Source organism: Macaca nemestrina, chromosome 9 (assembly GCF_043159975.1).
Source record: "Macaca nemestrina isolate mMacNem1 chromosome 9, mMacNem.hap1, whole genome shotgun sequence".
Classification (NCBI taxonomy): Eukaryota; Metazoa; Chordata; class Mammalia; order Primates; family Cercopithecidae; genus Macaca; species Macaca nemestrina.
The window spans coordinates 95632384-95746276 of NC_092133.1; the positions used below are offsets into that span (position 1 = coordinate 95632384).

Below are 113893 nucleotides of genomic sequence, written 5' to 3' on the forward strand. Positions count from 1 at the left end.
GTGCGGCGTGCGCGTGCGGCGTGCGCGTGCGGCGTGCGCCGTGCGCGTGCATCTCAGGTGGCGCCAGTGCACATGGCACAGACAGTGGCGGATCCGTGCAACCCGCATGGTTAAGTCTTGGCGCCACGAATGTCACTGGCAGCCTTGTGTTCCCAGCAAACTTCGCCGAGTCAGCGGAGCTTTCAGGCCATTGAGAAGCCTCTGGTGGGGGAAAAAAGCCTCTTGAAGCAGGACTGGGCCTGAGCGCCTGGAACCTGAGGATGCTGACAGTCTCCTATGAAGAAAGCCCCCAAGACACTCCTGGCGGTGCTGTTGTGCGTGGCAGCGGCTGCAGCTCGGAACTCGGGCTGAGGGAGCTGGCTGCAAATGGCCTCAAAATCGCGGAGCACAAGACGCCCACCGAGCCCAGTGCCTGCCTGAGGTGCCTTCCACACTTGCTCCTCTTTGGTCGGCACACAGAACACGAGGCCATCAGCGAGGGGGCACTTGAGGTCACGGATCGCGGCCACCTCCTGCCCCGGTGCCCCCTGCCTGGTGTCCAAGCCAGAGCCAACAGCTGTGGGGCTTCTGGCCTGGGGGGCTCTGCTCCACTGGCATGCAATAGGGTCAAGGTGCAGGCTGCTGTGTCCAGGCTGGCAAGAGGAGGCTTGGAGGAGCACCTCCCACGGATGGGGAGATGCAGAAAGTCACCCCCCTGTGCAGATCCTGGGAACACGACAGTGTTCCCGCCTCCCTGGTGCTGGCGTCTGAGCTGGACCAGGGCAGTGGCACCTCAACCCTCCTGCTGCATAAGCTCCTCTTGCTTGATAATAAACTAAATTTTGAATGAAACAAAAAGAAAAAAGACACACACACTAAATTTCCTTGTCCCTCTGTGATCCCGAACCAGGAAGCAAGGGGAAGCCTGACCTCCTGGTCTCTCCCCCCAGCTGCAGGCTGAGCAGTTTCCTCCAGTTGGGCTCAGTGGGACCGGGCTGCCCTTCCTTCCTGCATGGACATCCCCATATCTTCCATTGCCCCATACAGAGTGCCATGATCCGGGTTCAAATCCCGGCTCCAGCACTCGCAGCCTGAGTTACCTGGCAAATGCCTTGCCCCCAGGCACCTGCTGTCTGTGTCCTTCCTGACAGGAGGGACGGGAGGTGCTGTCCCTGACATGAAGTGCTGTAACAGTCAAACAAGCGGAGCACGAGACGCCTGGGTGGGGGACTGCCCTGCTGGCTGCTGGGGGTGCTCACCGAAGAGCACCTCCCATCTGCCCACATGGCCTTGCAGGTCTCAGCACTTATTAGGCACTTGACTACGGTAAATCCCTAAACAAAGCCCTAAGCTGCCCTGGGGAATGTGACCAGGGCGATGGACCAGGAAGGACAGTCTGGGGTGCCAGGCATGAGGATAAGCCAATCTCTTCCCGGCAGCTTTGGGTCCCAGGGCACCCTCAGTGGACAGAGAACCCAGAGATGCCACAAGGCTTGAGCTGCATCCCCGAGTTCCAGCCCAGCCATGCCGGGCCCAGGGGTACTTTGGGCACTAAGTTGGGATGAGGAGGGGCCAGGTGACACTCCTGTGTTCCAGGATCTGGTCAAGAGGATGGTACCCTGTCACTGCCTGGCTCCACCTGGTCCCAGTGGAACAAGAAGAGCAGGAAGCTTCTAGCACCCACCCTCTGGGCCACCAACAGCCAGATCCACAGTGTGGTTACCTGAGTCAGCACCACCTGCCTTGGGGACCGGGGCATGAAGGCCCAGATATGACCAGCACAGTGGGGCAGAGGATGCAGGTGGGCAGGATGTGCTGTGCGGATCCAAGGAGCCCCTCTCTCGAGGCTGGGGCATAACCTCTCCATCTTATTGACGCATAATATTTTACCTCTTTGTAGGGTACATACTGTAGCAGGACGAGCCGCAGACAAAATTCCTCAGACACCGGATTAAAGAAGGAAGAGGTTTTTTATTCGGCCAGGAGCATCGGCAGACTCGCGTCTTAAGAGCCGAGCTCCCCAAAAAAGAAATTCCTAGCCCTTTTTAGGGCTTACAACTCTAAGGGGTCCACGTGAAAGGGTCGTGATAAATCGAGCAAGCATGGGAAATGTGACTGGTGGCTACATGCATCAGCTAACAGAACAAAAAGTTTTACAATGCTTTTTTCATACAGTGTCTGGAATTTACAGATAACACAAGTAGTTTAGGCCAGGGGTTGATGTTATTATTATTACTTTGTTTAACTCCTAGGACTGGGTGGTGGTGCCAAGGTTGTCTGGCTATTTATCTTACTTTTGTTTCTCTCTCTCTTTTCTCCTGTCTTTGAACTAGGCAAGGTGGGGGGAGGAGGGCAGCAGGAGTAGTAGTGGTCTCCTTCCTTAATACAAATGCTTGTTACATGCATAAAATGTGTATTCTGGTTACTTCGAATATTTACACATAATATTGTTATTTAGTCACCATAGTCTGCTGTCAAACATTACAGCTTATTTCTTCTAACTGCAGGTCTGTACCCAATAGCCAACTTCTCTTCATTCTCCCTTCCACACCCCGTCTTCCCGGCCTCTGGTACTGCCATCGCATTCTCTGGGTCCATGAGATCAAGCTTTTTTTGGCTCCTACATGTGAGTGAGAACCTGCGGTATTTGTCCTTCTGTGCCTGGCTTATTTTACTCAATGACTTCCAGATCTACCCTTATTTCTGAAAATGACATGATTTCATTATTTGTTATGCCAAATAGTATTCTACTGTGTATATTTAGTACATCTTACTTATCCATTCATCAGTTGAATACTTGCATTGACTCAGTATCTTTGCTATTGTGAATAATGCTGTGATAAACACAAGCATGCAAGTTACCCTTTGTTACACTGAACTTTTTCCTTTGGAAGAATACCCCTCCCCCACATACCCCCACCTCCCGCCCAGTGAGATTGCTGGACCATACAATAGCTCTCGGTGTTTTTAGAATTCTCTATACTTGTTTCCATCATGCTTGTACTGATTTGCATTCCTACTGACAGTGTAGCAGAGTTTCCATTTCTCTGCATTCTCATCAGCATCTGTTATTTTTTGTTTTATTAATAATACCCATTCTAAGTGAGGTGAGATAATATCTCGCTGTGGTTTTGATTTGCATTTCCCTGATCAATGATGTTGAACATTTTCTCATATACATCTTAGCCATTTGTATGTCTCTATTTCTGTCCTTTGCCCATTTTTAATGGTATTGTTTTGTTAGCTGCCCCCGCAGCCCATGGCCCATAGCTACTCCCACCTGAGCACGCCTGGGGGCCTAGCACAGCAGCTCCTCGCCTGGAATCCAGCATATGCCCTTCCGGACCCGGGCAGTCCTCCCGATGCTCTGCCCAGCCCTGCTGGGAGGGTAGCCACTGGGTTGGTGTGGCTGCAGGCGGAGACCTTGCCTGCCCTACTCAGCCTCCTGCACCAGCGCCGGGGAGGGTGTCCAGCGCATGGGAAGGTGTGGGCTGGCTTTGAACTCAGGGGAGCTGGAGCGGGCAAGCTGGGAGGGGACCGTGGGCAAAGCCATGGGCTATGGGCTGTGTTCAGGAGGAGGTTTGTGGCCCACCAAGCCTGTGGTGGCGGTTAGGGACGTGTAGTCACAGGACTGGGCAGGGCCTGGACCAGTAGCCCAAAGTCGGCCTCAGCATTGGCACAGCAGGACAGGCCTGGGAGGCCCACTGCGAGGACTGGACTGGGTGGAGGGTCTGAGGCCCTGGCCAGAGTCACAATGGGGCACAGAGCAGGGTGGTTGGAGAAGCCTCCTAGGGCAGAATAAGAGAGTGAGGACTTAGGACTTAGGGGAGTAGTAGAGGAGGAGTTGGGTGTGCCCCCTAAATCTCATAACATACCACTAGGTGCTGTGGGGTTGTCCTTGTCCCCACCACACAGGATGCTGACATATCTGCCACCTTCACCGCCTTCAGGCCCAGATGACTCACCCTGAGCAGTTAGAAAAGCACAGGGAAACATTCATCCTGTGAGAAGCTCGGGAAGCCACTTCCCTTCTCAGGACACCTCCTGAGGCAGCAGAGGCCAGGCTGGCAGGGAAGGTGGGACAGCCGGAACATTCCTGGGGCTGCCCTGACACCTGGTGGCGGCCCTCAGAAACCAGCAGCTGCATGGAGGAAGTGCCAGCCAGCAGGAGTGCAGGAAGCGGGAGAGAGGAAGGAGGAAGGGGAGAGAGCAAGTCCATTCTAGACCAGTGGTCCTCAAACTTGAACCTGCAGTGGCATCACCCTGAGTGCTGTCCCTGACTCGGGAAACTGCTGGAAAACTCGGAATTGCTGGAGAATCTGCATTTCCAAGAGGTTCCCGGAGGCTGCTGTGCTGCTGGTCCGGGACCAAGCCATGGGTCTGAGAAAGGAATGAAGGGATGTCTGCGCTCCTACTGGGTGCCTACCAGGTGGTACTGTATATTACTATACCTTCCTTATAGAGGAGGCCACCGAGGCTGGAAAGGCCATGTTCCCACACTATCCACATCCGTGCCCACAGAAGTGATAACCTTTTGAGATCAGTGCAGCCCCAGAGACCTCCCTAAGGGTCCCTGCTGCACATCCGTTGAGCAGGTCACAGCCTGGGTTTGTCTGCACCAGGCAGGCAAGACAGCTCCTGAGAATGGGCCCTGCCCAGCACACCTGCCCAGGCACTGAGCCAGGAACACACAAGCTGCTCACCTGGCCTCTGACAGGTTAGTGAAAGAACGGGGCAGGGCCTGCCTGGGGTGCTGCACAGGAGCACCTAGCTCACTGCCCTTTGGAGATGACCCTGTTTGAGAACTGCCATTCTGATGACACAGCAGTGGAGGGTCTGGTGGAGCTGCCAGCTCCCCTGGGGCCCAGGAGGAGTTGCCTCTGACCTATTTCCCAGTTCCCAGGCAGGGGCATGCCCAGAGAGCCATGCAAAGCCAGTGCTGGGCCCCTTCCTTCCTCCCACTGGCCAGTGACTGTCCCTGGGCTCAGTCGCACCACAGGAGGGGAGGAGGCCATACTGTCCAGTGTCGCTTCTCTCAGCATTGTGCTGAGCTGGAGGGAAGGCTAGGAGGCCTCCTAGAGGAGGGGACACCTGTCCAGCAGCTCAGCGGAGGTCAGTTAGGTGAGCAGGGAGGGAGAGGAGAGAGGAAGGCAGAGGTCTCAGAAAGGGCGGGGCTTGGAGGCCAGGACCAGGGGAGTCAAGGCTTTACAGAATCACCTGAGGGCAGGCGGAAATGCAGACCCGGGCCACCCCAGACTCCCTCAGGACGTTGTGGCTTTAAGTCCCAGGAAAATGCATTTCTAACCTGCTCCTGGCCACTGGAGTTTAGTCCTCAGGATTCCCAAGACCTTGGCAAGGTGGCCAACTTGTGCCCCCAATACCAGGTAAAATGAGAGCAAGGTGCCAGGGTAGCCTCTGCCCCAGCCCAGCCCACACTGCCTGCTCCCTGCCTGCTGGGGTCCCACAGGTCCCAGAGCCAACCACCAAGCCAAGCAGGACCTCAGACCTGTCCAGGTGCCTCAGGGCTGGCACACCACGTCTGTCGCCTCATCTGTAAGCCTGCATCATGAGAAACACGTATTGTCAGTAGTTACAAAGGTTCCCAGCACCACTCTCCGTGCCTCCCGTCTGTGCTGACTCAGCGAATGCCCATCACAGTCTTTCAGGGTGCTCCTACTGCACCTGTCGTAAACAAAAGGGGAAACGCAGAGGCGAGCTGCCCCCCACAGCACACAGCTGGTAGATGCCCAGTGATGGCTCAGGCCAGACATCACTGCCACCGTGCCTCGTTACCCCCGCATCCACCAGCTTAGGTTAGTGGTTGAAGGGAGAAAGTTCTGCAAGAAGAGTAGAAGTGGGGCATTATGCAAAGACCAATAAAGGGTCCTGGGAATACAGAAATGCCAAGACTCCATGTTTACACTCCCTGGAGGGGCAGAGGAAGCCTTTCCCACCTGCAAAGCTCAGGCGTGGCAGGGCCTTCCTTGGCCACGAGAACAAGAAGGGAATGGTCTCATCTTCAAGGGCTATGGAGACACCAACTGTCACCCAGTTTTACAAATAACAAAAGGGAAGCTCAGGAAAAAAGGAGCAGAGGAAGGAAGTCCTACAGAGGACTCAGTGTGCCCAGCACCGCGCTCGGCCTTCCCACACACTCAGGCCACTTAGTCCTCTACCAGCCCTGTGGGCTTGGCGTCATCCCTCCCCTCCCGTCATTCACAGAGATGAAAAGGCTCAGAAGGGCAAGCTCTGAATCTGGGGCCCCACATGGTGTAATCTGGACCCCACATAGTGGGGTGTAATCCGGACCCGTCACTCATGTGGTGTGGTGTAATCTGGACCTCACATAGTGGGGTGTAATCTGGACCCCCACATGGTGGGGTGTAATCTGGACCCCACATAGTGGGCTGTTATCCGGACCCGTCACTCTGGTGAGGCCTGGGCAGTGCTCCCACTGCCCCCTCTCCAAGTATGGTCTCGCTGACTGCTGTGCCCCCTCACCTGGCACAGCACCCGGTGGCAGCTCATCCCGGTCAGCTTTGCTGTACGGCAAACAATGCTCCCCCTGACTTCCATGACACGGAACCCGAGGGGCAGCTGTGAAGGCTCTGCCGCATGAGTCCTATCTGGGACCACAGGGGAGGGAGCAGCTCCTGCAGTGGGGAAAAGGATGAGAAGGCTGCAGAAGCCCCCTCTGCTTCCTAAAGCACCTGCTCAAACATGACACACTCACACCCGCTTCCCCAGGCACGGCACACCACCCGTGAGGCTTGGACTCTGTTCCTCTGGTGGGTAAGATGACACAGACAGGCACTCAGCATCGGGCAGGAACTTACAGGCTGCTCACAGGAAGGGGCAGCAGGACAACCAAGGGCAATAACGCGTCGTCCTCAGCATGACTTTAATTTAATAAAGGACAAACGGATGAAGGAACTATATTCCTTGCTGGAAAGGGTGAACATCTTCTCTAGGTCCATCCACACCAGTTGATAAGTAGGGAAAGAAACGATCGAACAGCAACAAAAATATCCGTGACCAAATGACATTTGTGTTGTGTGAACTAACGATCTGCTTGTAATATGCAACCACTGGCTTTATGAATCAGTAAAAACTCTGCAAAGGAAAGTTAGTATAAACCCAGCTTCCACCGAGCATTGACGATACTTGACAATCATGATCTGTCATTAACTATGGCCTGTTGCGTTTATCAGCAGCTGAGGTGAGGGCCATTTCTTCCTGAGCTCAGACAACACCTCCCAGACTTCAAGCACTGAGCCCAGGCCACATGATTAGCTCTCACCACTGGAAGGGGAGCGCCACTCCAGAGCTGAGGATGGTGTGTCTTCACTGTCTTTTTTTTTTTTTTTTTTTTTGAGACAGACTCTCGCTCTGTTGCCCAGGCTGGAGTGCAGTGGTGCTATCTCGGCTCACTGCCAGCTCTGCCTCCCGGGTTCATGCCATTCTCCCGCCTCAGCCTCCCGAGTAGCTGGGACTACAGGTGTCTGTCACCACACCAGGCTAATTTTTTGCATTTTTAGTAGAGACGGGGTTTCACTGTGTTAGCCAGGATGGTCTCAATCTCCTGACCTCATGATCCACCCGCCTCAGCCTCCCAAAGTTCTGGGATTACAGGCGTGAGCCACCGCGTCCCGCCTTCACTGCCTTTTCTTCCAGCAGGTTGTGTAAGTTCCCACAGCGGATTCCAAGGCAAAGAGAGAAAAGCAGCTTTGGTACCTGAACAACAGCCTGGAGCAGAGGACTCTCATCCCTTTTGAACCCACAATGGACTGCGACTTGAACAAGAAATAGAGCTTTTCGGTCAGGTGCGGTGGCTCAAGCCTGTAATCCCAGCACTTTAGGAGGCCGAGGCGGGCGGATCACCTGAGGTTGGGAGTTTAAGACCAGCCTGACCAACATGGTGAAATCCTGTCTCAACTTAAAATACAAAGTTACCTGGGCGTGGTGGTGCATGCCTGTAATCCCAGCTACTCACGAGGCTGAGGCAGGAGAATCACTTGAACCTGTGAGGTGGAGGTTGCGGTGAGCCGAGATCCCACCATTGCACTCCAGCCTGGGCAACAAGAGAGAAACGCTGTCTCAAAAAAAGAAAAAGACGAGACAAGAAATAGAGCTTTTTCTGCATTCAGCTGCTGATTTGGGGTGGCTTACTACAGCAGCTGACCTCGTGTTAACCTCGTGTGTACAGCGCTGACTTCCGCTTCTACGTCCTGGTGATCCTGGAGGTGAGCTGTGAGCTGCACTGCAGGAACCTTTAGTCACCGACTAGTTCCACACCACACTGAGGAGCCCCCAACCAGGAGTAACTGGTACATCCTAGCATTGTTAGCTATAGAAAAAGTCAAAATGGTATTGGATAAATTATGGGACAAATAAAACGAATAAACAGGTTCTTTAAGTGCTGATATGGAAATATCAGGTATGTTAAGTGAACAATTAAGGCACAGAACAACACACAGAGAAGTTTTTAAGGTCTGACCCAAGGACCCTGAGACTGCCCAGGATCCTTTTACGGGGTCCGCTAGGTGCTCCCTTTCCAGCTACACAACAGTATAAGGATGTACATCCTTCATAGTTGGAATGCAAAGATGAAAATCCAGCTGTCTTCTACTAAGCATGGCACTAAAGAAAATTGTGATGTGAAAACAATGTCATGCTTCACTGATTCTGTTTTGAAGAATAAGTTTTCTACGTTCTTTTAAAATGTCGCTATAGGCCGGGTGCAGTGGCTCACGCCTGTGATCCCAGTGATTTGGGAGGCTGAGGCGGGCAGATCACCTGAGGTCAGGAGTTCAAGACCAGCCTGGCCAACATGATGAAATGCCATCTCTTCTAAACATACAAAAAAAAATTAGCCGGGCATGGGGGCAGGTGCCTGTAATCCCAGCTACTCGGGAGGCTGAGGCAGGAGAATCGCTTGAGCCTGGGAGGCGGAGGTTGCAGTGAGCCCAGATCACGCCATTGCACTCCAGCCTGGGCAACAAGAGTGAAACTGCCTCAAAAAAAAAGTCACTCTGGGTGGCTCACACCTATAATCCCAGCACTTTGGGAGACCAAGGCGGGCAGATCACCTGAGGTCAGAAGTTTGAGACCAGCCTGGCCAACATGATGAATCCCTGTCTCTAATAAAAAAAATACAAAATTAGCCAGGCGTGGTGGCAGGTGCTTGTAATCCCAGCTACTCAGGAGGCTGAGGCAGGAGAATTGCTTGAACCTGGGGGGCAGAGGATACAGTAAGCCAAGATCACACCACTGCACTTCACCCTGGGTGACAGATACTCTTTCTCACAAAAAAAAAAAAAAAAAATTAAATAAAAATAAATATCACTATACAATGGGTTTATTACTTTGTAAATCTCAATTTTATTTTCTAATATAATATTGATATAAATCAATTTTTTTTTTTTTTTTTTTTTTTTGAGACGGAGTCTCGCTCTGTCGCCCAGGGTGGAGTGCAGTGGTGCAATCTCGGCTCATTGCAAGTTCCGCCTCCCGGGTTCCCGCCATTCTCCTGCCTCAGCCTCCCGAGTAGCTGGGACTACAGGCGCCCACCACTATGCCTGGCTAATTTTTTGTATTTTTAGTAGAGATGGGGTTTCACCATGTTAGCCAGGATGGTCTCAATCTCCTGACCTCGTGATCTGCCCGCATTGGTCTCCCAAAGTGCTGGGATTACAGGTGTGAGCCACCACGCCCAGCTGATTCACATTTTAAAAGCTCTTTGGGGGCTCAAAAACTTAGTAGTGTAAAATCATACTGAGATTGATTCAAGCACCACTGTTGTATATCGTATACTACTTTCGTGTAAAAAAGAAAGAAAAATCATCTTGTACTAGCTTACAATGCATAAAGAAACCCATTAAGGATAAACCACTATCAGTGGTACTGGGCAGATGAAAGACCTTTTACTGAATGTATCTTTTTGTTGTTAATTTTCGAGCTATGTATAATCTATTCACGAAAGTAAGTTAAAAAACAAACCCTAGGGGGCCGGGTGCGGTGGCTCACACCTGTAATCCCAGCACTTTGGGAGGCCCAGGCAGGCAGATCACGAGGTCAAGGGACTGAGACCATCCTGGCCAACATGGTGAAACCCTGTCTCTACTAACAATACAAAAATTAGCTGTGCATGACGACGTGCGGACGTGCGCCTGTAATCCCAGCTACTCAGGAAACTGAGGCAGGAGAATCGCTTGAACCCTGGAGTCAGAGGTTGCAGTAAGCTGAGATCGTGCCATTGCACTCCAGCCTGGCAACAGAGCGAGACTCCTCTCAAAAGAACAAAACAAAACAAAAAACCCCTAGGGGCCAGAGGAAGCAGGAAGGCCAGCCCCAGAGAAGATGGAATAGGCCAGAAAGTCTGTGTGTGGATGACACCACCTCAGCCCAACCCCTCCAGAAACATGGTCTCCAGGCAAAACATCAAAGGATTCTTCTCTAAACAAACAAAAGCAAGAGACAGAGTTTCCAGGGTGTGGCTCCCCCAACTTAACTGTAACCGGCAAACACCATCACCACACACCCAGGGTCTGCAACATGGGAGGCAGCCAGAAATAACTGTAACCGGCAAACACGATCACCACACAGCCAGGGTCTGCAACATGGGAGGCAGCCAGAAAAGCTAGCCCAGAGGAGAGGGAGGCAATTCAGGAACTAAAATGATTTTTTAAAACAAAAATAACTGGCCAGCGTGGTGGCTCACGCCAGCACTGTGGGAGGCTGAGGCGGGCGGATCTCGAGGTCAGGAGATCAAGACCATCCTAGCTAACACGGTAAAACCTCGTTTCTACTAAAAATACAAAAAATTAGCCGGGCGTGGTGGCGGCGCCTGTAGTCCCAGCTACTCGGGACGCTGAGGCAGGAGAATGGTGTGAACCCGGGAGGCGGAGTTTGTAGTGAGCTGAGATCAGGCCACTGCACTCCAGCCTGGGCGACAGAGCAGGACTCCGTCTCAAAAAAAAAACAATAAAAGTTAAAAAATAAAAATAACAAAAAAAGAAGTCATGTATCCAAAGATGCTGGAGAAGTTATTGGACACACACTGCCGGGGAGTCTGGGTGGGAAAAATAGTGTCCATTTTCTCACAGCCATCCCGAGTGTGACTACACAGGCCACTCCTGTTTGTGGAAATCATATATTCACATGGCACAGGGAACAAGAAGGCGTTTTAACCTCAGATGTGGAGACCTACTACCTGCATGCTCCTGAGTAAATTATTTAACTTCTGGGCCTTGGTCCCTCCAGTGGAATACCTCCCTTACAGAGTCACTAAGAATTCAGTGAGTTGTCTCTGATGTGACGATATAGTCTAGCATTTGGTAGGTTCTCAATAAATGGCATTCTTATGATCCATGACAGCAGAAAAAGCTGAGAGTATGTTACTACAAAGTAATTTTTTAAAGACACAGAAGTCACAATGAAACATGCTTTAAGGTTAATGCTTTAATGTATTGACATTTTCACTTACAAATGTACAATCTGCATATGCAGGAAAAAATCAGTTCTCTAGACACAACAGAATACTAGAGACGGGAAAGCAATCACAAAAAGATCAACTCTGGGGAGAAAGTGGAATTGCATTCCATGCCTTCATCTACACACACTAGGGAAGGAAAAAGAAATATTACAGAGGATCAAAACTTGTGGAAAATACACTTGGGTCATTTTGTCTCAACTGCAGGACCTTCTTATGATCCAGATGGCTACCTTGAGTCCTGGATAACCTGAAATGGGCAAAGTCTGGCCTTGTTCACAAATGATGACCCGAAATATTAACAGTTCTCCCTCTCCTCTTTAATATCCAAGACCCTGAAGCTGACTCAAGGAATGAAAAGAACAACCGGATCAGCATGTATATAATGTCACTGGCCAACTTCTTCAAGGTATGGATTATTTAAAAGTACACATGGAAGTAAAATGCTTACTCAAACCTGAATAAGAAGTTTCTTCTAACTCAAGTACTTCTTGACTTATATGAAGTGTTGCACTGTAAACAAAGGACATCGTTGAGAAACCGAGGCTATCAAAACATTGGCATCTATGGGAGTTGTGGCCAAGAAATAAAATACCTGAGTGACCTTACCCGAGTATGCATTTTACACCAGGATCAAGTCACTAGTGACAGTCAAGTTCCAGGCTCATCTATGGCTGCCTAATGAGGCTGGCCCCACTGGGATGGGGACTGGGGAAGGGACACACATGAGTGCCCAAGCTTCAGTCCACACCTCTCCCCTTCAGCCAGAAGCAGCCAAGGGAGCACAGGAACATCTGCCTCAATAGCATTTTGGCAGCAAAAATCAATACTCTGTGGTTCCTGGAATTCTCACCCAGCAATTCCAAGTTCAAAATTACCAGTGCAACATGAAAAACTGTTAATAGTTTTTAAGTAAAGGGTACATACAGCTTTAATAATGATTATAATCTGAAGAAAGTCATTCTTCTTATACAGGATGGAGAATCCTCAAAGCAACATTTTAAACCATGGACACTAGACTTGTCATATATTACATCTATTCAGAGATGAGAGATAAACACACATCCTTCCATGTGGGAACAGATACTCCCATGTCAACACGTCCCCTAGGATCAGAGAGAAAAGCAGACCCGTGGTCACCACTCAGTTTCTCTGGCGTCTGACTTTAGATGGAGTCCCAGGTAGGTTGGCCTAAGTTGGCCTCAGAGGGAGGTGGCTGAGCAGCAAAGCAAGACAGCATGTGTGTAACCAGCCAGGCAAAATAACAAGTCTGTGCTACCTGGAGTGTATTTTCAGGACAACAGGACCATATGGAGAGTGGGGCAGGGACATTCACTGTGCTAAACTGCCTCTGTAAAAGCACACTGTTGAAAGCATGCGGGACAGAAAACTGGAATAATTCAGAGCTTAAAAACAAGAAATAACAGAAATGTGAATATTTCAAATACATACATCAGAATATTGAAAATAAGAGCATTTGACAGAAAGGCTGGAATGGTTTTTCCAAAGACTCACACATTTTGGGGCTCAAAATTCAATGTTCTAAGCTTCTCTATCACAAAGAGATCAAGAACAAAAGCAAGGCTGGGGATCCTGGCCGGGCTGAGTGGTACCTTGAGCCAGTCCCTGTGGGCCCCATTTCCCACCCATAACCCAAGTCTGCTCAGCTACGGTCTGCCCTGGTGCTCCGTGAACAGTCACAGGCCCCACTTCTGCACAGGATGGGCCTTCAGAGAGATGAGAGCATCTCCCGCACAGCGCAACCCCGTGAAGGCCTGAAATGGGAACGCCCTAACTAAGGCTCTCCTTCCGCTCCCTCGCTGTTCCTTTAACATTACTTCCTCAGCAAGTAGAAAACTAGGCTATCGGGAGGCTTAGGCAGACACACACTCAAACAGCTCTCTTGGAATAAAGCAAATCTGCCTCCACACACTTGTTATTGTTCCGGCTTCTCCAAGTTTTAAAGGATAAAGCCCTCAAACTTGCAGGCTCAAATCAATTCCCAATGCGGGAAACGTTCTCCAAGTATGGCTACCAAAACCATACCAGAATAAGGTGAGAAGCAGCAGCTAGAGTCAGGCAGACTTCTGAAGCATCATTTTTCAAAGGCGGGCTGTGCCCTGTCATCCTGAGCCGTAGGCCTTGCCGGGGGCCTGTGGAGCCCCAGAGGGCAGGACAGGGGCTCTCACACCATGGCCCCGGGAAGTACCTGGGAGCTTACCAACCCACAACTCCTAAAGTAACAAGCAACCAGTTCTGGTCTGTGGTTTGAAAAAGTTAAATGGAAAGCTATAGCTTTTCTTGCCACAATCACTCATTAGGCATACAACACTATATTACCAGCATAACATGAAAATAAATTAACCCTTAAGCACTACACCTAACTCTAAAAAGAAAATGCCTTTCAAAACAGGTATGCTCAAATAAGGTGTTCCGAGAGTTGCACAAGGACAGTCTTGGAATGAGCCAGTGCCCCGGAGAGCCAGCGTTTGAACACAACAGCACAGTTCAAACCTTTCTCTGTGGTACTTATGTGGATTAGTTACAATTATGACATCACTACTTCCAAAGGAACCATTAAAACTATTATTAAAAACATTTGTCACAAACAGAAATGCCCTGCAAATCATATTATTGCACACAGGGTTATCAGAAGCTATGCACATCAAGACCTTGAGGCCCCTAGAAGACCCAAAATAGAGACCCTAAGGCCATGCCCGTGGCTGCTCTTGCCAGCATGCCCAGTGCCAGGTCACTGTCGTTGTCTCGATACTGCACTCGAATGATGACTTGGTTAGCAGGCTGCTGTCCATAAAGTCCTAAAACAGAAGGAAAGTAGCAGATCTCTAAGCAGCAGTTTGTGAAGTTTAACATCACGCGAAGTGCCAGTTCTCCTTTCACAAAAGGGATCTGCTGTCTCCTGTCACACTGGCACCCCAGCCCTCCTCCACAGCAGGCACATCGTGTGGCCCACATCCCTGAAATCGCACTGGGAGGAAACCAAGATCCTCAGCTCACTAAGGGCCAAGGTCCCTAATCTGCAAAGAGCAGAACCCTAAAGAAGCTTTCAGACTCCAGCCTTTGATTTCTACTTCAGCCCTCCACACCATGCTTACTGGGTGGCAGACAAATGGGGAACATGGGAGAGACACAGTGCCCAACAAAAGCCCAAAAAGGAAATGCTCACTTAAAGCAAATTAGCTTCTTAGTATGCATGCAAACCAATTTTTAAATTAAACCTTAAATCTGCACATATAACTTGATTTTTTTTTTTTCTTTTTTTTTTTTTTTTTTTTTTTTGAGATGGAGTCTTGCTCTGTGCCCAGGCTGGAATGCAGTGGCATGATCTCAGCTAACTGCAACCTCCACTTCCCGGGTTCAAGCTATTCTCCCACCTCAGCTTCCTGAGTAACTGGGACTACAGGTGCCTGCCACCATGCCCGGCTAATTTTTGTATTTTTAGTAAAGACAGGGTTTCACCATGTTGGCCAGGATAGTCTCAAACTCCTGATCTCAAGTGAGCCACCCACCTCGGCCTCCCCAAGTGCTGAGATTACAGGCGTGAGCCACAGCGCCCGGTCTACTCTTCTTCTTTTTTGAGACAGAGTCTCACTCTGTCGCCCAGGCTAGAGCGCAGTGGCTCGATCTCGGGCCACTGCAAGCTCCGCCTCCCAGGTTTACGCCATTCTCCTGCCTCAGCCTCCTGAGTAGCTGGGACTACAGGCGCCCGCCACCACGCCTGGCTAATGTTTTGTATTTTTAGTAGAGACGGGGTTTCACCGTGTTAGCCAGGATGGTCTCCATCTCCTGACCTCGTAATCCACCTGCCTCGGCCTCCCAAAGAGCTGAGATTACAGGCGTGAGCCACCGCGCCCGGCCCAGCCTACTCTTTTTTACTACATGTCTTTATGGAGAAAAAATATTTATGTTAAGAGGTGAAAACTTCAAAAAAACAAACCACAGACAAATTTAATATTTAATTTGCAAGACTAAAATTTACAACTGGAAATGTACTGTTTGCTCTCTTCCATGCTTCACAGCTACAATGCCTAGTAGCTAAGTAGCTTTCAAACTGCTCAGGTATTAATAGGGTTAGCTTTCCTCCTTGATCCTCTATTCCTTTAATGGTTCAAAGGCTGGCTGGCCAGGCTATATGGCTGGCACCTGTAATACCAGCACTCTGGGAGACTGAGGCGGGTGGATCACTTGAGGCCAGAAATTTTAGACCAGCCTGGCCAACATAGTGAAACCCTGTCTCTTCAAAATTTACCAAAAAAAATTTAAAAAATTAAAAAAAAAAAAAATTAGCCAGGGGTAGTGGCGCATGCCTGTAATCCCACGCTGAGGCATGAGAATTGCTCGAACCTGGGAGGCGGGGGCTGCAGTGAGCTGAGATCCTGCCACTGCAATCCAGGGTCTGGGCAACAGAGTGAGACTCTGTCCCCCCCCCCAAAAAAAAAGAAAAAGAAAAGAAAAAAAACAAACTACTCACTAGTGATGTGCACATGTGGATGAAGAGCAGAAGTGAAACCCTCAGTGATAACAAAGGTGAACATTTCCAACCACTTGCAGCACTACATACACTGAAATGCTCTTACTCAACTGGGTGCGCTCTTATCCCTATTCTGCAGATGGGCAAACCGAGGCACACAATGGTTAAGGACACTAAGGCCACACAAACCCAGGCATTCTGGCTACAGTATGCATTTATACCCACTAATGCCTCAAATCCAACAGAAGATGATGAATGACAAAAATCAAAAGGCACAGAGTAGTACAATGAAACCATTGTAAATATAAGGGCTGATCTCGTACAGGTAACAGTATTGGAAGCAAGTGATTATTTTTGCAATGTTTAAATTTCAAAACTAGGGAATTATGGCATTTACTTTCACAGCCCTGACATTTTAAAACATTCAGTAATGTTAACTCCAACTAGCCAAATGTAACACGATGAAACCTGTGAGCTGACCTAATGAGAAGCTCTCCTGGAAAATCTGCATTCTCCTGCCCTTGCAGGTCATGCTGAGGTCCGCTGGCTGCAGGACCAGGCCACTCTCCTGTGGCTCCTGCTCAGCTCTGCTCCTGCACTGAACTCAGTCCTTGCCAGAATCAGCTGTGGATGCTTCCAGGTCACACTATTTTAATTGCCTAGTTTACTAATACTACATAAATGGTCAAAATGTGAATGAGAAAAAGGCAGACACAGTTTCTATGGCAACTAAGATACTACAGGAAAACTAAATAAAGGAAGGTACTTTTACAAATTATCATCAAATCAGGGAATGGAGAAAACTATAAAAGATGGAAGGATGGGAGCACTATAGTCTCAAAATCTAGAAGTCTGCTCTTGGACTTACCCCTGGAAACTGCAGTGCAATGACGTGTCATGAGGATGGTCTCTACAAGACAGAAATAGAAGACTCCAACCAAAGGAGCCAACTCAAAGCAAACACCCTAACCCCACATGATGAGAGAGCCGAACGAGCACCCACTAGTGGGTGAAATCACAGCACAATGTTTACAGAACGTCTACAGTACTCTGTACTTTCTCAATTGGCTGACCAACCACTGGTCCCAATCACTCAACAGAAAGCCTTAACCAGCTCTGTGCGTGACTAGGAGGGTTCTTGTGGACTAGCTCTAGGCTCTGAGACCCTGGCAGACAGGATGGCATGGAGGTGGCAAAGCACCCATCTGGTTGTCAACACAAGCTGCTGTGTATCAACCACAAACCCAGCTGACCCTTCCACAGCAAGCAGGTCTGGGGGCTGCCTGGTCACCACCCTGAGGCAGGCTACATAATGCCCACTGATCCAGCCCCTTACGTGGCAAGCATTCCGAGTACTGCCTGTGAGAGTGCTACTTCTACTCTACTGACGAGAGCTAAGGGCAAGGATGGACTCATTTCTGGAAGCGCCCTAAACAACCACGTCCGCAGTATCTGTGCTCTCTGTACAGTAAGAAAACAGCGGCAACTGCCCTAAGAAGCTGAGAAAGAGGCTGGCTCTCATGTGGCAAGGCTAAGGCTTAAAACTCACCACCCCATGGGATTCCAACAGAAAAATGTGCAAAAGGAAAATGATTCATAAAAGGGGATATAAACTAAAGCAACTCGATGATTCCACTTCAGACTTACTGAAGCTATCAAAACTTTCAGAGCACAACAAGCAATCTTTATGGAATTACAGATAAACCACAGCATCAGTAACTGCTAGTGATATTATCAGTTGGTAAATCATTCTGGGATCAACTTGGTAAAATGCTATCCAGATTTAATGTAATATTAAGAGTTGAAATGATTACAAATCTGGGATGTCCCTTAAACTAATCCAGAGGTAGAGAAAGGAGGCTGAGGTAGAGATAAAAGATTAGACATGATGTGGTAACTACTGAAGCCAGTGATGGACACATGATAGTTCATTATACCATCATCCCTATTTTTTATGTTTGAAAGCATTTATATTTTTAAATCATATCCAAAAGAACCCTCAAAAATGTCTATGCTTTCTGACGTATTAATAGAGATGCTTCTCAACTTACAATGGGGTTACCTCCCAATAAACTCATCGTAAGTTGAAACATCATAGTCAAAATGCATTTAATATGCCTAACCTACTGAACATCATACCTTAACACAGCCCACCTTCAACTGCTCAGAGCACTAACATCAGTCTGTAGCTGGGAAAATCAGCTAACACAAAGTCTACTACAATCAAGTGTCGAAGATCTCATGTAATTGAATGAGTACTACACTGAGAGTGAAAAACAGAATGGGGGTAGGAGTACCTGAAGTACGGTTTCTACTAAATGTACATTGTTTTTGCACCATCGTAAAGACAAAAAATCATTAAGTCAAACCATCCTGAGTTAGGGCCTGTCTGCATATACAGATATATTCTAGTTGGGGGAGGAAAAAAAAAAGAACTATATTCTAGGCCGGGCAAGGTGGCTCACACCTGTAATACCAGCACTTTGGGAGGCCAAGGCGGATGGATCACCTGAGGTCATGAGTTTGAGACCAGACTGGTCAACATGGTGAAACCATCTCTACTAAAAATACAAAATTAGCCGGGTATGGTGGCACATGCCTGTGATTCCAGCTACTTGAGGGGCTGAGGCAGGAGAATCACTTGAAACCAGGAGGCAGAGGTTGTAGTGAGCCGAGATCATGCCATTGCACTGCAGTCTGGGCAACAAGAATGAAACTCCATCTCAAAAAAAAAAAAGAAATATATTCTAATGCATATTCAACAGGAACAAAAAGGAAAATGACTAAAGATGTTCAAAGAAGTATCTACAATAGCAAAAAAAGAAAAAAAAAAAGAGAGAGGAAAAAAACAGCCAATACTGGAAGGTTTAGTAACACGTCACCCAATATAATAGGCAATTACTAAAAATACTTATGAGTATTACGTAGCACTTGGGATTCAATACATATAATTTAAAAACAAGACTAGAAACATAAATGCATGATTATAAGGAGAAAATATTTTATATGGAGGAAGTACGGGACGTCCTCAAATAATAGTTTCATTTAACGTAGTTTCATTATAACATTAATAAGAAGAAAAGAACCGATTCCCCTCGGGGCACCGCCTGTGCAGAGCAGGAAGGTTCTTTCCACGTTTGCGTGGGTTTTCTTGGGATAGGTCAGTTCCTTCCCATCCCAAAGATGTGTCCCTGAGGTGAATCAGCGTGTCTAAACTGTCCCAGTCGGAGTGAGGGGGTGTGGGTGAGTGTGCCCTGCAATGAGATAGGATCCTATCCATGGTGCATTCTCACCTTGAGCCCGGAGCTGCTGGGAGAGGGTCCAGCCACCCATGGCCATGAACTGAAATAACTGGGTAAATAATTATCTTACTTGTCTTTATTAATCTTACATATATGTATAGCTCACATTAATTTCAATGGTTAATATTAGAAGTGGTGATGTTTTTGTGACCAGAAATAAGCCAGAGAAACTTAACTCTTGTTTATATCAATTAATCTGCGGTAACATCAGTTTCATTACATGTTGTTTCACAGAAACTCAGTGTTTCCAAGAATCTACTGTTGATGTTAAGTGAGGACTTACTGTAATTCAAACAAAAGTATGTGTGCTAGACTCACAAGACAATGGACAAATATTTAATGTCATAATTCTTTATTATTTTAATGGTTTTTCAACTTGACATGAAAAAGAGTCAAGCAAAGCAGGATCCTCCCAAGTCCCTGCTAGTTGAGTGACTGTGCCTCAGATTCCCAGAAGAGAGCATTGTGGATCTCTATTTCTACTCCAGACTCCAGAACCCGTTTTAAGTGCTAAATGCATCCAAAGCCAAAGCAACCACCAACAACTACAAGGACACCATCTGAGATTGTAACCAGAGGCCTCCTTGACTTCTCTGGGCACCACGATCCGTGGCCCACCCTTCTGGTACCAGCTCACCTCCCTCTGCCTCTGCACTGAGACACCATGCTAGTTTTGCTCACAGCCCGGGATTCCTCCTCCTCCTGCAAACCCCCACATTCCTGTCTCTCCTGAGCTCAGCCTCTGGCTCCAGCCCACCCACCTGTGCATCCTGTGCTATGGTGCTGTGCCCACTGTGCCTGGCCAGCCTCACTTCACAGGGGCCATCGACCACAGTTCTGCCCTCCCCACCCTCACTGCAGCCCCAGCAGTGGCCAGCATTGTCCCACACCTCCACCCTGCCAACCACCTTGCCCAGGAGACCCAGACATGATACCCCTACACCAGCTACTCACGCCTGCCATGTGTTTCATGTAAGGTGAAGAACAGAAAGAACAGACTCCAAGCCCAGGATAAATACAAGCCCTTTCCAGGCCTCTACTCCACTGTGAAACAGAACATCACCTCAGTAGTGATAACTTTCCAAGGACCTCACCAGAAGAACAGCTGAAAGGTCCCTCTCATCCCTTAAAATGGGCCTCTTACTCTGGCTGCTTCTCAATGTAAGTGAATCCCAATAAGTACGAAATTCTCTGAGAACTAATCCAGACACAATTAGCAAAGTTCTAAAAATCAAGCCTACTCTAGCTTTGCAGAGCAATATGAAACTACCAAAGGCTTTTTTAAAGCACAGTAACACAGTGATATGTGGTCTACAACCAGAAAATACAGCTCACTTAACCTTAAACTGAAAAATAAAAATGTTTACAGGTCTCTCTGGTCTACTCAGCAAATGGACAGAAATGAGGAATGAAAGGCTGGCTTGAGTTACCTGCATATGGGTACTGGTAGGGCACAGCATACGCCTGCCCATTCGCAGCATAGACAACTTGAGTTCCTGGCGGGTACGCACCACTATATGGCCCATAGCCGTACGCCTGCTGAAAAGAAACAGGCCCATTAGAAATACAATTGTGAAACTTCTAGTAATGTATTAAAATTGTGGTCTCCAGGTTGCAATCAATAAAATTTAACAGTCAATTAAAAAGACAAAACAAAACATGAAACAGTGTGGTTATGCCCCCTGTTTTAAAATTACTAAAAAACAAACAAAAGCTACAATTGGACCCCACTTTCAGGCTACAGAATGAAGAAGGCAGAAAAACACAACAAAAGAAGAGAACTGGACTTGCATGAGATTTGGATTTCAATTCAGTTGTGCTGTTAACCTGACCTTCAGTAAGTCACCTACCTAGGCCTTCCTTTGCCCATCTGTAAAATGATACGGTTGGATCAGGTGATAAGGAGATTCACCGAAACCACTATCCTCCAGGCGAAGCCAGCCTGGAAGCAGAACCCTCTGTGGCCCAAGTTCAGCAATTCCAGGCACAATATGGAAGATGAGGGTGTCCTGAGGTACCTGGGCAGGTGACTGATGGTTTTCGGGCTGCACACACCTATGAAAAGACATGGCTAGAAATGGGCAGCAGACGCACCTCAACCGGCAGTGAATGACCACTATGTGCTGAGAAATACTGAAATCAAGACCGGCCTTCCTGGCATACTCACAGGCGAGAGGAGATCAGACATACTTGCACAATCACTGTCATTCTGTGACAAGTGCTCTGATACAGGGAGAACAGAGGTGTAGCCAGGCAAATGTGTGTGTAGATCTAAACCTGTTATCTTACAAAAGCAGGAGACAAGACTCCCACTTCTCGAAGATGGAGTAGACATTCTTTCCTGTATTCCTCCTGCTAAGTACAACTACAATCTCTGGACATTATATACAAAGCAAACACAAGAAGACTGAAGAGTGAGGAGAAGACAGACAGGCACGGAACTTTAGCACCTGAGGGAGGACCTGGGTTTCCTTTTTGCTTCACACATCCCACACTGGGTAATGGGGAAGGTGGCAAGCTGGAAGCGCCAATCAGTGCAGACCAAAAAGACCCTGAGAAGAGCTGCTCGCTTTAACAAAGAATCTAAGAAAGAAAGGAGCAACCTAGCAAGACAGATCATTTTTAGACAATAACCTCTCTACTCCAGAGAACCACCACAGAAAAACCTTCAGCCTCACACCAGCAAAGGCCAAGTGTGAAGAGCTTGAATTTCCATGCTCAGCAGGCACCGCCGGGTCCTCAGAACACCGTTGAGTAAGACTGAGTAGGGGGCTGGGAATTTCTTCCCTGCCAGATGGAAACAAAACACCCCCATCCCGCTGGGTGGTGTCCATGGAGACCGTGTGGGGAGCCAGAACCCCACTCCCACCCAGCAGAAAATACGGTGCCCTCCCTATTCCACTGAGACCAAGCCGAGAGTGAGTCTTTCAGGACGTCTCAGTGGCAACCATAGTATCAGCGGAGGCTCTGGGGGAAGCAGTAAGAGCCTTTCCTCTTCTCAGACAGGGTGATTTCAGTGGAGATCTAGTGAGAACCTAAATTCACAACTCCCTCCACAGCGACAAGAAACCTGGACCATGGGTGTCAACTGAGGCTCAAGGCGAGCCTGGACTTCCACCTCTACCTGGCAGCAATAAAGCAGCCCCCGAGAAGCAGGTCTGCTAAAACATGAGATTTAAATAAGATTCAGTCTTACAGTACTTAAAATGTACAGCTTTTGATCAAAAGCCATTCATCACACCAAGAACCAGGAAGATCTCAACTAAATGAGAAAAGACAACAAAAAACACAAACACAAAGATGGCAAAGATGTTAGAATTATCCGGAAAGATTTTTAAAGCAGCTATCATAAAAACTTTTCAACAAGCAATTATGAACATACTTGAAATAAATAAAAAATATAAAGTATCTACCATAAAACAGAAAAATCTCAGTAAAAAGTATATAGATACATACATTCAATTTTTTATATATCAAGATATAAAGAATAACCAAATAAAAATTTCAGAACTAATACAATAACCAATTTAAATAGTTCAATGAATGAGCCCAACAACATAATGGAGATGACAAAAGGAAGGAATCCATAAACATGAATATAAAGGGTAGAAATTACCCAATCAGAACACAACAGAGGAGAAATAGATTGAAGTAAAAAAAAAAAAAAAGAGCATCTCTGGGACACATCAGACTAACAGGGATGTCATCAGAGTGCCAGAGGGAGTAGAAGGAGGCTGAGGTTGGAAAAGCACTCAAGAATAATGGTTTAAGGCCAGGCACGGTGGCTCACGCCTGTAATCCCAGCACTTTGGGAGGCCAAGACGGGCGGATCACGAGGTCAGGAGATCCAGACCATCCTGGCTAACACGGTGAAACCCCATCTCTACTAAAATACAAAAAAAATTAGCCGGGCGAGGTGGCGGGCGCCTGTAGTCCCAGCTACTTTGGAGGCTGAGGCAGGAGAATGGCCTAAACCCGGGAGGCGGAGCTTGCAGTGAGCCGAGATCACGCCACTGCACTCCAGCCTGGGCCACAGAGCGAGACTCCATCTCAAAAAAAAAAAAAAAAAAAGGAATAATGGTTTAAAATTTCCCCAATTTAGCAAAAACCCAAGCCCATATATTCAAGAAGCTGAATGAATACCAAACAGGATAATCCCAAAGAAATCCATACAAATACACATTACAGTCAAACTTTTGAAAACCAAAGTCCACAGAGCAAGCAGAAGGAAGGAAATAAAAGAGTACAATCAATGAAATTGAGAAACAGAAAAAGTGAATAAAACAAAAAGCTATTTCTTTGAAGCTATTTATAGAATTAATAAAACCTTTACTAAACTGTCAAAAAGAGCAAAGACAAATTACCAGTATCAGGAAAGAATGAACTGGAAGATTTTTACTATAGACTCTGCAGACATCACAAGGATAATAAGAAAACACTATAAAGAACTCTACACACATAAATCAGACAACTTATAAGAAAAGGAATAATTCCACAAACACTACAAACTATCAAAACCTACTCCATGCAAACTAGAGAATCTAAGTAGACCAGTCACTATTAAGAAAGCTGCATCTGCAGTAGGCCTGGAGGGAAAGGTCATATGAGGATACAGGGAGGAGAAGGCCATGTGCAAGCTCAGGAGGAGCCTCGGGAGAACCAACACTGCCAGCACCTTGATCTTGGGCCTTCAGCCTCCAGAACTGTGACAAATAGACGTGTGTTGGTTAAGCCAAACAAAGGAAAAAGAGGCCGGGCGCGGTAGCTCACGCCTGTAATCCCAGCACTTTGGGAGGCTGAGGCAGGTGGATCATGAGGTCAGGAGATCGAGACCATCCTGGCTAACATGGTGAAACCCCGTCTCTACTAAAAAATACAAAAAATTCACCAGGCGTGGTGGCGGCACCTGTAGTCCCAGCTACTCGGGAGGCTGAGGCAGGAGGATGGTGTGAACCCAGGAGGTGGAGCTTACAGTGAGCCAAGATTGCACCACTGCACTCCAGCGTGGGCAACAGAGTGAGACTCCGTTTCAAAAAAAAAAAGGGAAAAAGAAAACAGATGTTGTCATTTAAAATCTCCCAAAAAAGAAACCTCTAGGACCTGACAGTTTCACTGGAGATTTCTATCAAATTTTAAAGAATTAACTCCAATTCTACACAATTTCTCCCAGAAAAGAAAAGAGCAGAGAACACTTTCCGATTTATTCTATAAGGTCAGTATTGCCTTGATAAAATAAGACAAAGCACAAAGACAGAAAACTATAGACCAATATCCTTCATAAATATAGATGCAAAAATCCTTAGCTAATATTAGCAAATTGAATTCAGCAATAAATAAAAAGAATCATACACCATGACCAAGTAGGTTATCAGCAATAAGGCTGTTTCGCTTTTTTTTATCATTTGTGTGTTCACTGGAGCAGCACTTCTCATCTCTTTTGATAACTTTTCCTGTGCACCCACCACCTGGCAAACTGGCCTAGCTTTCAACCTTTCTCAGCTGCCACCATGTCTTCCTCACTAAGCTTCATCATTTTTAGCTTTTGATTTAAAGTAAGCAGCCTGCAACTATTATTTACTTGAACACTCAGAGGCCACTGGAGGGCTACTAACTGGCCTCATTTCAATATTGTGCCTCAGGGACTAGGGAGGCCTTAGGAGAGAAAATGATGGGAACATACAACATTCAACAATTAGGTTTGCCATCTCATATGGGTGCATTCATGGAGTCCCAAAACAATTACAACAGTAACATCAAAGCTCACTGATCTCAGGTCACCACAGTACATACAACAATTATGAAAAAGTTTGAAATATTGTAAAGAGTTACCAAATGTGACACAGAGAACCAAAGCGAGCACACACTGTTGGAAAAATGGCACAATAGACTTAACTGACACAACGTTGCCACAAATCTTCAATTTGTAAAAATTGCAGTATCTGCAGGGCTCAAAAAATGAGGTATGCCTGTATGTATTCTGTGCCTATAGACACCCTACCTTTTTGTTTCCTTTCTATGTTTTTAAGAAAATGCTCTACCACTCAGTTAACATGAAACTTTATCGATAGTGTTCAGTTACACAAAGATAGGAAAATTGTCATACTGTGAAAGGTCATAAGTACTAACATCCTATAGTAAATGTTAAGACCGTGTTCCAATGTCAAATAAGCTCAACACTTCTCTAAATGAGGATTACAAAACCCACTGAAGATTCTGATAAGGTGATTCCACTGAGTGAGTTGAGGAGAACTGTTTAATTTTGCATCTTCCTTAAACAAACTCATTTGCAAAGTGAATTTCTTGTTTTCAATACACCAAATATTTACTTAGAAAAGAACTCATTATCTGAGTAAGAACTTTTAATCTATTCAAAATTTCTCTACCTTCATTCCTTCTCTCTAATGTGTCTTATTAATTCAGAGTAAAACCAAGAAAGAAACCCCATACTATTAACACTTTCCATTTTTCTTAACTCTTCAGTATTTACCCTGACATATTACCACTACTGTGATTCCTTTTGAGCATTCTGAAATGTCTCCATGAACATTTCAGAAAATCCTTTACAGTTCAGTCTGGCACGGTGGCTCACACCCATAATCCCAGCACTTTGGGAGTGCAAGGTGGCTGGAGGTCCGAGACCAGCCTGACCAACATAGTAAAACCCTGTCCCTAGTAATAAGAGAAAAAAATTAGCTGGGTGTGGTGGTACACACCTGTAATCCCAGCTATTCAGGAGGCTGAGGCAGGAGAATCGCTTGAACTCAGGAAGCAGAGGCTGTAGTGAGCCAAGACCATGCTACTGCACTCCAGCCTAGGCAACAGAGTGAGACTCTGTCTCAAAAAAAAAGGAAGGAAGGAAGGAAGGGAGGGAGGGAAGGAGGGAGGGAGGGAGGGAATCTTTTATAGTTTAAACCTCATTCTGCTTTAGAAGAAAATGACATATATATAAATGTTTAGGTTTAGAATTAATAAAATAAAAAATGATAAAAATACAATGCTGGCCTAGCACAGTGACTCGTGCCTGTAATCCCAGCACTCTGGGAGGCTGAGGGGGGCAAATCAGAAGGTCAAGAGATTGAGACCATCCTGGCCAACATGGTGAAACCCTAACTCTAGTAAATTAAAAAAATTAGCCGGGTGTGTGGCGTGTGCCTGTAGTCCCAGCTACTCAGGAGGCTGAGGCAGGGGAATCTCTCAAACTCAGGAGGTGGAGGCTGCAATGAGCCAAGATCACGCCACTGCACTCCAGCCTGGCGACAGAGCAAGACACTGTCAAAAAAAAAAATGCTTACAATATTTTATGAAATCTATTTAAATGTCCTTTCTGGTACTGAAAAAACTATGTCCTCCATCCTTCAGTTCTGAAGGCAAACACATCTGTTTTGTAAACTGTGATGCAGGTCACTTCGGCCTTAAACTTGATCAGTGCTTTAAACAATACAAACAGCAAACACGTTAAAGCCAGACATTTAAAAACACCATTTCTGCTAGATGAATTAAAAAATCTAACATAAATCTAACAGCATTTTTAAAGGTACTATTCTTCCTAAATTTTTGTCTGATTTTAAACAAAAGACAACAGAGAATTTAAAAGAAAAAAAATACAGAAATCCCTTTTAATCTATTATAGGTCAGATTCTCCAAGAAATAGACACAGATTTTACACACGCTTGCTGGGGAGCACTGTCAGTAACAGCACCCCGGAGGTGGGAGGCACGCAGGAATGAACAGGGATGCAGCTGCACTATGAGCTCAGAAGCCAATGTGGCCCTCCTCGGGGCAAGGGTGGGCAAGGTGACCCAAACACTTACAGCAGCTGGGGAAATTAGTGCCATCAGTATTCAAAGAGGGGTTTGGAACTCACGTTACGGCATTCACTACATAATTCCTTCCTCCAGAAGTATTCCCACATCTACACATAGCCAGAATCACATTTAGGTGAGTACTCACTGACTTTTACTAAGTATATTTCTAGGATTAAATATTCTTTAAAAATGTTATAGAGTATATAGTATTCCATTTTATGTATATACCATAATTCATTTAGTGCTAACATTATTTCAAAGGTCAGTGATTCCAATTTTCCCTCTTAAAAAGAACACTACTGTAATAAATGGGAACAAAATATGTACATCTTGAATGACTTTCTCAAAAGAATCAGAGACATGAGAGTCCAAAAGAAAAAAAAAAACATTGAGAGTAAATACTCCATATACTCAAAATTTACTAAAATTTGCTTCCTAATAAGGTTCATAATATCCTAGCAAATGCTACCATGCAACTTTTCCAGAAACCTTGAAAAGGGGTATCTTACTATCATAAACATACTCCACTGATTGGTGTTAAAATTAAAGAGCATTGTAGCATAATTTTCTGAAAATTATCATATCCTTTGCCTATTTTTCAAATGTGTTAGTGTATTTTCCTACTGATCCATACAAGTACATCACTTATTTTAGGCATAGAAAAGCCATTTATGGAATTAAATAATTACATAATAATTATATATATTTTGATTTAGTTTTAAAATGTGTCTTAGTATAACTATTTTGCTCATCTAGAATTTAACTCATCACATGATGAGGACTATATATTGAAGTTTTTTTATTTTCTACCAAATACCTTATTTTCTCAGTATCATTTTTTGAAAACTATAAGCTTCCCACTATTTGTTTTTGATTTGTGCAATAATCACCCCTCTAATTTCTTAAATGGAAATTATTTTTGCATAATATTGCTTTAAAATGTTATCTTCAATAACTAATTTAGCAGCTAGCAAGGTGATCAGAAATCTTTTGAACTACAATAAAGCTATGCTAGAGAACTTCTGGCCTAGAAGTGAGCCAACAGCGCCCCAACGTGAAGAATGATAGGGCACGGTAATTTCCTTCCATTGCACTTACATGAAATGTGCTGTGGCTGCTCTCCTGTAAGGAACTATTATTTACTTACCTTGTGGTAATTGAGGGTGCATTCTCGCTTCACTATCCACACTTAATCCTGTCAGCAAAGGCAGTTTATGAAAGAGCAAATCAAGATTCATGTACTATCCACGGATAAGACAAAAGAAGTCTACCAGCCAAGGAAGAGATGAAGTCAGCCTAGGTCTGTTTAGTATTCTGACAAGCCAGTCAAGAACTCAACAGTTTCTACACCTTTAATTATACTGTGTAATATACAAATAGGAATAGGAGGAGAAATGGTCTTACTAATGCTGGGGAGGAAGAGATAAAGCCTGAGAATAGTGAAATGCCTATGCTGAAGATAAAGGGACTATAAAGAAATTGTAAGGACGCAAATGACCCTATGGTACTCTATGCAGAAATTTGTATTTTAAAAAATTATTTTATTATCAACAACAGAACAGCATTTCATCTCTAAATTTTTATTTAACATTAACAGTCACAAATTTCAGCTGGTTTTACGATCACAAGGCAGAAACAAGTCACATTAATAAAATAACAGCATATAACCACTAACCATTCTCAAATATCTTTAAGGAGATAATTTTATCAAGTTTTTAAAACAATTTTTAATGCAAATTTTAATTATGCAAAAATAATTTCCATTTAAGAAAACAAAATAGGTGGCCAAGCACAGTGGCTCAAGCCTATAATCTCAGCACTTTGGGAGGCTGAAGCAGGAAGATCGCGTGAACCCGAGAGGTCAAGGCTGCACTGAGGTACGACCATGCCACTGCCCTCCATTCTAAAAGAGTCAGATCGTGTCTCAAAAAATAAAAAAAAAAGCATCCACAAACTATGTCACACAGAGCTTTGTGAGGTTAAGCACTATCTATTACCTTCCAACCACTTAAGAGGAAGAAAATGTATAGCTCCTCCTACTTAAAATATTTACATTTAACGTGTCAGAAAATACCTAAGGCCATGCATGGTGGCTCATATCTGTAATCCCTTTGGGAAGCCAAGGCAGAAACATCGCTTGAGCCCAGGAGTTTGAAACAAGCCTCGGCAACATAAGGAAACCCCATCTATACAAAAAAGCTTAAAAATTAGCTAGGCCAGGAACAGTGGCTCATGTCTGTAATCTCAGGATTTTGAAAGGCTGAGGCAGAATCACTTGAACTCAAGAGTTAGAGACCAGCCTGGGCAACACAGTAAGAGCTCATCTCTACCAAAACTCAAAAAAAGTAGCCAGATGTGGTAGCACATGCCTGCAGTCCCAGCTACTCAGAAGTTGAGGTGGGAAGAACACTTGAATCCAGGATGTCCAGGCTACAGTGAGTCATGATTACACCACTGCATTCCCATCTGGACAACAGAGTAAGACCCCAACTCAAAAAAAAAAAAGGAAAAGAAAAACAGAAAATACCTTAGCCTGATACTTTTTAAAATAAATACTATTTCCAGCTACCTACTTATAAAAATACGATAAATTGTTAATTACTATGATAGTAACACAAAAATAAAAACTATATAATCAGCACTCAATATTCTGTTGTAATTATGCATATGATGGGCTTTTTTTTTTTTTTTTTTTTTGAAGGAAAGATTGACAAGGTGTGGTGGCTCTCACCTGTAATCGCAGCACTTTAGGAGGCCAAGGTAGACAGATCACTTGAGCTCAGGAGTTCGAGACCAGCCTGGCCAACATTGTAAAACTCCATTTCTACCAAAAAAAAAAAAAATTAGCCAGGTGTGGTGGCACATGTCTGCAGTTCCAGCTACTAGGAAGGCTGAGTCAGAAGAATCACTTGAGCCTGGGAGGTGGAGGTTGCAGTGAGCTGAGATGGCACCACTGCACTCTAGCCTGGGTGACACAGTGAGACTCCGTCTTAAACAAACAAACAAAAGTAAACAGCTAACACTAAACAATTTGGAAACAGGTGGTTAATGCAATAGTGAATGTGTAAGCAGAAGAAAACACAGATATACAAGAGTAAAGATGCCCTGATGGCCTCAAATTCTGGGAATCTTTTACATATAGATACAATAAAACTTCAGCATCATTCTCTAGTATACAAACTTATTCCGAGTAACCAAAAATATTATACATAATTTCAAAGTTAACAGTTGCAAAACAAATGATTGCCTAAAATCGTCATAGAAAAATATTTGAGACTAAATGTAAAAATTAAATAACCTGGGCCAGCTGTGGTGGCTCACACCTGTAATCCCAGCACTTTTGAGAGGCTGAGGTGGGTGGATCACTAGGTCAGGAGATGGAGATCCTCCTGGCCAACATGGTGAAGCCCCTGTCTCTACTAAAAATACAAAAATTAGCTGGGCGTGGTGGTATGTGCCTGTAATCCCAGCTACTTGGGAGGCTGAGGCAGGGGAATTGCTTGAACCAGGGAGTCGGAGGTTGCCGTGAGCCAAGATCGCGTCACTGCACTCCAGCCTGGCAACAGAGCGTGACTCCATCTCTAAATAAATGAATAAAATAAAAAATAAACATTTTGAAGTATGGTCATAAAATGTGATTTGAAAGACTTAAATCTATAACTACTATTCAAGAAAAAAACTATTCCTTAAAACTAAAAAAACATAAAATTATATATTCTACAAAAACAAATCAACTTCATCTACGGCCCAGTCCTACCCAACTATGGAATGTCAGAATAGAAGGTCTCGCCATGGACTCAAGAGCTGACATGAGGAATGTCACCACCATCCTGCTCTTTGAAGACTTCTCACCTTCAACAGGCAGAGTGGACATTGCTACTTGGGCCATGATCTTTGTGCAAGGGAAGTAATCAGAAAGTGAGTGGTAGAAATCTGGTGTCCTACACCCACATTCAGGGCTTCGAGGGTCTCCCATGGGCTGCCTAATTTATAGTTTTCTTGCCTAAGAGAAAAAATAAGGCTTAGAAATTATGTACTTGATTTGCCCAAAACTCTCATCAGCTAGAGAATCCATCCCCTAACTTTCTATTTAGTGTTATTTCAATAAAATTACATCAACATTACACCCAAAATAAATCCAGATGGCTGAGTCAATCAGTGAAATTTCTCCCAAGGAGGAGGAGGAGGAGAGGTGCTTTACAACCCAGTGATGGGCTACCACAGCTCAACACAGGACAGAGCTGCCAAGCTCCTTTTCTCCCCTGCATATCCCAACACAGCAAAGAGTGGGTGCAGTGGACTGAGGCTGGGTGGAGATAAGTTCCTCTTTTTACTAAAAAAAAATAGATCACAGGCATCAAGTAACATGTGAGATTCTTTATAACACAGCATATTGTTCTCTTTGAAAAAAACCTGTAACATTTTGTTAACAGCAAAGACCCTCAAATGAATTTCAAACACTATAAATATATAACACATCAACAGGAAATACTAACTGTCAGCAAGGATATCAAAAACCTGGAACCTTTATGCACTGCTTTTTGGAATGTAAAATGGTGCAGCCCCTGTGGAAAATGGTTTGGCAGTTCCTTGAAATATTAAGCATAGAATTATCATATGATCCAACAACTCCCTTTCAGTGTATATACTCAAAAGAACTGAGAGCAAGGACTCAAACAGGTATTCGTACACTTGTGTTCACAGCAACATTATTCACAATGGTGAAAAAGGTACAACCAACCCTAATGCCCATAAATAGGGGAATGGATAAGCAAAACGTGATATACACGTACACAGAATATTATTCAGCTGTATAAAGAAAAAACAATTCTGGCCAGGTTCGGTGGCTTACACCTTTAATCCTAGCACCTTGGGAGGCCAAGGCAGGCAGATAGCTTGAGCCCACGAGTTCGAGACCAGCCTAGGCAACATAGCAAAACTTCATCTCTATAAATCTTTTTTAAAAAATAAAATTCTGATAATGCTATAGATGAACCTTGATAGCACTATGCAATCCATGCATGTAACAAAATTGCAATTGGATTCCATAAATGTATGTAAAGTTTTAAAATGGAGAATTTATCGAGGAAGAAATGTGACCCACAAAGAGCAGAGAGGAGTGAAACAGGAAAGCCACCCAGCCAGAATTGGTGTTGAGCTAAGAGAGGCTCTCCACTGTAGGAAAATGGTGAGTAAGCAAGAGCTGCTGGTGACTCACCCTTCTGCCATTGATCTTTGAAATCCTGGGCCCAGAAAATCCCCCAACACCTTCCCCACAGGGCTCCTCAACTGACACAGAGAGCTGCATGGAGTCTGGGCAGACCCTCCAGTCAGGGCCACATGGAATCCTAAGGGCCTTGGACTCCTGACCACAACAGTGCCAGTTGCTAAAGCTCTGCCACTAGGGGAGGACAGGCTCTCTCACATGCCCCCAGGATAGGGGCCATACCTACAATGCTGAGGAGCAGACTCACCTCCTGTCTCTACTCTATCTCCTATAGAGGCCCCACTTCCACTACACCTCGCCTAGAAATGCCCTCTGGCCTGGGTCCCAGCGCAGCCACTTAACCCCTACTTAAGCACTCAGGCTGGTTGCAACTCTGCACAGAGCTCCCAGAGGTAACTGACAAGCCTGCTGTTTCTGCAATTGCCATGGCCCCAGGCTCTACCTCTCATAGGCTAGGGAAGAACTAAAGAGCCCAAGAACTACTATAGGCTTCCAGCATACCACGGTTGCCTTACAGAAAAAGTAGACAAACTATTTTCCACGTGGGTCCCCTTCCCTGCTACTCTTCACTGTATAGAGTCTCCTGACGTGGGCCCCCAGCACAGCCATTCTGCCCCCGACTACTCCCATGGGTTACTTCAGTCAGTGACCATCTCTGCATCTCTCCGCAATGGAGCTTTCAGAGGCAACCCATAGGCTCCCCGCCATTGCCACTGTAGCAGTACCACCATTGTTGGCCTTGGTCTGGGAAAAGAATGAAGACCCTGATTGCTTTGCTAGCACTTCCAGCATGCCACAACCACAAGATGGAGAGAAGCCCAGTCTCTCTTCTCTGCGGGCTTCTGGCTCCCTTCTCTTCACCAGGTGGAACCCTGTGCTTAAGCCCACAGTGCAGCCACCTCACCCTTGGCTGAACATTCTCACTGACAGAGGCTCTGTGCCTCTCTAGGGTGGAGTTCCCGGAGGCAACTGACAACCCTTCTGCCATTACTGCTGCGGTGATCCTGCCCTTGCTGCCCTCAGGCTGGGGAAGAAACAAATAGCCTGAGTGTTTTGCTCATGCCTCTAGCAGGCCACAGCCAACAGATGGAGGAGAGCCCAGTCTCTCTTCCCTATTGGCCCCAAATCCCCTGCTCTTTACCAGGCAGGGGTCCCAGCGTGGGCCCACAACGTAGCTGCTCCATACCTGACTGATCAATCTGATTGGCAGCAGGTCTGCATATCTCTGAGGTGGTACCCCAAGAAACAAGTGAAAGGCCTTCTGCCATTGCCAAGGCCAAGGTCCCCGTCTCTGCTGCTCCCAAGCTGGGGAGGGAATAAAAAACTTGAGTTAACCCCAGGGCTATGATGCCAGCCTGGGAGTGCCAAGCCAAGACCTGTGGCTAGTACTCAAGTGGAGGAGGAGCCCCCACTCTCACAGCACTGAAAGGGGGAATGGCTGCAAACACAAGAAAATACAGAGGACCAGTGTTGCCAAGAGCCTATCCGCTGGCCATTACACTTATGTGCCATCTACTCAGTTGCAGCTCAAACATTAACACCAATAATACTTTGCTATATGTCCCCCTGTGAAATGAAAGACAAGAATTCAGCCTCAAAGACACTTTGCAAAGTCTTGGGCCCTCTGAAAACATCAAGGAGTAAAACAAGCTGACTGTACTGAAATTACAAGAGTTAAAGAAACACCAGCCTACATGAATGAAAAGAAACCAGCACAATGCAACTCTGGCAATGCTAAAAGTCAGAGTGTCTCCAAATGACCACACTAGCTCCCAAACAATAGTTCTTAATCAGAATAAAATCGCTGAAATGACAGAGAATTCGGAATCTGGATGCCAATGAAGATCATCAAGAATCAGGAGAAAGCTGAAACCCATTTCAAGGAATCTAAAAAATTCAGTGAAACTATTCAAGAGATGAGAGATAAAATCGCCTTAAGAAGGAACAAAACTGATCAGATAAAGCTGAAAAACTCACAAGAATATTTTGTAGTACAATCATTAATATTAACAACTGACTACATCAAGCTGAGGGAAGAATTTCAGAGCTCAAACACCAATTCTTTGAATTAATTCAGACAAAAATAACTGAAAAACGTATTTTTTTAAATGAACAAAACCTTTAATAAATATGGGAATATGTGAAGACACAAAATCTACAACTCACTGGCATCTCTAAAAGAAAGGGAGAGAGAACAAGAAACTTAGAAAACATTTTTGAGGATATTGTCCATGAGAATTTTCTTAACCTTCCATGAGAGGTTAAAATTCAAATTCAGAGAATTCAGGGAACCCCCAGGATATAGCATACAAGATAACCATCCCCAAGACATGCAGTCGTTAGATTCTCCAAGGTCAATGTGAAAGAAAAAAATATTAAAGGCAACTAGAGAGAAGGGGCAGGTCACTTATAAAGGAAACCCCATCAGGCTAGCAACAGACCTTCCAGAAAAAATACATGCAACACAAGGGCAGGCACGGTGGCTCATGCCTATAATCCCAGCACTTTGGGAGGCCAAGGTGGGCAGATCACAAGGTCCAGGAGATCGAGACCATCCTAGTTAACACGGTGAAACCCTGTCTCTACTAAAAATGCAAAAAATTAGCCGGGCATGATAGCAGGCACCTGTAGTCCCAGCTACTCAGGAGGCTGAGGCAGGAGAATGGCGTGAAACTGGGAAGCAGAGCTTGCAGTGAGCTGAGATCGTGCCACTGAACTCCAACCCAGGCGACAGAGCAAGGCTTCATCTCAAAAAAAAAAAAAAACAAAAACAAAAAACAAAAAAAAACCATGTAAGACAAAAACAATTTGGGGGCCTATATTCAGCATTCTCAAAGAAAATAAACTCCAACCAAGAATCTAATCACACCAAACTAAGCTTCATAAACAAAGGAGAAAAGATCCTTTCAAGCAAATGCTAAAGGAATTCATTACATTATCCTGCCTTAAAAGAGATTATTTGTCAGGTATGGTGGCTCGCCCCTGTATTCTCAGCACTTTAGGATGCTGAGGCAGGCAGATCATGAGGTCAAGAGATCAAGACCATCCTGGCCAACATGGTGAAACCCCATCTATATTAAAAATACAAAAAAAAAAAAAAAAAATAGCTGGGCGTGATGGCATGCACCTATAGTCCCAGTTACTCAGAAGGCTGTGGCAGGAGAATCACTTGAACCTGGGAGGCGAAGGTTGCAGTTATTAGCTGAGACGGTGCCAATGCACTCCAGCCTAGCAACAGAGAGAGACTCCATCTCAAAAATAAATAAATAAATAAATAAATAAATAAATAGAGATTCTTAAGAGTGTATTAAACATGGAAATGAAGAACTACTACTGGCCACCACAAAAAAAAAAAACAAAAAAAAAAACAAAAAAAAAAAAACACCACAACTAAGGGCCTGGGCAACATGGTGAAACCCCATCTCTACTAAAAACATACAAAAATTAGCGGGGTGTGGTGGTGCACACCTGTAATCCCAGCTACTCAGGAGGCTGAGGCAGGAGAATCACTTGAACCCAGGAGGTGGAGGTTATAGTGAGCCGAGATCACGCCACTGCACTCCAACCTGTACAACAAGAGTGAAACTCCGTATCAAAAAACAAAAAAACAAAAACAAAAAAACACACACACTTAAGTACATGGGCTATTTACACTATAATGTAAATACACAATCAATTTTACATTACAAACAGCTAACAACACAATGTCAAGATCAAATCTGCACATATCAGTATTAACCTTGAAAAAGAATGGGCAAATGCCCCACTGAAAAGGCACAGAGCAACAAGTTAAATGAAGAACCAAGACCCAACTGCATGCTGTCTTCCAGAGACCCATCTCACATGCAAGGAAATGCATAGGCTCAAAGAAAAGAGATGGAGAAAGATCTACCACGCAAATAGAAAAAAAAAAAAAAAAAAGAGGAGGAGTTACTACTCTTATTTCAGACAAAACAGACTTTAAACTAACAATGATCAAAAAAGACAAAGAAGGGCATTTCATAATAATAAGGGGTTTGATTCGATGAGAAGACTTAGCTATCCTAAATATATATATGCATAAATTTGTATATATACACATACACACACACACACACACACGCATATATATATGTGTGTGTGTATATATATATATATATATGTATCTGCACCCAATACTGCAACATCCAGATTCATAAAACAAGTTCCTAGAGACTTATGAAGAGACTTAGATAACCACACAATAATACTGTGAGACTTTAAAATCCCACTGAAAGTACCAGACAGTTCACCAAGGCAGAATACTCACAAAAATATTTAGGATTTAAACTTGACACTTAACCAAATGGACCTAACACTCATCCACAGAACACTCCATCCAGCAAAAACAGAATACACTATCTGCACATCACACAAACTCTACAACTGACCACCACATACTTGGCCATAAGGTAATTCTCAACATATTCTAAAGAATCAAAATCATACCAACTACACTATCAGAATATGGTGCAATAAAAATAGAAATCAATACCAAGAAGATCTCTCAAAACCATAAAAATTTAATCAAAACTAAATAAGCTGCTTCTGGATGACTTTTGGGTAAAGAATAAAATTAAGGCTAAAATCAAGAAATTAAGTGAAACTAATACAGACAAATATACAACATACCTAAATCACTGGGAAACTGCTAAAAAAAAAGTGTCAAAGAGAATGTTTATAGCACTAACCATCCACATTAAAAAGTTAGAAAGATATAAAATTAACAAGCTAACATCATATATTTTTATTTTATTGTATTTATATATTTATTTTTGTGACAGAGTCTCTGCTACCCAGGCTGGAGTGCAGTAGTGCAATCTCAGCTCACTGCAACCTCTGTCTCCCAAGTTTAAGCAACTCTCCTGTCGCAGCCTCCTGAGTAGCTGAGACTACAGGCTTGTGCCACCATGCCCAGTTAATGTTTGTATTTTTAGGAGAGACACACAAGGTTTCATCATATTGGTCAGGCTGGTCTCAAACTCCTGACCTCAGGTGATCCACCCGCCTTGGCCTCCCAAAGTGCTGGGATTATAGGCATGAGCCATTGCACCTGGTGATATATAGAGGAACCAGAAACGTAAGAGCAAATCAACCCCAAAGATAGAAGCCAAGAAATATTAAAACTGAACTAAATGGAGATTTTTTTAAAAACTGTACAAAAATCCAATTAAAATGACTTTTGAAAGAAAATTGATAGACTGCTAACTAAAGAAAAAAAGATTTTCATAAATACAATAAAAAATGACTAAAGAAATATTATCACTGATGCCACAGGAATACATGAAACAATTAGATAACTAATATAAACATTTCTATGCACACAAATTAGAAAACACAGAAGAAATGGAGAAATTCCTGGAAACATACAACCTCCCAAGATTGAATCAGGAAGATATTAAAACCACAAACAGAGCAATACTGAATTCTGAAATTGAATCAATAATAAAAAAGCTTACCAGAAAAAATCCTGGACCAGATGGATTCACAGCCAAATTCTACCAGACATATAAAGAAGAGCTGGTACTAGCTGTACTGAAACTATTCCAAAAAAAGTAGGAGGAGGGACTTCTTCCTAACTCATTCTATGAGGCCAGTATCATCCTGACACCAAAAACTACCAAAAACAGAATAAAAAAGGAATTATCAGGCCAATATCCCTGATGAACATAGATGCAAAAATCCTCAAAAAAATTAGCCAACTGAATCCAGTAGCCCACCAGAAAAGCTAATCCACCATGATCAGATAGGCCTTATTCCTGGGATGCATGGTTATTTCAACATATAAAATTAAATGTTATTCATCACATGAACAGAGCGAAGAAACAACCACATGATCTCTCAGAAGATTTATTAAGATTAATGCAGTAAAGGCTTTCAATAAAATTTAACATCCCTTTATGTTAAACACCCTCAAAAACTAGGCATCAAAGATATGTACCTCAAGATAATAACAGCCATCAATAACAAACTCACTGTCAACATCACAATGAAAGGGCAAAAGCTTGAAACATTCCTTTTGAGAACCAGAACAAAACAAGAATATCTACTCTCACGACTCCTATTAAATATAATAATGAAAGTCCTAGCCAGAGCAATCAGGCAGGGGAAAGAAATAAAAGGCATCCAAAACAGGAAGAGAGGAAGTCAAATAATTTCACTTCACAAATGATATAATTCTATACTTAGAAAAGCCCACAGTCTCTACCCAAAGGTTCCTAGATCTGATAAAGAACTTTAGCAAAGTTTCAGCACACAAAATAGATGTATGAAAATCAGTAACATTTCTATACACTAACAACATCCAATCAAAAATACAATTATATTCACAAGAGTCACAAAAAGAATAAAATATCTGGAAACACAGCTAACCAGGGAGGTGAAAGATCTCTACAATGAGAATTACAAACCACTGCTAAAAAAAAATTAGAGATGACAAAAGCAAACAGAAAAACATTCCACACTCATGGATATGAAGGATCAATATTGCTAAAATGGACATACTACCGAAAGAAACTTACTTTCCAATTCAATGTTATTCCTATCAAACTACCAACGACACTTTTAACAGAATTTTTTAAAAACGAAAAATCTTATTTGAAACAAACAAAAAAGAGGCTGAATATTCAAAGCTTTCTATGCAAAAGAACAAAGCTGGAGTGATCATATTACTCGATTTCAAACTATACTATAAGGCTACAATACCTAAAAGAGCATGGATACTGGTACAAAAATAGACATACAGACCAATGGAACAGGCTAGAGAACCCAGAAATAAAGCCACACAACTAAAACCATCTGATCTTTCACAAAGCCAGCAATAACAAACAATAAGGAAAGGACTCCTTATTCAATAAATAGTGCTGGGATAACTGGCTAGTCATATGCAGATGATTGAAGCTGGACCACTTCATTATACCATATACAAAAATTAACTCAAGATGGATTAAAGACTTAAATGTAATATTTAAAAGTGTAAAAAACTCTGCAAGAAAATCTAGGAAATATCATGCTGTACATTGGCCCTGGCAAAGAATTCATGACAAAGACTCTAAAAGCAATTGAAACCCAACCATCACAAAATTGACAAGTGAGACCTAATTAAGCTAAAGAGCTTCCGTACAGCAAGAAAAACTACAAACAGTAAACACACAACCTACAGAATGAGAGAAAAAACTTACTTATCCAGCAAAGGTTTAATAGCTACAATCGATAAAGGAACGTAACTCAACAAGCAAAAAACAACCTTGCTTAAAAATGAAAAAAGAACATTAACATACACTTCCCAAAAGACACACATGCATCCAACAAGCATATAAAAATACTCAATATCAGTTATTAAAAAAATGCAAATCGAAGTCACGAGAGACCATCTCACATCAGTCACAACAGCCATATTAAAAAGGCAAAGAATAATAGATGGTGGTGGGTGGTGAATAGAAAAACCTTATACACTGCCAGTGGGAATGTAAATTTTTCCAACCACTGCTGAAAGCAGTCTGAAGATTTCTCAAAGAATTTAAAACCAAACTTCCATTTGACCCAGCAATCCAATTTTTTGGTATACACCCCAAAAATAGAAATCATTCAACTGTAAAGACACATGCATACTTATGTCCATTGCAGTACTATTTACCATAGCAAAGACATGGAATAATCTGATGTTCTTCAATAGATACAAGGATTTTACAAATGTGATATATACATATATATACACACACACACGTGTGTATATATACACACATATATATATATATACACGTGCACACACACACACTGAAATAGTATTCAGTCATTAAAAAAGATAAACTTCTGTCCTTTGCAGCAACACGATGAACCTGGAGAACATTAAGTGAAACACACCAGGCATAAAAAAATAAATACTTCACATTGTCACTAATATACAGAATCTAATAAAGTTGGTATCATCGAAGTAGAGAGTAGAATGGTGGTTATTAGAAATTAGGGTGTGTAAGAGTGCAAAACGAGGAGAAAATGGTCAATGGGCAATAAGTTACAGTTAAGTAGGAGGAATATATTCAAGTGCACAGTAGAGTGACTATGGTGAACAATTTTGTATTAAATATTTCAAATGGCTAGAAAAGAGAATTTTGAATGTTCTCACCACAAAGAAATAATAAAATGAGATATCAGACATGATAAATCCCATAATTTATTACATATGTAAACATGTATCTAATGCTCACATTATGCTCCAACGATACGTAAAAGTATTGTGTCCATTAAAAACAAAATTAAAGGCCAGGCGCAGCGGCTCATGCCTGTAATCCCAGCAATTTGGGAGACTGAGGTGGGCAGATCACCTGTGGCCGGGTGTTTGATACTTGTCTGGCCAACATGGTGAAACCCTGTCTCTACTAAAAATTCAAAAATTAGCCGGGCATGGTGGTAGGCACCTGTAATCCCAGCTACTCGGGAGGCTGAAGCATGAGAATTGCTTCTCATGCTGGGAGGCGGAGGTTGCAGTGAGCCATGATCATGCCACTGCACGCCAGCCTGGGTGATAGAGTGAGACTCCATCTCAAAAAAAAATTATAGAAGGAAAAAATGAGGTCATAAACTAACCATCTGCCCCCAAATTGTATAGAAAGACATACAAATAAAGATAATGACAACTCACCAGAAGAGAAACCCATAAGAAAAAACTTCAGTAGCGATTAGTACTATGGTAGAAAACCTACAATGTAATTGAGGAATTGCTGAAGCTGAGAGTGGACAAGTTTGAGAGTGAAAATCTTCATGGAGGCCAGTCTTAGTTCCTCCTCACTTTTGAGAGTTTTATTTTCAGAAGCCTTACCAGATTCTCACAGGAGTAACAGAAAAATCTTATCTTTCTGGCATAGGGAAGGGAAATGTACCCTACTAAAAGCCACTCAGAGCATTCTGTTCTTACCAAGCTCTGCCATCATTAAACTGTTTTAGCAAAGCCTAACCTACTGGGGTTTTGTCAGAGTTTATATGACCTGAGGTAAGGGAAATACCCATCACCAAACTGCTGTAGTATTCAGTTGGGAAGAAGAGAAATATTCAATTTCAGACCACTTGAGCCCTTCATGTGAGTGAAGGGACATAGGCAACTCCCATTCTCTCTAGCCTTCCTGTCAAACCTAAGGGCGTGGAAAATGTGAGGCATCTTCTAAGAACACAGAGCCACAGACTCACTAAAAGACACAACAACACTCACAGTGGTTGGAATGAACATATCCTTCTGTTCTCAATAAATGTACCTGGACAAATTGATGGGAGCAGAGGTAATAAGCAACCTACATTTTCCTCCCTGTATCTCATGTTCTGTGTCACAGATGTATCCTCTGGAGGACAGAGCAGTTCTCCTATGTTTCTCTAAAAGAAGTAAGATTTTTCTGACTCCCAAAGTAATTTTGATCTAGTTCAATTCTGAAAACTAAAATCCACTAAGGAACATATACAAAGAACACCACAAATCACCCATACGGAGCCCACAGGGACACATTAGGAAATGTGACATTGTGTTGTAGTAATTTTGAAGGCTGGATTATTGGGAGTTATATTTTGTTGACAAGTTCTGAGAATATACAATCCACTAGGCAGAAGCTACACAGAAAAATGAGCTTTGACATTAAAATGTTTGAAACCCAGATGGTACAACAAAAGTTTCAGAATTGTACACTCTATGCAGCATGACTGTGGATGTGTTGATGTTTTATATGTATATTATTTGATGTGGAAACGAGTGAGGAGGCTGCATTATCCAGAATGTATATGAGATAATCAGAGTTAACCACGAAGTGGGTAAAATTAAAATAAGGATGGTGATCATTTGGAACACTAAAGAACATTGATAATGAGAGATCTACAGTTTTTTCCAGATATACGAAATACGTTTTCTTTGTTATTAAGACTAACATACTTTCTGCTTCTGTTATGCTTAAAAATGCCTTGTTTTTCCCCCAAGCTTCCATTGAACTTTCACCCAACACCTTCTTTTCTTCAACATCTTCACATTCCTTCAGGATCACAAATCTAAGTACCATGACCTGATCAGCTATCACTTGGCCTTCATTCATGTTCCTCACTGTAGTGGATGCTTGGTCTCCAGATATGCTTGAATCACTGCACTTAGGGAATGAGTTCAAATCTAAGTCCTTGTTCTACATTAGCAGAGTGAGGATGGGCCTATGTATCTCTAACACCTGTCTCCCGAGTGTACACCAAGCCAGAATCATCAGCCCCAGCAACTGCTGGTTGGCAAGGCTTAAACAAATGTTATTTTGTAAAGAAATTCACAAATAACATTATCACTGTCTTGTCTTTTTTTTTTTTTTTTTTTTTTTTGGTCAATTTGTCTTTCGGTAGTAACGTAATATTCTTAATTGTGGCTTCTTCTAACGTGATGCATACCAGTCTACTTAAGGTCAGCAAATACTGTTCACTTTCTCTAATGAAGTCCTTTATTCACTCTGACATTATCCGGGGATGTCTTCATTATAGAAATTACACTGCATTCAATCGCACACATGGTGATCCTTTTGTCCCAGCATCCGAGGCAATCCCAGCACCTTCACAGCACCAGCATCTCTCCAAGAGCCTTCCCAAAGAAAAGGGCCATTCAGACCATCCTGCTGTTAGTGAGCTACTTTGTGTTCTGAGAGGACCTCATCATATCATCCTCTTCAACCCTACTGTGGACATATAACCCAGTCATCCTGAGTGTGCGGAACCTGGTGGGCAATGTCTATGCCACTGTTGCTCCACTGGTACAAATTAGCTGATAAAAGGATAGCTGACATTCTCCAAAATATGCAAAGTGCTATAAAGTTTTAACAAGTTAGCAATGGAAAACATTTCTAAATACTAGTCTTATCCTATAAATTGTTCAAGTAGCCTTGGAATTCTTTTTACCTTACTTAATAAAATGCATGGAATCACACTTTTATTAATATTTATCTGATTTCAAAATGGATGCATCCAAAAACCACGTAATTTCTTTAGTTCAATGTCTACCATGGGTCGACATTTCCATGTCAAGTCTATTACACTTTTATTTTCATTTTACCTTGGTAGCAGAAAATGTTTCTCTCGAAGTATACTCTTAACAATTTTCTATCGGCAATCAAATCTCTCAAAGTTTTTACTTCTGAAAAAATTTAATTTACTCTTATTTATGAAAGACACTTTAGCTAAATATCCAATTTTAGCTTTTATACTATGCTTGTTCATTAGAACATCCCTGACTAGAAATAATATGTCAATTTGGAGTTTACATTTAATCTATAACTTATTTTAATGGGTTTAAAATAAAATTTACATGTAAATACTTGAGATCTTCTTTATTAATGAAATTTACTTATACATTAACTATAGCCTCCATGAATAAGGTCCTCAGTCCTTATTCATATTATAAAACAGGTTTGTACCATTTGACCAGTATCTGATTCCCCCAAGACACAGCCCTTGGTCACTAGCATTCTAGTGTCTCTAACTATAATTCAAACCCTTTTTCAGACTCCACATATAATTGAGATAATGCAGTGTTCTTCTTTCTGTGTCTGACTTATTTCACTTAGCCTAATGACCTCAAGATGATCCATGTGGTTGCAAATGGCAAGTTTTTTTTCAAGGACTGAACTGTGACACACACATACACACATGTGCACACATGCACATATATATATGTTAAATTTCCTTTTGGTTGTTGTTAAGATACTACAACAGGCTGGAGTGCAGTGGCGTCATTATAGCTCACAGTAACCTCTGAATTCTGGGTTCAAATTATTCTCCCATCTCAGCCTCCGAAGTAGCAAGGACCACAGGGGTACACCACCATGCCTAGCTAATTTGTAAGGACATGGTCTTGCTATGTTACCCAAGTTGATCTTGAACTTCTGGCCTCAAGTAATCCTACTCCCTCAGCATCCCAAAGCACTGAGATTACAGGTTTGAGCCACCATGCTCAACTATGTAATATTCTGTTTATTAACTTCTGTGTTAATGGACATTTAGGTTGTCTTCATATCTTATCTATTGTTAATAACGCTTCAATAAACATAGGAGTGAAGATATCTCTTCAATATAGCAATTTTACGTTCCTTGGATATTTACTTAGATGTGAGATTGATGAATCATATGACGGTTTTATTTTTTATTATTTGATGAACCTCCATGCTGTTTTCTATAATGGCTTTACCATTTACATTCCCAGTGATAGTGTACAAAGGTCCCTTTTCTCTACATTCTTGACAACATTTGCTTTCTTTTGAATTTTTGATAAATATCACCTTAATATTTGTTTGAATGAGATCTCATTGTGGTTTTGATTTGCATTTTTCTCATAATTACTAATGGCTTCTTTAAAAGAATAACATTTAGGTTTTGGCTGCTTTTTTAAAAAAGTGTCACTTTTTATTGTTACTTTTATTTTGGGGGGTTAAGTTTCATGAGTTTCTTGCAGATTTTGAATACTAATCCTTTATCTGATATTTGGCATACAAGTATTTTTCTCCAATTCTGTAAATAGGCTTTTAATGACACTGACTGTCTTTCACCATGCAGTAGACTTTTTAGTTTGATGTAGTCCCACTTTTTTCCTGTGCTTTTGGCATCAAATACAAAAATTTACTGCTAGGACCAATGCCAAAGAATTTTCCTCAGTGTTGTCTTCTAGAAGATTTTTGGTTTCAAGTCCAATGTCTACATCTTTAATATATTTTAAATTAATTTTATGTATGCTGTGAAGGTTGGGTGCAATTTGTTTTTGTATGTGGATATCTCATTTTCCCGACACCATTTATTGAAGAGTTTATTCTTTTTCCATTGTGTATCTGTATGCCTTTGTTGAAAATTCATTGACTGTATACAGATGGATACATATAGCTGAGCTCCCTATTCTGTTCCAGTGGTCTATTTGTTTGTGTTTATGCCAATATTTTGCAGTTTTGATGACTACAGCTTTGCTATATAGCTTGAAATCAGGCAGTGTAATGCTTCTAGCTTTGTCCCTCTTGCTTAAAATTGTTTGGAGTCTTTTATAATTCCACACAAACTGTAGATTTTTATAGATTTTTGTTGAAAATGCTATTGGAATTCGGATAGAGACTGCTTTAAATAATACACCAATTTGAGTAGTATGAATGTTTTAGTATTAATTTTTCTGATCCATGAACACTAAGTATTTTTAAATGTGTATTTTCGATAATTGCCTCCATTAATATTTTACAGTTTGTGTTGCACAAATCTTTTACACTCTTTATTATATTTATTCCTAAGTATTAGGTTGGTGCAAATGTAATTGTGGTTTTTGCCATTACCAACCTAATACTTCATTCTTTTTGATGTTATGGTAAATGTAACTGTCTTCTTGATTTTTCCCAGGTATTTGTTCTTGGAGTAAAAAAATGCAACTGATTTTCTTTACATTGATACAGTATCCTGCAAACTTCCCTAGTTTACCAGTTCTAAATGTTTTTCATGTAATGATGAGCACACTGGCCTGTGTTTACACATTAATTGATAGTATCTATTAAGGTATCACAGTGCCTAGAAGTGTGCTCTGTTGTATTTCTGCTGTGACAAATTCCATAGCATCTTTTAGTTTAATCTTTTCTTAAATGCTTTGGTTTGGTATTTGATAATAATGTGTGTCTTTGGTTACTTTTTAATTGTGAAACATATTGATCTCCATGACTAGTCAAACTTTCTAATAAAGTTCTTTCATAGTTTTATGTATATTTAGTTAATATAAATCAAAATGGTAAATTTTTATGATAGTTTTAAAGTTACTAAGGTTGAAAATATGTCAGTTTTTCACTGGTCATGAGTCTGTGGTTTCCTTATTTCAAATAATTATATATGTCTATATATATATGTGTGTGTTTAATGGCTTACAATCTTGCCCAACATATTTGTATATAGTAAGCAAATACTAATCAAAATTATTAATCAAACTATCATCTTCATATTATTCTTCAAATGGCATATTGTTTGTTCTAATTAAAAACTGTGTTTATGTCTTATATAATTATCAATAAAAATTAGAAAGTCTACTTTGTCTGCCCTCTTGAGAAAATCCAAAGTTAAATGGTATTTTTACTAATTTCCTTTAGAATCACTACCTTATTTTCCTCCACAATAAATGTAAACATTAAGGATAAAATTGTATTTCAATGATCCATTCTACAAGAGACTTTGGGTCATTCATTGATTGGGCTGAAGCCTCACTCTATATTATTTCTGATTTTTTCATGTTAACAGCCTAGAAAATCTATTACTCATAGAATATTACAAATTAGAAAATAATTTTTTTTTTTTTTTTTTTTTTTTTTTTTGAGACAGTCTCGCTCTGTCACACAGGCTGGAGTGCAGTGGCGCGATCTGGGCTCACTGCAAGCTCCACATTCCAGGTTCAGGCCATTCTCCAGCCTCAGCCTCCCAGCCTCACCTGTAGCTGGGACTACAGGTGCCTGCCACTGCACCTGGCTAATGTTTTGTATTTTTAGTAGAGGCAGGGTTTCACCGTGTTAGCCAAGATGGTCTCGATCTCCTGACCTTGTGATCCACCCGCCTCAGCCTCCCAAAGTGCTGGGATTACAGGTGTGAGCCACTGCACCCAGTCGAGAAATCAATATCTTGGATGTACAAATTATAAAAGTAAACTGAAAAGTATAATATAAAATATACATTTATGTATTATGAATTGTCACTCAAGTAAAGCAGAAATATTAGTTTAAAATACTTTCACAAAGAAAAGTCCAGGGCAAAATAACCTATGTAAAACATTCCACCAATATTCAATAAATAATTCATGCTAATTCTTCAGCAGAAAATACTTCCAAAAAATGAAGAAGAGGAAACACTTTCCAATTAATTCTAGAGCCCAGTATTACTGTAATACTAAGGCCAGACACAAGTATAATAGAAGGACTGTGGGCAAATATGCCATATTCATATAGACACATACATCCTCAGAAAACATAGGCAAGCTAAATCCAGGCACATAAAATGTGAATATACACCAAGACCAAATGTGATTGTTTTGCAAATGCAGTTGTGACTTAATATCTAAAATTCAATCAAGATAATGCCCAATACTAGTAAAGAACAAAAAATGATTCTGTAAATAGGCACAGAGAAAGTTACAAAAATCAAGCATCCATTCCTGACAAAACCCCCAGCAAACTACTGATAGAATAAGATTTTGAGACCCACTAAGAGGTATCTATGAAAAACCTATAACTAACGTCATACTTAACGGTGACAGACTTGTGCTTCTTTACCTGAAAGTTTGAGAAGGCAAGAATTTCCACTTTAACCACTCTACTCAGCAGTGTACTGGAGGTATTAGCCAGGGAAATTCTACAACAGAAAAAAAATTGTCCAGATTTAAAATAAAAATAGAACTGTCATTATTGCAAATGAAATAATTTTCTGTAAAAAAAGGGATTCACTAAAATATGAGTAGAATTAATACACAAATTTATCCATGTTACAAGACAGAAAACTGGCATGCCAAAGTAGATTATGGTTTATATAAAAGCAACCAACAATTAAAAATAAAATAAACAATTCCATTTATAATGGTATCAATAAAAAACATTAAGAGAAAAAATTTAAGAGAGGTACAGGAATTTTACACAATTTGTAATGCTGAAAGAAATCAAAGATAAACTGAAAAATAACTGGAAGTCATCTTATGTTCAAGGATGGTCTGTTTCTAAGACAAAGGACACATGTTTGAGGGGATGGATACCCCACCCTCCAGGATGTGAGTGATTATTATGCACTGTATGCCTGTATCAAAACATCCCATGTAACCCATACTTATGTATACCTACAATAATTTTAAAAATACTTAATATTCTTCGGATAACAATACCCTATAAATTGATTTACAGATTCAATGTAATCCCCTCAAATTTCCAAGTGTATTTTTTTAGAAATTAGAAAGTCTCTCACTCCTTTAAATCAATATATATGTACAGAAAATCAAATTGCACAAAACAATTTTTTAAAAAGAAAAACATAATCAAATGACTTGTACTTCCTAATATCAATTCTTACTAGAAAGGATAGAGTAGGATTCCGCAGTTTCTTCACATTTTCCGTATGTTCTGACCAAGAATACACAGACACTTGACTGCTCTGTTATTCCGTGGCCTGGACACCTGCATGCTTTCCCCTGCAGACCTGAACCCAAGCCAGGGCCCTGACCATTCACAGACATCAGTAAAGGTGTTGTGTTTAGGTTGTAATTCGAAACACTTAAAAGAAAGTATCCCTGGTCCTGGAACAGATTCCTTAAGCTCTACTATAAACTGCATAACCAGACCCCTCACTGCAGACATATCTAGAAAAAGCATCCTTGGTCTCCTTTTCTCCCAATAAGATGAGCTGCAGCGCCCACTGTGGGTACATCCCTTAAGAAATGCTTTGGGATCATGATACCAGGGTTTAGAGTTTACTTCTTTGTAATCCTAACCCCCTTTATCTCAGAACAGTCTGGGGAAGTCCCTTGTGAAAATTCCCCTGTGGTCACCTTTGGGGCAACTCCAGGTAAGTGCTGAGCTGGAGGAAGAAGTAGGGGAGTCAGCAGAATTTTAAGGAATGAGCTGGGGAAAAGAGGATCCCACTGGGAGATCCTGAGATGCTTGCAAGGGTCTGTGTGGGCTTTGTTGCCTTTCCCTCCCTGATGCATACGAGCAGCCCCAGAGATGCTGAGACGCTCCAAAATCTCCAGCAGGATACAGGAGGCTGATGGAGGGTCTGAAATTGCAAAGGGTCAGTAAGGAAGTCTGGTGCTTGGACATACAGGGACAGAACTGGTTGGCATCAGCCATGGCGGCCTTCATATTAACAGGCAGGGGAATTGCTTAAAACAGGGAGGTAGAGGTTGCAGTGAGCCGAGATGGCACCACTGCACACCAGCCTGGGCAACTGAGCTAGACTCCATCTCAAAAAAAAAAAACAAAAAAGAAAATGGGGGTTGAACACAGGTGGCTCAGGCCTGTATACAGTTCCAGCACTTTGGGAAGCTGAGGCAGAGAGATCACTTGAGGCCAGGAGTTTGACACCATCCTCGGCAGCATAGCAAGATCCCATCTCAACAATAAAAAACAAAGAAATTAGCTGGGCATAGGGGCAAACGTCTGTAGTCCCAGCTATTTGGGAGGCTGAGGTTGGGGGATTGTTTGAGCCCAGGGGTTTCCAGCTGCAGTGAGGCATGATCAAGCCACTGCACTGCAGCCTGAGTGAGAGAGCAAGAGCTTGTCTCTAGGAAAAAAAACAGAAGACATGCAAGTTTTCACCACCTTCTGAGAGTAATCGACTTTCAGGAGGAATAAAGAAAGAAAAAAAAAAAGACCACTAAATGGTTGAGGGTGTGTTCCTGGTTAGGCTCAGTTGCTAGCTGAGTAGTATCTGAAAAATTCATTAGTAAAACTACAGCCCTAGGGATGAGTCATGAAGTTAAATGATGAATGTTAAATTCATTAGAAACGCCCATGGTCTTTCTTTACATGAATTCCAGTGAAAAATTCCTAAGTGCCTAAATAGTAAGGGGTCTGAAATGATAGCAGCTCTTTACTAAAGACTAAAAAAGGAAATGGCATCTTCAAGAATCATGAGAGAGTTCCATGCTGAAGAAGCTCTAATTTTGCATTTGCTCAAGTATTGATTTGATTTGGCTAATATGACACTAATCTTAGGTAAAGCGTGCAAACAACTCCATCTCCTCATTAATAAAAACTGAGTAGGTAGTCTAGTATCAATTCTGATTTTTAAGAAGCGAGTTAGAAAAGAATTATGGAATCAATAAGATGTTTGAATAGTTAGTTACAAGCTATTCAAAGGAGAATTCAAAAAACCACACAATATGAGGACATAAAGTATGAAATAAATTTCACTAATATATTTAAAAATAAACTGATTAGACAGGCAACAACTGGGCACAGGTCTCCTCATCTCCAGCAACACAAACCCAGTCACGCAGCTATGGGGTTGAAAAGGCTGCATGGTCAAAAAGGAACTGGTCCGACTTGAGATTTTTTACTTTGCATTTTGAGACAGAGTTTCACTCTGTCACTCTGGCTGGAATGCAGTCCTGCACTCATAGCTAACTGCAGCCTTGATCACCTAGTCTCAGGGGATCCTCCTGCCTCAGTCTCACCATAGCTAGGACTACAAGTGAGCATCACAACTCCCAGCTATTTTTTTTTTTTTTTTTTTGGTGGAGAGAGAGACCTTGCTATGTTGCCCAAGCTGGTTTCAAAACTCCCACCCTCAAGAGATCTGCCCACCTCGACAACTGGAGTAACTGATTCTACAGACACACACCACCATGCCTGGATAATTACATGTTATTAATTTTTATTTGTGTAGAGAAATCTTGCTATGTTGCCAAGGGTGGTCTCAAACTCCCGGACTTAAAACAATTCTCCTATCTCTGCCTCCCAAAGTGCTGACACTACAGGCATAAGCCACTGCACCGGCCTGACTTGAGGTTTCTTTAATCTATCATCCCTTACTTCATATAACTGCAAAAGCCAGTACTGTTTTTTATTATTCTTATTATTATTACTTAGTATTTCAACAAGAATCAACCATCTCTCAGGACTGGGTGCGGTGGCTCACACCTATAATCCCAGCACTTTCAGAGGCTGAGGCGGGCGGATCACAAGGTCAGGAATTCAAGACCAGCCTGATCAATATGGTGAAACCCCATCTCTACTAAAAATGCAAAAATTAGCCAGGTGGGCTAGCAGGCGCCTGTACTCCCAGCTACTTGGGAGGCTGAGGCGGGAGAATCTCTTGAACCTGGGAGGCATAGGTTGCAGTAAGCTGAGATCACGCCACTGTACTCCAGCCTGGGCAACAGAAAGAGACTCTGTCTCAAAAAAAAAAAAAAAAAAAAAAAAAAATTCAACCATCTCTCACCATTGCCATGACCCTGGTCAGAAACACGTTATCTCCTGCCTGGATGTTGCCACATTCAGGACTCCTGTTTCTACCCAAATCTCCCCACAATCTTTCTCAACTCAGCAGCCAAGGGATGTTTTTAAATCAGAAGAAAGATCACGTTGCCTCTCTGCTCAGAACCTCCCGCAGTTCCCATCCCAGTCGGAGTAAAAGTCAAAGCCCCAGCAATAGCCTCCCAGGGCTTACACAATCTTTACTGATCTCAGCCCAACAACTCCCTGGCCTCCTCCCCTACTTCTCTTCCCCTCCCACTCCCCCCACCCGGCCCCACTGGTCTCTTTCCTGAGCTTCAGACACATCACGGAGTTCCCTTCTAGCAACTTTATCCTGTTGTTTCTGCCTACAACGTTCCTACCTCAGCACCTTGGCCAGCTGCTTCCCCCACTTCAAGTCTTTGCTCAATTTTCACTTAGGGCGACCCTGGCCACTCTATTTAATATTGCCATCTGTACCCATTCCTGCCATGCTCACTCCTTTTTTTTTTTCCCACAAAATCTCGCTGTGTCACTCAGGCTGGTGTGCCATGGCATGATCACAACTGAGACCTCGAACTCATAGGTGAAGCAATCGTCCTGCCTCAGCCTCTCTAATAGCTAAGACTACAGGTGCATGCCACCACACCTGCTAAGTTTTAAAAAATATATATACGGCATCACTATGCTACCCAGGCTTGTCTTGAACTCCTGGGCCAAAGCAATCCTCCTGCCTCAGCCTCCTAAATACCTGGAATTATAGGTGTGGGCCACCACCCCTGGGTTCATGTTCATTTCTTCTTGCAGCTGTTACAAACTGCCCTACATTGAGTGCCTTAATACACCACAAATCTACCACCTAACAGTTCTGGGAGCCAGAAGTCCAAAATAGGTCAATTAAGGCTAAAGCCAAGGTGTCAGCAGGACTGCATTCCTTCTGGAGGCTCCAGAGAGGATGTGTTCCCTTGCCTTTCCCAGCTTCTAAAAGCCACCCCCATTCAATTGGCTCATGGCCCCTAACTGCATCTTCAAAGCCAGAAGCGAAGCATATTCAAATCTCCTTCTCTGACCTCTGCTTCCATCATCACATCTCCTCCAATTCTGACTCTCTTACCTCCCTCTTTCTCTTATAAAAACCCTTGTGACTGCTAGACACAGTAGTCGTGGCTCACACCCATAATTCCAACAGTTTAGGAGGTCAAAGCGGGGAAACGCTTGAGGCCAGGAGTTCAAGACCAACCTGGGAAACATAGCAAGATCCCCAACTAAACAACAAAAACAAAAAGAAATAAGAAAAGAAAAAATTAGCTGGGCTTGGTGGTATGCATCTGTATTTTCAGCTACTTGAGAGGCTGAGGTGAAAGGGTCGCTTTAGCCCAGGAGGTCGAGACCAGCCTTGGCAACGTAACAAGATCCCATCTCTACAAAAAAATACAAAAATTAGCTGAGCAAGGATGGTGTGCACCTGTAGTCCCAAATACTTCAAAGGCTGAGGCGGAAGAATTGTTTGAGCCCAGGTGGTTGAGGCTGCAGATAGATATGACTGCATCATTACACTCCAGTATGGGTGAAAGAGAGACACTCTGTCCAAAAAGAAAGAGAAAAGAAATACACATTTGGTTTCTGCCCTTATCCCGGCACAGAGCTTCTAAAGTTCTCATAAACTTCTCAGTGATAAAGGTGATAGGAGCATCTTCTGTTTCAATATTTGATCTCAGTCCCAGGTTTCTAACACAAGAACCTCTAAGACCTTTGGGATCTCCACCATAGTAAGAATGCATTTGATGATGTTACTGAGATGACTGGGTGACTGAAAGCTCCTAGACAGCTTCAGGAGGAGGGCTGGTTGCCAGAAGAGCAAACCATGTGATTAGAGGCTTGGAACTGTCAGCCTCACCTACTGAGCTCCAGAAAGAAACAGTGGCTGAAGATTGACTTAATCACCAACAGTCAACTGATTTCATCAATCATGCCTGCATAATGAAGGCTTCATAAACACCCTAAACAACAGGGTTTGGAGAATGTCTGGGTTGCTGAACACAAAGGGGATACTAAGAGGTAACATGCCCAATAGAGGGCATGGAAGCTCTGTGCCCCTTCCCACATACCCTGCCCTGTGCATCTATTTCCCTTTTTTTTTTTTTTTTTTTTTTTGAGACAGGGTCTGGCTCTGTCTCCCAGGTTAGAGTGGCACAATCGTGGATCACTGCAACCAGTATGCCTCCCTAGTTCAAGCCATCCTTTCACCTCAACCTCCTGAGTAACTACAAGTGTAGGCACATGTCACCGCACCAGGCTATTTTAGAAAAAAAAAATTTGTAGAGATGAGGTTTCACAGTGTTGCCCAGCCTGGTCTTAAACTCTTGAGCTTAAGCGATGCTCCTGCTTCGGTCTCCCAAAGTGCTGAGAATACAGGCAGAAGCCCAGCATGTGTACATCTCTTTCATTGGCTGTTTCTGAAATATATCCTTTACAATGAACCAGTAATAGAAAGTAAATTGGTGAGATCCAGTGGCTCACGCCCATAATCCTAGCACTTTGGGAGGTTGAGATGGGAGGATCATGTGAGCCCAGAAATTTGGGACCAGCCTGGGCAACATAACAAGACGCCATCTCTACAAAACATAAAAGAACATAGCCAGATATGGTGGTGCAGGCCTGTACTCTCATTGGGAGCCTGGGGCAGGAGGATCACGAGTCCAAGAGTTCAAGGCTACAATGAGCTTTGATCACACGGCTGAATTGCAGCCTGGCAACACAGTAAGACCCTGTATCTCAGAAAAAAAAGAAAATAACCTGTTTTTCTGAGTTCTGCAAGCTGTTCTAGCAAATGATTCAACCGAAGAAGGGGGCCATGAGATCCTGGTTTCTAACTGATTGGTCAAAAGTACATCTAACAACCTAGGACTTGCAATTGGCATGTGAAGTGAAGGTAGTCTTGTGGGACTGAGCCTCAATCCTGAAGGGTGGGCACTAACTCCAGGTAGTGTCAGAATGCAATTGGGGGATACCCAGTTGGTATCCAGATTGTCCGAAAACTGGTGTAGAATCTCCACATGCACATTTGGTTGGAAGTGTTTGACCACAGCTACTATTCAAGAGAAAGAACTACTCATTATTTAAGAAAAAAAAAAACATAAAATTATGTTCTACAAAAAACAAATCAACCTTATCTACAGCCCAGTCCTACTCAAATATGGAATGTTAGAACAAAAAGTCTCATCATGGACTCGAGAGCTGACATCAGGAATGTCACAGCCATCCTGCTCTCTGAGAACTCATCTTCAACAGGCAGGGGGGACACTGCAACTTGGGCCATGATCCCTGCACAAGTAGTAAAAAAATGAGTAGTAGAAATCCAGGGTCCTAAACCCATATCCAGAGCGGTAAGAGTTTTTCACCGGCTGGCTAATTTACAGTGGTCTTGCATCAGAGGAAAAATAAGGCTCAGAAACTAGGTATTCATTCAAGTTACCCAAAACTCTCATCAGATACAGAATCCATCTGCTAACTTTCTATCTAGTATTAATTCCATAAAGTTAGAAAAATATCACTCCAAAAATAAATCCATATGGCACCTAGCATCAATGCATTTCTCCCAAGTAAAAGAGGAGGCAAGGGGCTTTAAAACTCAGTGATGGGTTACCACAACACAGGACAGTGGTACAAAGCTCCCTTTCTCCCCCGCATAACCCAACACAGAAAAGAGTGAGTGCAGTGGAATGAGGCTGGGTGAAGAGAAGTTCCTCTTCTTACTGAGAAAATAGATCACAGGGCATCAAGTAACATGTAAAAGTCTTTATAACAAGGCATTTTTTAAAAAAACATTTTCTAATATTTTGGTATCAGGAAAACCCTCAGATGAATTTCAAACACTATAAAAATGCAATACATAAACAGAAAATATTAACTGTTAACAATAATAGAGATAAATTGGAACCTTTATGGATTGCTTTTTGGAATGTAAAATGTTACAGCCCACTGTGGAAAACGGTTTGGTAGTTAACATATTAAGCATAGAATTACATGATCCAACAACACCCTTTAAGCTCTATACCCAAAAGAACTAAGAGCAGGGACTCAAACAGGTATTTGTACACCCGTTTAATAGCAGCATTATTCACAGTGGCCAAAAGGTAGAACCAGCCCTATGCCCATCGGTAGGTGAATAGATAAAGAAAATGTAATATACACATACGCAGAATATTATTCAGGCATTTAAAAAAAAAAAAAACTCACCAGGTTCAGCAGCTTACACCTGTAATCCTAGCACTTTGGGAGGTCAAGGCGGGCTGGTCGCTTAAGCACAGAATTTTGAGACCAGCCTGGGCAACACGGCAAGACCTCACTTCTACAAATAAAATTTTTTTTTTTAAAAAAGGAAATTCTGATAGTGTTACGAGCCTTGACAGCATTATGCTAAGTGAAATAAGCCAGACACAAAAGGACAAATATTGTACAAGTCCACTTATATAAGGTATTTAGAATAAACAAATTCATAAACAGAAAATAGAATAGTAATTGCCAGGGGCCAGGAGGAGGGTTCAATGGGGAGCTATTGCTTATGGGGTACAGAGCTGCAGTTTAGAATGATGACAAAGCTCTGGAGATGGAGAGTGGTGATGGCTAACAATGCGGATGTGCTTAAAACACCAGGGACCTGTGTGCCCTTAAAAATGGTTAAGTGTTATTTTGTATTATGTATATTTTATCAAAAAATAAAAACACCAAAACAGTACACCACATAAGGACGTACTAAGATGGCAAAATCTAAAGCAACTTTTTAAAACCCAGATAGTTTTTCTGTAAACAGCATACGAATTAAATGCTTATTAAAAATTTGCCCCTTTAATTTAGTTGAATTAATTCTACTTTCAGAGATTAAATAATTAAATACACTTAATTGGAAGCATAACTGAAAAGCTAAACACTGAATGCAGGAAGAGGAACTGTAAAAACACATCTATGTACATAAACTAATTGACTGACAACACTCGAGTATCCCTTAACTAAAGCCCCAGTATTACAGAGAAGATGGACAAGCACTTGAAAAGCTGTCAGCAGGAAACTGTTATACCTAAAAATGTCAATAAATCTGCATTAAAGAGAATGTTCTATTTTTCTATTATTAAAGGTTGTCACCTAGCGTTACCATCTGTTACCATGTGCACTGACTACTAGGCCAGATTTAGACATCAACAAGTAATGAAGCATACATACTTAGGAAGTTACAATTTATAATAAAAACTATGATCAGAAAAATAGTATTTGCATCATGAAGACCTTCAGTTACCACTTAGTTTTCATCCTCATAGGCTTTATTGATCAATATAGTAAAGAGGTATATTAACTCTTATAACTTAAAACAACTTGTTGCCTAGGAAAGCATACCAAAAAGAATCATCTTTTATTTCCAAGACAGGTGTTTTAAGAATAATATAATCTGTAAAAGAGAATAGACATACAACAGGCCAGGCATGGTGGCTCACGCCTGTAATCCCAGCACTTTGTGAGGCCAAGGCAGGCGAAATCACAAGGTCAGGAGATCGAGACCATCCTGGCCAACATGGTGAAACCCTGTCTCTACTAAAAATACAAAAATTAGCTGGGTGTGGTGGTGCGCGCCTGTAATCCCAGCTACTCAGGAGGCTGAGGCAGAAGAATCCCTTGAACCAGGGAGTCGGAGGTTGCAGTGAGCTGAGATCATGCCACTGCACTCCAGCCTGGTGATGGAACAAGACTCCATTTCGAGGAAAAAAATAAAAAATAAAAATACAACAAATACAGTAACACATAAAATCTCTTTTTCTTTTAACCTTCTGCTGGTCCTTCAGTTGCTGCTGGTACTGTTCCGTCATTGCCTTCTGAAGAATGATGGCTTCCTAAAAAGAAAATAAACATATAATAAACCAATAAAAACTCACAGTGAAAGACAAAAGAGAATCTAGATAACAATGCAATCATTTTTAAGATATAATAAACATGAAAAATGATTTTTTAACTCAATGGAAAAAATACTTTCTAATTCAGAAAAAATTATAACACTTCTATTTGGAAGCTAAAAAATATTATTTTAGAATACAAATACAGAGTAGACCAAAGTAGGTTTGTGGATTTAACATTAGTTACTGTAACTGTATGATAAAATTACTGGATATTGCAACCTGAAGAAGCACAATTATGCTTCAAGTACCATGCTCATCTGTCTCACTCACACATACACACACACACACACACACACACACACCCCGAAGTGTGAATGCTTGCTTTGCTCAGACACTTAATTAACTTTCTATAAATAAGTTCAGGGTTTGCTGTAGAATGCTTCCTGCTTTCCATTTTCACTATGGTGAAAGCTATGGAAACTCGCTCCCCATAATTTAATCAAAGTTGTACTTAAAGTAACTCATAAGTAAAAATTTAAGATCCTATCTTCAGTATCAAGAAAACATTTTAATCCGGGTAATATAATCTGCTTGCTTCTAAAAACTGGGACATAAAGCAATAGATCAGTTAGGCAGTCACATGGTAAACAGGTTTATCCTACTGGAGCAGAAGTTTATTCACAAATAGGAAAGAAAGAATCTAAGATTATCAGAGCTCCAGTAAGGATTAAGACCACAAGTTGCCCCTAGTATACATCCACTGTCCTTAAAGATCTGAGCTACTAACATGGAAAAGATTGAAAAACACTGCCTTCAAGTATAAATAAAAATGTATTACATTTCGGAAGAATACATTGCTTAGGGGGAAGGGAAGCAGATGCTCATCTATTTTGTCCTATCTATTGATAAATAAAGTCAGAAGCTGTACTAAAACTAAAATAAAAGTTATACATATATTTTCTCTTAATTTTTAAAGAGTAATGATTAGTCTGAAAAACTCATTTGGTGGTTACTGTTCTTGAATTAAAAGTGCCATACTGAGGTGAAATCTTTTTGGTTTTCAATACCTAGCTTTATTATGTCACAATTATCTTGGGATTCTTTTCAACTTACTGCATATTGTGAAAACTCACCTGAATTCAAAACTCTAGGTAAATCTACAAACATCTGTGAATCCATCTTTAATTAACTTCTAAAACACACTTTCTCTGCACACATTTCCTTTCTCTTTTTTTAACTTTAATATTTGGATTTAGGAAGCATTAAGTTCTTTGACTGTAAAGTCAAAGAAAAAAGAGATATGAGGTCAAAGGAATGATAGATAATAAAGAAGAGGCCGGTAATTAAAAAGTAAAATTTCAGTAAAGAATGACAGTTAAGATCGTTGTTCATGTTACTACCTGAACACCAAGGGTTTGGTCCAGGTCCTGCTGCTCACCAGACAGTAACTAGTCATTGAGGTGACAAGTATTACCAAGCAAGAAAGCTTTAACCTGGTGCTGCAGCCCAGGAGATAGGGGCTCAGTCTCAAATTTATCTCCCTGACTGACTAAAACTAGGGTCAGGAAAGAAATGTAATGTGTAAGAGAACAGAAATTAGAGAGGGGCAGGAGGCAGCTGGTGCTGAGATCTGATATTTTTCAGTTATTTGATACTTACTGAAGGTCTTTTTTTGAGGAGAGAACTCAGATAAAACAGATACAAGTTTCAAGGTTTAACAGCAGGGTCAACTCTTACGTTGATCCAAACAAAACCCTATCCATGGGACAACTGGGCCGGTGTCAATGTAAGCAATAATTCTATAGGTCCTTTTGTTTAAAATCTGAACAATTAAATTTATATTATATGCTAAACATAAGGAAAATACATCTTATGTACTCAAGGCCAGAAGAGAGAGAAGTAAAACCTACTACTAATAGCCTATGAGTGTCAAGTTTGGGAACACTATAAAAAATTACAAAAAAGTAATAAATGCATAAAAGTTACAAATTAACAAGTGCTATTTCAGAATTCTTCTAAATACTAAGTACATGAACTTACTAATATTTGCATTACTAACCACACAATAAGAACCCGACTTCTGACTATTCTGAGATAAGGTATAAATGTGTACCTTTACCTTAAATGGGAAAGTGTGTCTTGTACCCACTTTGAGATTCGTGAAAGGGAAAACTGATTTGAAAAATGTTTGCTTGTCAAGTTCATTTATATGTTAAGAAAAGGTCAATACAATTTTTCCTTTTCAATGTAGAAAAGTAATACATAATACTATAGTTATAAATACTAAAACACAGTCTGTGGAATACAAGAAAACATTAAATACAAACACTATGTAGGAAAATGGAGGTAAAAAGATGATACCTTGCAAAGACTTCAGTAGAAGATTTTTATCAATGTCATCGCTTCAAAAGGGCATGTTTTAGGATACAAAGATAATACTTCAACAGTAACCCTCCCTCCCCAGGCTAGAGGCAGTGACTTATGCCTGCAATTCCAGCACTTTGGGAGGCCAAGACAGGCAGATCACTTGAGGTCTGGAGTTCGAGACAGACCTGGCCAACAGAGTGATACCCCATCTCTACCAAAAAATACAAAAATTAGCTAGGTGTAGTGGCATGCACTTATGTAGTCTCAGCTACTCGGAAGGCTGAGGCAAAAGAATCCCTTCAACCTGAAAGGCGGAGGTTGCAGTAAGCCCAGATTGCACCACTGCACTCCAGCTTGGGCGACAGAGTGAGAATCTGTTTAAAAAAAAAAAAAAGTCATGTTTACATAGAGTTAGGCTGCACAGCTCACTCTCTTAACCATCCTGTAATTCTGCCCACTCTATGCTATGCTCAGTCACTGACGCACTTGTTTGGTAGCTCCCTTAGAGCTTAGAACCTAGGTTTTATGTCCTGCTCTACAGCTATATAATTTAACAATTTTCCTCTTGAGTTTGTTGGATTCTAAACCTATATATAACAAATCTTATTAATAGTACTGAATCTTAAAGGAGGCTGTGATGTCTTTAGTCCCTAGAAATATTAAACAACCTATAAACAAACGACTATATGAGAGTAAACAATCCAAATTTCTACATGCTTTAAAAACACTGAGGCAATGTACTGAGAAACACACCTAAGAAACTGCAACCAATCTACTCTGGACAAAAATTTAGACACTGTCTCTTCAAAATAAGCTATCTGGTGGTACTTATGCATATTCTTACATATAGCAACAGTATTTTACATGCCATAACCTTAAAAATAATTTTAAAAGTGTCAAAATTATAAGCCTTAATCCATCTCTGTGGGCTTGAAAAATGATACAATATACATTTGTTTCTTTAAAGTATTCAATAAAATGCATAAACTTCTAGAGCAATCACTGAAAAAAGGGTTCATACTAAAGGTTGTAATACTAGGAAAGAGGGCTCAGTACTGCAGGTTCTTAAAGGCAAAAGTTAATAAAGCCTTGCTTTTGGTTGTGAATCCTGGCCTTAAAACATTATTCCATGATCTCCCCTTCCTTTTCCTATTGTAAAGATGTGGTGACAAACCAGGTTTGCTCATGCAGATAATAATCTTGAAAACAGTGGCAGAGAAATAACATGAAGGGAATATAGTTTACTTAATGACCTCCTAAATTGGAACTTATTACCCCATGCCTCTTGCATATCTCCAGACTAATATAAAAGAGGTATGAAATGGCTGTTTCCTACCAGTATTTTATTTGATGCTTCATTTTTTTTTTTAATTACTTGTATAACTACCTACAATGCGTTAACAGGAACAGGAAAGCATAGCTATTCAAGTAACTAAATAATTATATAAATCTCTAAGACATAGTAATGGACCAATTATTTTTAAAGTACAACACACTGACAAGTAGTTTATTTTTAACTCAGTTTTGGTTTGTTGTTAATGCCATTGCTTGGGAAAAAGCAAACAAAAGCAGGAGGAGGTGAAGGAGAAACAAGAATAGAAACAAGAAATAGAACCAGCAGCATAAGCAAGTAAAGAGGAACGAGATGATGATGATGATGAGAATAAAACAGACTGGAAGAAAGGAAAAAGAACAGGTGAGGGAACCAGAAGGCCTATTATGATACCTTTTTTCCCCTCCTTGATTCATGAAAACTGAAAAAGTTCAAGACTTTTTTACAACAACAACAAAAAAAAACAAGCAAAAAGATACACAATCACCCCCTAAATTTTGTTAAGACTGAGATAATGCTCCATTCACGTCTGGCTCAGGTGCCAGCAGAAGGAAGGGACCCTCCAGATTCTACAGAAGAAGGGGGAGGACTCCTCCTTGCCCTGACGGCACCTCCACTGCTACCACCGAGGCCCACGGCACAGCACCCACAGCTTCCTACCCATGCCAGGCCAGGTGGCTCCGCAGCGCTCCTACTCCCACTTCCCAGGACCCCAGACTTGCGGCTGCTGCCACCACTAGGGCCAATGCCAATACAACCACCGCTGCTGTCGCCCTTGATGCACTGGCGCTCCCTACAAGGCTCTTACCACCTGGCCACAGCCACAGCCCTGCCCCCCAACCTGGCCACAGACGGCGGCCCTCCTACCTACTCCTCCAAAGCACCAGCCACCGCAGCGAAGCCAGCCGCCACGTCCCAGGCTCCAGGCTCCAGGCTCCAGCCTTCACTTTCCAGCGTGTGGCAGGTTGTTCCTCCTTCTGGCACGGAGCAGCTGAGCCAACAAAGTCAGAAAAGCCTAGAACATGATGCAGGGAGTGGTAACGTTAGAGCCTAACCTCGTCATAGTGGCCACTGGGTGGCAGTGACAGGTTTCAGTTAACTGGAGACTCCACAGTGGCCTGCTCCCCATCCACAGGAGCCGTTGGGCCCACCGGGGCTGCGGCTCTTCGGCGAGCAAGAACAGCAAAACTCACACCCAGCCACCACCACCCCGCCTGCCCTGTCCCCCCCTCCCCGCAACCCCCGCCCAATCCGAGTGCCAGTTTCCGTTCCTAACGCCTCCACCCACAGGGCCCTGTCCCCCCACGACGCCTGCTACTCCGTGTCCAGGGATCCCAGGTTGTCTCAACACAGAGCAAGAGGACGCAGACCCGGGAACCATGACGGGTGTCGGGGCCCTGCCATGCTCATGATTCCCATGGAAACGCTGTGCCCCCACCGGGCTAAATCAGGAGCAGTAGAAAGTCTCCCTCTAGATTCTGGAGCCTGGCTCCTTCCTTAGAGGTCACCGCTGTGGCAGTCACCTTTGCCACCACCAGCAGTGTAGCCCTCGATAGTGTCCCGAACACCCCCACACTCCCAGGAAGTGTAACCACCGATAGCGCCCCCAACCCGTCCTCACCTCGAGCACCCAACAGCGACCCCAAACCGCCCCCATACCGGAAGAAATGACGCCTAGAACAGCGCCCCAACCCGCCCTCCGTCCCCGAGCACCACAGCCCTGGATAGCACCCCAACCCCCTCCCAGCTGCAGGCAGTGATGCCCGGAATAGCGCCCCCACGCAGTGGGCAGTGCAGTTGAGGATACGCACCTACCGTGGCCGCCTTTCTACCACTCCGGCAGCTGTGCCGTCTCTGTTGCAGCCACCAGCCTCAGCGAGGCGAGCCGCTGTGCCACAGGCTCCGGCCCCCAGCTTGCGTCCGCGGAAACCACCTTCTCCTCCCGCTATAGCACCGTACAGAGCCAGCCGCTGGTCCGCCATCTTACTGCTCCGGCTGCACTCCAGTCTCTGTCGTCGCCACCAATGTTCTGATTGGATGAAAGAAAACCTCTAGGCTTATTCTGATTGGGCTTTCCTATCATGTTCTGATTGGTTAGCCTAAGGCTTGCTCTCATCCAATCAGAACATGTAGTCCAGGAACCTTGGTATATAAAGCCTGCTAAGCGGGAGTCAGCCTGTTCCAGGCTCTTTTGCTTCTGTGTGTTCTGCTGGTGTGTGCCCAGCTTAGAAGTGGGGAAGGGGCTGGGCATGGTGACTCATGCCTGTAATCCCAGCACTTTGGGAGGCCGAGGCCGGTGGATCACGAGGTCAAGTTTAAGACCAGCCTGGCCAAGATGGTGAAACCCCCGTCTCTGCTAAACATACAAAAATTAGCCGGGAGTGGTGCTCCTGTAGTCCCAGCTACTTGGGAGGCTGAAGCAGGAGAATCGCTTAAACCCAGGAGGCGGAGGTTGTAGTGAGCCAAGATCGCGCCACTGCAGTCTAGCCCAGGTAACAGAGCAAGAATCCATCTTGGAGGAGAAAAAAAAAAAAAAAGAAAGGGGGAAAGAAAGAGCCACCTGCTGCATGCTGGAGGCTGTAGCCTACAGCTGCACAGCTGGGCTCACTGCAGTGAGTGGCAGTGATGCAGCATGGCAGGAGCAGTAGGATCTGGATGATTTCCAGCTTCATCCATGTCTCTGCAAAGGACATGAACTCATTCTTTTTTATGGCTGCATAGTAGTCCATGGTGTATATGTGCCACATTTTCTTTATACACCAAGCAATAAGATTTATCATCTGGGAGGCCAGGTGCAGTGGCTCACGCCTGTAATCCCAGCACTTTGGGAAGCCAAGGCAGGCAGATCATGAGGTCAGGAGCTCGAGACCAGCCTTACCAACACGCTGAAACCCCATCTCTACTAAAAATACAAAAAAAAAAAAATTAGCCAGGAGTGGTGGCGCGTGCCTGTATTCCCAGCTACTCAGGAGGCTGAGGCAGGAGAATCACTTGAACCCAGTAGGTGGAGATTGCAGTAACCTGAGAATGAGCCACTGCACTCCAGCCTGGGAGACAGAGGGAGACTCCCATCGCATAAATTAATTAATTAATTAATTAATTAAATTTATCATCTGGGGTATCAGGCGAGAGGACTAGCTAGGTTGGGTACATGGAATTAGAATTCCTGAATGAAGAAATTCAAAATTAAAGTTAAGAATATTATTGGTCTATATAGCATTTACAGAAAGGCCAAAGAGACAATATTCCAGACTATAGAGGTTAGAGAAAATCAAGTTATCTATCTTAAGAGCACATTTTGTATTTTGTTTTTTTTTTTTGAGACAGAGTCTTGCTCTGTCACCCAGACTGGAGTGCAGTGGCGTGATCTAGGCTCACTGCAAGCTCCACCTCCCAGGTTCATGCCATTCTCCTGCCTCAGCCTCCTGAGTAGCTGGGACCACATGTGCCCGCCACCTTGCTCGGCTAATTTTTTGTATTTTTAGTAGAGAAGGGTTTCACTGTGTTAGCCAGGATGGTCTCGATCTCCTGACCTTGTGATCCACCCGCCTCAGCCTCCCAAAGTGCTGGGATTACAGGCGTGAGCCACCGCGCCAAGCCCAGCCTCCTTTTCTTTCAATTTTGGCATAACACAGAACTCAGCAAAACTTTGACAGTAAATACTATTTACAATATTATTGTCTTCTCTATCTACTTGTTTATTTACTGAGAAAAAAATGTCAGCGTAATCACAGAAGCAACCTAATGAATAAACTACACCTTGATTATAAGAAAGAATGAAAATTGATTCATCCTTCTTGAATACAGAGTTTTAAAAATTCTTAAGTGAACTATGGCTTATTGAGTACATCACAATACTTTTCTGTTACAAAAACAAAGACAAATGACTGCTTTGGGGTTATTTCCCCAAATAGCTTCCATGGGTTTCTCCATCTGGTACATTGCAAAACTTCTTTTAACACCTAAGCCCTCAGGAGAATTTCACAGCCGCTTTGTAAATCCTGGAAGTTCAGGAAACTGCCAACACATGCTGACCATGCTAAGTCCCAGTCTCCTTGGAAAGGAGTCTTGATAGTAGTGGACTCTTCCTTGAGGAAGTCTCACATGGCAGAAAACCAAGCGACTGTAACACAGGGTCTAGTTGTGCAGTGATCTGCCTCGTTCACTGTCCCTGGGGTTCATTTTCCTCAGCTGGGCACACACAGAATTATGGCTTTCTTTGAACAGAGTTCTTTTGTATCATACGTACCTATGTTAGAGCCATTTGATTCCCTTCATTGTTGGTGGTCTCCAAGCATAAGAAGAATATTATAGGTCAGGCATGGTGGCTCATGTCTGCAACCCCAGCTCTTTGGGAGGCCAAGGAGGAAGGATCACCTGAGGCCACGAGTTCGAGACCAGCCTGGACAACACAGAGAGACCCCATCTCTACAAAAATTTTTAAAAATTAGTTGTACATGGTGGTGCATGCATGTAGTCCAAGCTACTTGGGAGACCGAGGCAGGAAGATCACCTGAGCCTGGGAGGTTGAGGCTGCAGTGAGCTATGATCACACCACTGCACTCCAGTCTGGGCAAGACAGTGAGCTCCTATCTCAAAACAACAACAGCCACAACAACAAAAACGTAAAAAGAATATATAAATGGGAGAATGTGTTCTTAGAACTCACCCACTCGAAACTCGAGGACATCAAATTGACAGTCTTGGTGACTTTCTAGGTAAAAAAATCTTCAAAATGATTATAAATAGATGATTTTTCCTGATTTGGATTGCTGAGAGTTCATTCACAGTTTAGGTTTGTCGAGTAATTCCTGACTCCATCATAGCCAGGAGAAGTAAAGTTTCCTTCAGAAGTGTTTGGAAGAGACCCACCACACACTAAGAAAACAGAAGGCAACAGAGAAAGTAGTAGTAAGATTCAGGCCACAACAGAAGAGATAAACAATACAGGAATAGTAACTAAAACATCAACATTACTGCTTTGATTTGTTTTTCTAGATGCAGTCAGGATTATGATTATGGGTAAAAGGCATGCAAATTATGGAAGTTTCTGCAAGTTTATAAAGGAAAAATGTGCAAAAATCAGTTCTCTATCTTCCTGTTGGTGTAGATTAGGTGGCTGGGGTTTGGCTCTGTATCAATAAGTTAAAATATTGAGGCCTACTGTTCATTAATATTTAATTTAGAGGAATACCCAAATATAATGGTGGCAGGTCCTAATGGCTTGATTAGCAATTCTCCACTTGATCTAATAATTTAATTTAAATCAAACAGATAATAGGACATTGACCTACCAATGAATTTGCCCCCTTTTAATAAAGTAATAGATGCTTCTTGTACCAATGAAATAATTTAGTGGTTTTTTTTTAATATTCACTTCCACTTCTAAATTTTAAAACCCTTAGGTAATAGCACCAATCCAGGAAATAGGAGGATATTTATAATTAGAGACCATATCTTGCTTAATTTTGAAATATTCTATATCAAATCAAACCTCCCATTTATTTTCACTGGAAATACGTGTGTGAATAGATGACTAGAAACAATAAAGCCTGTTCTGTCCCCAGCAAAATTAATTACTCTCCGAGACTAAGCTACCTTCTAGGAGGTAGATGCTCTCTTTCCGCACCAAATAATTGACCAAGGACTATGGGACAGGTCACCAATCCTCATGGTAACACGACTGAAACTGTGCTAGAAGTTCATCTAATGGCATTAAAGTTTTAAATTCACCACAGCAGTTTCTTCCTGAAATCAGAAAGCTTTTTTCTGTCTGCAGTAAGTTTTTGATCTGCTTATATGTGTTTGTCTTATGTCAAATATTTCAAGTGAACTTTGATCACTAAAGGGAAAATGGATGGCTCTGCTGCCATTGGCAGTAGCTGGGGGGCATCTGCAATGCACCTGATCAAAATGAGGTACATTTACAACATCCCACATTATCTGCATCTTCACTGGAGGTATAAGAAGCAGTGAAGCCTCCATATGGCCTGGATCCATCCATGTGAAAAAAAATGACTTTCATTGTGTTTCCTGAAGATTTAATCTCACTGCTTACATTCACACTACTACACAGTTTCTCTAGCTGGGGTGAGTTACTTCTAATGCCATTGAATACCTTTGGGAAAGAGTTTAACCTTTAGACACACAATCCATCTTACTGCATATTTCCTAGGAGGTGATATTCCCAGCCCAGACCCACTTCCTTCTATGGGAACCCTGCCCTAAAATGAATGATCTAACAATGCAGGTTTCCATCCCAGTGCCACAAGCCACTATGTTACCCTGAACACATTTTGTGACCTCAGGATGATTTCACTAGAGTGAAAGTATTGCAGTAATGCCTTCCTGCCATGGGGTGATAGATTAAAAGCTGCTGTACACTTTGGAACTAGAAGCCGAGCTCCCAATGTAACGGAAGATAAGCCATCATGCTTACAATGTGGTGTGCAGAGCTCACTGATGGGCAGTTTTTCTTAACAATGCATCAGGACTTTTGTTATTTGGAAAGGAAGCTTAAATGTTAGTTTCTGATGATTCGATGTATATAATGAAGCAGATATTTTTATATATTTTAATTTTTGTTTATTTTTTGAGATGCGGTTTTGCTCTTGTTGCCCAGGCTGGAGTGCAATGGCATGATCTCGGCTCAGCTCGCTGCAACCTCTGCCTCCCAGGTTCAAGCGATTCTCCTGCCTCACCCTCCCAAGTAGCTGGGATTACAGGCATGCACCACTGTGCCCAGCTAATTTTGTATTTTTAGTAGAGACGGGGTTTCATCATGTTGGTCAGGCTGGTCTCGAACTCCTGACCTCAGGTGATCCACCTGCTTCGGCCTCCCAAAGTGCTTGGATTACAGGTGTGAGCCACCATGCCCGGCAAGCAGATATTTTTTAATACCTTGAAAAGTAATTTGAAAAATTAATCTCCATATGCAATTAAACATAATAGTTCTTTCCTCGTTAGTTATGGATTCAAAGCTTCAATTTTCTTATTTGAATTTTTAAGAATGAATTATTATTGACTCCAAAATATTAAATAATAACTGTAGTCATTCACATAGTTACAATAATTGGCAAACTATTGTTCCAATGCTATACAAAATAAAAAAAATTTACATGAAATAACTAAACAATAATTCATTAAGTGATTAATATTCCAGTGTTTAAAAGGATTTGAATGACTCGAGATTAGAAATAATGACTCAGACTATGGCACTAAAAGTTATGCAGTAGGAGAATGCACTCCACAACAAAAGATGTCAGCTTTTAAATTTTACTATAATTAATTAAATTTAGCTCTCTGGGGCTTCTGGTCTAAAGTGTCTTCTGGCTCACTAGACCAGAAGAAGAGTTTGCTATCATTTACTGAGCAGACAAAAATACCAGTCTTTGCTCATCATCTACTCAGCCTGTCTTATCCAATCAGCACAATACCCTCCCGGGCAGATAATAGTATCCCTGTTTTCCAGATTAAGATACCAGAATTCAGAAAGATGATGTAATTTGCTGAAGTTCAAATAACTAGCAATAATAGAACTGGGATTCAAACCATCCTTCTGATTCCCAACCATGAAGTAGTGTATAAAGAAACAGATGAGGACAAATATTTCTATAATGCTGAATACAGGAATGGGCATCACATTGCTAAAATCAAAAGAGATTAGAACCAACTATAAGGTTAACGGGACATGTTGGAAACCATGATCAATAGCGTTATCCTGCCTCTGAGTCTGCCTTTGGCATAGAATCACAATGACTGAACATGTTATCGTCATCCATTTATCAGAGTTCTGCTCTTAGAAGCAACCAGAATGCAATTCTCATCATTCTCCTCTAATCCCTTTTGTACTCAGAAACTACAGTTCTCAGAATACAAATGGATAGGAAGTAGGCATGTGAGATTTAGGACAGGCTATAAAATTTGCTATAAGCAGGGACAAAATCAGATACAGGTAGTATTGTAGGATGCACCAGGTGGCATAGCTTTTCATTTTCTCTGTCTGTAAGAGTCAGATAGGCAGGTGGGTTTGGAGAAATTTTAGTCTCAGACCAGCTGGATAAGGCATTAGCCAGGAAGCAGTGCAATAAAAGTTAAAACTGCCTCCTCTGCACCGGCAGATCTTCTTTCTTCTTCACTCTTTTCTCTCTTTTTTTCTTCTCCTTCTTCTTTTCTCTTTCTCCCTCTCCTTCTCAATCTCCTCCTCCTTCTCTTTCTCCTTCTTCTTCTCCTTTTCTTCCTTTTCTCCTTCTCCTTCTTCTTTTTTTCTCCTTCCCCTTCTCCCTCTGTCTCCTTCTCCCTCTCCTTCTCCCTCTTGTTCTTCTCCCCCTTCTCCCCCTCCTTCTCGTCCTCCTTCTCCTTCTTCTCCCCCTTTCATCTTTCTTCTCCCTCTTTTTGGCAAGTTCTCAATCAAATAGAGTGGGGGCAAAGGCCAACCCACATGCCCTTGTTTGGAGCAGAGTAAAGAGGAACCAAAATAAACATTGAACAGATAAAATATATTATAGAAAAAGGAATGTGGGCATTATACTAAAGATTCAGAAAAAAAATTAATTCTGAAAGTGATTCCTTGCTGGAGTTTTAACCTCCCCAAGAGAAAAGACCTGTGGATATGACATTTGTAGGTTTCCCTGCTTAAAGAGTCAGGGCACCCTCGTGCATACAGAGATGCCAGTCATCCTGTCAGTAATTCATTCTTAAATATGAATGAACAGCCAAGGATCAGCAGACATTTAGGGAATTGACTATTGTAAAAGGTAGAGACCAATATGAGTAAACAGGAGATAGGAACATGAAGAAAACTGACCCCACATAAGCAACACAAAACTTCAAAGTTACTATTAATATATTCATGTACATATTAATATAGTGAACATATAAAATATTTAAATATATATTTTTCAAAGAACGACGGTAAAATAAAGATAATTTCAGGTATATCATTTCTGAAAAAATGTATTGCCCTTGCCCTTGTCCTTGGGGAGCTACAAGAGGGTATGCCTCACCAAAAGAGGAAATTAATCAAGAAAGGGACTTGCATAGCATCACAAAGCCAGCTTTCTAGCCCAGGAGCAGAATGAAGGAACTTGCAAATCTGAAGACAAAGGGAAATTCTGAAATGACAGCCAGCATCAGGTTTGCAGCTGATGGACAAAGACTGAAGGAAGGATATTACTGAGGAAAAGAAATGGAACTGATATGTTTTACTACAGAAGGTGAAGATGCACACCCAGGGTGGAAAGGGTGTGGAAGAATTAGTGATCAATGCGTAAAACCCAAGAAAATATAAAGAGGACACAATTATTATTACTCCTTGGGAAAACAAAAGCAAGTGTTGCCATAGTACACTACTTGGCTCAGTCATGAATGGTATTTACATGATCATGGTAATGTCAACTGAATGACAATTTAAGCAAAAGCTGTGACATACGTATTTTGGGAGACATTTGGGAGATTATATAAACTGTACGTACTTCATGTGCATTTGTGGTGGCAGAGGGCTAATGCTAATCTTCCAGAGTAGGATGTGGATAGATAATGTCCAAAAAAAGCAAAGAGTAGTAGAATAGGAATATTATTTAGAAACAATGACATAAAATCCACCAGCAGTAGCTGCAAGAGTTATAAGTTGATAATTAAGGGATAAGGAGATAACAAGTAAGATCTGCTTTGGAATTTGTGGTTGTGGCTACAGCTGTTATCTTTATTTGAGTTCTAAAACTATGAATGTTCATATTCTCTTTCCTAAAGGACATGTGAATACTCCGCCTGTAAAATTCCTAATAACCATTATATTCGTATGATTTAAACTACGAAAATAATTTCAAAGGTAAAAAACAACTGTTATTTATTTTTTGAACTCTCCAAATATTACTCAATAAGCATCCATTATATTTATAACCAGAAAAACAGACTAAAATTAGAATTCAAGTGGATTTATATCACATGATTACAAGTATATAAAATATGCTTTGCCAAGAAGAGATGAGAAAACGCATCAAAATATGGTATAGTGGGAGTGGTTAGTATTTTTTTCTACTTCATCTTTGTTTATATATATTCAATCAATAATAGGAAACAAAGTTTCTTTATAATAAACAACCTTAGTCCAAAATTTCCTGGCTCTCAAACAAAAGAAAACACACTTGGTTTCTTATTTTCAAGATCTGAAAGACAACAGTTCAGTCCTTCAGATATTAGAACTTGGAAATAAAATCTGAAGGTTGAATGAGATCATTTTAGGGCAATACAAAGTGGTCATAAGATACAAATATATTTCATATTTTTGAAATTCACTACCCAACAGGAGACAATTAAACTGAAAGCAAAAGTGGCTTCTTATTAAAGGGATAATGATAGTACCTCTACTATCCATTCATTCAACAAGTATTTATCTCTATTATGTACAGGCATTGGGGATTCAGTGAATCCCCAGCAGTGAATGAAACTATAGCTTGACCTCAAGGAGCTTACATTCTAGTGGGGGAAGCAGACAATAAACTGATGAACAAATCAAAATAATATATGGCAGCAGGTGTGAAATGCTGTAAAACAACATGGCAGAGAAGGGTCAGGCCAGGGTGGGGTCTGTAATATAAGGTACTTATACCACATGGATTAAAAGGCATTCAAGCAGAGACCTGAACGAAGTGAGGGTGTGGAGCAGGCCACCATCTGAGCAGGGGTATTCCAGATGAAGGCAACAGCTGGACAGGGAGAATCTCAGCACATTCAAGGAACGGAACGGAGGCCAGGTGGCTGGACCCCAGCAAGCAGAGAAGAGGTGAGTTTGAGATAAGGCAGACAGGTAGAAGAGGGAGGGGCAGCAGGTAATATCAGCCAGGTGGGCCACAGGTGCAATTTGGGATTTTCCTCTGAGTGAGATGAGAAGCCATTAGAGGATTTTCAAAGGGAGCAATATGATGTAATTGAGGTTTAAAACCATCACACGCTGCTGTGTTGAGAATGTTGGGAGATGAGAATGGAGGCAGGGGGACCAGGTGGAACTTGCTAAAATAATCCAAGTGAACAGTGGGGGTAGTAGTAGTAGGGATAATAAGTAGTTTGATTGTGGATATTTTTAAAGATACACCCAATGGGACTTGCCTAGAGATGCCATATAGGGTGTGAGAGGAAGTATTCCAAAATAGACATCAAGATTTTTGACCTTAGCAACCAGAAGTTTGGAATTACTTCCTGAGATAGTATATACTGCAGAAGGGGCAAGTTGGGGGGAGAAATGTGCTAATATTAATCCAGTCTACCTATCTACAGATACATATGTATGTATAGCACTTCACAGTTAACAATCTATTTGTTATTCACACTCAGGGATCTCATTTGCTTTCTTTCACTGCAGGAAGCTGAGAGTGCTGAAGGCACATCTGAAACCACTGGAGGTTGGCGACATAGAGGTCAGGTAGCAGTGCTCTCCCACCAGGAGTCCCTCTGCACCCCCGGAGAGAGCAACCATTATGCAGGATGACCCATCTGCTCAGAACTTTCGGTGGTGGCTTGTGCTGTGACTCTGGTCCCATTCACCTATGTGCTGCTTTAGGCTTAGCTTCCCACAGCCTCCCCAGTTTTGCCATTTGTCATTATCATTCACTCTTAAAATTTATTCTGACCCTGATGCATGGAGTGATAGCCGTTAGCCTCTTAAAACAACTTTTACAATTAGTTTGACAGTTTACTGTGTTTTGATCTCCCAACAATACTTAGAATTTGTCTGAGTTATAGTTGCATAGACGGCAATTTTCCTGACCTAGTTTTCTGACTATGATTTGTGGGTCAGTAAACTCCTTAAATGATGGAATATAACATCTCAGGCCGCAGGGAACACTTACTATCACATGCTCGTTGTTGCAGGATGGATGCGTGGCCGGCCTCAGGTTGTTAAACGTTAGGGTGATCCGCCTTCCCTCTGGGGTGGTGATTCTCCACTCGTAGATCCGGCCATGAGGATTTGGGTTCTGTTCGTTGGGAGAAGTAGATGTTCCAGCAGAGCCCTGAAGACCCCCACCACACTCTGATGTGAGGGGCAAAAAGCTAAGAAAACTTCCAATCAAATCGAAGTGTCTCTTTCCATCAGGGAAGCTCTCAAAATTCAGGTATTTAAAAATTATCCTTCTAGACAAAATTATTCTCTGTATTTATGTGGGTGACGATTTTAGTGAATATATACACTTATTTCCTATCTCTATTAATATTTAACCCTGGCTTCCATGGATGATAGTCCACAGACAGCAATTTAATTATCATCATGGCCCAAGAAATATGAGAGACCAATGAATACAATGAACTTAAGAATCAGGAAAAGTGGGTCAGGTGCAGTAGCTCACGCCTGTAATCCCAGCATTTTGGGAGCCCAAAGTGGGCAGATCACGAGGTCAGGAGTTCGAGACCAGCCTTACCAACATGGTTAAACCCCGTCTCTACTAAAAATACAAAAATTAGCCGGGTGTGGTAGTGGACACCTGTAACCCAGCTACTCAGGAGGCTGAGGCAGGAGAATCGCTTGAACCCGGGAAGAAGAGGTTGCAGTGAGCCAACATCGCACCATTGCACTCCAGCCTGGGTGACAGAACGAGACTCCATCTCAAGAAAAAAGAATCAGAGAAATAAGCTAGGAGTGGTGGCTCACGCCTGTAATCCCAACACTTTGGGAGGCCAAGGTAAGACCCCATCTTTACAAAAAAAATCAGGAAAATCAGAAGGTTAATGTAAGTATCCAGTTCTTCCAAACAAGATCTTTATTTCATCTGAGTTTGTTGGATTTGCAGTAATGCAAATTCTGAGTAACTACAGGACTTTCTTAAGGCAGGCACTGCAGTATAACTCTCATCCTCTTATTATATCTCTCGTGATACTAGTTATTTTCCCTTATAGCATTGATCACAGCTGTAATTTTTCGTTTATCACTGTGATTTTTGGTTAAGGTCCAAGAAGATAGGGGTCATGTTTTGTTTTGTTTTTCAAACTGTTGTAACACCAGTGCCTAGCACAGTGTCTGTCCAATGCAGGTGCTCAATGTTGTTTTGAATGAATCAATGAAATCACCTTCCATGCTGGATTCAAATCACAGTCTGAATCCTGAGACAGAGAGTCATCTGTGACAAACCTGACCACGGCAGTATTGCTACAAGTGTCTATGCTGTCAGGAATGGTGTTTGCACAGCATCTGCCCAAGATGCCTCCTGTGAGAGACAAATAATTAAATACATACGTCCAGGTGATTGATTTCTTTTAGTGTCTATTCGAAGTGTCCTGCGTGTACAAAGAAAATAATAAAAAACAAGACCTTGCCCGTGAAGAAACGTTAATCTCTGTCAAGAAAACAGGAAAACATGAGTGAAAATTAACATATTCAAATATATGAAGAAGTGAAAAAAAATGCAACCAGTTAGGGGAAGGATATCTCGGGACAATGAGGAAGGCTTGCTTATTTGGTTGAAAAAGTGCTCTGAGACAACAGAGTGACAAATAACTGCCTTATGCTGCTGCCAGGAGACATGCATGACCTTCTCTCTGCCTCAAACTATAGAACACCCCTCAAATAATAGCATGTGGCAATGGGATGTCTCAGCAGCAACAGGTTGCCTTCACACTACCATTGCTCTCCCCAAGTGACCTCCAGGATAGTCTATATGACACCTGGGCTCTGGGCATCCATTGTTAATGGTAGAATTGAGGGAGAGAATCGCTGGTACTGCCCAAAGCTCATTAATCTGCACTTCTTTGCAGAGTATAGACATGCTTGTGCCTTTCTTGGAAGTGAAGAAACTTCAGAGGCTGAATAAGTACATGTGAAAATAAACACCCCAAAGAGAGCAGATACATTTCACTCACCGGAAGTATGATAGTCCCAGATCTCCATGAAGTCTTTTTCACAGCTAGAGGAATTCTGAAGGTTAAAATCTTCAAAAGAGATGGTGAGATAGTGTCTGGAGAGCCCCTGGAGATGCCACTCACAGAATAAGTTGTCTCTATATGGAAGCATTAGATGGCCAATGCTTTCAACAATACAATTTTGCCCTGCTACTCTTCCCCCACATTGAGCGAAAGAAAGAAAGAAAGAAAGAAAGAAATAAAGAAAGAAAGAAAGAAAGAAAGAAAGAAAGAAAGAAAGAAAGAAAGAAAGAAAGAGAGAAAGAAGGAAGGAAGGAAGGAAGGAAGGAAGGAAGGAAGGAAGGAAGGAAGGAAGGAAGGAAGGAAGGAAGGAAGGAAAGATTTGAAAGATTCTATGTCAAATTTTGTTTTTTTCATTTTGCCAGCACATGTGAAAACTTTTAGGTGCCAAGTGACTATGAATTGAAGTTTTTAAAATTCTGAAAATGGTTAGTGCTTTCCTCATTATTTGAATTCTAGGGTTGATGTAAACAGAAGTGATACCACAAGTCCAATCCAACAATGGGAAACAAGATGACCACTAAATGGCATATTCTGTAATGTCACATTAATTCTTTTGGTACACTGCGTTAGAGCTATTAGTCGCAAGCAAGTTTTATCTCAAGAACAAACTGGTAGACTCATCTGACCTGCCTAGAACCCTGTGTTGATTCTAAAGACTGAACCCAAGCTCAGCTGGAAGGAGTACTGTGGGGACGCCTGCCATTTCTAGTTTTACTATCAACTAAACTGTTCACTACAGTAACTGATATCTCAGGGCCTTGAAAATTACTGTTCAATTATGTCTTATTAGCTGGATGTGATAGCTAATTGAATTACATGCAGCTTGACTCGGGATATAACATGATCTATGGTATAGTTAAATATTGTTACAACTAGGCTTTCTGAACTTTTGCTATATTAAATATTTGCCTGGTTTGTGTCTAGACCTATTAGATACTAAGTTATATGCTATCATGACCATACTATAGTGAATCTTCAACAAGCAAAATTACTGTTCAATTTTTAAATAAGGAAATCAAAATCCTGAAGAGACATATTTGCTTTTTATCCAGTGACTGATTTGGCACTAGAGACTCAGAGAAAAAAAAAAAGCTTAATTATTTTATATATGATGAGCAATTTAAAGACATTGTTCTAAGTATAGTTATCTGGTTCTTAAACAGTTTTATTACTTAAAGTAATAAACATACTGTTGTTCTTCCTTTTCCTTAGTGGATACATTCCAAGTCCCCACAGTGAGTGCCTAAAACCTCGGATAGTACCAAACCCTATAAAGACATATAGACAATTTTTTTCTATATATATGTATCTATGATAAAGTTTACTTTATGTATTAAACATAGTAAGAGATTAACAACAATAACTAATAATAAAATAGAACAATCATAACAGTATACTGTAAGAAAAGTTATGAAAATGTGGTCTCTCAAAATATCTTGGTGTACTGTACTCACCTATTTTTGGGGGCCTCTGTTTACCAAGGGCATTGAAACCATGGAACATGAAACCATGGATAAGAGAACTACTGAATTTCATAGTACACAGAAGAAACAAGAGTTTGATTCAACTACACGTATTTCTTCACAAATAAGTTAGAAAAAATATAAAATATTCAAGTTTACTAAGATTACATTTTAAAATAAAAATTAAAAGAGAAATTAAAGTTGATGACTGTGGTTTTAAACATTTACACTCCTTACTTATTTCTAGCAAGGGACAGTATCCATGTACATAACCCACTCTGCTGATGGCAGAATGACTGGTACACTGTGTTTTCAGGCCTGAGTTATTAAGCATTTCCCTTTTCCCCTAGATTTCCTTGCAGTACGTGCTACTGAAAGAAATGAATTGCCCTGAGACATGACAGTTAAAAAATACTAACTTTGGGTAGGAAAAAAAATGAAAATGTAAGTGACATACTTGGGTGTCACTTCAATATCAAATTGATCTTCAAATTGCCGCTGTATGCATGTTTACAGTGGAGCCACTGAGATCCAAATGCAATCAGCGTGCGGGGGGTGGGGGGTAATTATCAGAGTGGTTGGGAGAGGTCACATTCCCAGCAGACTCAGCTTCATGGATGTAGACATTGGCCCCACAGGCTGTCAGCAAACACAGTTAAAATCAATCTATGCTCTGGTGAAGGAGATGCATTCAAAGGACACAAATCATCTTTTAAAATCAACTTCTCTGTAATTTGTCTCAATTTCCTTTCATCTGTTATGATCCTCATTTTCTTTTCCAGCAAACGAATTCTCAATTTGCTATCGAGGGAGCTACCAGGTGTGACACTTTTTAATTTGCCAGACCATCTAACTATTCTCATTGGAAATTTCATTCTTTCTTAAAGCCAACCAAATGCTTATGGCGCATGGTGCTTGGGGCAGAACATCACAGAAGCATGAATAAATATCCACCACTTCAATAAGCATGTAAGTATGCTAGCAGTTACAGCTTCCCACTGAGTGTTCAGTGCAGCAGAATGATGCAGAGCTATGATCGTGGTGTATTCAAAAGACTAAGCAGATGTATCTTTGCACAACTCTGGAGGCATTCATTCATTACATCTCTTCAGGATTTAGATGCATTTGAGAAACAAGATCAATGGCATGAGACAATTTATTAGCCATGTTTTGCCAGACGATAAAGGAGCTTTTTAATACTTCTTTTCTAGAAAAACAAAGTATTATAAAAAATACTTTTCTATTTTCAATAAATATTCTTTGGCATTTTCAACAAACAAACCAGACAGGAGTAAATGTACTTACAATGCCAATGAAATTAACCTGTCCAATCACTTAGCCACACAGATACTTGATCTGCTCAACTCTAGCAACATTTATGTCCACTGTCACTCATCCACTTATAGTCACATCCTGAATTCTGTCAATACCTCTAACTCCCCCATCTCTGAAACTCTAAATTGCAAATCCCTTTCATGAGTTCCAACTCCCTTGCTTCATGTCTTTCCTTCAGACTTCCCTTGCAAAATACCAACTCCATAGTTGTGTTTGATTCAAGCCATCCATTCATGGAAATTGATGCCCCTGCAAATATATGTTCTCCCATCTCAACATCGCCAAGCAATTCACCCATTTCTTTTCATATAAACTACAACAGCCATTTGGAACTTTATTCCCTAAACCCTTGACTTTCCCCATTTCCTCTTGGTTCTCAGCACACTACATTAGGTTCCATTTTACAAAGAAAGTGAAACAATTACATGATAATCCCTTCCATTTGTTACCCTTCATTTGTTACTATCCTTAATAAATTCATCCACATCTTTATGCTCTATTTTACCCTCTGTATATTATCTTCCTGTATCTCTGGATCAAGTTCCCATCCTATTTTCTCCTCTGGGATCTTGCCCTATTTAATCTCTCTCTCCCTCTCTGTCTGTCTCTCTCTTTCTCTCTTTTAACCCTTCTTTCTTCAATCCTATGAAAGCACTCATGTTCTCCCAAGTCATCTCACAGTTATATGCCCAAATAACTTTTTAAATTCTTATTTTATATCCACAGCTTTTAACATGATCACATTGTCCTTCTTTACATTTTGTCCCTTGACTTCTGTGACACCAAGCTCTTCTCCTTTTACTCCTCACATCATTCTTCCTCTTGGAATGAATACTGTATTAGGCGCCTCTCTCCAGGGCTTCCCTGACATTGCTGAAGGGCCTCAGGAATCCTCCTGTAGGCCTTTCATCTCACTCTAAATAATTCCCCAATTGCTGTTATACATCCTGATTACTTCAACTATAAGTAGTCTCTTAACAATTCCCATATTCACAGATTCAGTCTAGACCTCTGTTCTGCCCTACAGATTCCTGTTCTGACCACTTAGTGGGCATCTCCAGTGGAGGTAATTCAGAGGTTTCAAACTGAACATGTCTCAAATGAGGACTCTCATTTGTTCATCATCCAGAGTTCCATACCTGAGTCTGCTGATGACAGCGTCAGCCCCTCTTCCTACGGACACTCTGTATTCACTTTACTGCCTTATTTTTCTCCTTCATACCTTTCACCATATGACATATTACATATTTTACTTATTTATTGTCTGGGTCTTAACACTAGAATTAGGCTCCATGAAGACATGGATTATGTTTGTTTACTGCTATATCCCTGGGACCTAATACAGTACCTGTCCCATGGAAAGTTCTTAATAAATGTCTGTGGGATGAAAGGATCCACTCAGCCAAAACCCAACAACTGCTTCTAAGGCTTCTCCCATCACTTCCCTCTTGCCTCACATCCAGCTGACCTCCAAATTCACTCCATCCCATACTGATAATATCTTTGATATGCCCTCTCTCCTACTTTCTTACTGGCATTGCCTTAGTTCAGGGAGTAATATTCTTCCTAAATTACTCTTTCATCTGGTCTCTCTCTCTTTAGTCTTCCCTGCCACCAATGTTTTCAGTGTTGCAGCCACATTAGTGTTTTTAATCTGATCACACTGTTCAGGCTTTGGAGTAAAATCTTCCAATGCCTCCCATTACCTTTTGATGAACACGTAACTAACTTATGGTGGCATCCATGGCCCTGAGCACAGTGATTCCTACCTGCTTCATCACTATTATGTTTACCTCTTTTTGACTCTATTCTAAAGTGGTGGTGAATTCTTTCAAATTATTGAATATGACTTGTAACATTGAGACTTTCTATGCACTCACATCTTTTTATCACTGATTGGCAAATCTCTTCATCTACTTCCTCTGGAGCCCTCTCTGATGTCCTGGGCTGAAGTAGGTGTTTCTGTTCTATACGTTCCTCTTTCTAGCACTGATTATACCATATACCATGTTTTTTTTTTTTTTTTTTTTTTTTTGAGACAAGGTCTTGCTCTGTCACCCAGGCTGGAGTGCAATGGTATGATCATGGCTCACTGCCGCCTCAATTGCCTGGGCTCAAGTGATCCTCCCAACCTACCCAACTTAGCTTACTGAGTAGCTGGGACCACAGAAGTGTGCCACCATGCCCAGCTACTTTAAAATTTTTTTGGTAGAGACGAGGTCTTTCTGTGCTGCACAGGTTGGTCTCAAACTCCTAAGCTTAAGTGATCCTCCTGCCTTGGCTTCCCAAAGTGCTGGGATTATAGGCATGAACCACTGTGCCCAGCCGTACATTGTTCTAATTGCACTCTTGCTTGTCTGTCTCCTGCACAACGCTGTGAACTCCTTGCCAGAACTTGGTAGTTTTCATGATGTGAAACACTTTGTAAATGTTTGATTAATTAATTAATAGATGAGATTAATCAGGTGAGAATAAAAGGCATCTACCACAGGATCCTAGAAATCTCAATCAACCACAGCGAAAGAGTGTCTCTGGAGAAAAATGGTACAAAACTAGGTGATTCAATATCGAAAGATGTTCACAAAAGGACCTATGTTAAAGGCTGAGAAATAGGAGTGGCATGGGAGTAGATAAGGTGGGAAGATAACCAGATAGATGTGGGAAGTAGGAGGCTGGCTATAGTTATGGAATATGGTTGAGTTGGTAAGTAGAGAGAAATAAGAGTGATGCTATTGCTTCAGGTTGCCAACAATAGGTTGTGAAATCAAAAGACTTTTGTTTAAGTCTGATGTCAACTACAGTCATAATAAGCTTTAAGAAAGACAGGGAGAAAGCAATGGCCATAACCATACTTGCATGAACAGCGAGTCCATAAAGAAATAGAAGAGGTGCAATGTCAAATATACCCTTAGTGTATCTCTCAGTGTATCTGAATTACCATTAAATGTTGACTTTAAAAATTTAAATCAAGACTGAGTCTATTGGCTGGGCACAGTGGCTCACTCCAGTAATCCCAGCACTTTGGGAGGCAGAGGCAGGTGGCTCACCTGAGCTCAGGAGTTCAAGACTAGCCCAGGCAACATGGTGAAACCCCATCTCTACCAAAAATACAAAAATTAGCTGGGTGTGATGATACATACCTGTAATCCCAGCTTCTAGGGAGGCTGAGTAAGGAGAATCACTTGAGCCTGGGAGGCGGAGGTTGCAGTGAGCTGAGATCCCACCACTGCACTCTAGCCTGGGCGACAGAGCAAGACCTGTCTCAAGAAAGAAAAAAAGACTGAGTCTGTCATAAACAAAAATAGAAAAGTAGAGTTCTGTAGGACGGTCTGATGTCTACTCACTAGACTCAAGACACTGCTACTCTCAAAATGCTTTGGTACCAGGTGAAAACCTTCCCATTTGTGACTCAGCTGCAGAGCTCAGCATGGAGAGAGAGAGGGATGAGAAGGTCCCAGCCTAGAAACCCATAGTGCAGGTGCCCAGAGAGTTGCATTAAAGCTCCCTCCTTGTGCCAGAGCTCTGTGCACTGGGAAGTGACCAAAGCCCCTTCCCTGGTGTTTTGGACCTTACTCCAGCTATTTGATTATTTCTGGGTGTCAGTTCATAAACACTCTTACTCATTTATTTTACCAAAATGAAGAAATGATATTGACTTTAAATCTCATACAATGTGCAATAAAACATATGATTTCATTGAGAGATATATATATATATATTTTTTTAGGAACCTGAGATACAAGTAGTAGGATCATTTTGAAATCTGTATTATCTAACTTCTGGTGGGACAAAAGCAAAAATTTATCATATTTTATTTACTTATTTATTTATTCAATTAAACATTACTAAAAAGTAAAGTCTCCAAAATCAAATCATTACAGTAGAATTAAATGCAATTATAATCAAGTGTAATTAAGTACAATCAATTAAGTAAAGATCTTAGATAACATATAATTCAATCAGTAATAACAGAATCAAAAGATTATGTATTCCTTTAAAAACAACATACACATTATTACAAAATAAGGCAAATGTAATTCTTATAATGTTTCTATAACTAGATTTAACTTACAATTAGACATCTTATAATGGAAAGGTCTAAGGAATTTCAGGGATCACGAAGAATAGTTTATCTTATACTCATGGAAAATTTCAGTTTGGTCACTAATTAGATATGCGGCCTTGAAAAAGTCCAAGCTTCATTTTACTTATCTTTAAAATGGAAATAATGATACTTTACTTGAAAAGTAGTCACAATGAGATATTGAATGTATCAAACATAATAAGTACTTAAGAGTAGGCATTCTTATTAATTCTATTACTGTTAGTTCAGAAAAGAAAACTTTATATGTTTTTTCTCAAATCTATTTAATCAAAGATGACCAAGCAATTGCAGGAAAAGTAGATATAATTCTCAGTGAAAATACTTACCTAAACTCTTTGCCTCATATTTGATCTTAAATCCTTGCCCCTCATTACTATAATCAGAAATTAACTGAACAAACATTTGATTATCCGAGGTGAACAGAGTCGGTGAAGCACGGCTGCCACAAAAATGACCATTCCCTCCACAGGCTCCAACGAGTGGAGAATATCAGGACCATTTCTTAGCAAGAAAGACAAATTAAAATCACATCAACTCCTTTACATTGCAAAAGAAGGAGTACGTAATTCTTATCCATTTATGTCCAGGAGAGAAAAATTATCACTTTGTTTTCTGAGTAAAGTCTATGGAAAACGTAATTAGAAAGGGTAGCAAGCAAGACCTACCACGAAGTAATCACCCTGGTGGCCAGAAGAATCTCCATTTGGAATCTGGAAAGGCTGTTCAAAATGAACAGCAATGGTCAGGCCACTTTGGACCAGGACGTCCCAAGAACAGTTGAGGTTGGATGAATAGGTCTCCAGATACTTGGGGGATGTGATGATCCCTTGTCTGCATGCAAATATCCACCGCAGCCTTCCCACAAAGAAACAAAGGTAGGTTACTTGAATAGGATTGGCAACTGGATTTTTATGCTTTCTTAGTTTCCTTGGGGGGTTTTCAAAGTGTAAGCAATAAAAATGCTTGAAAATATAGCCAGAGCGTAGGAAATAGTCAGTATAACAAGTATGTATTGAGCACGTGCTGTTGGCTACTCAGTTTGTGGTGGTTGTTGAGATATGGGATATAGAGGTAAGTAATGAAGACAAATTAGCTGTTTCATAAAGATTTCTTTGTAGATGGGGAAGACATACAATAAACAAATACATAATATGTGAGATGGTGATAAATTCTATAAAGAAAAATGGATGGGAGGAGGGAGAAGGGTACCTTATTGTGAGAGTTAAGTTAGAAAAGCCACATCATTGGAGTAACATCTTAGCAGAGACATTAATGAAATAAAGAATCAAGCCAGATGGTTATGTGGGAGAAAACATTCCAGTTCAGAAAACAGTTAGTGTAAAGGCTTGATGTGGTAGAGGTACATCATGGAAGTCAGAATGGATGAGGCAGAATGAGAGATTCCAAAGGTAGCATGTCCAGGTCATGCAGGAAACTGAAAAGACTTATTCTGAGTAAGAAGAGGAAGGCGAAGGGTTTTGGGCATCAGAATGGCATGATCTCACTTACGTTTGAAAATATCACTCTATGTGCAGTCCTTAGACTATAAGGAGTGGAGGGCAGGGAAGGGCAGGAGCAGAGTGTCCAATAAAAAGGGGACTGCCTGAGGCCAAGGAGAGATGATAGGCACAAGGGCTAGGCTGGTAGCAACAGAAATGGAGAGGCGTGGTTGCAATCTAGATACATTGTGAGGGTACAGCCAGAGTGATTTGTTGATGGTTAAGTGTGAGACAAACAGAAAAGTCAAAAATAACTTCAAGATTTTTGACTTAAATAATGAGAAAAATGTACTTTCCATTTGCTAACATTGTGAGGAGTATGGAATTATGGGCAGGGGTGACATGGAAAAGGGTAGGAATAAAGTGTTCAGTTTTCAAAGGTTAACTTTTTTTGTTATCGATTATCTATCTATCTAATTGGGGTACAAGTGGTTTTTGGTTGCATGGATGAATTGCATACTGGTGAAGTCTGAGATTTTAGTGCACTTGTTACCTGACTAGTATACATTACACCCAATATGTAGTTTTTTATCCCTCATACCCCACCCATCCTCCCTGCTTATGAGTCTCCAAAGTCCATTATATCACAGGTTAAATTTGAAATACATTCTAGACAAGGAGCTGCCAAATACACACACACACACACACATACACACACACTCATAGATACACATATTTATATATATTATATATATTATATATATTATATATGTATATACACACACATATATATGCACACATATGAATCAATTACAGTGGTTCTACCCTCACTATATACATACATATGTATACATGTATGTATGTATAATGAGCTGTCATACATATTAATATATACATGATTAATTCTCCAGTCATCAGGGACTAGAAGCTCATCAGCAAGGAAGGGTAGACAGCTCACACAGCTAGTCAAATTGCAGCATGAAAATTTATCTTAGGTCTAATTGCAAAGCCCATGCTCTTAAGCCACAATGCAGCCTGCGTCTCTTGAGCGTGAGGAACACAATTTATCATCAGTTGCTCCCTACTTTATAAAAGGTATATAAAAGCATGCAGGAAATATTAGATTAATTTTTAATGTTAGGTTGAGAATCTACTTTAAAATTATGTTTTTCAGTTAAAAACATGGGAGTCTTTCACTCCTCCATGGACTACTTTATTATGTTTCATTTAGTTTGGATTTAAGGCTATTACTGGACTTCACATGTCAAGTTTGAAAAGTCTCAATCATACTGCGCAAGATGGCATCCCATATATGGTGCCTGTTTTTCACTCATCAAGTTCATATTTCAAGAGTAACAAACTCTTCCTGCCAACTCTCAAATGGATGACTTTAACCAAGTGATTTATAAGGATCAATGATGATGTTTTGCTCCTTCGATGAGTTATGGATATGAGCGGTGCTCTAGTTCCAGCCCTCAGCTAGGCTGAAAAAAATGCTTTAAAGCTCTGTCTCATGCATTCCATGGACATACCTCTTCTAGAGTGACGATGCCCCACCCAGAGACCTGAAGCAGGACACTTTTGTACGACTTGGCTACAGTGCTTTGGATCAGGACTCAGCATTGACATAAGGGGAGCCAGCCATCCAGAGCCTGGCAGAGATCCATGTCCTCTGACTTGCCTTGTGTCCTGGTGCCCAAAAATATTAGGAAGAGAGAAAGTGAGAGGAAATGAGACGAGATGGGATAAAATGGGATTAAAAAAATATTTAAACTCATTACTCTTGTGAAAGGATGCACTGAAGCCTGCCCTGGTTACACTGGAGTCCAAGGTGAAGCGGATGAACATGTACTCTCTCATAGACCGGCTGGGCCCAGGGATTTCTCTGCCAGAGAACTGCTAGCTGCTGGGCCAAGTCATTGTCTCCTACGTTGAAAGAGAGGAAACAGCATGAAAATACAGTCTTGAGAATTTACTCTACCATCATTTGCAACTTAGCCAAAGTAGCTCACATATTTTTTTCAGAACATCAGGATTCATAAGAGACAATGCGATTTTCAAAAAGAAGGACCTCTCAGGGGTGATATCATTCTGGTTCCAGCTTGCAATGGTGCTGCCTGCCCTTTTCTTACACCGTGTCTTTTTTTTTTTTTTTTTTTTTTTTTTTTTTTTTTTTCTTGAGATGGAGTCTCCCTCTGTTGCCGAGCTTGCCCAGGCTGGTCTCCAACTCCAGAGAACCCACCTCGGCCTCCCAAAGTGCTAGTGAGAGGTGACAACGTGCTAGCAACCCTAGCTCACTCTCGGCGCCTCCTCGGTCTCGGCGTCCGCTCTGGCCCCGCTCTAGGAGCCCTTCAGCCCGCCGCTGCGCTGTGGGGGCCCCTCTCAGGGGCTGGCCAAGGCCAGAGCCGGCTCCCTCTGCTCACAGGGAGGTGTGGAGGGAGACGCGCGGGCGGGAGCCCGGGCTGCGCGCGGCTCTCGCGGCCCAGCGCGGGTTCCCGGTGGGCGCCGGCTCCGCAAGACCCACAATCAGTGCGGCCAGCCAGCACTTGCTGGACTTGATCGAAGGCTGAATCCCATGCGTGGACCGCCGTTCTCTCTTTGCGGGATCCTTGGCCATGATACATACCAGGTCTCCCTCTCTTCCGCGCTTCCCTTGTTTTCCTCTTGATTGTCTGGGATGAGCTCCCTCTGGGCTACTGGGGCTACGTACTGCAAAGTCCCCAAGCAAGTGCCAGTGAGACGTGAAGCCGGCTGGGCTTCTCGGACAGGTGGGGACTTGGAGAACTTTTGTGACTTGCTAAAGGATTGTAAACACACCAATCAGAGCTCTGTGTGTAGCTAATCAGATGAGGGACTTGGAGAACTTTTGTGTCTAGCTAAAGGATTGTAAACGCACCAATCAGCACTCTGTGTCTAGCTAAAGGTTTGTAAACACACTCTGTGTCTAGCTAAAGGTTTGTAATCAGCACTCTGTCAAAATGGACCAATCAGCTCTCTGCAAAATGGACCAATCAGTAGGATGTGGGTGGGGCCAGATAAAGGACTAAAAGCAGGCCACCCAAGCCAGCTGTGGCAACCTGACGAGGTCCTCTTCTAAGCAGTGGTGGCTTTGTTGTTTTGCTCTTCACAGTAAATCTTGCTGTTGCTGACTCTGGGTCCGTGCCCCCTTTGAGAACTGTAACACTCACTGTGAAGATCTGCAGGTTCACTCCTGAAGCCAGCAAGACAAGGAACCCATCAGCAGGAAGGAACAACTCCAGACGGGAGGAACAAATAACTCCCGAAGCGCAACCTTTATGAACTGTAACACTCACGGTGAAGGTCTGTGGTTTCACTCCTGAAGTCAGTGAGACCACGAACCCACTAGAAGGAAGAAACTCTGGACACGTCTGAACATCTGAAAGAACAAACTCCGGACACACTATCTTTAAGAACTGTAACACTCATCTCGAGGGTCCTCGGCTTCATTCTTTAAGTCAGCGAGACTAAGAACCCACGAACTGTGGACACACTAGGATTCCAGACATGAGCCACTATACCTGTCCTGAGACCTCAGTGTTTTTTTTTTTTAATACTTTAAGTTCTAGGGTACGTGAGCACAATGTGCAGGTTTGTTACATATGTATACTTGTGCCATGTTGGTGTGCTGCACCCATCAACTCATCATTTACATTAGGTATATCTCCTAATGCTATCCCTCCCCTTACCCCCTCGCCACAATAGGTCCCAGTGTGTGATGGTCCCCTTCCTGTGTCCAAGTGATCTCATTGTTCAATTCTCACCTATGAGTGAGAACATGTGGTGTTTGGTTTTCTGTTCTTGACATAGTTTGCTGAGAATGATGGTTTCCAGCTGCATCCATGTCCCTACAAAGGACACGAACTCATCCTTTTTTATGGCTGCATAGTATTCCATGGTGTGTATGTGCCACATTTTCTTAATCTAGTCTGTCACTGATGGACATTTGGTTTGGTTCCAAGTCTTTGCTATTGTGAATAGTGCCACAATAAACATACGTGTGCATGTGTCTTTATAGCAGCATGATTTATAATCATTTGGGTATATACCCAGTAATGGGATGGCTGGGTCAAATGGTATTTCTAGTTCTAGATCCTTGAGGAATCGCCACACTGTTTTCCACAATTATTGAACTAGTTTACAGTCCCACCAACAGTGTAAAAGTGTTCCTATTTCTCCACATCCTCTGCAGCACCTGTTGTTTCCTGACTTTTTAATGATTGCCATTCTAACTGGTGTGAGATGGTATCTCATTGTGGTTTTGATTTGCATTTCTCTGGTGGCCAGTGATGATGAGCATTTTTTCATGTGTCTGTTGGCTGTATAAATCTTCTTTTGAGAAGTGTCTGTTCATATCCTTTGCCCACTTTTTGATGGGGTTGTTTTTTTCTTGTAAATTTGTTTGAGTTCTTTGTAGATTCTGGATATTAGCCCTTTGTCAGATGAGTAGATTGCAAAAAATTTCTCCCATTCTGTAGGTTGGCTGTTCACTCTGATGGTAGTTCCTTTTGCAGTGCAGAAGCTCTTTAGTTTCATTAGATCCCATTTGTCAATTATGGCTTTTGTTGCCGTTGCTTTTGGTGTTTTAGACATGAAGTCCTTGTCCATGCCTATGTCCTGAATGGTATTACCTAGGTTTTCTTCTAGGGTTTTTATGGTTTTAGGTCTAACATTTAAGTCTCTAATCCATCTTGAATTAATATTTGTATAAGGAGTAAGGAAAGGATCCAGTTTCAGCTTTCTACTTTCCCAGCACCATTTATTAAATAGGGAATCCTTTCCCCATTTCTTGTTTTTGTCAGGTTTGTCAAAGATGTAGATGTGTGGTATTATTTCGACCTCAGTATTTTTTAAGGAGCATATCTGAGTTCTTCCACACTGGCCACTTACACATGGCACAGGGTTAGAATCTGGGTTATAACATTCAATGCACTGAATAGCATTTAATCTGTAAATTTGGAGAAGTATGGCCATTTTAGCAATATTGATTTTTCCTATCTATGAGCATGGAATGTTCTCTTCATTTGATAGGGTGGAGGGTGGCAGAAGGGAGAGTAGCAGAAATCTCTTGCAATTGGGCATATGTTGCTATTTTTGGCTTTAGTGAGTGAGCTCCTGAGATCCTCCCATGGGAGGATCTGTTGACCCAGGGACCCAGAAGCAGTGCAACCCAAGACCAGTGGGTGAAGTCAAAGAAGTGTCCACCTGATGGCATCTTATCTATCCTCAGCTTGTAGACTGTGGCCACCCCCTGCCCCCATTCTCTTTGTTCTCAGCCCCACCAACCAAAATGTACCTGTTCCAGAATCCTTTTTCTTGAGGTCCTGTTCTGTGCTAAGTGGAAGCTAGCTAACACGCTAATTCTTCAACCGTATATTTTTAAAAGGAACCACTGCAAGCGTGAGAACTTCAGAACGGTGGCAGGCTGTGGAGAAAATAAGACGGGGGAGTGTAAGTCTGTCACTTTGCAACTCCTAATTAGCCCATGTTCGCGGCTGATCCTGAAAAAGGTTTCTTTTGCTATTGATGATAGAATGTCTATCAAACAGAATTGATGTAATAGCAAAATATTATACATAGATTTTCAGTTGATGCACTCTCTCCTAAATAACTTGGTGTGTGTGTACGTGTGAGTATGTGTGCAGGATGTTAGAGAAGATACACTAAGAAGTGCGATACTTAGGTACATGCATTCTTCTAGAACATCTCTTCTCTTTTTTTATGTTTTTATTTTTTAGAGATAGTGTCTTTATCACCCAGGCTGGAGTACAATGGCATGATCCTAGCTTTCTGTAACCTGAAACTCCTGGGCTCAAGCAAGCTTCCCAGATGGATGTGCACCACCGTGCCTGGCTAATTTCCCCAGGCTGGACTCGATCTCCTGGGCTCAAGTGATCCTCGTTCCTTGGCCTCCCAAAGTATTGGAGTTACAGGCCACTGTGAGCCACTGTGCTTGGCCTTCTTAACTTTTCTTAAGTCACTGACTTTTTAAAATAATAGAGTGAAAACTACAACCCTGATCCGTAGAGAAGTGCATGTGATGGTTCTAATTTCAGCAGGCTTATGGATCCCATTGTGTTCATCCATGAGTTCTTTAGAGGTCCATGTAGCTCAGATTTAGAAATTCCAGAGTTGGGTAAAGATAACACTAATATGTTTGCAGGCAGTGTGAACATAGTGATGCAATTTTTTTTTTTTTTTTTTTTTTTGAGACAGGGTCTTACTCTGTCACCCAGGTTGGAAGGCAGTGGCACGATTTCGGCTCACTGCAATCTCCATCTCCCAGGTTCAAGCGATTCTTCTGCCTCAGCCTCCCTAGTAGCTGGGACTACAGACATGCATCACCATTCCCAGCTAGTTTTTGTTTTTAGTAGAGATGGCTTTCACCATGTTGGCCAGGTTGGTCTTGAACTCCTGGACTCAAGCAATCTGTCTGTCTTGGTCTAGTGATGCTATTTCTTAAAGGAGATGCTTCTTGGAAATTTGTATGAAACTTTAGATGATTTTTAATGCATCACAGAACTCATTCTTGATGGCTTCTTTAAAAATGTTGCTAAGTGCCTCCTTATTAATCTGCTTAAATTTACATTTGGTTAAATAAGAATTTGTAATCCTGTAGCTCCCAGGCTTGAATGGAACATGGTGTGGGCACATGCAGATTTTTTTAAAGGGAATACCTTTCCCATTTCCATTTTTCATTTTCTTCTTTAGCTTCGTAGGCCAAAACCACTTGAATACAATTGATAACCAGTTAACCAAGTCATTGACCTTGCATTTTGCTGTTTTCAGTCTGAACCCTCTTTTGTCTAATTTTTTGCTATTTCTTTAGCTTTTTTTTTCCCCTGCCTAAATATTCTTTGTTCTAGTCACCTGATTTTTTCTAAAATCTGAAGTTCCTACCTCTCTCTCTGAATTTTGCTCATCCTTCAGAAAGTTGAGATGAATGCTCATCTTTCTCTGTGAAGCCCTCCTTTTCATCCAACTGAACCAGCCCTGTGTGGAAAGAAATACAAGGCACCCCACAGCCTGCGGGACCATCAAGAACAACACCTATGTAATAACTTCAGCAGGAGATGAAAGGGAAAGAGCAAATTTGTTGAACCCTCACTCTGTATCACGTGAAGGAAACAGGTGTAAAGTGGTTAAATGACCAGAAGGAGGGAAAGACAGAGCTTTCTGCACGGCTTCCAAGTGGCTGCTGCACCATGTCCCCTGCTGTCTCTGCAAGTGATGTGTGTGTGCACTTGAGATGTCCCATCAGGTCAAGCTAGGAGCACCATGGACGAAGTGTTCCTGTGGCTCTGGATCCTTACTCATTCCAATAGAAGAACAGGGACAGTTCCTAAGCTTAAAAGCCATAGTTGTGTTAGTTCAGAGGGAAAGATCAAAGCTCCTATGTGGATTTGGTGGATTTTCCTAGCCCTGGGCCTCTTCCTTTCCCTCCCCTTCCTGCCCTCCTCATGCAGTGACCCTAAAGATAAGGTCCAGTAGGAAGAGAAGCAGTCCAGTTTTGTCCTCTTGCTGGATTAATTCGCTTTTGTTTGTTTTTGTTTTTGTTTTTGTTTTGAGACAGGGTCTTTCTTTGTTGCCCAGGCTGGTGCAATGGCACAATCTCAGCTCACTGCAGCCTTAACCTCCAGGTTCAAGTGATATTTCCACCTTAGACTCCTGAGTAGCTGGGACTACAGGCATGCACCACCATGCCAAGCTAATTTTTTGTAGAGGTGGTATTTTGCCCCATTGGCCAGGCTGTTCTGAAACTCCTGGGCTCAAGTAACCCACCCACTTCAGCTTCTTCCCAAAGTGCTGGGATTACAAGTGTGAGCCACTGCACCCAGCTAGATTAATTCTTAATTGTAAAAGAAGACAGAAACTAATGGCAAAACATGCTTTTTATGTGTGTGTGTAAGAGTGCAAGATAGAATGTGACTTGCTTACTGTCTACCACGTAATGCTAATAATCGAGGCTTACGTGTAGATATACATTCATACATATTATACATAATAAAGACATGTACTCACATAAAAGAGCCTAGATCACTCCTTTTATAACACTGAGCTTGTTTTTCTCCATTGATGGGTTGAAGTTTTTTTTTCATATTCTCTTTCTCTCTCTTCCCAGTGTTTTGGAATTTCCTGGGCAATTTTCCTACTCTTCCTTTTCTTACCCTTCGCTGGGTGTCACTTCCTCCCCATGCCACTGAATGCCATTGAATGCCATTTCCTTTCCTCTCGGTGCTGCTTCTCCCTCCCAGCTCCCCAATTAAAGCTCTTTATTCAAGTACGGCTTTGCTGGAGGGGTAGCGCATCAGAACTGGAGTCAATTTAGAAGCGGTGTTCCTGCAAGAATTCAGAGTTCATATATCCTCCTGAAGATGCTTTGGAAGTTAACACAAGATTCAGAAATTAATTTTTATATCCTCGGAGGAGAAGAAATCTATGCTTGTCAGTTTTTCAGGAGATTTGTTTGGTTATGCATACACACCTTTTATAGCTCAGGAGCATATATATATATATATATATATATATATATATTTTTTTTTTTTTTTTTTTTGAGACGGAGTCTGGCTCTGTCGCCCAGGCTGGAGTGCAGTGGCCGGATCTCAGCTCACTGCAAGCTCCGCCTCCCGGGTTCACGCCATTCTCCGGCCTCAGCCTCCCGAGTAGCTGGGACTACAGGCGCCCGCCGCCTCGCCCGGCTAATTTTTTGTATTTCTTAGTAGAGACGGGGTTTCACCGTGTTATCCAGGATGGTCTCAATCTCCTGACCTCGTGATCCACCCGTCTCGGCCTCCCAAAGTGCTGGGATTACAGGCTTGAGCCACCGCGCCCGGCCAGGAGCATATATTTTTGTATGTTTGGCTTTATACTTTAAAATCTACCTTATTAATTGCTTATACTTTTTCCTCTAATTTTCATGTAATTGATTTTTCACATTGCTGCTGAAAGAGTAGGACCATTGTGTTGCAGTGAGTTAAGCCAGGGATTTTTTTTGTTTACTAAAGTGACTTAGGCTATAGAATCCTGAGGCGGCTCATACTAGGATAGAGTGAGCATGTGCTTTCGGGGCACAGGTTCTCAGTAAATACTTGTTGTTTATTAACTGAAAGCAGCATTACCTTTGTTATTTATAAAGCTAATAATATTTGGAGAACTTTGTTACTTATAAAGCTATTATTTGTTGGCCTTTTTGGGGTAGATGCTTAGATATTTTGATATTTTACGTTTACCTTGAGGAACATGTAGAACCTTCTAAATGAGAATTTCACTGTTTCATAAACTTTATGTTTAAATAACTTAGAACTACTGTAATTCACTCCTTTAATAGCTGCTTTGGGTGAAATCCCGTAAAATCTGTGAAGCCAGTTATCATTAGTATACTTTTGGACTTCAAACTCTTATGGTAATATGTAATAAGTTCATTATCCACCTTGTGTTTTTGTCCAGAAAACAAACATAATTAATCACTGTAACTACAAATGACCTTTTTTTTTTTTTTGCATAAAAAGTGCTTTCCAGAGGAGAAAAGCCTTGAATTCCCTAGCATACTGAATTAAGTCACTCAGTGGCAAATTCATAGTGACCAAGGGTGGTCATGCAAAGAAATGTCACCTGCTATACTTCAAAACACTGAGCCCTAACGGCAGGATGCTGGGTGGTAGTAAAGGCACAGACAGACCAGCTTGGGTGCAGCTGATTGGGGTGCTTTTTGAGCAAAAGCATCTTGTGGCCCTTGAGGCAAAGACACAAAGCTGTAAGGAGTGGCAGACTCTGGGAGCAGCAGGCACCACACAAAAACATAAGGATGAGAGCTCTGCTTGGGTGCAGCCCACGGGAGGGTCAGGGGGTCACACTTTGGTCTTTAGAGTCATACGGTTACCAGCGACAGCCAGGTTCTCTTCAGCTCCAGAAGGGCAGCACTAGACCCTGCACCATGCTAACGCACACCCACGGCTGCCAGGAAGCCAGAAGCTGCTCTGAACACATGATGCTTTCCATCCATAGCACAGGCATGAAATCTGGAGTTATCCATCTTAAGCAATACTGATCTTAGCATAAAATCCTGTGTGGGGAAGCAGAAGTTGACTAGAAAGTGTTTGCTTGTGGCACCCACATTGAACGTGTTAGCTATCTAGAGTATCATGTGTTTCATTCTTGTCAATCTCCCAGCTCAATAGGCGTCTTCATTTGGATAAGATTGATTATTATACTCATCGCATTATTGCACAGGGTAAGGGACATATGTGTTGGATTGATTATCCTGATGCTGCCAATGAATTAAGTTTTCTGAACCAAAATATGGTTCCCAAAGCAGCAACATCAGCATCCCCTGAGAAGTTGCTGGAAATTCAGATTCTCAGGCTTTACCCCAAACTTACCAAATCAGAAACTCCGGGATACCCCTCCATCTGTGTTTCAGCAAGCCCTCTGGCGATTCTGATGTCTCTGTGGTTTGAGACCCACTGCCATAGAGCAGGGCTGTCTAATAGAATGTTCTGTGGTGATGGAAATGGTCAGTATCCCTGCCATGCAGTAGTGGAGCCACTAGACACCACATGTGTCTGTCGAGCTCTTGAAATGTGGCTGCTGTGACCAAATAATAGCATTCATCGTTTAATTTAATTTTGATTCATCTGGGTTTAAATTCAAATAGCTGCATGTAGCTAGTGGCTGTCCATCAGATAGTCCAGCCCCAGAACACACCCTGTTAATTATTATTGTGTAAACTCCTAAAATGCTTAAGCTATTGGTTGTGGAATTATTAATTTTAGATCATAGAACAGAATCTTCCTTACTCAATTCAACAGAATTGAAATGCAATTGTTATAAATTAAGTAGTTGATTTTGATTCTTCATGTGGAGGGGAGATACTTTGTGGGCTGCTGGCCGGTTGAGGGAAGCTGTTCTTGAGCTGATTAATTGTTGATTTTGTGACTATGCATCAACTGCAGTGCCGGGTGGCTCATGATTGTTGCAGATGTAACCAATGGCCATAGATACATGTCCTTTTAGGAGTAAAGCTGTTGCTCAGGGAGGGGCCGTGTCAGTCCAGAAATCAGATGGACTCTGGTTTCTCCAGCCTGTCCAGCAAAGTGGAGGTGCTTCCAGCCAAAAGGAAGTTAATGAGCCCTGCAGGCACTTTGGTCTGACTGCAGGCAAGCAGGTTGGTTTTCCAGCCTCCTGGGGCACTCCTGGAGGAAGCAGATGGGATGGGAAGTAAACCTGACTGATATGAGATATCACACTTTTTTGGGCTGGGCTCCAGGCCCCTGTTCATGTTTTTAGTTACCTGGATAGCCTTGGTATCGGAGTTTACATGAACCATGGCCAAGCTTATCGCCATACAAATGTTTGAAGAATGATTGAATAGCAAATGGGATAGATGAATTACAGCCTATGGAAAGTCCTTCTGCTGCCAATTTATAGTTTGTGCTTTATGAGATAAAGATGTCTTTGGCTTTTACATTTGTATTTTCAAGTATAAATATACGTGTGTGTGTGTGTATATATATATATACACACACACACACACACATACATACACACACTAAGGAAGGAGGAAACTTTCAGGTCCCCAGTGGTTGATTTTCACCTTTGATCTGCATACTAGTATTCATAGCATGCTGCTGAGTTGACTTTTTTATTTCTATATAATAATAGTATATCGATCTGTTGCTAATCTGATGTAACCTTTGTGTGTGTGTATGTGTATGTATGTGTGTGTGTCTATATGTGTGTGTGGTGTTGATCAAGATACATTATTCCAGAGGCCAAAATCAGAAACTAGGCCAAAATCAGAAACTAGGACAGCCACTAGCTACATGCAGCTATTTGAATTTTTCATTCGAATATTTCATTATTTAAAATTGAGCTAATATAATGCAATGTTAAGAGGACAGCTCTTCAGATACTGGGTTATTTAAACAGCTTCAATGTACGTCACCCAGGAAGGGATTTGGAGGTTGCTGTCTTTCTTCTGGTGGCAATGCAAGAAAACCAAAAGGAAAAAAACGATTGCACTTAAAAGATCCTATACGACAACTATAAGTATGTATGCTTCGTAATATTCAATTTTATAGGCTGCTATGGTACACAAATTCCCTTTTGTGCATTTTTGCTCTGTTTCCCTCTTCATTGTCCATCTGAAACAAACTATGCCAAGCACTTAGCTAATGATACACGAAAAAGCATTTCAGCGGCCACTCAGAAGTGAGCGATTGCTTATGAAAAACCCATAAAAAATAAGTAAGACTGATAGGTGAATTCAATGGTCCTTTTGGAGTTATATCTTTCTTTGCTTTGAAGAAAAGCAAAATGTGCTGCTGCCATCCCTTGCTAGGAGTTCTGTTCCCAGATTCACATTTATGTTTCCATGGTGGTACCACCAAACATAGCAGAACTGAAGAATTTGGAAGTGCTCAGCTTTTTAAATAACCAGATCAAGGAGCTGCCCACACAGATCAGCAGCCATCAAAAACTCAAACACCTGAACCTTGGGTGAGTATCAGTGGAGGGGAAAGGATGGAGAGGAAGAGATTGGAAGGGGCGTGCTGGGTAAGGCCAGGGGAGGAATTCCATTTATATCATTGCACAGAAGTGGATTTCTAATTTCTTTTTGTGTTTTGGGCTTTAAAAAAAGTTTTATTGTTTTAATATATCCTTTCGGTGGCCTACATTAGTGAATATTTGAGAGCTAACTGAGAAGCTAATAGTTGGCATAATAAGGAAGTTACATTTTTACTGTATTTTGTGTCCAGTAAAATTTTATCTCAGTTCTCTTGACCAAGAAGGGACTTACTTGCCTAGCATGAACTGGCAGACAAGTTGTAATATGGTTGATTTTTTTTCTCTCTGTGTTAAATAGGAACGGTTTACAAAGCACCTTCATGCCATGGAGGGAAGAATGTATTCCCTAATGTTGCTTCATTCATTTTTGCAATTCTTCTCTGTAGTTGAGAGGTGACAATTCTCTGTCTTTCTTTATGCCGAGGTGAAGAGAGGAGTTTTGATTCAACTGAGGTTGCAGAACCAGGTAGCAGTAAATAATAATAATGATAACCTGTCTTCATGTATTGCTTTGCAGCACTTGATCCTCTCAACATTTGTGAGGTAGGGAGGGCAAGTTTTAGTGCTTTCATTTTATACAGAGGAAGCCAAGCCTTTTCAAAGGGGCTAAGGGACTGGGTTCTGGTCACCCCTGAGGTTAGTGGCCAAGCTGGGAAGAGAACCCCATAGGTTATGGGTCTAAAGGCTCCATCAGACTCCATTGATATGGTTTGGATCTGTGTCCCCACCAAATCTCATGTGGAATTGTAATCTCCAGTGTTGGAGGTGGGGCCTGGTGGGAGGTGATTAGATCATGGGGGTGGAGCTCTCATGAATGGTTTAGCACCATCCCCTCTTGGTAGTGTCCTTATGATAGTGAGTGAGTTATTGCAAGACCCCTCGTGCTATCCTTCTCCTGCCATGTAATACACAGGCTCCTTCATTGCCTTCCACCATGAGTAAAAGCTCCCTGAGGCTTCCCCACAAGCAGCGGCTGCCATGCTTCTTATACAGCTGGTAGAACCATGAGTCAGTTAAACCTCTTTTCTTGTAAGTTACCCAGCCTCAGGCATTCCTTTATAGCAATGGGAGAACAGACCAACACATCCATAGACCCAAATCGGAACTGCGGCATCAGAATTCCATCTTCATTGGCACAGCTGTTAGATGAAACTGCCCACTCATGTTTCTGTCTCTGTGCAAAGTCATATATTCATTAAATTTTAGCCACTAAATGCTCTGGTTAAGTTAGTGATTGATGTGGAGTGGCAATAGATGCTGGCCAGATATTTGCCTTTTTTAAAATTTATTTATGTATTTTATGAGATGGAGTCTTGCTTTGTCGCCAGGCTGGAGTGCAGTAATGTGATCTCGGCACACTGCAACCTCTGCCTCCCAGGTTCAAGCAATTGTCCTGCCTCAGCCTCTCATGTAGCTGGGACTACAGGCGCACACCACCATGCCCAGCTAATTTTTGTGTTTTTAGTATAGACGGGTTTTACCATGTTGGCCAGGATGGTCTCGATTGATCTCTTGACCTCGTGATCCATCCACGTGACATCCCAAAGTGCTGGGATTACGGACGTGAGCTACCACGCCCAGTCGCAAATGACATATTTAAACGCTCACAGCACTGCCTGCCTGGGGCCTAGGAATTGTTGTTTTTTTGGCACTGTTGAGTATAATGTGTGAGGCAGGCAGCTGTAAGGTCAGAGGTCAGACTAGACAGGGAATCCTGGATATCTGCTGTTCAGTGAATGAGGATTTACTAAGTTCCCAGTGTGTACCAGGCATGGTTCTAGCTACTGGCCATCCAGCCCTGATGGAGCTTCCATTGCAGTTGAGGAAACCAATCATAAACAAATAAATGTTTATAATAATGACAGGGAGTCAAAAGTGCTAATGAAAGGCCTCTGTGCTAAATAAACAAGCTCCTCCAGGGCATGGTGGCTCACGCCTGTAGTCCCAGCGCTTTGGGAGGCTGAGGCTGGTGGGTCAGCTGAGGCCAGGAGTTCAAGAACAGCCTCCTCAAGATGGTGAAACCTCATCTCTACTAAAAATACAAAAATTAACTAAGTGTGGTGGCGTGCACCTATGATCCCAGCTATTCTATCCAGGAGGTTGAGGCAGGAGAATCGTTTGAACCTAGGAGGCAGAGGCTTCAGTGAGCTGAGATCGTACTCCAGCCTACGTGACAGAGTGATACTACATCTCAAAAATAAATACATAAATAAATAAATAAACGAGCTCCAATTTTATCGTGCTGACAATTGAGAAATTTGCATAGCCGAGTAGTGGATATGAGATATGGTCAGATTTTCCTACAAAAGATCAGTGTGGAGAAGAGGGTGGAGGGAGGGAAACTAGAGGTTAGGAGACCAGTAAGAACATGAGCTTCATGTCCCATGTGAACTAGGACAGTGACAGTGGAGGCAGGGAGGGATTTTATATGAAAACTATACAGGTGGTAACATTGACAGCAGTAACTGATGGGATAGAATGATACCTACGTTTCTGTGTTGGACAGCTGAAAAATAGAGCAGATGGAGACAGGTTTGGGAAGAAAATAATAAGCTCAGGTTTTGTTCTGTTTGGTTTGAGGCACCGTAGGACAGAGCTGTAAACTTTTCTTTTTATTTTCCGTTTTTCTTGTTTTGTTTTGTTTTGTTGTGTGTGTGTTTGTTTGTTTGTTTTTAATTTTGGGGACAGAGTTTTGCTCTTCTTGCCCAGGCTCCAGTGCAATGGTACGATCTCAGCTCACTGCAACCTCTACCTCCTGGGTTCAAGCGATTCTCCTGCCTCAGCCTCCCGAGTAGCTGGGATTACAGGCATGCACCACCACATCCAGCTACTTTTGTATTTTTAGTAGAGATGCCATTTTACCATCTTGGTCAGGCTGGTCTCGAACTCCTGACCTCAGGTGATCCACTCGCCTTGGCCTCCCAAAGTGCTGGGATTATAGGCATGAGCCACTGTACCCAGCCCTAAACTTTTCTTTTTCATGAATGCATCTTAGTTGCCTTCTTGTTCTCTTTGGAGTTGTTTACACTTTTGGCTGTCGTTGTTTTATTGATTGTGTAAAGCTTTTTGTATTTAATTACGTAGCTGCATAGATGGAGTTGTCAAAGTTTGAAGAAAACCTCCCAGTTCTTAGGGAAAGGAGCTAAGATGGGTTTCACTAAAGGATGCCTCTGTCCTCAAATGGCATGAAGAATTATGTTCACACAGTAAGGCAAGTTATAGGGAGGACTCCTTATCCTAAGGAGCCAGGGTGAAAGAAAGCATACACACAGGAGATCACAAAATGGAGCAGGCAAGCCACTTGTATGCGTGATCCAAAAGGCATCCTCAATAAGAATTTGCTTTCAAAGTTTTATATAGTATTTGCAGTTTATTCTGTTGCTTGTAAGACATGAGATAATTTTAGGTCACCTGAATAAATAAAAGAAAGTTTATTTCTATTCTTAATTGCTTAAATACAGTTTATTTCCTAGAGTTATTTTCCAAAAAATGTGAAACCACACATGTTCCCATGCTGATGATTATTTCTAGGATAACTTCACAGCAGGACCACTGTGCCCAACTATTCACAAATAACGTTTGACCTTGTTTGTTGCTAGAGCTTGTCTCATGAACACATAGAAGTTTTTATTAAGTACCATGTGGGGTACTTATGGATTTGGATTATTTATTTATTTATTTATTTATTTATTTATTTATTTATTTATTGAGACAGGGTCTCGCTCTGTCTCCCAGGCTGGAGTGCAGTGGCGTGATCTCCGCTCACTGCTACCTATGCCTCCTGGGCTCAAGTGATCTTCCCACCTCAGCCTCCTGAGTAGCTGGGACCACAGGTAGGTGCCACCTCACCTGGCTAATTTTTGTAGTCTTTTTTGTAGAGACGGGGTTTTGCCATGTTGCCCAGGCTGGTCTTGAGCTCCTGAGCTCAAGCAATCTGCCTGTGTTGGCCTCCCAAAGTGCTAGAATTACAGATATGAGCCACCGGGCTCAGCCTAGATTTTTTTAATATTTATTTTTGATAACTGTGAGTAGGTCACTGTGGAGTTGAGAAAATTAGTGCTTTTAGCCAAGAAGGTTTTATTGAAGCTGGAGGTGCTCAAGACAACCTGCAGAGAAGAAACTGCTCTGAAAAGGAGTCTGTACAGACCTTTCTGGGGCTTTAGAAGAAAAGGAAAACAGATGCTGAATAGCCTTAGACATCCCAGTTTTATATGCAGACATTTGCCCACTTCCAACATGCATTTGAAAAATCTTCCCATGCAAACAAAGAATTGATACCAATTGGCATAGCTGAGCCCTATGAAGCTTTATGTTTCAACACCTGAAGTCACCTGAGATTAAGCAAGTGTGGCACAAATGGTAAAACCACACTTGATATTCAGACCATCCCAAGTGGCTTGTCATGAGGTGAGCTTGCTCGCTTAGGGCTGATTCAAAATTTTCTCTCAAATCTTTTGAAAAATAATTCTAGCAACTGCTCTCCTTTCCTGAGAAGCCACGTGTGAACCATGGATCGGGTGTTGGGTGCTTCACATATTTTCTCTCTCACCCTCCCAGTGATCCTGCCCTGAAGATGTTATCAGCCTTATTTTATACTTGAGGAAATTCGGTCTCAGAGAAGCTGAGTAACTTGGTCAAGGTCACGCAGCTGGCAAGTGCTGGAGCCAGACTCCTCACCTAGCTGTCTCCTACCTTAAAGCTCCATTCTGTTCCTACTCCCCCTGTAATCTCTCATGGAAACCTTGATTGCTAGCAGTGTCAGAGTGGGGCCCTGAGCATGGAATTCCCACATGTGGAAATGTGGATGGATGGAGATGGATGTTAGCACCTGCTGAGGGGAAGGGGGACAGCCAGTGTGTTCCAGCCTTCATTCTGCAGAGAGAGATGCCACCAGGTCACCGTGCACATGGTCTGGCCTCCGAAGAGGTGGCCAGAAGTCTCTGCAGTTCCTTGCCCCGTTTGTAGCTGGGGCTGTTGCTAGCAGCTCTCCTGAAGTTTCAGCATTTGTTTAAGGACTTCCTTTCTGCCCCCCAGGGTGGCGTGCCTACTACTGTTACATACTGCTGTCAGCTGCACGTGGGACTCTGCTGTGTTCCTTACACGTTGTAGGTATTGTTTTGTCACTCAAAGGAGAAAGGAACCTTCGGTTAAGTAGATTCTTGCCACCAAGAGGTGGAGGGGCTCCAGGCTTGCTCTGGGCTGGAGATTGAATGGGAGCTCTCTCTCAAGTGAGATGCCTCTTCCCTCTAAGCCTGTTTAACTGTGGATTTCCTGTACCTAATATTGCAAAAGTGTATTTCTTTATTTGCAGAGAAAAATGTAAAGGAATCAGCAGTTTTCAAAAACTTAAAGCAGTGTTTAAAGACAGAAGCACCTAGTGTATGCTTCCCTACCTCCCTCGCTGTCTCTGACTTGCACTTCTTCTCAGAATCCTTGCATAGGAGCCCACGGGTCTGGAGTGGCTTTGGCCTCCGTGAGGTACAGGGTGCTTCCAGACACATGTCACCCACTTCTGAAGTCTTTGCTCCTTACTCTCTCAGGCTGTTTTTTCATCTCAAGATGGCATTAATTACAAGCTCCATCTTGCCTGTATTACAAGGTAGTTTTAGTGAACAAGCGAAGTACTTGCCATAATGTGCTTCACATATTGTGACTTCATGGAGAATGTTCATTGTTGCTGTCATGGCAGTAGATAGTCGTGAAGCTAGTTTTGCTGGGTGTAGTCTGTCTGGGACATTTTCTTCCTGAGATGGGGAACCCACGTTTCCATTTTGGTTTCCCCCTCTGCTGTCAGCTGTTTCTGGTGAGGCCCGCTTGGTAGGACTGGACTGAGCTTGATCTGTTATGAGAAGCATCGATGACTGGAATGATTTTTATTGTCACAGTCCCTTCCACCTTTCAATACCTGTCAACTTTTATTAAAGTTTTTTTTTTTAATTGGCTTTTAAGCATGCTCAAAGGGAACTGCATTGAGAAAAATAAGGGGCTTAAAGAAAAGGATAAAAGATAGTGTAGAAAAAAAATCCCTTAACGTCACACACTGGGGCCTGTTGGGGAGTTGGGGGATAGGGGAGGGATAGCATTAGGAGAAATAACTAATGTAAATGATGAGTTGATGAGTGCCACCAACCAACATGGCACACATATACCTAGGTAACAAACCTGCATGTTGTGCACATGTACCCTAGGACTTAAAGTATGATTTTAAAAAAGAAAAAAATTTCCTTAGATTTCACTGGAAACATGCAGACACAAACACGCACACACACCCTCACACACACCACACACACATACTGCATAAACACACATACCACTACACCCCTACACACACCCCATACACATACCACACCATACCACATCCATACCCCCCACACACACACCACACACATACCACACACACCACCACACCCTCCACACACACACCACACCACACACACACACCGCACACACACCCCACACCCACCCACACACACCACACACACACCACATCCCCTGCACACACCACACACACAGCACACTCTCCACACACCACACATAACACCCCCGTACACACACACATAACACTACACACAACACCACATACACCCACACACACTACACACACCCACACACACACCCACACACAATTGACCCTTGAACAACACGTGGCTTGAGGAAGCAACACACTGACCCCCATGCAGTCAAAAATCCACGCATAATTTTTGATCCTGAACAAACTTAATTACTAATAGCCTACAGTTGACAGGAAGCCTTACCAAAACATAAATGTCAATTAACACATATTTTGTGTGTTATATGTATTCTATTATTCTATTCTGCATTTTTTTTTTTTTTTTTGAGACAGAGTCTCACTCTGTCGCCGAGGCTGGACTACAGTGGCATGATCTCAGCTCACTGCAAGCTCTGCCTCCCGGGTTCATGCCATTCTCCTGCCTCAGCCTCCTGAGTAGCCAGGACTACAGGTGCCCGCCACCACACCCAGCTAATTTTTTATATTTTTAGTAGAGACGGTGTTTCACCGTGTTAGCCAGGATGGTCTCGATCTCCTGACCTTGGGATCCATCCTCCTTGGCCTCCCAAAGTGCTGGGATTACAGGTGTGAGCCACCACGCCCAGCCGCCTCTATTCTGCATTCTTACAATAAAGTAAGCTAGAGAAAAGAAAATGTTATTAGGAAAGCCATAAGGAAAACAAAGTGCATTTACTGTTCTTTAAGTGGAAGTGGATCATCTTAAAGGTCTTCATCCTCTTCTTCATGTTGAGTGGGCTGAGAAGGAAGAGGAGGGTTGGTCTTGCTGTCTCAGGAGAGTAGCAGAGGCAGAAGAAAAATATCCATGTGTCATTAGACCCAGGCAGTTCAAACCCATGCTGCTCAAGGGTCAATTGTATGATTTAAAAAATATTTAAGTTATGATAAAATACACATAAAATATACTGTCTGGCCGGATGCAGTGGCTCACGCCTGTAATCCCAGTACTTTGGGAGGCCAAGGCAGGTAGATCACGAGGTCAAGAGATCAAGACCATCCTGGCCAACATGGTGAAACCCTTCACTACTAAAAATGCAAAAATTAGCTGGGCTTGGTGGCACGCGCCTGTAGTCCCAGCTATTCAGGAGGCTGAGGTGGGAGAATCACTTGAACTGGGGAGGCAGAGGTTGCAGTGAGTTGAGATCTCACCACTGCACTCCAGCCTGGGCAACAGAGTGAGACTCCATCTCAAAAAATAAAAAACAAACAAAAAAAAGTACTGTCTTTGTAGTATACAGTTCAATGGTGTTAAGCGTATTCACATTGTTGTTCAGCCAATCTCCAGAATGTTCTCATCTTGGATGCAAACCTGAATCCTACATCCATTAAAAAACATCTCTCCATTGCCCCTCCCTCCAGCCCCTGGACATCACCATTCTAATTGAAGATAACTTTGAGTGTTAGCAGTTGTAGGAAAAAAAAAAAAAAAATGATTATCCCTTCTAAAAGGAATAAAGGAAATGAAATAAAGCAAAAGTCTGAAAACTACAAAGCTTCAATGTGTATAGTTTGAGATATTATCACTACATTCATAAGGAAATTTTTCTTTACAAGGACAGATATTTTGTGATGGTTTGAGTTTTTCTGTAAAACAGTGATTAAATTTCACCATTGGAGAAAAATGACAACCAAGAAATTTTCAAATGTTTCAGGAATATATAAGCTCTCTGACTAAAATTATTAGTCTAAATAGGACAACATACCACATCCTCTCATTTATATGTGGAATGTAAAAAAGTAAACCTCATTGAAACAGGGAATAAAATAGTTACCAGAGGCTGGAGGGAGAGGGGAATTGCAGAAATGTTAACCAAAGGACACGAAATTTTAGTTAGACAGGAGAAGTACATTCAAGAGATGGATTGTACGTCATGGTGACTGCAGTCAATAACAATATGTGGTATACTTGAAAATTGCTAAGAGAGTGAATTTTAAGTATTCTCACCACAAAAGACAAAAAAAAAATGACAAGCATATGATACAAGGCAATGTGTATATTAAATAGTGTGATTTAAGCCATTCCACAATGGATTATACATATATCAGAAGTATCATGTTGTACACCATAGGTATGTACAATCTTCACTTGTCAATGTAAATTTTAAATAAATTCTTTTTTTAATTAAAAAAAAATAGGATGGACTTGGTGGCTCATGCCTATACTCCCAGCATTCTGGGAGGCCGAGGTGGGAGAATGGCTCGAGCTCAGGAGTTTGAGACCAGCCTGGGCAACCTGGCAAAAACCCATCTCTGCAAAAAATATCAACATTAGTGGGGTGTGATGGTGTGTGCCTATGGTCCCAGCTACTTGGGAAGCTGAAGTGAAAGGAGCCTGGGGAGGTCAAGGGTGCAGTGAGCCGAGATCGTGCCACTGCACTCCAGCCTGGGCAACAGAGCAAGGCCCTATCTCAAAAAAATAAAAAATAAAAATACAGTATAAAGTGACTCTAGGATCATGGCACTGTCTTACACTTTCAGCCTGTGAAACAGAGGTGCCTTTGATAATCTGTATAAATGTGTCTTTGGTGTCCTAACAGATTTTTGTCCCCCTGCAACAGCATGAACAGGCTGAACACTTTGCCACGAGGCTTCAGCTCCCTGCCAGCTCTTGAGGTTCTGGACTTGACTTACAACAACTTGAACGAAAATTGTCTTCCTGGAAACTTCTTCTACCTGAGTAAGAAACTTTCAGTTCTATAAATCTCCTGAACACTATACTTTGCGTTCTAAGAGTGAAATGTATTTGCCAGGCCCTAAATAAACTCCAAGAGAAATTACTGGACAGAGATATTTTTTACTTTAGAGACTCCTTTTGAATATTCCTTTGTAGCTCAGCAGTATGTACATTTGATATATCATTATGTGACATCATTGGGCTGAAGTGGACTTAGTAATGTCATATTAACATTCTGAGAGAGATTATGTACCGAAATGAGATCAAGCCTCACATTTAGCTAAGAGACTTGACTTTCTTTTTAAATAGATGCCAAAAAAAGGTACCCTCCCATGTTGGTATTAATTCTTTGTGCGATATTTGCCCAGGATGTCACAATCAATTATTTATAAAAATATTTATTAATAAATCACTAACCAAATTTTTTAAATTTCCTGCTGGGATTCTTATCTTCAGCCTTTTAAAAAGTACTCTTATTGACCTATTTATCCAGTACACAGGCATTAAGAAATTACTGGCCACATTTTATTCTTTTATATGCCAACAAATTTCTTGCTGAAGATGCTTTTGAAAATTAAAAAAGTGATTTCTTCTGGGAACTCATGCACTATTTCAGACAAGGTTTGCTTCTTTTAAATGAGTGTTCTATTTCTTCAATTAGTAACTTATATGGCATTCAGAAAATCTGAATTTTCTGAGCTGGTCTCTAAACTTTCACTTTTTACCTTATGTACATTATCTCTCTATGACTTTCTCAAGCACATGAAACCAACTGTAAAATATTTTCTTGGGTGGTGGAGCACCTGTTTTTATTATGTTATATTAACGTACAGTTCTGGAGTCTGAGCTCCAAAGATCACTTGAGGCTGGGAGTGTAGGACCAGCCTAGGCAACATAGAGAGACCCTGTCTCTAGAAATAAAAATTTAAAAATTAACCATGTAAATTAAATTAGTAGCATGTGCCTGTAATCTTAGGTAATTGGGAGGCCAAGGTAGGAAGATGGCTTGAGGCCAGGAATTTGAGGCTGCAGTGACCCACTGCACTCCAGTCTAGGTGACAGAGCAAGATTCTTATCTATAAGAAATAAATAAATACTGATAAACAAAACATACACCTAATTATAATGAGGTTTTTTGGTTGAGGATAAACAGATGCTTTAGAATTTTAGCCTTCAGTAGTTTGGAATCATATTATCATTGTGTAATAATTGTGAACAAATTTCTGACTACTGATATTCTGCTTAAGTTAGGATTTACTCTGTTAACTTCATGCCATTATTTTAGCCCCTTTGTCTTCATTTACTTTTGTCCTTAAGGCTGTAGAAACAAGCAGTAATAATTAGTCAGATTATGGAACTGATGAGCTATGGTTATAGCCTCCGTCACCAGAAAGCCTTTCATTAATTTTTAACAGTGCTATTTACATAGGAAAAGGTCTATTTTAACATAGTTGTATTCACTTGAAAGAACCTTTTTGCCCTAGGTAACCATAAAAGTGGCACAGTAGTTTTCTTTGTTTTACTTTGGATGCAAATGGAGATATAAATGTGAATCAAAAGTAATCGATGAGAAAAATAGCAATCTGTTTTCAAAATGCGTTAAAACTCTGTGCCCCAAAATGCTAGTGCCCACATTGTTAATTGCATCAGTCCTCTTGGATATAGATGTTTTCCTGGACACACTGGATGCACGATAAGCCAGTAAATCTTGGTTTGACCTGCTTTCTATCATTGGGAGCCCCAGGTATGTCAAAGGCTTTTCACCAAGCCAGCATTATTAATCAAAGCTGACTCCCTTGTATTGATCAGACCTCAAATGGTTAGGTTCCCTGCCACCCTGTTTATATATTCCTGTTTAATTTGCAGCCACCCTGTGTGCACTCTATCTGAGTGACAACAATTTTGAAATCCTGCCACCAGATATTGGGAAGCTCACAAAGATGCAGACAGTAAGTTATCTAAATTCTTAGAAAATCAATTCACTGCTGCAGCCTTTTAGGGGTAGAATCAAGTCAATTTGAGCAGGAGTAAGGTTTGTTTTGCAGGAATAAACCACTACTCCTGATAGTGTTTCTTGATTATCTACCGGCACTTGTAAACAAATGGAAAAGACTGAGTTTTAGTAGAAGAGAGGACATGGAGGAGGATGAGAGTTTCTGTGGAGCACGTTTTAAAGTGAAAATGTGTTGACAACTCCTTGTTTTCTTCTGTTTAGCTCAACAATAGGGATAACAACCTGATCTCACTGCCTAAGGAAATCGGGGAGCTTACCCAGCTTAAAGAGGTCCACATTCAGGGGAACCGCCTCGCCATTCTGCCCCCAGAGCTAGGTAAGGTTGCTGATGAATGAACTTAGTTCTGGGTTTCATGAATAACAATTATCCTAATGTAGCAATTCGGAACAACCTCTCTCCTCTTCTTGGCAACTACTCCCCACCTAGACACCCAGTTCTGATCATTTGAGAACCATGTGTCATTGACCAGAGTTCAGCTGTTATAAGTTTGACCTTCTCCTATGCTGTGTTCTGCAGCTGTAGTGTCCCATGTCTTAGATACTGCTGATGAAAGATGACCCTGCTCAACTCCCCGCATGATGTAGTGGAAAAAGCATGGGGTTAGTAGTAAGAGCCTTATCCGTGGTTCCTCATTGACTAGCTGGGTAAGCTTTCTGGGTCTTGGTTGTTATTGATAACTTTATCTAAGTATCACTCTTACTTTTTAACCCCTTAATTTTTTATTGACCTGGAAAAACTTTTACCAAAAAATTAAAGTAGTTGTTATGGCTACTTGAAGATGTTGATACCTCTGCTGGTCGTGAATTTGCCTCTCTCCTGATCCCATTTCTAGTAGGAATTGTTAAATTTGTTGTTGCTGGGAACAGGTCCTACTTCTGGCCACTGAATCCTAATCCTCTGCCAGGCCATTCCTATTTCCAGAGTGGGTTTATATACCCCGTCAGAAATAACCTCCAAGCCAGTCATTCTGTTACTGCTTCATTCCACTCCAAAAGGTTCACAAGTTCCCATATCTTTTCTCATGCAGACCCTCTATAGCCTCTAATTTCTTTAATCCTTTGAACCACATTGTTTTCTCAAACTGCGATTATTTGCTTTTCTGCCTCCAAAATACCATCATTTTTAAGAAACACATTGAGGAAGCAGTTCTTTAAACAAGTCTGGCAGTTTCAGGAGGCCATTTTTTAGAAATTAGAATGCAAGCACCAGGAGGGCAGGGGCATTTTTGCATTTGTTCCCTGGGGTGCAGTACATGCTCAGAAAACATTGACTGAATGAATGAAAGAAGCAAGGACCTTGGATGGCAGGAAGTTAGGAAGGTTATGAGCAGACTGATGTGGCTAATGGTTATGCATAGGAAGAGTGAGACACAGAGCACACCCATCAGCACTAAGAGTTCTGTTGGCAGCCTTATCAGTATAAAGGGAAGGCAGTCACATGATTTCCCGGAACAGATGGAAAGTCCTGCCTCCTCCCTTCCCATTTCCCTTAACTCTCTTGTTAGTGTTAAAAGACCAGAGGGTTATTTCATGATTTTTAAGGGCTGAGAAGCAACTCAACATTTCTCTTTATTGAGTTGCAAACAGTCAAGTTTTGTTTTGGGAGCAGGGTTACAGAATCAAGAAACGTTTTTTGCACACAATTTCAAGGCAAAAAAACTTCTTTTCAAAGGAGAGATCTTGGGCTGGACGCGGTTTCTCACACTTGTAATTTCAGCACTTTGAGAGGCCCAAGCGGGTGGATCGCTTGAGCCCAGGAGTTTGAGACGAGCCTGGGCAATGTGGTGAAACCCTGTCTCTACAAAAGTACAAAAAATTAGCTGGGCATTGTGGTGCATGCCTGTAGTCCCAGCTACTCAGGAGGCTGAGGTGAGAGGATCACCTAAGCCTGGGAGGTCCAAGCTGCAGTGAGCTGTGATTGTGCCTGGGTGACAGAACAAGACCCTGTCGAAAGGGAAAAGAAAAAGAGAGAGATCTACTACAGGTGCGTGCCACCAAGCCCAGCTAATTTTTTGTATGTTTAGTAGGGATGGGGTTTCATCATGTTGGCCAGGATGATCTCCATCTCTTGACCTCGTGATCCACCCTCCTTAATCACCCAAAGTGCTGTGATTACAGGCATGAGCCACCACACCCGGCCAAACATTCTTATATGCCTTTCTGTATCTACTTCTGTTGCTGGCTCACTGGGTAAGTGCATGCTCAGTAATAATAGACATGCTGAATCATTTCCAAAGCATTTATACCAATTTAAATTACCAATAGTGCCTTATGTTTTAACAGGAGCCCTCTGGCTGCTTCATTGAGAACTGACTGTTCAAGGGCAAAGGTGGGAGCAGGGAGGCCAAGAGAAAGGTTTCACAGTCATCCATGTGTGATTGCATGGGGCACAGCCCAAAGGGGTAGCAGCGGAAGTAGTGACAAGTGGTTGGATTCTGGTTGTACTTCAAAGGTAGAGTCAACAGGAATTTTCTGATGGATGGGAAATGGAGGATAGAAAAAGCGAACAGACAAAGGTGTGTGGGAGGCATTTTGACTAATCATCTTTATGGATGGAATTGCCATCAACTGAGATCATAAGACTGCTGAGCAGTTGGTTTGAGAGGGAAGATCCTGAGTTCTGTTTGGCATATCACTTTGGAAATGTCTATTAAATATCCAAATGGATATGTCATGGAGGCAGCTGGAGTTCAGGTTAGAGGTCTGAGTCATTGATAAAACTTTGGGAGTTGTTGGCAAATGATAGTGTATTGGTCAGAGTCTAATTAGGAAAGAGAAGCCCCACAGTCATTTGAACAGGAAATGTGTATATAAAGAAGTGTTCATTGCAACAGGGAAGTGGAGTAACCAGGCACAGACTAGTAGGAAGTATAGAAGGAGCAACCACTAGTCTAGGGCTGAGGTAGAGAGCCCAGGAGAGTCCTCTCCTCTTAGTGCACCTCCCTTGCACCTCATCAGAGGAACCCAGTCATGGTCCTCTGCATGTCAGGAGAGTCACTGGTGCTATGTCACTGGAACTTACTAGAAATACTTCTTTAGGTGCTGGGGAAAGGAGTGGTGTCTCAGAAGAGTTACTCTATAACAAAACTGCCTGGAGCTGGTGGGAGGAGTGGGACCTGCTGGGCACTGGCCACTGGGTTTCTGGAGAAGACCCCCACCTGCAGGAGCCAGGCCAAGCAGCACAGGAGAACCAGGAACAAAGACTGCTTTCGCCTGCAAGGTCTCTCCATTGCTCTCTACTGACAAAACCTAACATCATGTCTGAGGGAAATATTTAAGCGGCCCAGTTCAGTTTTTGCAGAGCAGGCAATGAAGAATGAGTTTATAGCAGAGACGCAATAAATTGATAACTGTATTAGTCCATTCTCTCACTGCTATGAAGAAGTACCTGAGACTAGGCAATTTATAAGAAAAGAGGTTTAATTGGCTCACTATTCTGCAGGCTGCACAGGAAACACGACAGCTTCTACGGAGGCCTCAGGAAACTTTCAATCGTGGTGGAAGCTGAAGGAGAAGCAGGCATATCTCACGTGGCTGGAGCAGGAGGAAGTGGGGGGCAGGGAGGTGCTACACACTTTTGAACAACCAGATCTTGTGCGAACTCTATCACGAGAACAGCACTAGAGGAATGGTGCTAAACCATTCATGAAGACTCTGCTCCCATGATCCAATCGCCTCCCACCAGGCCCCACCTCTAACATTGGGGATTACAATTCCACATGAAATTTGGGCAGGGACAGACCCAATACATAACAATTACTGACACAGATGGAATATAAAACTGAGATAGAATGAGATCATCCAGGGAATAAGTATAGACACAGAAGAAAAGAAAACTGAAGCCCGAAACCTATGGCCTTGCTCTAATTTAAACAGGTGAGAGCAGGGGAACCAGCAAAGGCAGCTGAGAAAGAGCATCCAGGGCTGCAGGTGGAGTCCTGTGAGACAAGTGAATCAAAGAGAATAGGAGAGGGGCCAGAGTATGTATTGACCGTTCTTTTATGAAGTTTTGCTGCAAAAGGGAACGTAGAAAAGGTGCAGGTCCTGGTATAGGAAATAGGGTCGAGTAATTTCTGTGTTTTGAAGATGACAGAAATAGCTGCATGTTGTGTGATGATGAGAAGAGTCCAGTAGAAAGGAAAATACTGCTGATGTTAGAGAAAGGATAGGCTGGCTGGAGTGACACCCTGGAGCAGTAAGAGATGATGGGATTTAGCAGTCCAGTGCAGGATTCTTTGGCTGGACATAGCGGTTGTTCATCCACAGTCACAGGCAGGCAATAGGAGGCAGATGGGTGGAGGTGGAGGTGGGAGTCTGTGGAAGACATTGACCACTTCTATTCTCTTAGTAAAGCAGGAGGCAAGGAAGGGAGAGGCAGTGGGAAGGATTGAACAGAGAGAAGGAAGTGTGAAATATTCACTTGGAACAATGGGAGATTGAATAGACCAGGCAAAGAATGATTAAAGTGAGGACTGCTGGCATGGTCCTGTTTTCCTCCAGCCATGTTTAGTTGCATTGTTGTGGCATGGAATAGATGGAGAGCTGAGTTTATCCAGTGCCCCCATCTTACCAAGCAGATAGAAGGTGACAGGGAGGTGCATGAGTTAAGGAGGTGTGCAAGGGATTAATGAGAATGGTTGGCCATGGAGTTTAAGCTGGCTCACTAGAGAGGGCCATAAAGGAAGGAAGAAACAGTGAACAGGTAGTAAGATCTGGATTGGAGGTGCTGGTAAGGTTGCAGGAGTTTTGTTTCAGGGCGGTATAGGGAGTGACCTGGATAGACAGGAGGTGGTGATCAGAGTGGGATACTGTGGGGGTTGCAGTCCTTGGACCTGACAAGGTCTAAGGTCTGATCATGGAGGGAGGGGGAAGCTAAGGTAGGGCAGAGGACTGGAGTGGGCTTCATGAGACCAAAATGACGTTGGAAGGATTATCTACCTGGATACTGAAATCTTCAAGAAGTAAGCGGTGTAGTGTGAAGAAGTTACAATATTCTAAGCTCTTCACGGATAAGGGAAGCATGTGCCACGTAGGTAGCCTCTCTAGTCCAGCACCCAGTATATAGCATATGCGGAGTGAATACCTGGGGGCTGCTGAAGGCCAGAACAAGGTGCCTGTGAGAGGACCTGATGCCTGGGGTTCTCGTGACAGGAGTGGGCCTAGTTTCTGGTGTAGAATTGAGCCTTGAATGCACCAGCGGGATCATATTGAAAAGAAACCTTCTAAGACTACAGGAAGATGCATCCTCTGACAATGTACGCTCTGTAGGCATCCCAAGTAGCTGGGCTGGGGATTAGATGGACTCCAAGGCATTTCCTCAGGTGGCAATGGGCGGATCCCTGGGAAGGCAAAGCTGTGCAGGAAAAAAATGGCAAGATGCTCTATTCCCTCAGGGAAAGCCCTTTCCTGGGAGCAGGGAAGGCGAGGCAGTTTGGGCTTGGTCAGTTTGTCCCTGCCCTCAGGGTTTGTTGGTCCTGGCAAAAGAGGGCCTTATTTTATTTATTTTTCTTAGAGACAGTGTCTTGCTCTGTCACCCAGGCTGGTGTGCAGTGGCTCATCTCAGCTCACTGTAAACTCCACCTCCTGGGACCAAGCGATCCTCCCACCTCAGCCTCCAGAGTAACTGGGACCACAAGCACCACAGGCGCCCGGCACAACGCGGCTAATTTTTTTTTTTTCTTTTTTTAGAAAGAGAGAGGTAGTCTCCCTATGTTGCCCAGCCTTGTCTTGAACTCCCGGGCTCAAGCGATCCTCCCGCCTCGGCCTCCCAAAGTGTAGGGATTACAGGCGTGAGACCCCGCGCCCTGCCAAAAGAGAGCTTTAGGGCACCCCAGAACGCGAGATCCCCCTCATCTCGCATCTTTAAAGAGGAGGAGGTGGACCCCAAATCGAGCGATAGTCCATTCGTCCCTGGCACGGTGACTGCCGGGAGGCCAAGACCAAATGTGTCTCCTTCCGGCTTTTGCACCACACTAACTAACCGGCGCCAGGCCGCAGAGCCGCCCTGGCCTTCGGCGAGGACTTAGGCGAGTGCGGTGCAGGCTGCTCCAGAGTCCCACCGCGGAAGTTGAGGCCGCGGATTCCGAGGGCGGGGTGGAGCGGGTTCGGTAAGTACCCGGGCCAGATGAAACGCACTGCGTGGACTGCGCCTGCGTCCGCACTCAGCTTTTCAGCAGTCTTTCTTCAGGCCCTGAAAGCCGTCCCCACGCCGGTCTCTTTTTTTCTGCCTTCTTGTTTCCCTCCGGCGAGTCGCCGCGACCGTGAATTTCCGTTTCCGGCGGTGTCCATGCGGAACTGAGGAGTCGCAGTTGCCAGGTTCAGTACAGCGGGCTGGGGTAGGCGGCGGGGGGGTCCCTGATTCTGGGGCACTGGGAGGATCGCGAGTCGTGCGCGTGGGAAGGTCCTTCCCCGGTCCTCCGGGTCATCTTTGCTCCCGAGGAGCGGCATATTTCTCATCTGCCGGAGGTGTCCTGTGGTAGTTGGGAGAGTGACCGGATGAATCCCTGCAGAGAGCCCGGACAGGGAGGGAAGGTGGCTGGGAGACGTAGTTTCCTGGCGACGTGGTCTCGGCAGGCGACTTAGACCTGAGCCGGATCTGTTGACCCGAAATTGTGCTTTTCCCACCAAAGAAGGACAGGGAGAGAAACATTAGTACAAGTTCCGAACTAAAATATAGCAGAGAAGAAACATAATCATTGAAATCACACAGCTCTTCAGTTTCAAAGCGTTCCTAGCGCCTAGCTCTTTTAACTCCCGGCCAGTGTTCTTGACATTATGGTGATATATAAAGACTTTCTGTTTCCGCTGGTGTGTGGGTCTGTGGGAAGCCTCTGACTCACCTCCGTGCTCCAGTAGCACCCTGTGCAGCCTTCCAATGTCGCCCTTACTGCATGGCGCGGAAGATACTAGTTTGGATTTCCTCTGCAAGTCAGACCATAGCTGTATCCATTTACTGGCACAGTGCCTAGCACATCATAGACAGACAAAATATTTATTAA

The 113893-nt window shown here is 42.3% G+C and overlaps 1 protein-coding gene and 1 long non-coding RNA gene across 4 annotated transcripts; both read right to left on the reverse strand.

Annotated features, from left to right (window-relative positions):
• Nucleotides 1-2913: 2913 nt before the first annotated feature.
• LOC139356001 (uncharacterized) lies at nt 2914-62822 on the reverse strand. The gene is made up of 8 exons (XM_071068730.1): nt 62656-62822; nt 62462-62514; nt 61712-61855; nt 57071-57137; nt 47587-47665; nt 20695-20803; nt 6481-6632; nt 2914-5538 (listed from the first exon to the last, which is right to left on the reverse strand). The coding sequence occupies exons 1-8, from the start codon at nt 62820-62822 to the stop codon at nt 5527-5529; spliced, it is 783 nt and encodes a 260-aa protein (XP_070924831.1). The 3' UTR covers nt 2914-5526.
• Nucleotides 62823-81754: 18932 nt separating this feature from the next.
• On the reverse strand, nt 81755-88624 carry LOC139356352 (uncharacterized). Of its 3 annotated transcripts, XR_011608102.1 has the most exons (5): nt 85720-86116; nt 84875-85019; nt 84626-84782; nt 82320-82509; nt 81755-82155 (listed from the first exon to the last, which is right to left on the reverse strand). It is a non-coding gene; the product is annotated as an uncharacterized lncRNA (long non-coding RNA). The 3 variants fall into 3 exon arrangements; XR_011608101.1 differs by lacking the exon at nt 85720-86116 and adding an exon at nt 88408-88624 and having other exon boundaries at nt 81755-82509; XR_011608100.1 differs by having other exon boundaries at nt 81755-82509.
• Nucleotides 88625-113893: the final 25269 nt, after the last annotated feature.

What these genes read in the sequence shown, in the direction of transcription:
- LOC139356001 (XM_071068730.1), bottom strand. Translation starts at nt 62,822, where the DNA reads ATGGCGGACCAGCGGCTGGCTCTGTACGGTGCTATAGCGGGAGGAGAA. An exon ending in GTGGCTGGTGCTTTGGAGGA is followed by an intron (nt 57,138 to 61,711) that starts GTAGGTAGGAGG and finishes TTTTCTTTTTAG; the next exon opens with GAAGCCATCATTCTTCAGAA. An exon ending in CTACCAGTACCCATATGCAG is followed by an intron (nt 6,633 to 20,694) that starts GTAACTCAAGCC and finishes TCCCCACTGCAG; the next exon opens with GAGCTGCTCCCTCCCCTGTG.